This window comes from Castor canadensis, chromosome 10, assembly GCF_047511655.1.
Source record: "Castor canadensis chromosome 10, mCasCan1.hap1v2, whole genome shotgun sequence".
NCBI lineage: Eukaryota > Metazoa > Chordata > Mammalia > Rodentia > Castoridae > Castor > Castor canadensis.
This window is the reverse complement of record NC_133395.1, coordinates 103,056,698-103,199,858: the sequence shown is the minus strand read 5'-3', so window position 1 is coordinate 103,199,858 and position 143,161 is coordinate 103,056,698. Positions and strand designations below refer to the sequence as shown.

The window sequence follows — 143,161 nt, the reverse complement described above, 5'->3', positions numbered from 1 at the left end:
CAAGACCCCATCTCAACAAACAAGCCAGGCATGGTGGCATGCATCTGTGATTTCAGGAAGCGTAGGTAAGAGGATCAAAGTCTAGGCCAGCTCAGGCCAAAAGTGTGAGACCCTGAAAAAAGAACCAACACAAAAAAGGATTGCAGGTGTGGCTCAAGTGATAGAGAACCTGCCTAACATGGGTGAGGCCCTTGTTAGCTCAAAACACGGTAACACACACACACACACACACACACACACACACACACACATACACACACACGACCTCATTTTAACTGCTTTAAAGACCCCATTTCCAAACACAGGACTTCACAAATTTTTTACGGATACAATTCAGCCCATAAACCCAGCAATTCCAGTCCGCCATGCCTGGGGTTGTTAGATGTGCTCTAAAGTCAGAGAATAAAGTGAGAGCCAAGCATCTTAGAACTGGTAGAACGTGGCTGGCTTGGAGGGGGAGTCCCTTTGCTGAGCTTTGGAGACTGTTCCTTGACACTGTCACTTTCTCCCTTGCTCCCTCCAGACAGACCTGAGAGAGGAAGGGAGCACTGAGCCATCCAGATTGACATCTTAATTGCTTCCCCTCCCGGGTGCCTCACTTCCTGATAAGTCTTTTGTCACAGTGCCTGTGACTCCCCCTTCCTTTCTCCCTACCCTCAGCTCCTAAGCCAAGCTTCCCACACCCATCCCATTCTTTCCCTCCTTGACCCATCCTCATACAAGCACTGATGACTCAAAATTGCCACCTTGGTCACACCACGCCCGATAGCCTTGGCGGGCCTTCCATTCCTCCAGGACCCAAACCAAAGATATCTTAGCTGAACACTCAGGCCTGGTGTGCTCCATTCCCAGCCTTTCTGCCAGGCGCATCCCCTGTGACCCCTGTGACCCTCCATCACAGCCAGCATTCCCACCCTTTGGCTCTAATCTGGCCTGAGCTGAGCCTGTCTAAATGTGACCATGTAATCATTGCATGAAATTTATATCTGTCTCCCCAACTAATAGCTGGCTATTAGCTGGCTATGGAGACCGAAGTGTACTCCATTAACCACATGGGCTGAGAAGGGAGCTGTTTCTCCTGGCCTCCTCCAGAAAGAATGAAAAGTAGATCCCTCCCCACTCTGGTCTGCCCCTGAGAGGAGGAAGCCAGGCTTTGAGGGACAACTCACAGCCTTTTGGTGTGCTTTCTAGTGGGAAAGAGGAAAGTTAGGTGGTGGGGTGGCTGCTCCCTCTCTTTTTGGAATTACAAATTGGTGGTCCAGGAAGTATTCTATATGAATTTTAAATATTAATCACAATTTTTTAAAGTGGGAGATTTCCTATGAAAATCTAAACTTCAAGATTCTTTTTGAAAAACTCAAAAAATCTTGCAATTCTGGGCTGGTATTTTCACATGACAAAATTGACAGGATCAGAATCAGGGTGGTCACAGACTTGCCATTTCTCACAGTCCCCACCACTGCCCAGAGCTGGACATCATCTACAGCTTTTACTCATGTGTCCACCTGCCCTTGGGAGGATCTGAGCTGTCAGTCCCTGCCTGGAGTCCCACTGGGGGACTACTCACCTGAGGGTTTTGAGGGGAAGGAGATGGAAGCCAGGAGCTTAAGAATGGAGTGAGCAATGGCCGCTCTACGGGTCAGGAACCCTCTTGAGGGGCGGCTTAAGGACAGAGGTGCTTGACTGGGTCTTTTCGAGGGTTGGGTGTAGAGAGGGGCTTTCACTTTGACAATGTCAGGGAAAATCTATGGCTGAGCTGGGCCTGGGGGAAGGGGGGCTGCGCCCAGAACTGTCTAAACAGATGCCTATCTTCAGATGGAAGCAAGCAAGGAACCACATCAGGGACATGTCAGCCAAAGATTTGGCCTGCCTCCACTTCCGGCCTGACACAAGCCCTGCAGCTCTTGTCCAGCCTGGGGGTGGGGGAGAGAGGCGGGGAGGGCAGAGGTGACACGTTGCTGATCATTTTAGACCACAGGACAGACTTTCTGCAGTTGGTATAGTGCAGAATCTGAGTTCATACACATGGTGGCTCTTCCTTGACTGGAGGCAGGGTTCCCTGTGTGGCAGGACCTTTCAAAATTACTGATTTGTATGTCTCACCAGCCTTGAACAGTGGGCAGTACATAATTTTAAGGTTTGTTTTGGTTTTTTTGCAGTACTGGGGATCGAATCCAGGGCCGTGTGCACACTAGGCACACATGTAACTACTGAGCTACGTCCCCAGCCCTGCAGTTATTTTTCAAATATGGTCTCGTGTTTTTGCTGGTGCTGACCTTGATCTTCCTACTTATGCATCTCTCGTAGCTGAGATTACAGATGTGCATCAGCTTATTTGCTCAGATAGGGTCCTACTAACTTTTTGCCCAGGCTGGACTCAAACTTTGATCCTCCCTATCTCCTCTTAAAAGTAAATATCATAAGTCTCACACTCTAAGTGTGGTTTATGAATTGAATCATTACAAAAAGTATTTACTTCTCAAGGACAGAAAGCATGTTTTGTTCTTCTATATCCCTTCATGGTGTTTTGAAAAATAAACGTATGAGTCCAGAATTTCTCTCCCCACTAAAACTTAAATTTTCCACATTCTTGTAGCAAGCAGACCCAGGCAAAGCTAGCTTATGTCACCCAAGCTCAGACTGAAATGCCTGAAGGCCCACTTCAATGTTTTGCAGCAAAAGGTTTAATTGGCAAGTGTGTTTCCATTGATAGTAACCAGGTACTATGCGATCTTTCCAGAATGGAGTACAAATAAAACTCTCTGACATTACTACTATGTCCACAGCCTTAAATTTTTGAGTCCCTTTGATCCAGAAATTCCATTTCTAGGAATTTGCCCTAAGAAAATGATCGGGGACTATTCCCTAAGACAAATGTATATTGGTATTCATTGAAATATATTAATTATAACAGGAGGAAGCAAGCTAAATGTTCAACCACTGGGAAGCGAAGAAATATATTATGACACATTTAGATGACACCACCTTTGAAAAGGACAAGCTAAGCGTTCCTGAATGGAGCGAGGACACTGCTAAATCTGTGGTTACTATTTAGAAGGTCTGACTGTTGTTAAAACAGTCACTCTGTTTCCCATCCTTCCACTCTGGGTTCAGCCATGAGGTTTTCTTGGACCCCTGGGACATAAGTAAACATGGTCCAAGGAGAAGATTGAAAACATGTAAGGTTGTGGTTTGCTCCCTCGCAATTCCATAAGAAGAACACAGCCAGTGTCACCCCTGCTTTTAGAGGAGGCGGAGGGACCACATCAGCTAAGCCAACCTCACCCAGCCAATTTACAGATCCCTGAGAATAACGCTGGCAAACCCCACTGATGGGGGCCGCTCAGGCAGCGTCTTTGTGACAATAGTTGGTTAATACAGATGGTACCTCCAATACCCAAAAGCTTGTTCCCTCAATGATAAAACATCCACAAACTGTGACTTTTTTTTTTCCTTGAAGTTGTCCATTTGGCCCACCCAGGGTCAAAGGGAGAAGACATAAATCAATAGAAAGAATAGCAAGGTCGTAGTATAAGAAAAACGTGTCGGACAAGAGATATTTGATAGCTGTCTTTGGAAATTATAATCTACCTTTGAAATTCTCAACATTGTTCTTGTAAGGACAATGCATGTGTTAGCTATTTTCTTTTTTCCTTTCATTTACGTAGTTAATAATCTAATTAATTTATTTTTTGAGACAGAGTCTCACTATATAGCCCAGGTTGGCCTCAAACTCGTGGTCCTCCTGCCTCAGCCTCCCAAGTGCTGGGATTATAGGTGTGACCCACCATATCCTGCTTATTATATATTTTCATCTAATAATTTGGTTTTTTTGCAGTACTGGGGTTTGAACTCAGGGTCTTACACTTGCTAAGCAAGCACTCTAGCGCTCGGGTTACATCCCCAGCCTTTTTTAGCTTAAGTTACTTTTCATATAGAGTCTCTCATCATTGCTGGGTGCTGGCCTCGGACCTCAATCCTGCTGATCTCTGCTTCCCAAGCAGCTGGGATTACAGATGTGAGCCACCAAACCTGGCCCTCACTCAACAATCTAAGAGACTGGGGTCTCACTAGATCACCAGACTGGCCCTGACCTCATGACCTCACACGATTTTCCTGCCTCAGCCTCCCCAGTACTAGAACTACAATTTCATGGCACTGTGCCCAGCAAATATTTATTGAACATGTAATGTGGCCCAGTCAGGACTGGAGATAGAGCAATGATCACCAACTTCCATGCTTAGCCACTGGAAAGCTGCCGGCTGACATCTGTTATTAAAACCTTACTAGCAACTAACCAGATGAGCTCTTGGGCTGGAAATAATTTTCTAGTAAGTAGGCCAGCCCCAGAAGAAAAGAAGAGAACTCTGGCTACAGGAGTGGTTTTGCTCTGATTGGGTCTGTGACAATGGAGGCTTTCTTGGCACTTTCTCTGACTGTAGGACGAGGAGGCCACAGCTCTTAGAGGGCTTAGAGTCCACTTCCATTTCATTTAGCAGATCCTAAAGCTTTAATGCAAAGCAGGTGCTGGACTTGTTTTTAAAAAGAACTAAAGGAACTTAGTTCAGCTTTCTAGTATCTGGCATTAGCCTCTCTCAGGAGCCAAATAGGAAAATGCAGAATCTTGGGCCCCACCCCTGAACTACTCAATCAGAATGTTGTTGGTGGAGCAGCTCAAGGGGTAGAGCACCTGCCTAGCAAGCATGAGGCCTTGAGTTCAAATCCCAGTACCACAAAAAAGGAGATTAACCAGAATGTATACTAAGGTTTTTTTGTCATTGTCATTAATTATGGTAAAACATATGTAACATAAAATATACCACCCTAACCCTCTTAAGTGTCCCAGTCAATGACATTAGGCATGTTCACATTATTGAGCAACTATCACCACCATCTGTCTACAGAACTCTCTCTGTCTTGTAAAATGGAAACTCCATACCATGAAACCAATAGCTCCCTGTTCTGCTACCCTCCCACCCCTGGCAACTACAATTCTTTCTGTATCTATGGATCTCACTACCCAGGTGCCTCCTCTATGTGGAATCATAAAATACTTGTCCTTTCTCAACTGGGTCCCTTCACTTAAACACAATGTTCTTGAGCTGCATTGGTGGTGTAGCAGAACGTTCATTTTAACGAGGTCTTCACAATGTGTGTGTGAACGTTAACATCTGAGAACCAGCTCTGCCAGGTCACTAGGAGCTGACACAGGGGAGAAAAGCAAGCCAGAGGCCAGTTCTGATAGGGATCCGGACTCTGTTACTTCTAAGCCTCCACTTGGAGTTCATCATATTGGTTAGGTGTGACTGCAATTTGAATTTCTGAGATCAGCCACTTGGGTCCAATCTTTTTCTTTTTATTTATTTATTTGTGGTCCTGGGGACTGAACCCAGGACCTTCTGCATGCTAAGCAAGCACTGTACCGCTGAGCTACAGCCTCAGCCCTTGGGCTCCAGTCTAGTAACAAATAGATGGCTAAGCTGACGTGTGGGCATCACAGGTTTAAGGCCTACAGAAAACCACTTACCAAAGTATAATTTGTAATCACGCAATCACACTGGCCAATAGATGTCAGTGGCTCATTCGGGTTCACTTTAATTCAAAACCACATGTGTTTACATAGTGCCAGCCCCGTCCCAATTTGCCATCAATCATCAACACCATCAATACTTTCAGCCCTCATAACTATTCTAGCAGTAAGAACTATTTTTATCTTCATTTTATAGCTGGGGAAACTGAGGCACAGACAGGTTATGTAACTCTTCCAAGGTCATGGTGAATGATAGAGTGAAGGCTTGAACCCAGGAAGTAAGACTCCAGGCTTCCTCCTTCCTGGTAACTGCTTGATCCAGTTTTCTATTGAAATTGAACTTGAGGGAATTATGCTGACTGTGGGTGTGTAATAGGGAGCAGCCTACTTTTAGTAGGTGTTAGTTTATATAAAAGAAAAAAGCAGCAGAAGCTAGGTTGTAAAAGAATAAGGAGGAAGTTCTATGATTTAGTGGATTTTGTTCTCAGTAGGGCAAAAGAAAATCTGGAGTCCATGTCTGTATTAAATAGTGAGACTGGTTTCCTTCCTGCCTCCCTAGACTCACCTCTGCCTCCTTCCCCTTGGCCATCTCTGGCTTCCAAGCAAATCCCAAATCCAAGGCACTCCCAGAGATCTTTTGATGTCACTTCAAGATCTCAGATTCCACACCTGGGAAGATGAGCCACACGAGGTGATCTTGTGGAGTCCAGCAGAGAGCCTAAGGTCACAGCCAGACTGCTCCCCCTTTCAGCACCCACCCAGATCTCCTGACACAAGCCCACACCTGGCCCATCTCACTTGTCACCCCGTGTTATATACCTTTAAAGGTTTCTTTTCATCCCTCATCGTCTTCTCCTTCCTTTCTGCAAATCTCCTGAAGAGGTATAAGATTTGATCTCAGGTCTCAGGGCTTTACCTTCTTGCCTGCCTCAGGTCTCCCTATCCCTCCTCTGGCCTACTCCTAATACCCACTCCTCCACCCAGCTGACAAACACTGTCCCAAATACAGCTATAGGTGCCACTCCTTGGCCCTGTCTTTTAGCTCCATCCTTACAAAAAATGACTTCCTTCTTTGCCCTTTAAAAAACAGAAACCTCAAACATCAGGCAAGTTGCAAGTATAGAATATACAGTAAGGTTTTGTTCCTGAACCATTCGAGAGTAAGTTGCAGACTTAACTGGATGCCCTGAAAACTTTGGAATACTTTTCCTTCAAACAAGGACATCCTCTATACTCACAGCCCAGCCACTTTAAAAGCTGGGGAATTGACATTGGTGCATTACCACCAGCCCTCGGACCCCCCTCCAGCTTTGCCAGCTGCCCCTGTAACTTCATTTTTATGGCCATGGAATTTGGTGTAGAATCACACATGCCGCACCTGTTTGCCCTGGCTCTTCAGGCTCCGTCAGTCTGGAGCAACTCCTCCTTCTTTCCTTGATTTCTATGTCCTTGACACTTTTGAAGACTACAGGGCAGACTTGTAGACTGTCCCTCGAGAGTGGTGTGACTTCATGTTGCCTTGATCAGATTCAGGCAGGCAGCTCTGATTGCTGCCTCTTGCTGTGTGGGGCTCACTTGCATCCCTCGGCTGGAGTGGGGACTGCCAGGCTCCTCTTTTCCCTTTCAGAGTATTTTGGGAAACACTTGAGCTCTGTAAATATTTCCTTTCTCATCAGACCTTCATTTGATTCCTGTGTTCCTATGAGATGGATGAGTGCTGCCTTATTTTATCATTATTTTCCTGTTCTCTCTAGTGTCTCAGCCATCCTACTACAATTGACTATTTAAGGAGGTTTTATGTCTGGAGCAGTGGCTCGTGCCTGTAATCTTAACTACTTGGAAGGAAGAGATTGGGGTAAAAAGTTCACTAGACCCCCCATCTCAACCAATGGCTGGGTGTGGTGGAGCACACCTATCACTCCAGCTACATGGGAAGTATAGATAGGAGGACCATGCTCCAGGCTGGCCCAGACATAAATGCAAGATCCTATTGCCTTTAGCAAGAAGGGCTGGTGAAGTGGCTCGAGTAGTAGAGCACCTGCCTGGCTAACATAAGGCTCTGCATTCAAACCCCAGTACTGCTAAATAAATAAATGGATGAATAATACATACATTCATATATGCATAAATAAATACATAAATATTAGGTTTTTAGCTATAGAAATCTGTGTTTATCAAACCTTGTGCTGTGTTCCTGTACAAGAGATGGTTGTTGTCAGCATTTCTTACCCAGGTGCCTACTATTATAGCTTGTTTTTGAGGCAAAAGTTGTCATGACATGGAACTACTTGCTGATGGGCCGTAGTGTGGTCCACACACTCTACCTATTTCACACTAGCAACCATCACTTACCCACTGACCCCTCTGTGGTTGGTAGCAGCATGCAACATTGCAGTTCAACTTCACTGTCAAGGGTTCACAAGGCGAAATGCAAACCCTGCAAAGCTTCAGGGCTTCATGAGGTCCAGAAAAGTAACAGGCAGGACTGCTCACACCTGTAGTGAGATCAGGTAACAACTGCCCAAGAGAAAATGGGTGAATAAAATGAGACACTGTGCATAGCAAGGAATAAGAAAAGGCCTTTAAAATGTGACAAGACTCTCCAATACTTTTGTGAGGAGAAAAATGACTCTCTTTATGCATGTGAGATGTGGTAGCCTACCACTAACTCTCAGGCCTCATTCCAGGCTCATTACTGAAAAATGAAGCAGAGGACACTGTACAAAAAAAAAAAAAATTGTATATTTTGAGACAGGGTCTCTCTACATTGTCCAGGCTGACCTTGAACTTTCAATCCTCCAGTTCAGCCTCCTGAGTGGCTGGAATTACAGATGCACACTAACGAGCCTAGTGGGTACCATACAATTTCATCAGAAAGAAAGAATCTTTGTTAGAATTAGCATATAGCTGAACCCATAATCCATATTTATTAGACTGCAAAATACTGTTGAAATTTTTGTGAGTTTTTTCCCTCAGGATAAAAAAAAAGCCAATTTTTTTTTTTTTAATTTACTGTAAAGTTTCAGGTCCCTCTGGAAGTGGGTCCCCTTAAATTGGCTTTGTCTGGATGGCACCTACCTGTAAGTTACAAGCTCTCCTGGGCATATAGCCTGTACCTCAAAGCCACTGTGCCAGGAGAGTGCTCTGCCATGTTCAGTGCTCCTTGCAGGTGTTGCCCCATTTCCCAGTCCTTTGGGCACCTCCTTTTTTCTCCCCTCCCCCAAAGCTTGCTGTTCACTTTTTCTTTTTCCTCAGTACTGGGGATTGAGCCCAGGGCCTTATGCAAACTAGGCAAGTGTTCTACCACTGAGCTACACCCCAGCCTGCTGCTGTTTACTTTCTCTTCTCACTTTCCTCATTTATCAAAAAAAAGTCAAATCTCCCAGCCCACCCAGCGTCAGAGTTCTTCTTATAGTCAAATGAGTTCATGGACCATAATAGCAGTCAATAAAATGTACTGACCAGGTGCTGAGAGCTTACTGAATTATTGCAATTAACTCTTCCAAACTTGTAAAGATAGAGGCTATTATTTTCTTGCACGGTCCAAAGAAGCAAACAGGCTCCCAGAGGTGAAGTCATTTACTAAAGTGTCCTCCATCTTTGGAGGACCTAGTAGTTCAAACTCCTGAATTTTTAGTAGTGCTAAACTCCTGAATTTAAAAGCACTTTGAGTACAGAATGGTGCTGTGTGATCCAGGCATCATTTTTATTATGCTTCTCTGCGTGTTCTTTAAGCTCTCTAAGACATGGAATACTAGAACGGAAGTTTTTTTTTTTTTTTTTTTAAGATTCCTTTCGTGTATGTGCCTGATTGTTTGGACCCCAAAACACTCCACTACTGGCACCCAGTGGCACCCATAGGCATTGCTTAACCCCACTCAGACCAGTGACCCGAATCTGAATGCCTTGAAAGACCAATTTCACTGTGAACAGTCAAACAGGGGCAAGCTAGCCAAATGTGGTATTACAAGTCTATAATCCCAGCACTGGGGAGGCAGAAGCAGGGGGATCGTTAGTTTGAGAACAGCCTGGACTACATAGCAAGACCCTGACTCAAAAAATAAGAATAATGATACAAGCAGACTAACTCACCCAAAGGTGAAATACACACCCTGGCCCCATCCCTTCCTTGGCAGCCTGGCAGGCTCACCAGGTCACTCTGCCAGCACTGTCCCAGGCCCAGCTGGGTGGGACCAGGCAGGCACCTAAAAGGAAGTTTGGTTTCTGATAGATAACAAAAGAGTTAGGATATTTGTGGGGTTTGGGGCTGGGCACTAGAATTTGTTCTTGGCAAAATGCAAAACAAAGCTGTGAAATGCTCTGAAGCCACCTACCAGCTTGGTCTGTGCTCAGCAACCCAAGGACTCTCTGGACCTCCAGAGGAAACTAGGTTCCAGGGCAGGGTCCCTTGTCCACTGCTCCCCAGCCTGGTGGTGGTCCTCCCCTGCTCAGGACAGAAGGCAGCTCCTGCTGTGCTTGGCAGTTTCACTTCCCCACACCCACTGTGCCTGTCCCCAGGCAGCCCCCTGCAGAGGCCCAGCCAGCTCATTTGCCTAACAGGCATAAAGGGAGTTTGTGTGTCACCAACCAATGACATTGAGAGGGAAACTTCAACTTAAGGACGCCCCTGGAGGTGTCTGAATCTGACTAAGTGAAGAGAAACCACCGATTTCACACATCTGCAGGACACAGCTGGCATGAGGAGGGCTGAGGTAGAAGAATTACATTTGTTGCCACAAGCTGTGGGAAACTGGAAGAACACATGAGAGCCCCAGACCACGGGGCTTTTCCCGGTCTGTACTTTGAGTAGGAGGAAGAGGTCCTTGGAAGGGTCTGCTTGTCTGTAGAGGAGGAAGTTGGTGTCCCCAAAAGCATCAAGAGCAGAGCACGTGTGCCCAGAGGGTCAAACACAGAGCTTAGTGAAGCTTTCAGACTCCTTCACCCAGCTCCCTCTGAGGCCACACGCCCAAGTCCCCAGTCTGATGAAACGTTCAGATAAAAAACAGCCTTGGCACAAGCCATAGCTTCAGCAGGAAACCTTGGAGCAAGGGATCTATTTTCAGGTGGCTTGGGCTCAGTGTCAAGGACCTTCACTACCCCTTACAGTTGTTCTGGTGCCACACTGCACCACAACTGAGAAGGCAAGAGGGCTCATGTCCAATTCTGCTCACTCAACCGCGTGTCTGGGCGTGGAACTGCTTCAGCACAGAGCAGAGGGGTCAAAGGAGCGATTTGCTCCCCAAGAGGTGGGCATACCAGGCTGATGTCACCTGGAGGGTCCCATTTCCAACTCACAAGCGTCCTATATGGGTATAGCTATAGCATCCCATTTCCATCCTTCTTCTGAAGAGGAACACAATCTTCTTTTGGGAAACCAATTCCTACCCAATTTCAGTCCCAACGTTTAATGGAGTATACCCTACTCTCATCATCATTCCCAGAAGGGACCAGTGACCCCAGCTTGAGCTCAGTGTAAGGATGAACACCTGGCTTGATGAGAATTAACTGCAGAATTATTGCCGGATCAAGCCAAGCTTATCATGGAGTGCTACTCTTGGGAGAGGAAGAGGAAAAGAAGATGATAACATTGTGACCTTGGAATTGGCTGAATCTGCCTAGGTTCACCCACCCCACCCCACCCCTACTCAAGTTTCTCAGCTATCTGAACCATTCCCTTGGTCACCAAGACTAGGCTGGATTCACTCTGTCCCTTGAAACCAAGAGTTCTGACCAGTGTAGTAAGCTAGAGGGCTGTTTCATCTGCCACAAAAGCTCCTCTAGAAATGTTAAGAGATTGCCCCAAATCAGAACCAATTCTACTAATGTACCCTGCTCCAGCCCTTGTGAGAAACAGTGGGCAGTGGGGGGGACCTCCCCCCACTATGTGAAAGCTCAGCAGCACACGCCTGCAATACCCACTCTTTCTCCATCGGATTCTGCAAGATGCCAGAGTACTTCTTCCTCAAAGACCTGCTTTTCTGCCAAAGCAAAGACCTCCTTTGTAAATTCTATTTCAGCTCCTTCTGCAGAGCTGGGTAGCCCAATGAAACAGCCATGAAAAATATATGGCTTTCATTATTACAACTTGGGAAGCAGAGCTGTCTAATTGCTTTTGTCCACTGGTGGGTAAAGATTGAGACCAGATGTGTTTAAAAAAATAAAGAAAAAAGGGTGTGTTGGTCCTTGCTTTGAACAAAGCAGTCTGATTTCCCTTCTCTCTCTCTCTCTCTCTCTCTCTCAAGTTTGAAGGACAGCATGAAAATGTTATAACTGCTTATAATTTCTCATAACCTCGTTGATTTTGCTCTTCACAGATGAAACTGTGAACTTGGCCTTGAAAACTTTATTTGAGCTTTCTTTTATTCAAAGGGACAGTTGTGGAAGTTAAACTCTGAGCCACTCGCCAGACCAGTGTCTTCTCTGGCCAGCTGCCACTTTGCAGAGTGAGGGTGGCAGGGAGGAGATGACTCCTGGAGCGGCTCAGACCTCCTTCCCTCACTGCTGGCTGGGAAATAAAGTCCTCACATGTAAATCCACGGAAATGGGTCAGGTGATGATTGCCTTTAAATAGAACCGCCCAGGGCCCAGCTTCTGTGTTTCATTTTCTAGAAGAGCCCCTAAATCTGCTTCCACATTTTTTTTAGCCTCTCCAGTTATTTTTAGAACTGCTAGCCAACAGAGCCCAGCAGGACAGTGGAGCCCTGACCATGTGCTCATTTTTTCATCAGAGGTACAATTAAAGCAAAAAAAAAAAAAAAAAAAAGGAGGAGGGGAATGCAGACCCAAAGAAGAGAGAATTTAGATGCCAGGTTGGGCAGCCCTGATGTTTCTGCCCAATCTGGAGCTGCCCACCAAAAATACAGTTCATGTAAAGACCGTCTCATTCTGTTTTGTTTTGTTTTGGTGGCACTGGTGTTTGAGCTCAGGGCCTCACACTTGCTAGATAGCTCTTACTGCTTGAGCCACTCCTCCAGCCCTTTGTTGTGATGGGTTTTTTTGAGATAGGGTCTTACAAACTGTTTGCCCATGGCTAGGTTCGAACCATGATCCTCCTGATCTGTGCCTCCCGAATAGCAAGAATTACAAGCGTGAGTCACAGGTGCCTGGCAACTATCTTGTTCCTTTTGAAATTAATGTGCTTTCCTGAACGTGAGGAGCCTGCACGGTGGGTAAGGAAAAGAGAGGTCCCAGAGCATGTCTGTCCTGAGAGGAACTGTGAGTCGTGTTCTGCAGCCACACCTGAAAAATGGAAAGGGATGGAAAGACGATTCCGATTCCTCCAAGTGACAACATCTGGGGGCTCCTTCCACCTGGTCCCCAGAAGCCAGTCACTTGCTCACTTAGTGGGGCAGAGCTGCTGGCCAGATCCCCGCTCCCTGATGCCTGGCTTCCTTCCCATTCCCGGCTCTGAAGCTCTGGAGTTGCAGGTCAAAATATTTACAGGGGTCTGGAGCTCCACTTGGTCCTTTCCACCTTCTGCTAGACCCTCCCCCTTCCCCCCCACAGTTAATCCCTGACTAGGGGGAGTAAATAACATAATTAATTTCCCACATATATTTTATGTTAACAAGCCCTCTGTAACATCAGAAAAGAAACTCCAACATGGGGCCTTGGCTTTCTATTAATTCTAACGTGGTTTCTGAAGAGGTAACTGAGGTATCACATGAGTGAGAGCAGCCTCTGCAGAGTGACAATTGTGGGGAAGGCTGTGTACTTACTTTGGTGCCTCCTGAGAACCTAGGTGACCTTGGGCAAGTGATCTTGCTTCTATAAACTCCAAGTTCCTGCAGAACATTGGTGATTCACACCTATAAATCCAGCTATTTAGGATGCAGAGATCAGGTGGATTGCAGTTCAAAACCAGCCAGGGCAAATAGTTCCCGAGGCCTGATCTCAAAACCCTTCACCAAAAAAAGCTGGTGGAGTGGCTTAAGGTCTCTGAGTTCAAGCCCTAGTACTGAAAAAAAAAAAAAAAATTCCTCTTCCATGGCTTGGCAGTGTGCTAAGAACTCAAGGACAAAGTAAAAGTGGCAGCACGCAATGGCTCATATCGATAATCCCAGCCACTTAAGAGGCAAATACAGGAAGATCGTGGTTCAAGGCCAGCCTGGCAAAAAGTTAGTGAGACCTTATCTCAAAGAACATGCTAGCCATGGTGGTACATAACAGCTATATGGAAAGAGGAGGTAGGAGGATGGAGGTCTGAGGCTGACCTGAGCAAAAGTGCAAAACAGTATCTAAAAAAATAAACCAAAGCACGAGGAGCTGAAGGCATGGTTCGAGTTATAGAGCACTTGCCTAGCAAGTGCAAAGCCCTGAGTTCAAGTTCAAACTCCAATACTTTTTTAAAAAAAGTGAATGTGGTGCTGGCAAATGGGAGCATTGCTGGGACACTTTAAAGCCTCCTTATAATGTGCCCAGGACTCTTGCTGAGTCCCTCCCAGGAGTGGGACAGCCTTGTAAGGAGTTTAGCACTTCAGAAAATGGAGTGTGGGCTTGGATCCAATGTCTGCTCACATGTCCATTCTCTCAGGGAGACTGCCACTCCTCCCGCCCTACTACAAGGCCTCCAGGAGCAGACCTAAGGGGACCTGTCTCCAACCAAGGGGCTCCACTGGCCCCCCACCTTCCCAGACCCCAAGAGATGGGAGCAGAAAGAACATGTGACTGACACCCAGTCCATCCCAGCAACCTGGGGACAGCTGTAACAGTGGGGTCAAAGCTGAGGGTCAGAAGAGAAGATGTTGGGAGAAGTTGGGGAGGGAGGAGGCAGCAAGGACAGCTAGAGGAGGAAGAATGGAGCAGACCATACCTGACACTCTGGGCAGCAGAATGGAGGTTCTCCATCCCTCGGGAAGTAGGCTGAGTTATGGCCCCTAAAAGACATGTGCACAACTCTTTTTTTTTTTGTGGGCAGGGTTTGAACTCAGGCCTTCATGCTTGCAAAGCAGGCACTCTAGCACTTGAGCCACACCTCCAGTCCATTTTGCTCTGGTTATTTTGGAGATGGGGGTCTCAAAAACTATTTGCCTGGGCCGATCTCAAATGGTGACCCTCCCAATCTCAGCCTCCCAAGTAGTTAGGATTTACAGGCATGAGCACAGGCACCTGGCCATTTGCACATCTTAACCTGTGGAACCTGGGAGTGTGACCTGATTTGGAAAAAAGGGATTTTCCAGATATAATTCAGCTAAGGCTCTTGAGCTTCAAATCACCTTGAAATGAGATGGCCAGGATGGGCCCCAAGTCCAATCATGAGTGTCCAGGTGACAGATAGGAAACAAGAAGACTAGAGAGATGCAGGGAAGGAGGCACATGATGGAGTGACACTGCCACCAAGTCGAGGAACACCTGGAGCCACCAGAAGCTGGAAGAAAACATTTCTGTTGTATTAAGCCACAATACAATTCGTGTCGATTTGTAACAGCAGCCATGATATCCTTTCTGAGCAAAATGACTATGACAGCCCAAGTTCCTTTTTGAGGAATTACGCCTCCTCTACACAGGGTGCTGCAAACCAACACCTTCTTAGTTTTCATCTCTGATTTGTTTTTTCTACAGCAGCAGCTATAATAAAATCAGAACAGAAATTGCTACCATTAACGGAGCACATATTATGTACCAGGAAATTTAACATTTTAGACATTTTCCCCTTAAATCCTCACAATGCTCTAATGTTCTTCCCATTTTCTACAACCAAAACTGAGGTTTAGAGAGTGACATGATCAGGGCTGGAAGCTCCATTAAGTCCTCCACCCAGAAGAACTTGGATGTCTCTGCCTCTACATCCCAGTGGCATGGACACAGAAGGGGAGGAAAGGTTGAAGGGTGCCAAGTGAGAAGGGAACATGGGCGTGTATGTGACAGGCCCAGGCTGCCAGGCTTCAGCGGGTGGCAAGAAGATGGTTGGCAGTCCAGGTTAGCTGCCACTTGCTGGCTGAGGGCTCTGGGCCCCTGCTTTCCCTCTCTGGGCCTCAGGACCCCCTTCCAAGCTGCAGCAGACCCCAGCACTCCTTGTCCGGTGTCAGGGTGGTCGTGGTGCACGTGGTGCTTGGCAGAGAGCAAGAACTCAGCAAACCTTTTCTGAAATGGGAAAGGCCAAGCCGGCCAGGAGCCTGGCAGCAACCTCCAGAGACGGTGGGATATTCAGAGTTCCCCAAGTTGTCATCCAGTCATGGAAAGAGGGGTTCGTGGTTCCCCAGGAGGCTGATTTCTCATTTGTCTTCAAAACTCTTGTAGGGTTTGTTGTTGTTGTTATTATTTGGTTGGTTTTGATTTTGTTTTTTGTGGTGCTAGGAATGGAACCCAGGGCCTTGTGCATGCTAGGCAAGCACTCCACCACTTGAACCACACCCTATTTTTCAGGAAGGATCTCACAGGTCTTACCCTAGTTTTGACTCAGACCTTGATTCTCTTACATAAGCTTCCTGTATAGCTGGAATTACAGCAGTGAACCATCATGCTTGGCTTATTTGTTAAGATAGGGGTCTCTAACTCTTTTCCCCCTTGGGCTGGCCTCTAACCGACATCCTCCCAGTCTCCCTCCCAAGTAGCTCTCACAAGCTATCTGGGGCACCCCAGTGACTAAAGGAGGAACCACACTTGAGTACCAAGGGTAACTCACAAAGGCTTTTAGAATCCTCCATGTCTGTCCATGCCTTATGACTTTTACAGAGCTGTCATATCAGTGCCTCTTTGAGCCATCAAAAACGCTATGTGAGCTGGAGGCATGGCTCAAGTGTCAGAGTGCCTGCCAAGCAAGTGTGAGAGCCTCTGAGTTCAAGCTCCACTATGGCCAAAAATAAAAAAGTAATAACGTCTTTTAGCCAGGCACTGGTGGCTCGCAACTGTGATCCTGGCTACCTGAGAGCCCGAGATAAGAAGGATGGAAGTTGAGGCCAGACAGACAGATAGTTCAAAAGACCCTCATCTCCAAAATAACCACAGCAAAATGGACTGAAGGCATGGCCCAAGAGGTAGAATGTCTGCTTTGCAAGTGTAAAACCCTGAGTTTCAAACCCCAGTCCCACAAAAAAAAAGAAAAAAAAACTGTTTCATGGCATTGTCCTCTACTAATATTCGAGGGTCCCCACAACAGGCAGGTTTCCAGAAGGAAGCTGCAGTTTCCCATGGATTTGCACTTATAAAAACTCAGTTCCCTGTCTGTGCTCTCTCACACATGCAGTGTATGAATGGTGTACCCACAAAGCTGCTAGTGACACCCCCAAAGGAGAAGAGAAAGGCTGGGCACGCTGTTAGTGCCCTCCACCTGCCCTGGGCGTCTCTGGCCATGGATGTGCTTTGCAGACCTTTCACGCTGGCACTCTGGAATCTCCCATGGGGCTCCCCGCCTGACACCACAACCATTTCAGGTCGCACGCATGCCTGCTCTCCTGGGTGACCAGCTGTCATCACCACCTCATTTCTGTGAATTTCAGTCTCCTTTCCTTCTGCCTCCATGCACACAATACTTTTCTTTTTCCCTTTTTGCTTTGCACAAATTTCCAACTTTGAGTAGACCTGTAAGAAACTATAAATAGGAAAATGGTACAGCCACCTTGAAAAACAATTTGGCAATTTCTTTAAAAGTTAAATATCAATTTAACATATGATACAATAATTCCATTCCTAGGGATATACTCAAAAGAACTGAAAACAGGTACCCAAACAAATTTTTCTATGTGAACATTCCCAGCATCATGTATGACAGCCAAAAGGTGGAAACCACCCAAGTGACCATCCACAATGGAATAAAAAACAGGTCTCCTTGTGCAGTGGAATATTATTCAGTCATTGAAAAGGAATGGGGCATTAATGCATACTATAATGTGAGTGAATCTCAAAAACATTCTATTAAGTAAAAGAAGCCAGACACAAAAGGCCACAGATTGTATGGTTCTATTTATATGAAACACTCAGAGTAGCTAAAGCCATAGAGATAAAAGGCAGATTAGCAGTTGCTAGGGACTCGTGAGAAGAGGAAAAGGAAAGTAACTCTTTAATGGGCCTGAGAGTTTTCTCTTGGGGTGAGGAAAACAGGTTATTGATGAAAACACTGTGAACATACTAATGCTACCACACTGTATACTTTAAATGGTAATTTTATGTTATGTAAACTTAACCTCAACTTCTTAAAAGTGCAGTAATACCTGTGGGCCCTGTGTGTGTATGTGTGTGTGTGTGTGTGTGTGTGTGTGTGTGTGTGTGTGTGAGAGAGAGAGAGAGAGAGAGAGAGAGAGAGAGAGAGAGAGAGTGTGTGTTTGTGTGCAAGAGAAAGAGAAAAAGTGTGTGAGAGAGAAAGAATGCACATGGGCAAATGTATGTTTCTGAATCATTTATACTAACCAAATATCTCAATTTGTATTTTTCCTATAACAAAGACTTGTTTTCACATGACTCTGGTAAAAGGATCCAATTCAGAAATCTTGCCATGATCGCAGTGCTGTCTAAGTCGTGGCCAAGTATACAATGATGTTATTTACAGGCATTTTCAGCCACTTCAGAATCCACGACCATGCAACACTTTTAGTTGTCAGCCTCTTTGCTCTCCTGTAAGCAGGAGCAGCCCTCTGCCTTTGGACTTTCTTCATTCTTCCTTTTTGATCTTTCCTGACGCCGTTTTTTGAAGTCTGGGCCTTGTTGTCGTGTAGCCTGTCTCTCAATTTGGTCTGTCTGATGTTTCCTCATGATTAGTTGTGCATCTTAGCAGGAACGCCCCAAAAGAGACGTCGTCCTTCTCTGTGCACCACATCCCCTCACTGGTGGGGACCATTTTAATCACTTTGGACTGGGCGGTGTCTGCCCAGTTCCCACTGTAAAGCTACAGTTTTTCTCCTTGTATTTAGTAACACAGTTCATTGTTTTTAAGGTCTAACAAAACTAATTCACAAAGTCATTTTGGAGGTCCAGCTACTATTTTTATTACTCTCATTCTCTAGATGGAGAGATAGATAGATTGATAGATAAATACATAGATGGATGGATAGATTGATGATAGACGAATAGATGGACAGAGGGAGACATAGATGATTGATAGATAGATAGATAGATAGATAGACAGAAAGATAATCTTTGAGAAAGGTCCCAAAGTCCCATATTCTGGAGAAGTGATTTTGTCCATTATATTAACCACTTCTTTCATCAATTCTGCAAACTGAATGAAAAATAGAAAGCTATGTAAGAACCAAGGGTAGAATTATGATCATTTTGGCCATGAAAACCAAGCAGTTGTTAAACTGTCTTACGAACATTAGGACTAACGAGTCTGGAATATCCAGCTGGATTGGGCAAAGAGCTAAAATAATACCCATACATTAGCCTGCATTATTACAGACTTTTGTCATACAATCTGTTTCAATATTCTGTGCTTCTACCAGGCACTTGTGGCTCACACCATAATCCTAGCTACTCAGGAGACAGAGATCAGGAGGATCACAGTTCAAAGCCAGCCTGGGCAAATAGTTCAAGAGACCCTACCTCGAAAAAAAATTACAAAAAAGGACTAGTGGAATGGCTCAAGGTGAAGGCCCTGAGTTCAAACCCCAGCACTGCTTCTAAAATAATAATTGCTTTTTCTCTGAGTTTAATGTTTTTAATGGGTTGATTCTTTGAGTCGTTGGAATAAAACTCAATTTAAAAGGAATACCGAGAGAGAAGTGACGTGAGTTCTCAGGCCTCATTCATTCATTTTCCAGGTGGGATTAGTCTCAAGGTTCCTGGTGTGAACTATCAAAGTGTATGTGTGGGGGGGGGGGGACATGCTGACAAAATGTATTGCATGTGCAACTTCCAAGTATTTGTCATACTGTGCTGCTGTATTAATTTCAAGTGCTAGAAAAAATGGTCAACAATACAATATCAAATTTAAGACATAGCTCAGATATTTGAAAGGAGAGTCCCAATTATATGCTTGATGTGCAAACTGAGTTTACAATTCAAGTTCCTTGTTTTGCTGCAAAACAACTTTTTCAAATCACCTAACAAATTATAGGCTCAAATTCTCAACAGTTTTGTAGTGGCTTGGGGTAAATGCACCAGTCAGCCATAGTCTCAGCCCCTCTTTCTAGAAGAGTCCACACCACCATCACCACATACCTGACAGAAACACACGAGCAGGTGCCCAGAGGGTGGCCAGGTGGTATTTTAAGTCCTTGCTTCTCAAACTTAAAAATGCCTCTTATTTTGCTCTCAGCTGGCTTTCTCCCTTAGGTCTGGTTATATTTCTAGATCTGAGAGTTGTGATAGAGTTTTAAAAACAGTCAAGTATTTTGTGTTACTTGAGTAATACATGCTCACCATACATCTTAGTCCATTTTGTGCTACAATAACCTGAGACTGAACAATTTAATATAAGCACAAATTTCTTTACCCAGGGCTCTGAGGCTGGGAAGTTAAGACAGCAGGGCTGCACCTGGTGAAGGCCTTCTTGGTGTGTCATAACATGGCCAGAAAGTGGGAGAACAAAAGAAAAATAAAAGGGAGGGGGGCTGAACTCCCCTTTTCATAACTAACCCTCTCCTGTGATAACCATTAATCCATTCATGAGGGTAGAGCCCCCATGACCTAGTCACCTCTTCACAGCCTCACCTTTCAACACTATGACAAGGGCAATTAAATTTCAAAGTGAGTTTTGGAGGGAACATTCAAACCATAGCCCCGTAGAAGAGGTAGTCAATGGCACATGAAAAGAACAAAAAAATTACTCAGAAATTTCATCCAGGATTCATTACAAATAAATTACTTTGTGTGTGAAAGTGTTGACCCATGCTGATCACCCTTCCGTATAGTGAAATTCATATAACAAACATGCAGTATTTAAACCAAGGTTTCACTCACATCCATCTCTCCCCTGGCCAGACCTCCCAGTGGGCTCTCCAGTGAGGCCCTCTTTTGTTTGGAGGTAAGGGCAGATTTTCTATGCTTTGATTCTCAGTGTCCCACTGGAACCCTAAGGAGCACCTCCCCTGACTCAACTGCTGGGCTGGTGTAAGGGATGACAGTCCAGGCCAGGCTACTTCTTGCTGGTCTTTGACTTGCTACATCTGAAATCAGCAAGGTGATTATTGTGTCTTGTGAACAAAAAATAAGGCGCAAGGCTCTTTCTTTAGCCCAGACACAGAGTCTCCCAAGGAAACACAAGAAATGAGCCCAAAAATTCTCAGGGCAGATCTTCGAAACTGAGGGACCCAGGTAATAATGGCGAATGGTTAAGCAGGGCTGTAGTCTGTGCGTGATGCTGAGGAAAGTGCTTATGAAACCAAGGCCTTTCAGACTTCAATTTCTTTCTTCCTACAGAATAAAAACCATAACAACTTTCCCTTTTTTTTTTCTCTCCCAATACTGGACCTTGAACTCAGGGCCTACACCTTGAGCCACTCTATCAGCCCTTTTTTTGTGAAGGGTTTTTTTGAGACAGTATCTCAGAACTATTTGCCTGGGCTGGCTTCGAACCAAGATCCTCCTGATCTCTGCCTCCTGAGTAGCTAGGATTACAGGCGTGAGCCACCAGTGCCTAGCCAACTTTCACTTTTAAAATGAGCTTAGAAAGTGTTAGAGGCTGCCATTGTTCTGCCTGTTTCCCCTTACTAGTTCCCAAATGCCCTAGCCTGGCTCCCAATGGCCAACCAGAGGGCTGTCTTCAGGATGTCACCTTGCCCATAAACACGACAGGCCAGGAGTGCCTGGTGATTACCTGCCCCACAGGGGCCCTTAGCATGTGAGAGGTGTGGTGTATAAATACCCCAACTCCTTCCCCTTCAGCAGGGCTGTTGCTAAGCTGGGTGTGGCTGGAGTTTCCTGCAGGCTCCAGAAACTTCAGAGGCCTGAGGTGGTCCCCAGCTTATGGATGCACCTTCCTAGCTGGCTTCCCTCATGTCCTCCAGCCTGTCCCTTCACCTCCCACTAGCTGACCATCAGAGCCTGTCTCCTAACCTCTAGAAGGAATTGTCTCCCTGATCTGGGGACTCCTGTATAGATCCCGAATTTTGAGCCACAGATATTCAAAAGGGGGGGGGGGGAATCTGTTTTTGTTTTTGTGCAGTACTAGGGTTTGAACTCAGTCTTTTGCTTGCTAGGCAGATGCTTTACCACTTGAGCCACTCCACCAATCCTTTTTGGTTTACATTATTTTTGAGATAGGGTCTGCTTTATGACCAGGCTGGCCTGAACTTCGATCAACCTGAGTTGTGCTGAGAGGTGTGTCACTGAGATGGCAGACATGCACCACCACACCCAGCTTGTTGTTTGAGATGGGATCTCTGGAACTTTTTGCCTGGGCTGTCTTTGAACCTTGATCCTCCCAATCTCCACCTCCCAAGTAGCTGGGACTTTAGACATGAGCCAATGCACAGGAGAGCACTTTCTCGGGTGCAATTACAAATGCCCTGGTACTCAACACAAAAAATTCACCACCTGCTTCACAGCTACCCCAGCAAAGGAAACACTCCTGGTCAGGCAGTGTCACACACTTGTCAGACCACACACTGTCCTTTCATCTGTCAAACCAAGCAGACTGTCCTGGTCTTTCTTACCTCACCCCCAGTGTACACAAATGCTCAGGGTGGAGCATGGGGTGGTGTGAGGCTCCTATCTAGGCAGCTGCAGTGGCTTGGGGCAGGAGCAATGGCTGTCTTTGTTCCTAAACTGTCTTCCTATCTCCATGGCTTGGCAGAAGCCTGGGCTTTGCCCTCTGAGTGGCAGATGGGCAGAAAGTTTGGGCAGTCTGTATGCCTGGCTCAAAGCCCCGGAAGGACACACAAATGTCTTTGTGGTGGATGCCAGGACTGAACCATGTCACCGAGAGCCTTGTGATGTCCTCTGAAAAGGACGAGGCAGCTTCTCCTTCAAAGGAAACCCATGTTTCAGAACCACTAGGGAGTAAGTCTCCAGACAACATGAAATCATTATCCTTTGTCCCTCTGGGACTGAGCGTGAGGTTGCAAATTTCCAGAGGAAAGCATGTGATTCCTTACTGTAAGGAATGATTCATGGCAGAAAAGTCCACTTTGTTCTCCTAGCACTGGGGAGTAAAAATCGGCATCGTGAACCTATAAACCACAACTCCTGGTTTTGAAATGCCAGGGCAGGGATGGAGGACAGTGTTCAAAGTGTTCTGATGCTCGCTAGTTCCAATATTTTAGTGTTGCTTCATCTGGTGTCAACTTGATGTGTAAAAGTCATTTATGGGGCTTTGGAAATGCTCAGCGGTGGATGTGAGCTCAGCACGCTCAAGGTCCTGGGTTTAATCCCCAGCACCACAAAAAAAAAAAGTCACTTATTTGTTCTAATGAGGGAATGTACTGCTGTTCCTTTCTTTCTTTCTTTCTTTCTTTTTTATATGTAGCACAGGCTGGCCTCAAACTTGAGATCTCCTGCCTCAGTTTGTTTTGTGTATTATTTTATATATATATATATATATATATATATATATTTTTTTTTTTTTTTTTGGCAGAGCAGGGTATCTAACCCAGGCTTTGTGCATCCCAGGCAAGCACCTCTACCACTGAGCTACATCCCCAGCTCTTGTTCTTTTGACATAGGGTCTCTCTACATATCTCAGGCTGGCCTTGATCTCTTGATCTTTCTGCCTCTGCCTCCCAAGTGCTGAAATTACAGGCATGCATCACCACGCTCAGCATTTTGCTGTTCAGTTTTAAGTTTACTCGTTATTATTGTGGATTGTAAGAAGGGCAAGGAACTCCTTTTTATGTTAAAATCTATTTTACCCTTATCCTGAACCCGAAGGTCATCACCTGAAATCGGTTGTGGCACTATGAACCTAACAGAGACAGAAGAAGACTTCATTTATTGATTTATTTGTGTTTGCAGAAGGTCATCTGGACTTGCAGGAAAGACCTAGATCAGTATGGGCAGGAGGCCAGGATGCCACCTGGGACACAATGACACCAAGTATCTTCAGGATAACCTTTAGCTGAAGAATGCCAGGCCTTCCTGTTGCAAAGAGGCCTTCTTTCCACCTTGCTCCAGGGCCCAGCAACTAGGACCTTTTTCCTTTCCTCTCTCCCTCAAGCCTGTCCTCCCAGCTCCAGAGACTCTTCCACCCCCAAACCTGGCATCATCCTCCCAACTTTGCTCTCCTATGGTCCTTGTTGGAAGCCCACGACTCCTTCTCATAAAATGCTTCTACCATGAATTGCAGGGAGAGATGGATGACCAGAAAGAAATTCAACAAATGTGGAAAGAAGATGACCTTTTTAAAAAGTATGAGGCTGGTGGAGTGGCTCAAGTTGTAGAGTGCCTGCCTAGTAAGCATGAGGACCTGAGTTTGCACCCCAAGACTGCTAAAAAATCATGAAACTGCAGAATCCTTGTTGTGAGAATTAAGGTAGAAAAAGCAACCAACCTAAGAAAATAAAAGCAATGGGACATTCTTAGCTGAATAGTAATAGCCACTTCTTAATGTTCACATTAAGCCTCTAAACCAACGTTGTTCAATAGAAATATAATGTAGCCTACACAGTTAAGAAAAACCTTAAAAGTAAGCAGGGTGTGATGGCATGCACCTGCAGTCCCATTACTCAGGAAGCCAAGGCAAGAGGTTCATTTGAACCCATGAGTTTGAGACCAGCTTGGGCAACATAGCAAGACTTCATTTCAAAAAATAAAATTAAAGCCAGACACCAGTGGCTCATGCCTGTAATCCTAGCTACTCAGGAGGCAGGGACCAGGAGGATCTCAGTTTGAGGCCAGCCTGGGCAAATAGTTCCCTTATCCTGAACCTATGTCAAAAATATCCAACACAAATAAAGGGCTGGTGGAGTGACTCAAGTGGTAAAGTACCTGACTAGCAAGCGTGAGGCCCTGAGTTCAAACCACACATCACCAAAAAACAAAAAAAAAAAAAATTAAATTAACAACAGAAGTAAAAAGAGACGGGGAAAGTGCAACATCTCTTATTTAACCAAATATTATCATTTCAACAGGTATTGAACACAAAAAGTAACTGAGGTCACTTACAATCTTTTATTTCATATGAAGTTGGTGAAATCTCATGTGCGTTTGGCACTCGGAGCTGTCTCAGTTTGAATTAGCCACATTTCAAGTGTTCTGTTGCCACACAGGGGTGGCGGGCTGTCATAACGGATAATCTAGGTCTAATGTGTCATTTTTCATCCTCCCTGAAGGGTGGACACTATCACTATTCCCCCTTTACAAATGGGGATGCGGAGGCCAAGGGCAGTGCAGTTGATTGTCAAGCGTGATCAGTGTGGTCCACCACGAGCTACGATGTATGCCATGCACAAAGTCATGGTAAGAAGGCAGCAGCATTAACTGTCACGACCACATCAGTACACAGTGTACCCATGTTAAATGTCACACTGCTTCCATAAATGTACATGATTATGGGCTAATCACATTTTTTTCTGAAATGTTTAAGGAGATAGAAATAATGAGTAAATGAATTGATCATTATATACTTCTATACCTGATGACATTATCATGTGGGCCCCATAAATTGGTACAATTAAAATAATAATTAGCCAGGTCTGATGGCTCAGGCCTATAATTCTAGCTGCTCAGTAGGCAGAGATAGAGAGGATTGTGATTCCAGGCCAGCCTGGGGAAAAAAGTTCATGAGATTCCGTCTTAACCAATGGCTGGGTGTGATGGTGCTTGCCTGCAATCCCGCACTTGGGAAGCTAAAGCAAGAGAATCCCAAGGTCAAGGTCAGCCCAGGTTACAAAGTAAGACCATGGGTCAAAAGAACAAGAGCTGGAGGATGTAGCTCAGTGATAGAATGTCTATTATGTGTACCACACTGGGTTAGCTCCCCAGCTCTGCAAAAACAGAAGGGCTGGGATAGGACAAACTGATAGAGTGCCTGCCCCACCCACCTAAGGAAAGGAAGGAAGGAAGGAAGGAAGGAAGGAAGGAAGGAAGGGAGGGAGGGAGGGAGGAAGGGAGGGAGGGAAGAAGGGAGGGAAGAAAGGAGAGCCATTAATGAACAGTGGCTCTATTGAACAGAATCCTGTATAAACCATGACTTTGCCACTTCTTACTTCTGAGACCTCTGGCAGGTTTCTTAAAGTCTCCTAGCCTCAATTTCCTCATAACTGGAGTAAAAAAAAAATGCCTATTATTGGGGAGTGCTTGCAAGGATCAGAGGCCACTATGTGGAAGCTGATCAAGTGTGTGGCACCTAGAAGAGGCTTCATAGACACTGGCCATTGTGACAGGAAGGGTTAGGCAGAAGCTGTGTGCTCTGGCGGGGCCTGTGAGCCTGAGTGGGAACCAGCTCCACTGTCAGCACTTCCCCTGGGCCCAGCACCCTCACCACTCCCTGGGCTGCCCCAGTCTCCTCCTCCTCCCCATCAGGCCCCTGTTCCTCCCATCAGGCCTGGGACTCCTGCCGTCCTGCAGGCTGTATGGTTAGACCAGTGGCAGTCCAGTGTGTCCATGCCAGACACTGGTTAGTACCTTAAAATGGCAATGCTTACTTTGCTAACAAATGCAAGTTGGGCACACCTTCAACAGCCCAGTCTGAAAGGTGTTTTGAGGACCTATGTGGTGCCAGGCACTATACCTTGTGAACATGGAAAGAAAGGTGGTGGAATCCCACTTCCCAGGAGCCAGCAGCCTGGAGGCAGCCTTCCCACAGAGGCCCCAGGGGCAGCCCCTCTGATCCTGGGATGGTCCTGCATCAGGAACTCTTTGTGGATCCAGGAAGCTTCAGGGACCTCACTCTGGGCACTTGAGACTCCATGGTGGATCAGGAAGACTGTAATGTTGGTTAGTGTCTGGGTGGGACAGCCGTTTGGGGAATGTACCAAAAGGAATTCCCTTTCATTCCTGAAGCTGACTCACACATGTAATCCTAGCTACTCAGGAGGAAGAGACCAGGAAGATCTCAGTTTGAAGTCAGCCTGGGCAAATAGTTCGCAAGGCCCTATCTCAAAAATACCCAACACAAAACAGGACTGGCAAGAGTAGCTCAGGTGGTCGAATGCCTATCTAGAAAGTGTAAGGCCCTAATCCAAACCCCAGGACTGTCAAAAAAAAAAAACTTTACTGTGGTTAGACTTCCCCATAATTAATACTTCTAAATATTTTCTATTCTCTTTTAGGTAAAAATAGTTCATTTTAAAATTTCAACATCCTCTAGGGCTTTGAGCTCAAGATGGCTGAATAAATGTGTGTGTTTGTCTCCTTGGTTACTGAGATACACTGAGATGCCAGAAGAAACACATCACATAACCTGAGGCACTGTTGGAAGCTGGGTGAATGTCACCAAGGGGTGAGGACAGTGAGGAACTTTGAAGTGAGAGGAACAGCAATAGCTTATAAAACTGGACGTCTCAGCCCTGTACAAGAGAAGTGGTTCCCCTAAGCCAGGTGCAGGGATGCATGGCTGTAATTCCAGCTCTCAGGAGACTGAGCTAGGAGAATCACAAGTTCTAGGCCAGTCTGTGCTACATTGTGTGTTTGAGGACAGCCTGGGCTGCATAGTGAGGCTCTGCCTCACAAAAACCAGAAAGGAGAAGGAAAAGGAGAAACAAAGAAAGTGTTCCCCCTAAATGTGAAATTTCCCAGCAGAATCATGGAAAAACATGAAGAAAAGAGGCAGCAGGAGGAGGGGGAAGGAGCTACAATAGCAATAGGTAGGTAGTTGTCTAGATAATTAGTTCACTGGACAACCAGATGAGGCCCTGCTCTTCCTGGGCTGACTCTGGAACTTGCCCCTTAGGAAAAAGTGAGACAACCTGGTAATAAAAAGGAAATCCCCTCAGGAAACTCCCTGAAAGGGTATGGGGCCCACTGCTCCTTGGGAAAGGCCCCCAGGTAACCTTTGCACCTGGAGGACCAGGCAGCTCCATATCCAGGAGACGCTGGAAAGGCAAGGCCAGTTGGCTGCACATGTCATCTCCTGTCCCTCCCCGAATCACTACAGCCAGAGCTGACCTTCAGAAAGGGCACCAGCTAGCAGGACAAAGGGAGCACGGGTCCATGTCCACCATCATCCACAAATACCAACAGATAACCAAATGCAACCAGACACTTGGGGAAATTCATCTAAATTAGTACAAGAAGGCTGGGTGCTCATGCCTGTAATCATGGCTACTTAGGAGGCTGAGATGGGGAGGTTTGATGTTTGAGACTAGCCCTAGCAAATAATTCTCAAGACTGTATCTCCAAAACAACCAGAGCAAAATGAACTGGAGCTGTAACTCAAGTGGTAGAGCACCAAGCTCAAGGCCCTAAGTTTAAACCCCCAATCCTGCAAAAAAAAATTAATTAAAAGGAAAAGCAGATGAAAACCTTAAATCATGTATTGTGAGTCAGAAATAGTTAGAAAACCATGATAGATCAGAAGAAAAAATAAGTTGTATAAAGGGTTATTTTCCCTCATATACAAAGAGGGATCTATGAATCAATCAACAAACAAAAAACAAAACAGAAAACTGAGTCAAAGGTAAGAACAGGCAATTCACAGGATGACAATATAAGTGGTCTATAAACAAAACTGTTCCATTTTGTTGGTAATTAGGGAAATACAAATTAAATAAGATATTTTTGCTCATCAAATTAGAAAATATAGATAAAGCACAGTACGGGTGATGACATGGGTGGGTGGGGACTCTCCTAGGTGAACAAATTGCTCTGGGAAGGAAATTTGGCAATGCCCATGAATAGTCTCAATGTCCAACCAGGCACAGTGGCTCCCATCTGTAATCCCAGCTTGGAGGTAGAAATCGGAAGGATCACAGTTTGAGGCCAGCCCAGGCAAAGAGTTTGAGAGAACCCCATCTCAACCAACAAAAAGCTGGGCATGCTGGGGTGTGTCTGTCATCCCAGCCGCTCGGGAAGCATAAATAGGAGGGTGATGGTCCAGGCCAGCCCAGGCACAAACCAGAGACCCTATCTCAAAAATAAAGGCCAGAAGTGCTGGGGGCGTGACTCAAGTGGTAGACCGCCTGCCTAGCAAGCACAGGCCCTGAGTTCAAATCCCGGTACTGCCAAAACAAAACCAAACACTCTAAATGATAGTGGTCTCTTCTGCATTAAGTGATCTAATTGTCAGACACCTGTTTACTGTGTTGACTTCATTTTCCTGGCCTTGGGGATGGACCCCATACCCTCCTGCGTGCTGGACACACGCTCGACCACTGAGCCACATCCCCAGTCTGACATTAGTCTTTTTTTTTTGGTACTGGGGTTTGAGCTCAGGGCCTCATACTTGCTCAGCAGAGGCTGAACCATTTGAGCCACTCCGCCAGCCCCTTTTGTGTTGGGTATTTTCAAGATAGGGTCTCACGAACTGTTTGCCTTAGCTGACTTCGAACCTCCATCTTCCTGATCTCTGCCTCCTGAGTAGCCACCAGCACCTGGCACATTAGTCTTTTTAATAGCAAAAAAAGACCCAAAAGAACGAATGGAATAATCTCATACACATACAGGGCACAGACAAGGCGGTCAGTTTCTTCAGGGTGGCAGATCTGTATGTTATGACATAAGAACTCTACTCTGTATTTAGAAAAAAAAAGTCACAAATACATATATCTAGTGTGATCTTCCTTCTGTTCAACAGATGAACTAATTGCTGGCTCTGCTGCAGAGGGCCCTGGGCTGGAGCTGGGGATGTGGGATGGAGCAGAGAAGGCAGCGCCCTGGTGGGAATGCCAGACACCAGACAGATTTGGGAGCACATCAGGGGCCATCACAGACTGTGATCAACTCTGAGAGAGACTGGGGGCCTGCTCTGCTCTGGGTGGGCTGGAAGGGCTTCTCTAAAGAGAAGGTGACTCTTTGAGGGGTTGGGGTGGCACTGGGGTTTGAACTCAGGGCCTCACAGTTGCTAAGGCAGGCACTGTACCACTTGAGCCATGCCCCCAGCCCCTATTTTTCAAATAGGGTCTTGAATTTATGCCCTTGCAGGCTGGGACTGCAGTCTTCCTATTTCTGCTTCCTGCATATCGGGGATAACAGGCATGGGCCGCTGCTCCCAGTAATTGGTTGAGATGGGGCTCTTGCAAACTTTTTGCCCAGGCTGGCCTCAAACTGCAATTCCCCTGATCTCTACCTTCCAAATAACTGGGATTACAGGCGTGGGCACCTTGCCCGGCTAAGAGATGACATTTATAAGTAACACTGAAAGATGAGAGGAATCCAGCTAAGTGGGAGCTCTTCCCATGGGCAGAGGGAAAGTAAGTGCAAAGGCCAAGAGAGAAAGGCTGGGGTGTAGCTCAGTGGTAGAGCACCTGCCTAGCATGCACATGGCCCTGGGTTCCATCCTCAGCAGTGGGGGGAGGGGAGAAGGAGAAGAGGAGAGGAGACAGGGAGACAGGAAGCAGGGTGGGGGGGGGGCTGCTACAGAAGACAGGAGACAGGAGATGCTGGTCTGTGAGTGGAATGTTAAAACGGAACACAATGGCTGGTGCCACAAGTCAAAGCTGTGCACAGAAGAGTAAGCCCCAGGGATGGGGCATGGGTTACTGATAGGCTGGACCACTGAAAGCTCCCTGATGTGGTGTCAACTAACCAAGAATGAGGACTTGGATGAGAGGAGAATAAGCCAGAGCTCAATGCTGGGGACGCTGCGAGGTGGAATGCCAGGGTAGAGCCCAGACTTTCTGCAGGAATTCAGATCCTTGAGACAGGAAGGAGGTGGAATGACTCCAGGAGCTCTGAGAGCAAAGTCCCTTCCAGTCCTTACTGGCCTTTTTAAGCTCATGCAAATGGCCTGGAATGATTTGTACCACCCGAAGAACCAGGCTGCTTTGGGTGTGGAACTGCAAGTCAGAAGGGATTGATGAGGATTTTCTCTTTTGACTCACATACTTGTTTGACTTATTTTTGGGGACAATGAGAGGATGTGCATGACTTATGCTTTCTTAAGACAATAAAAATGGAGGGGGGAAGCCAACATAAATGACACCACCCCCACTGGAACTATAAACAGAGTACTTTTTTTGTGTGTGGTAATGGGGTTTGAACTCAGCCACTCACCAGCCGTTTTTTTGTGACAGGTATTTTTGAGATCAGGTCTCAGGAACTACTTTCTCAGGACTGACTTCCAACCGCTATCCTCTTGGTCTCTGCCCCTCTAGTAGCTAGGATTACAGGCATGAGTGACTGGCGCCAGCTGAACAGAGTGCTCTTCACAGATGGTAATGGGTCTCAGAATGACTCACTTTCCCAATCACAGCCACACCAGAATTGAGCAGTGCCACACCATCAGAGAGTCAGAGGGGCCCTTATACTCTGTTAGGCAGCCCAAAACATTCACAGATTTTATCTTATTCTCTTCTGTTTTAATTTTATTTTATTTCATTGGGGTTTTTTCCAGACAGGGTCTCACTATGTAAGCCCAGGTTGACCTCGAACTCATGATCTTCCTGCCTCAGCCTCCTGAGTGCTGCAATTACAGGTATTGTGCCACCACACTTGGATTATTCTCAATTTTATTTAATTAATTTATTTTTAAAATATTCTGGCGATACTGGGGGTTGAACTTGGTGCTCCTCGCTTGCTAGGCAGGTGCTCTGTCACTTGAGCCACTCCCCAGTCCCTCAAACTTATCTTGATAAAAGAACATTTTTCTGTGGTTCTGGAGTGGAACCCAGGGCCTTGTGCATGCTAGGCAAGTGTTCTACTGCCGGGCTGCATCCTCATCCCCTAAAATAAAATTTATCCTTTGAAGCTGATAATTGAAAAAGGTGAATCTGTAGGGCTGGTGGAGTGACTCAAGTGGTAGAGCACCTGCCTAGCAAGTGTGAGGCCCTGAGTTCAAACCCCAGAACAAGAAAGAAAGGAAGAGAGGGAGGGAGGGAGGGAGAAAGGAAGGAAGGAAGGAAGGAAGGAAGGAAGGAAGGAAGAGCCAGGTGCTGGTGTCTCATACCTATAATCCTAGCTGCTCAGGAGGCAGAGACAGGAGGGTCTTTGTTTGAGGCCAGCCTGGGCAAACAGTTTGCAGTAGCCTCTAGAATCCTGCTAACAGGATTCTCCCTCACAGCGAAGTCTGAGGAGCACTGATGAAGGCCTGGACTGAGGCCAGGAAAGGTTATTTCAGAGGCAGTCATCAGCATGTGCTCAGGTCATGAAATCTGCCCCTCCTTCTTAAGCATGTCACTTATCAAGTGCCATTTCTTAAATTAAATCATGGTACATGCCTGCCATCCTAGTACTCAGGTGGCTGAGGCAGGAAAATCAGGAGTTCAAGGCCAGCATGGGTCTCACATAATGAGACCCTATCTCTAAATCAATAAGTGAATAAATAAATAGTCACAAAGGAAATAGGCCAAAGTTACTGCATTGTATTTGATATCGGACATATTAATTAAAAATGTGAGCTAATCTGACACACTGTGAACCTGTTGAGTTTTACATGCAATGAAACAGATCTCTAAGTATTTTCTAAAAGGCCAGTAAAAAAAGCCATCTGTCAAATCCCGAGTGTTCCCTTCTCCAGTGCTGACCTGTAGACCCTGCACCCTGTCCTCAAGTGCAGACACGAAATCTGAAATGACAGGTGTTCCCCATCCTCATACTTAGGCTATTTTGCCCACCTTAAAATAAACCAGGCAACTCAGAGCCACAAGGCAATCGGGTCCCAATTACTATGCACCCAGTGTTTGTGCAGGGAATGAAAAAAATCATTAATGTTTTATTACACTTCACAATCTATTTGCAGCTGAGCAGCCATTCTGACTTTGGGTTTTCCTTTGAAATGAAAAGCCCTGTTATAAAAACTAATAGAGAAGGTAGTGCCTCGGAAGAACAGTAGTGATACTGTAAGGGAAATTAAGAACAACACAGAACAGGCAAAAACTTTTGGCGGTACTGGGGAACCAATATTTAAATGCATTTATGAAGTGAGCCATCTGTCAAATAAAAGTGGACGAAAGAAGAATCGTATCTGTTTATGGTGTCAGTCCATATCTCTGTCTCCCCCTAGGCAAAGTTTTTTTGCTTCATAAGCATGAAGTCCTGAGTTCAAACCCCAGTATTGCCACACACACACACACACACACACACACACACACACACACACACAAGCAAAACCTAGAGCATTCCTACAGTTATGGTTTGAATGTAAAAATGTCCACAAGGCTGGTATATTAGGGCTTGGTTGTCAGTGATGGCTCTACCTTTGCTGAATGAACTGGAAGGAGGGGACTTGGTTAGAGGAGGTGGGTGACTGGACTTCAGTGAATCTTGTCCTTGGTCCCTTCCTCTCTGACCCTCTGCTTCCTGGCAGCTTGCCTTCTGGCCGAGATGCTCTGCCTCACCATAGGCCTAGAAGCAGCAGAGCCAAGTGGTTGTGGACTGAAAGTTCAAAGTAATCCCTCCTCCCTTACGGTGTCCACTTCAGGTATTTTTCACAGCGACATAAAGCTGACTGACACACCTACTTTGAAGGAATTTGCATAGTTGAAATGCCACCTTTCATCCTGTGTCCCAAAGGTCAAAGAAAGGGGCTGCAGTTCCCAGAACAAGCAGGGCCTTTGAATTGCTGAGCCCAGGGGCTTTCTGGGTCTGCCTTAATACCCAGACCGGAGCCCTTCCCTCTGAGCACATGGGCTCTACCACGACAATACGTGAGCATAGGTTCAGGGCACTTTCAATCTTAATTCTTTTTTTTTGGGTAGGACTGGGGTTTGAACTCGGAGCTTTCCGCTTGCAAAGCAGGTGTTCTACCACTTGAGCCACACCTCCAGTCCATCTTGCTCTGGTTATTGTAGAGATGGGGGTCTCACAAACTATTTGCTCCTGATGGCCTTGAACTGTGATCCTCCCAATCTCAGCCTCTCAAGTAGCTAGCATTACAGGCGTGAGCCACTGGCACCCAGCTCCCCTCTTAATTCTTAATTTGCAGCTGAAGGAATTAAAACTAGATAGAGGGCTGGTGGAGTGGCTCAAGTGGAAGAGCATCTGCCTAGAAAGCCTGAGGCCCTGAGTTCAAACCCCAGTACTGCCAATAACAAAAAAAAAACCTAAATAGAACTTTCTGGCCTAGAGACAGCCCCAGAAAGAAGTCTGTGTGTGTACTGCTTTAAACTATCTTTAAAATGCTTATCTTGTAAATGTGAAGAGAAAAAAGAAGTCAAGATGCAAATGTATACATACAGAAGGATCCCAATTTGGTAAAAATATACGTGCAGATACACAAGTACGTATGTGTAGAAAAAATCCTGCAAGGAAATGCAACTAAATATTTCTGAGGTTGTCTCAGGATGGTGGATTAGGGGGTGAGGAAGATTCTTTATATTTTCTTTATCTCTAAATATTTGTGAAAATCTGTTTGTACTTATTTATGAAGGGAATATTTACTCAAATTTCAAAAATGTCCTATAGAGACATTTAGAAAGGAATGGTAAAATTTCAATCATCTAACACATTTTCTCTCATTGAATGCTCAGCAGCAATCTTTTTGGTTTTTGGTTTTTCCTTGAGACAGAGTTTCAATATGGAGCCCAGCTTGGCCTGGAACTCTGGTTCCTGCTGCCTCAGCCTTCTGAGTGCTGGGATTATAACTGTGTACCACTACGCCAGCAATATTGAACCCCTCTTCCTTTTGTAGATGCCTTACTGAGCAGCAGAAAGGTAAAGACAGAGTCCCAGGAACATCAGAACAAGAAGGAGGGCTCAGAGCAGCCAGGGCACTCAGAGATAAGGAGCAGCACGAGAAGGCAGACACTGAGCACCTGGGACTTGCTAAAATGCAGAGCCTGACTGGAAAGGCCAGGGTCTAGGATTCTGCATTTCTAAGGAGCTCCAAGATGTTGCCAGTCCCCTGACAACACAGAGTAGCAGATTCTGGTGTTAGGAGACACGAGTTCAAATCCTGACTCTAAGACAATGAGCTATAAGATTTTAATTCCCTTCCTTGTCTGTCTGGGTTTCCTCACCTGTAAATCAGGAGTGCTACTTTCCCCCGTGTGGGTTGTTAGATGAGAGGAGGACATCCGTGAAGCAGGCAGCACAGTTCCTGGTGCACAGGAGCACTCCAAAAACAGATGACTGCCGTTTGCACAAACCCTGTGCCAACTCCCGAGTCCCTCCATTCTCAGGCCTCATGACAGGCCAGCCTTACCGGAATCCATCAATGGCGCTCTTATTCCAGCCTCCCCAAGCACAGCCCCAACTCACCCACACAGAGATGTAAATATTGTCCAAGGGCCTCTGTTTGCAAGAAGGCCCAGGAAAATACTAGGTCTTTCTTTGCTGGGGAAATTTGTATACTTAGGAAAAAAAAAAAGGTAAGGGATCCTTGGTTGAAAGGTTCACTCGGAGCTAAGAAAAACTGATATTCTTGAACCCACCAAAACAATTTTTTGCAAAAATGTAAGGTTAAAAATTAGTGCAAAGAACCTCTCAGAAGGAGGGTGTGGTGACTAAGAGAAGGTGAGGAGAACAGGGAAGGGGAAGATGACTCCTGAGAGCCGGTGCAGTGGTGACACTTGTAATCCTAGCTACTTGGAAGACAAAGATCTGGGGGATCGTAGTTCAAGGTAAGCCTGGGCAAGAAAGTTTGCAAGACCCCATTTTAATGGGAAAAAAAGCTGCGTATGGTGGTTTGTGCCTGTCATTCCAGCAATGGTGGGAAACATAAAATAAGAGGAAAGAAGAGGATCATGGTCCAGGTCCACCCTGGGAAAGTGAGACTCTATCTCCAAAACAACCAGAGCACAAAGGGCTGGAGGCATGGCTCAAGAAACACAGCGCCTACCTATCAAGCTGGGAGCTCTTAGTTCAAAGCCCAGTAATGAAAAACAAAAAACAAGGCAGGTGTGGTGTTGCATGTCTGTAATCTCAGCTATTTGACAGATGGAGACAGGAGAATTCTGAGTTCAAGGACTGTCCTGGAAAAGGTAGCAGTAAGACCCTGTTTCAAAAACACAAAATAAAAACAAAGGACTAGATGTATAGCTCAAGTAGCAAAACACTTGCCTAGTATGGGCAAGGCCCTGGGTTCAATTCCCTAGCATGGCAAAAAAGAAAAACCAAAACAAAAAAACTCACAAGAGAGGTTACATCTGCTCTTGAATGTTCCGGCTCGCTGTGTCATCTCTCTGAGATTACCTGGTGGGGACAGAGATCTGAACAAATGTCTAGCTTGCTCTGGTAAACCCAACAAGAAGGAACGAGCAAGGTAGAGCAAGGGCAAGAAAACCCACCTGAGTTTTGTCCTCCCATTTGCAGTGCCTTGCAGAACAATGGGGAGGCGCCTTCCTCCATGACTGAAATGTATCCACCTGGACAGGTGCTCTGGCCTTAGACCGCACTTTCCTCCTGACCATCTCCACTGCCATTGCAGCTTAATTACAGAATCCAACTGACAGCTGTCAGTCTAGACAGAGCTTTGATGGAAGGGTGATTACAGCTGAGGCGGAGACGAGGAAGCACTTGATTCCAGAGGCTTCCAGAACTTCCCTCAAGGTGGTCTTGGCTGTGGCCTTTCCTGCTCCCTGGACAGCAGCCTGGCTTCATGGAGGTCCTTCTCCAGCTGGAATCTGTTTTGTTCCAGTGAGGGGCAGCCGTACTCCTGAATTCTGTCCCCATCTCCAGCAAAGCCCGTAGGTCCCCTCCCCTCAGCTACATGCACCAAGGCCACAAATAGCAGGGTGCAGAATCAGAAACGGTCCAGTTTCTAGAGCAAGTCCTCATGGGACCTGATTTGATCCTCAGGACAGCATAGGAGGTATGTCTTCCTATGAGAAGAGAAAGATCAGAGAGACCAGTGGTTAGACCCAAGCACATGGTAAATGAAGCCATGGATGGTATTAAGGAAACCACACATGAAAGTGAGGGAAAGCCGGGCACAGTGGCTCACACCTGTAATCCTAGCTACTCAGGAGATGGATACCAGAAGGATCAAAGTTCAAGGCCAGCAAGGGCAAATAGTTCACAAGATTCCCATCTCCAAAATTACCAGAGCAAAATGGACTGGAGGTGTGGTTAAAGTGGTAGACCCCCTGCTTCGTAAGTGCAAAGCCCTGAGTTCAAATCCCAGTCCCACCAAAAAAAACAAAAAGTGAAGGAAATAGTATGACATCAAGTGCATAATAAATGTCCCCCAACTTAACCTGAAGTTTGCTGAATTTATATTCTGGTCCAGCTGAGGCTATTTCAGGTAAACAGCTTACTATTTTTAAGCACTGCTGTGTACTTTCCATCTGTGGCTGGTTTGACAGCTGCTTCTGCATGCACTCGTTCATTCATTTATTCATTCAACAAATATCTATAGATTGGCTGCTGAGTGGAATGGGGGGTGTGGGGGGATGGGAAAAGACACACTGTCGTCTGCCAGTGTCTTCATGAACCTCCACAGGCTGCTCAGGATGGCAGGAAGAGAGAAACCCCTGGAGCTGCTAGAATTCTCTGCTAATTTAGGAAATATGAGTCTGACACCCAGCCTGCCAAGGTGCATTTTCAAAGCTGGTCCCTGTACTGTGGTAGGTTCTGCACAAGGACTTCTATCCAGTGTTGAATTTGCACAAGCTTCTGATTTGAAATTGTACTCATCATTAAGTGTCACCCATGAGTAGGTCAGACTGTCTGAGTTTGAATTTTTCGTTCTTCCACCAAACAGCTATGAAACTCTGCTCAACTGATTGACCTGTCTAAGCCTCGAGTTTCCCATCTGTGAATTGGGGGTGATAAGTGTAGCTACTTAAAGAACTGATGTAAAGATTAAGGGAAATAATGTAGATTAAAGTATCTAGCATATAATAAGCAATCTATATGTATCTGCACCCCCCCCAATTTTTTTTAAGATCTTTCGAGTAGAAATAGGCTATATGAAATTTTTTTATTTTGAGATAGGGTCTTGCTTTTGGCCAGGCTGGTCTCAAACCCTGATCCTCCTGATCTTTGCCTCTTGAGTAACTAGGATTACAGGTGTGAACCACCAGCGCCTGGCTATGTGAAATTTTTATGCAACCATTTATTTTTCTTTTTATAACCACTAAAGCATGCTAAAAGATAGTTACAACTTTTAAGATCTTGCGATATCATTGCTTACCTTTCCATAGCTTGCCGATATTTTGGGTTCTTTTTCCTTTTCCTCCAATGGGTTGACATATTTTCAAAACTATTTCAAAGCTCTTATTGATCTCCATATAAAGTTATAATAAATATTTCCAAGGCTAGGACTATTGCCAAATTAACATTATATATTTCTGATATTTGAAACAGAATGGAAAAGCAGGGGAAACCACCATTCTTTTTTTCTTTTTTTTTTTGGCAGTACTGTGGTTTGAACTCACAGCCTCCCACTTGTTAGGCAGGTACTCTACCTTGGGCTACATCTCAAGCCCTTTTATCAGATAGGGTGTCAAGCTTTTCACACTGGGCCAAACTTGGACTGCCATCCCACTACCTATGCCTCCTTCATAGCTGGGATTACAGGCGTGACCCGGCTGCAAGGGTTTTGAGGAGTGTCATCAGTATATAATATGATATATACTGTATAAAATGTGATAGCTCGGATGAGGACTGTGGGGCTCAGATGCTGTTTGCCAAGTGCGATTTCACACCTTGGAGAGGACAGATACTTAAGAGGCTTCTTCGTTATCACAGATGCCTCAGCCACAGCCTTCGAAAAGAAATCACAGGACACCATGTTTGGGTGCAATTGACCAACTAATGTTCTTGATTTGAAAGCCAGAGGGGGATTAAAAAAAAAGAGGCATTTTAAAAACAGAAAATAGTAGAACAGATCCTTCCAGGAACCACATGGTCTGTTAATATCGTTTTCGGACCAAGTAAAGCTACTTGGAAATCAATATTTAAGTGTTTTTATGAAGCAAGCCATATGTCAAATAAAACAGGGCAAAAGAAGAATTATGAAGAAGAAAATGCAGAGTATCTGTTTATAGTGTCAGTTCATATGTCTATTTCCCTCTAGGCAAAGTTTTGTTTTATTTTGGTTTTTTTTTCATTGTCGATGTGATTTGTTTTATTTTGGTTGTCAGGAACACGAGAGTAGGAACTTAATGCATTATTCTAATTGTTATTTTATATTCATATTCTATGTCGCACCCTGGAAGTACCTATTTATTTTATGGTTATTAAAGTAATAGAATAATGCCAATGAAAGTCAGAAAAATAGAGGAAAGAATAAACAAAACCAGTCCTCTCAATTGCCTAACACAACAGCTGGTATTTCTGTGTCCTGCTTGGTGTCTGTGTGACACAGTGACTTCTTACATAGGCCCTGCAGCCAGACTGGCTGGTGTTACCTCCACCTTCCCCTCTTACCAGCTGTTTGACCTTGGCCAAATTACTTAACCTCTCTGTGCTCCAGTTCCTCACTTGTACAACGGAGAAGATACAGTCATGCCCATCTTTCTTGGGCACTGTGGGAGTAAATGAATTGTGACTGGAAAGCCCTTGCTAGGGCCAGGCAAAGCAATTGCACAGGAAGTGATAGTTATTGTGATGGTGTCATTGGTGATGATGTCATTACTCTTTTCTCCTGCAGTCCTTAGGACCCTGTGCAGTGAGAGAACTGGGATTTCTTTTGTCTCAAAAGAAAACTGCTGCTAGGAGAGGTTAAGTGATATTCACAGTTCTGGCTTCAGGTCCAGAGGAGGTTTTGAAGACAAATGTGAAATGGTAGCTATTTCTGCTTCTCAGAGATGGCTTTGCAGGGAGAGCAGTCATTACTCCTGATGCAGTACAAGGGAGAGACATCCTGTCACCCACGGCTCAACTGTCTTGCCAAAAAGGTGGGCCTGCGATTGAATCACAACTTTCTGTGAAATCTCAGGTTTATAGGACATAGAACGGACAGATGGGTCACTTTAAACAATACAGTGAAGCAAATCCAGAATGTGGGACATTTTGCAGTACAAACCAGCCACATCTTTTCAACAAGTCAATGCCACAATTAAAAGGGGAGAGGGCAGCACAGGAGAAGTGGAACAGTTGGGAGATTTTCCTAGATTAAAAGAGACATAACAAACAAAAGCAATGTGCTGGTCTTTAGTAGAATACTGAAGTGAGCCTAAAAGAAAATTAGGGGATTGAATATGGATAGAATATATGGAAAATACTAGAGAATTATTGTCAGTTTTATCAAATGTGTTAACAGTATATTTTTTTTTTGAAGAATCACTTTAAAGAATTTAAAGGTAAATTGCTTTTGAAGTCTGTAATTTACTTTCAAATTATTTAGCAAAAAATAAAATAAAGCAATACAACAAAATGCCATCAACTCTTTTCTTTTTTTTTTTTTTTCTTTTTTTTTTTTTGTAGTCCTGGGCTTTGAACTCGGCCTTATGCTTGTGAGACAGGCACTCTACCTCTTGAGCCACTCCACCAGCCCTGTTTTTTGTGATGCTGTCCTGATTTTTTGAGATGGAGTCTTGCCAACTATTTGCCCAGCCTGGCCTCGAACCCCAATCATACTGATTTCTGCTTCATAAGTAGTTAGGATTTTAGGAGTAAGCCACCGGTGCCTGGCCTTGAATGGAAGTTGTAGGGTGGATATGTGGGGATCCTTGTACCAGTCTTTCTAATTCTTTAATGAATGCTTATAGATTTTCATAATGAAAACTAAACAAACAAACAAAGCACCTTGTTAGCCAGGGTAGTGAATGATGGTCATCCCAGCACATTCTGAAAGCTGAGGCAGAATTGTGAGTTCAAGGCCAGACTGGGATACATCTGACACCCTGTCTCACAAAAACAAACACAACTTCTTCAGAATGCAAAGCTGTGCACCAAACTTTGGGAGGCATGGCCTAACACAACATCGAGTCCAAATGTCTGTTCAGTAACAGGGACACAGCACAGCTCTGCCTTATGCTTCTCACACAATTGAGAGTTTAGTGTATTTCTCATGAGGAGAGGACACAAAAATCGTATATTTAAACAAAACCACCTTATATCCCTGGGAAAACCTCCTTAGTTATTTTTATGAAGGGCAACCTTAAGATACCTCGTTTGAGAACTGTGCACATCCATGTGTAACAAGTGGTAGCATGCCATCAGTAATAATAGGTGTTGTTTAAAAATCACAATATGACATGATCATAAAAGGGGGAACACCGGGAGGGAGACAGAGCAAGGACAATGTGGTGTGGGTGTACACGTTAGACATACACTATACATATGCGTGAGAATAGCATAATGAAACCCGCTAGAAACTACTAAAATGGGGGAGGAGGAGGAGAAGGGAGGTTAAGGAAGTAACAGAGGGGGTGAATTTGATCAAAGTACATTACATGCATGAAACAAAATATCACAGTGAACCCCCTCTGCACCCTTATACGCTGTTGATGGGAATGCAAATTAGGTACAACCACTGTGGAAAACAGTATGGAAGCTCCTCAAAAAACTAAACATAGATCTGTCATACAATCCAGCAATTCCACTCCTCGGCATATACCTGAAAGAATGTGAGTCAGGTTACAACAAAGGCACCCGCACACCCATGTTTACTGCAGCTCTATTTACAATAGCCAAGCTATGGAAACTGCCAAGATGCCCCAGTACCAATGAATGGGTTAAGAAAACGTGGTATTTATACACAGTGGAATTTTATTCAGCCAAGAATGAAATTTTGTCATTCACAGGTAAACGGATTGAACTGGAGAACATCATCTTAAGTGAAGTTAGCCAGGTTCAGAAGGCCAAAGGCTGCATGTTTTCTCTCATATGTGCCATATAGACCTAATCCAAATACAGTAATATTGTCAAAAACAAGTTATATGAATGGGAAGTCACATATGAGAGAGGGGAGATAAAAGAAGGAAGTTAAGAAGGTGAATATGGCTGATGCATTTTCTATACGAGAATGAATGTAGAATTTTTAAACCTGCTGAAATAACCATGAGAAGGTGACTAAGGTAGAAAAGAGAAAAATAGAGGGGATCATATAATTAGTTAGGATATAATACATATATACATGGAAATGTCACAATGAAACTCCCTGGACTGCTATCTTAAACAAATAAAGATATCTTTTTTCAAAAATGGAGAACAAGAAGGTAAAACAGGTCCTGTCTGGGCTTGGTACCAATGGGAGAAGGGAGGATATAAGGAAAGAGTGAAGGAGGGTGAATGTGTTAGAAATGTTATGTATTCATGTATGAAAATGGAAAATGAGACCTGTTGAAACTATTACAGGAATGGGGGGGGATAAAGGAGAATGATGGAGGTGTGAATTTAACTAAGATATATCATAAGCACTTTGTAAATGTCACAATGTACCCCCCAGTGTAACAATAATAAGATAATAAAAAAAAAGAAAAATGAATAAATAAATAAGAGGGCAGTTGATGATTTGGGTGAAAGTTGATCTACTGGCAGGGACAGAGCTGAGGAAAATCTACAGAATTTGAATCCCCAACTCTGGCATCTACTCTAAGTCCTCATTTGCGAGTGAGAGTGTTTGAGGAGAGTCAGTGTATTCACCTCCAAGTTCATAAAAATCTTTATTTTTACTTTCAAGCCAAGTTCAAGGAAAATCACAAGCTTCCATTTCATTCTCTAGCAGTTTCCAAAAAAAACCCATCTTAAATATATACCTTAGACCAACCCATCACCCTAAGGATTTATTTTAAGCTAAGATACAAGTGGAGCTAAGTAAACTCTCAGCATTGGAACGTAAACCTCAGTGTAGAAAAGACCCTTCTCATCGTCTGCCCGTAGCAGCCAAGGACACAACAGTGCCAAGGTATGACCCAGAGTTGCAGGAAACTGGCTCTTTCACTATTTGACAGCTTCTGAGTATAAATCTTTCCTTCTTCTAATTATAAGAAAAACTCTGTTTTCAAGGAAGAGTTATGGCTCTCAGCCCCTCAATATAGTAAAAATTTAAAACCCTAAGAAGACACATATTCCCCCAAATGACCCAGTTCTAACGCTCATAGGTGAGACATAAGAACTTGAACAGCTAATAGATGTTGTGAGAAACGGCCTTCCTAACAAAAAGCGCCGATTATGAATCCAATATGCAAATCTTATGGGGCGTGTTAAACAGCTGAGTGTTTCCCACACTTGCCCAAGAGTAATTGACAAACTTCCCAGAGAAGTTCCTTGTGTCTTAAGTTCCTTTGAAAATCCCAACTTGCCCATCGCCAATTTTCTTTCAGATTTCTTGACTTAACAATGTTCTTTTTTTTTCAGTACTGGGGATTGAACCCAGGGCAAAGTGCTTTACCACTTGAGTTATACCCCCAGCCTTTTACTTAACACTTCTAAGTGGCTGGACTACCTTTCCATCTCAAAAGAAACAGAATTAATTCCGGGTAATAGACCCAAATCCTCTGTGAAGATACTTTACGGAACAGTTTTCCTAACAGCTTAAGCAGAAGAGGCACATTCGTGGGCCACTGTGAATCACTGGTGTAGAGAGCAGCATTTCTGGGCAAAACCCATGTTTTCTGACTTACCTGTCTATTCACGTTCTTTCACAAGCTGTAGTCCTGTAACAGTCAATCAACAAGTGGTTACTCAGCTCCTGGCGTGAGCTTGGCACTAGTTGAACTGGAATAGGGTGGGGGTTCCCCTCCCCCGGGGGTTCCCCTCCCCCATTTTTCTTACAATTTCTCAACTGACAGGAAACAACACAAAATAGTACATGAGTGAGGTTTGGCTGCATGTGTTCTAATTTATTAACTCTGCAACAGCCAAAGAAAGTTCAAGGTCACTGAACTGAGCCTTGAAAAAACCTGAGGCTGGGGTACATGTTAGACCACTGACGATAGCTGCTATTTATTGCCAGACGTGCCCTAAGGGTTTCACAGATATTTCTCACTTAACCTTCAGAAAGTCTTGTGAAGGGAGTTCTATCCTTCTGATAAAGCTTCAGCAGGTTGTAATCTGTCCTGAGGACAAACAGCCAGGAGGAGGTGATGTAGTCCTGAACGTGCTTTTCCCCAGGATGGGTGAGGGGAGAAGAGAACACTGTGGGGACCCCGACAGTGAGTGTGTAATGTCAGTCACAAAGCCAAAACCCAGAATGATTACACCCAGTGTTTTTTCTGGGCTTTTTGCTTTGCTTTTTTTTTTTTGGCTATGGAAGGGCTTGAACTCAGGGCTTCAGCACTTGCTAGGCAGGTACTCTACAATTTGAGCCGTGCCTCCAGCCTTTTGTTTTGATCTGGTTAATTTGGAAATAGGATCTCACTTTTTGCCTAGGCCCAGCCTGGACTGTGATCCTCCAGCCTCCTATTTTAAGCTTCTCTTCGTCATTAGGATGACTGGTGCACACTACCACATCCAGCTTTTTACCAAGATGGGGTCTTGTGAACATTTTTTGCCTGGGCTGGCCTGGAACTTGATACTTCCAATCTCAACTCCCTTGAGGTTGCAGGGATGACAGGTACAGGCCATCACACCCAGCTATTTGTTGAGATAGGGGTGTCTCTCAAAATCTGGGCCCTGGCTGGCCTTGTACTACAGTCTTCCAAATCACAGCCCCCCGAATAGTTGGGATTGCCAGCATAAACCAGCAGCACGCAGCTTCATTTTCTTGTTTTGATAGTACTCCACCAACATCTAGAAAGACTTCTAAAGATGGAGTAAAGTTAGGGTTGAGAAGGGGATCTAGGAATCTGTTCTGTCCTCTTAGCTGCTTCAAGCAAATAGCTGTCTCTGCTATTCAGCTTTAGGACAGCATACAATTCAGGGAGTGTAATTCATAAAGAGGTGTATATGTATCACGGGGAGGCTGTGTGTGTGAGAGAGAGACAGAGTATGGAATCTGTGCTCAGCAATGGTCGCAGTGCTGTGGGGGTATCATGGCCTAGGAGATAGTCCAGCTCCCCAGGTGGCTAGAACCAGGGCATGCTTGCCTGCCTGGAGGTTGCCTCTGGATTCTGCTGTCCCTGGATGCTGCTCCATGCTTGGGGTGTGGAGGTATAGAGATGTGGTTCCACAAGTCCCTGTGGTCCACTTTGATACCCATAGGGAAAAGTCCTGATTGCCCTTGGAGCTGGGGGCTGACCTCAGAAATCTCGGAATTCTTTTCTCCTTGCACTTCTCCTGGTCTGTTAATAGAATGGGGAACTCTGGATGATGTCTGGGGGTCTTCCAATTTGGAATTCCCTAACTCTTATGTCAAGGCTGGGATTCCTTTCCATGCCAGGGGTCAGTTAGCCTCACCATGGGGTCACCCATGCCCCCCGAGAGGCCAAGAATACGTTCTCCTCACATTATGTCAACGACTTGATGATTTACCAGTTTCTGTGTGAATATGGAAATCAGAGATGGGGAAAGAATCCTACTGAAGACATCTCTCCCTGTGTACCCAGGATGGCCTCCAACTCTTAATCCTCATGTCTTAGCCTCCTGAGCACTGGAATTACACACGAGCACTACCTTGCCCAACTTTCATTAACTTTTTATTATATGCCTAAAAGTGTGTACTTCAGATAAAGCTGGAGGATTAGGGATTAAGAGCTGCCTCCCTAAACCCAGACTTCCTCACTGGCTTCCTCCCTGGTTTCTTTGATTCCTTTCTGGCTTTTTTTTTTTTTTTTTTTTTTTATCAAACTAGTCTTCTTAAACTACCCATAGGCTAACATGCCCATGGTATCTTTTTCTGCTAACTTCCATCCTATAATGGAAACCAGGCTTTTGAGTTCACCACTGAGCCCCTCTGAGCTCTCAGTAGCTCTTATCCTTCTTTGTACTCATTCTCTCACTTTTCTGAGTCCATCAACCAAATCTGCCAATTCATGGTCCCCCAATCACTTTCTGTGCTTTTCTGTTTCCATTTGTGCTTTTAAGATTTAGTGTGTGGGCATTAAAAGAGTACTTTATTTTAAGAAGTAAATCAAACCAGGAATCAGTGGCTCATACCCGTAATCTTAGCTCCTCAGGAAGCAGTGATCTGGAGGATCATGGTTCGAAGCCAGTCCCAGGCAAAAAGTTACAATAATTTTACAGAGAACATATCCCTATACCTAGACTTGACAACTTGTAACCTGGGTGCAGTCTTTTTTTGGGTTGTATTGGGGTTTGAACTCAGGGCCTCACAACTTGCTAGGCTGGTGCTCTTAGCACTTGAGCCACTTTGCCACCCCTCTTCTATTTTGGAAATTTTCAAAATAGGGCCTCACAAACTATTTGCCTGATTTGGGTGCATTTGGGTCTCTCTTTCTGTCTACACACACACTGTTATTTATTTTCTTAACTATTTGAAATACTTTGCTGACATCATACCCCTCTGCCCTTTAATATTTCAGTGTATATCTCCTTTAAAACTATGCTCAGGATGGTTGTCTACTTCAGGAATTAAACATTGGTACAGTCGTTTAGCTCATCTAACTTCCATAAATTATTCCAAATTATTTTCTCGATTGACCTGGTTGCATTCTACAGTGTTTTCTCCCATACAGTACAGGATCAGGCCCTGGACCACCTATTACAGTTAGTTCTTGTGCTCCTTTGCTTTCCTTCCTTCATTCTAGAATCTTCATTTTTGTTTGTCATTGATGCCAGTGACATTTTTGAAAGATAAAGTCCAGCTCCTTTCCATTTTTTTGAGGTTTTTTGGTGGCACTGGGGTTTGAACTCAAGCCCTCATGCTTGCTGGGCAGGCCTTTTTACCACTTGAGCCACTCCACCAGCCCTTTTTTTGTGATGGATTTTTTGAGATAAGGTCTTGAGAACTATTTGCCCAGGATGGCTTTGAACCACGATCCTCCTGATCTCTGCCTCCCATGTACCTAGGATAACAGTTGTAAGCCAGTGGCACCTGACTTCCATTTGTTTTTAATAAAATATATTGTATAATTTACATATATGTACATATATGCATATGTATTTTAGCTTTTTTTTTTTAAGAGACAGGGTCTCACTATTGTTGCCTAGGCTGGCCCTGAACTGGGCTCAAGCAATCGTCCTGTCTCAGCCTTCTGAGCACCACTCTTGTTGGCTGTAATTTTGTATTACACCTGTAATCCTAGCTACGTGGGAGGTGGAGATTGGGAGGATCATGGTTCAAGGCCAACCTGGGCAAAAAATTAGCAAAATTCCCATCTCAAAAAGTTAGCAAAACTCCCATCTCAATAAACAAGCTGAGCATGGAGGTACCCTGCTGTGATCCCAGCTACTCTAGATGTAAGGTAGGAGGATCTTTGTCCTAGGACAGCCCAGGGCAAAAGCAGGAGACTCTGTCCAAAAATAACTAAAGCATAAAAGGGGTGAGGATGTGACTCACTGGCTAAGCAAGTATGAGGCCTTGAGTTCAAGAATCATGACCACCAAAAAGAAAAAAAAAAAACAACTATTTTTTTTTTTTGCTTCTCTCGAATATCTTCCACATTTTTTTCCATGTCATTTCAATGTTGGGACTGCCTCTCCACTTCCCAAGTCCTGCTTGCCTTTCTAGGCTTGGGGTTTGTTTTGTTTTGTTTTTGCAGTATTAAGGATTAAACTCAGGGCCTCCTGTGTCCTATCTATTTTTGGTTTTAGTTTGTTTTTCAGGTAGGTCTTGAGCTAACTTTGCCCAAGACAACCACAAACTGCAATCTTCCTACTTCTGCCTCCCAGGTAGTTGGGACCACAGGAGTGGGCCACCATGTTTAGGCTCAGTTCAAATCCTTCTCCTTGGCCTGGAGGCTGGATGATACCTCTTAGATATCTTTTTTTTGTGGTGGTACTTGGGTTTGAACTCAGGACTTCATGCTTGTAAAGCAGGTGCTCTATCGCTTGAACTACACCTCTAGTCCAATTTGCTCTGGTTATTTGGAGATGGGGTCTTGCAAACTATTTGCACAAACTGGTCTCAAATGGTGATCCTCTAGATCTCAGTCTCCCAAGTAGCTAGGATTACAGGCGTGAGCTACCAGAGCCAGGCTTTCTTAGATATCTTTACATCTGCCAGGGCATCTTACATTGTGCTTAGCCCACATGGGCTAATTAATAAGTATTTGTTGATTAATTGATGTGACGCTCAGACATAAGTACTGTCTGTAGCAAAAGACAGAACTTGTCACATCAGCTTAGGATGTGAAGGTTGGAATCTCTGCTGTCCATTGCTTTTGGGGTTTGCAATTACTGGGGTAAATTTTGAAATCAAAACTGGATTCCTGACTACACCTTTGCACAGCATAGAACTGTAAGAAAGTTGATAACATTTTAAAAGTTTCACAATAGATAACAAAGAGTGTGAAATGAAAGGAATTCTCCCCTTCTATTTAATTTCCTCCCAATTTTAGTTATCTGAAAAAATCTTTTATTTAGGAAATGGTGGGCTGGTGGAGTGGCTCAAGTGGTAGAGTGCCTGTCTAGCAATTGTGAGGCCTTGAGTTCAAACCCCAGTGCTACAAAAAACAAACAAACAAACAAAAAATCTATTTAGGAAATGGTTTCAAAGACTAATGAAAAATTTATAAAAAATTCTTCAGCAGCAGTGGGGTTTGAACTCAGGGCCTCATGCTTGCTCAGGAGGCACTCTACCACTTGAGCTACTTCACCATCCCTCTCTTGTGGTGGGTTTTTTTGGAGATAGGGTCTCTAGAACTACTTGCCTAGCTTGGAACCATGGTCTTCCTGATCTCTGCCTCCTGAGTCACCGGTGTGCAGTTCAATATATTCTGATCTAGTCTGTCCTCATGTGATCAAGGTATAGAAGGCTGAAGAAGGCTAATTGTTTAGAAAATAGTTCCCACAGAGGAGATGGTAAATTATAAACTAAGAAGAGAGCCCTCATACTAAGACCTACCCATTTGCAGCCATCAGATAAAGTCTTTGGCCCTTGCCTGAGAGAGCACTAGACACTTGGCAAGCAAGCCTTGATAAATTTTGAAAAATCACATGATTGTTCCATGCCTACATGTGGTAGAAAAAATAACTTAGCTCTGTCCTAGCTTCCCGCCAGAGCAATATTCAGGACTAGTAGGGTCTGATGAGGGATGAGGTGTTGAGTCTCTCGATGGAACAAAGCGTTTGTTTTTTTTTTTAAAGGCGTATTGAAAGGTAACTAGAATTGAAGATAGGCTTTGTGAAATGGACTCTTTTTTGTGTGAACCTTCCTCATCTTTCTGTACAAGGAATGTCTTTTTTCTTAAAAAAAAAAAAAAGAAGAAAGAAAAGAAAAAGCTAAAAGAGCATTATAAAGTAAAACAAGTGGACTGAAATCTACAGTGAATTCATCTTTTCCAGAAAGGCTCTGAAGAAATTCTTTTAAAATTACAAACACCAGCCTGGTGCCAGTGGCTCACTCCTATAATCCTAGCTACTCAGAAGGTAGAGATGAGGAGGATAGCAGTTCGAAGCCAGCCTGGGCAAATAGTTTGTAAGACTTAACGCAAAAACCCCAACACAAAAAACAGGGCTGGCAGAGTGGTTCCAAGAAAAAAAAAAAAATCGAACACCAGATATTTTTGTTTGTTTAACAGAAAAAGGAAATCCTTTCTATTTAGTCATAGGTAGATTTTTTAAAAATCATATTAATAAGTGTCTATTTGTTAGACAATTCTTTGGGCATGAAATTGCCTCTTTACGAACTGCTGGAATTCCAGTATAAACAATAAGCCAAAAACAGGTTTGTTCAGAAACTAGATTGGGTTTTTTTTTTTTTTCTGGCAGCACAAGAGTTTGAACTCAGGGCCTCATGCTTGCTATGCAGGTGCTCTTACTGCTTGAGCCACTCCACCAACCCTTTCCTGTGATAGGTATTTTCAAGATAGGGTCTCGAAATCTATTTGCTTGGGCTGGCTTGGAACTGTGATCCTCCTGATCTCTGCCTCCTGAGTAGCTAGGATTACAGTTGTGAGTCACCAGTGCCTAACCTGGGTCTCTTTCTTTAGAGTCAACTGCTTCATTTCACATCCTGGGGATCAACTAGCACCTTGATCATCAAGTGTTTCTGCTTAAAAGTACTTGATCCTCTAAGGACAATGACTAGAAGGGAAGTGGCAGGGCATTCTGAGATGCAGGCACAGGGCTGGTAAGAAGGGAGCCTCTCTCTCAGCCCACAGAACTGTCACAGTGCTGTACCCCTGGGTGTGCACTTTCTAAACACTCCACCAAAGCCCTCAATGTGTTTGTGTGCATTGCTTGCAAATGCTAGACTGCAACAGAAAACTGCTTCCTCAGGAAAATTGGGAGTGGGAAAAGAGCAAAAGGCTATTTTCTTTAGGAAAAAGAAAAATAGCATTAAGATGTATTACCTAGGGCTGGTAGAATGGCTCCAGCAGTAAGAGAACCTGCCTAGCAAGCATGAGGCCCTCAGTTCAAACCCCAGTGCCACCAAAAAATTACCTATTTAAAATATATCTATACATGTGAAATAAATAAGGATTTATTTATTTCCAGTAAGGATTATTCTCAGAATGGGAGTTGGGAATTTCAGTGGAGGTCGTTAGTTTAAGCAGGTTAATGTTACAAATTGAATGATTCCCTTAACTTGCTCCTGGTCTTCCCGTTTTCTTGTTAACAACTGAGTTGTTAATGCATTCTTGGAAATATCAGTTCTGTTATATTTAATATATTTTCTCCAATGTCATAGAGGCTGTTCTCCTGTCCCAATATCGCCTGCATTAACAAGATTATCTGAAGAAGGCAAAGGTCGTAATTGCTATTGTGCTACCAATTTACCGCATGACCTTGAACAAGATATACTGGCTTCCTTTGTCTAAATTTCTTCATAGGTAACATGAGTGTGAGTTCACACTCAAAAAGACTTCTTAGGCCCCTTTGAGTAGTAAAATACTGATTCCTTGACTCCACCTTCCTCTAAGAAGGTTCTTATGCATCAATGCATCAACGTGTCTTCAATTTTTTTTTTTTTTGGCAGCTGGGGTTTGAACTCAGTGCCTCATGCTTGTTAGGCAGGCACTCTACCACTTGAGCCACTCTATCAGCCCAACATGTCCTCACTTCTAAGGGGGTAAAGACCTATGTCCTAACAAAATGCCGAGAAGTAGGACCAGGCTGGAATTATTTATAACTTACTTTGCATAATGGTTAGTAGCCAGACACTTGATTCTACCAGTCAGTACAGTACAGTATAGGTAGTCTTGCCCTTGTGGTTCAGGAAACTGAATCTCATGGAGGTCAGTTTAGCTCCTCAAGCCTTTGTAGTCAGCAAATAGAAAAGCTAGAAGGTTGTAAGTGATTTTTTTTTGTAATAAGACAATTGTGTGTTTAAAATACTTGAAGTAAAGATCAGTTTTAGCTGGGCGTGGTGGTACACACTTGTAATCCCAGCCCTTGGGGGAGGCTGAGGCAGGAGGATCAAGATTAACCAGGTCAAGGCCAGGTACTGTGGTTCATGTTTGTAATTCTAGCTACTTGGAAGGCAGAGATCAGGAGGATGGAGGTTTGAGGTCAACTTTGGCAAAAAGTTAGCCAGACACTAATCACAACAAATTAGACAAGTACAATGGTCCCAGTTACGTGGGAGGCTGTAGGTAGGTGATTTGCAGTCCAGGCTGGTTGGGCAAACACACAGACACTATCTAAAAAATAACCTAAAAGAGTCTGGAGGTGTGGCTCAAGTGGTAGAAAAAAAAGGATGAAGCCTTGAGTTCAAACTCGAGTACTGCCAATGAAACAAAACAAACAAACAAAAACCCTAAAACCAAAAGGAGCTGGAGGCCTGGCTCACGTGGCAGAGTGCAAGGGCTGGAGCTGAAACCCCAGTACTGCCAAAAAGGAAAACAAAAAATTCTGAGCTACATAGTGAGACACTGTCTCCAAAGCATTGGTCTTTTGAAATGATGGATTCTTTTCTGAACATTTCAAGGTCTTTATTCCCCTTTAGCAGGTCCTTTCTAAAAGCATTCAGCACTAATTTACAGTATAGTGTATTAGAGATTAGAGGTTATAGTACACAAAAAAGGGCAAGGGGCCTTCCAGACCTGATTGGGAAAGTACTTCCCCATGAAGAAGGAACACTTAGAGGTCCCCTGGGACCAGTGCAACCCAAGCATCAACAACGAAACACAAAATATCATGTGTCATTAAGAAAAAATTATCATTATATTAGCATCCAAGTGTATAGTTTGTGCCAAACCAATACTAAAGAAAAAAAATTCACCCTTGGTTACTTCAGCAAATTGAGCCTTTTATTTTCATGTATTCAGAGGGTAGATTTTTTTTCCCCCCTGTGGTGCCAGACCAAACCCAGGTCTAGGTGAGTGCTTTACCTCTGTGCGACATCCCCAGCCAACACATATATATATATATATATATATATATATATATATATTTAATATCAAAAAGAAAAAAGAAAAGGAAATGAAAAGAGCCAGTGCCAATGGCTCATGCCTGTAATCCTAGCTACTCAGGAGGAAAAGATCAGGAGGACTGAGGTTTGAAGCCAGCTCAGGCTTCAAAAGAACCCATCCAAAAAAAAAAAAAAAGAAAAAAGGCTGGTAGAGTGACTCGAGGTAGAGGCCCTGAGTGGAGGCCCTGAGTACAAAAAAAAAAATTTAAATTTTTGTAAGAGGAGATAGCAATTCCAATCATGATCTTTTCATCGTGAAGTATTCTTCTCATACTGAGTTTATTTCATCTGTTATTGTCGACTCTAGAATTCATATTTTTCATCAGAAGTAGAAATATACAGCCTGTTTTTAAGGAGTGTTTTTTTCCAAATATTGTACACAAGGGAATGTCATCATTCCCTCCCCCCACCTTTTTCAGATTTTTATTTTTGCTTTTGAGACAGGGTCTTAATATGTAGCCAGGCTGTACTGACACTCCCTATATAGCACAGGCTGGCCTCAAACTCACAATCCTGCCTCAGTCTCCAGAGTGCTCAGATTACAGATAAGTGCCACCAGTCCTGGCAAATGTCATGATTCTTACATGCTCTACCAGGACTCCTGAAACCTAACACTGAGAAAGGTTATGCTGGGAATCTTCAAAATCAATCTGGTTTTAGGTAGAGGAGGGAGGTTCTGTCTGGAGGCAGGGGGCTGACATAATGACTTACAAGGAGTCTGCCAGTTTTTAACTCCTTGATCGTGTGACAGCTCCCGGTAGATACAGATTTCCTTGTAAGGATAGAGCAAGAAGTGTATACAATTACTTTATGAATTATCAAAGTGGGAGTGTGATGGTGAAGGGGAGAAGGGATTTAGCTGGGGTAGTGAGGGCGCCTGTTTTCCTGGTTACTGGAGTGTCATGGTCTTTATTATGTCTTGTATTGTCCTGGGGTAGCTGAAGCCATTGTAGCCATGGAAATGATGGCAATTGAAATGAGATAATTTAAAGTGGACTGGGGTCTCTTTGATATACAATGTGCAACACGATTGTATTTGATGGGCACACATTTCTTCACTTTCCGTCAAATGAAATGATAAAAAAGAAAATAAGTCATCATTTGATGGCTCAATATTTTTTAAAACTCAATTTTGGTACAATGCTAAATAATTCAGTAGCATTTCTGTGTGATTATTATTCTAAAATTACTATTTGAATAACATTTACATTGCGGCAAAAAAAGCACAGCGGCTCCTACAACTTTCCATCAATTTCTACAAATCAAACTTTCTATCCAATGTGAGCTAATACCCCCAAATTCAAAATCCCGTGTAAATCACTCCCAGTGATTTGTTTCAAAATTTGCAAGCCCCGTGGCACATGGGTTTTACCTGTCACATCACTTTCTATGAAAAGCGATTGAAGAATCCTACACTGTAAGGACTGCACGTGCCTCGCGCCCTCCACAGAGAACTCTAGCCTGAGCTTTTCTCAGAGGCATGACCTCTGCTCCTAGCAGGTAAATTGCCAGCGGGAGAAGCAAGTGTCAGCCCAAAGGAAACCCGGTTATGGGATTTCCTTTTTCTTTTTCCTCTTTAACCCATCACTTTTAGGAGGAGTTCTCCAGTCCAAAGTCCTTGCCACGGATCACCATCTTTTTCACCTATCTGTCCCCCCACCCCCCCTTGCTGGAAGAACTTGCTTGCCGTGACCTCCATCTCCCACCGGCTTCCCCTAAACCCGGGTCCCCGAGGCATTCCAGGGGACCTTCCCAGCCCTAGCCCCTTCCAGGGCGTCGCACGAGGCGCGGGGCGCGGGGCGGGGGGGACACGGGGCGCTCCAGGTGCCGCGGGGGGAGGGGCGCGGTGGGTGGGACCGGCGGGGGAGGGGCGCGGCGGCGGAGGAGGAGGAGGAGTGCAGTGCGAGCGAGCTAGAGAGCGAGGAGCGTGTGTGGCTGGGGGAAGCCATTGCCTGTTTAATAGTTGCTGTTGCTGCACTTCCGCTTCTCTCCCAGCGAGAGAGAGAGAGAGAGAGAGAGAGAGAGAGAGAGAGAGATAGGAGAGAGAGGGGGGAGAGAGAGAGAGAGAGAGGAGAGAGAGGAGAGAGAGGAGAGAGAGAGAGAGAGAGAGAGAGAGAGAGAGAGAGAGAGAGAGAGAGAGAAAGAGAGAGAGAGAGACACGAGTGGCCAGGCCCAGCCGCAGCCGCAGCAGCAGCCGCCGCGGCGGCACGGACGAGCCAGACACAAAGAGAGGTACGGGGATCCCCCCGCTGCCCGCCGCCCCCCGGCCGCCCGCCCGCGGGGCCTTGGGGACGCCCTGCCCGCGCCGCTGGGCCGCGGGGCCGGGGACACCGGCGAGGGGCTGCGGAGCCCGGGGACCGCCGGGGGAGGGGGGATGGGCAGGGTCCCCGGGCCGCGTGGGGTGCGGGGCCGCCCGCGTCAGGGCGGGGGGGGGGGCGGGGGCACCGCGGCTCGAACTGTCAGCGCCCCGGGGAGCCCCCCGCTGGCCGCCTGCGGCGGGGCGGGGGAGGGGAGCAGGGGAGCCCCGTTTTCCCCCGGGGCGGGCGCATTGTTGTTCCTCGCTGTCCAGGCCGAACCTCCTTCGCCCCCCCCGCACCCCCTCCGCCACCACTCACACACCGTACCCCAGCCCAAAGCGGGGACCCCGAGGGGCGGCGCTGGGACCGAGGCCCCCGCCACCTCTCCCCGCCCCCACCAGGCACAGCTCCTCGCCGCCGGCCCCCCCGCCCGTTTCGGCTTCCTCTCTCACTCCTGCTCCCCCGTCCTCCCCAAACTCCGCTCGTAGTGTCTCCCGGGCCACTGGCCTCGCGACCCCCCGAAAGCGACCCAAACAACCCGCGCCCCCTCCCCGTCCCTGCGCCCTGTCCTCCGCGGCTTCCCCGGGACCTTGGGGGCGAGGGAGGGCAGGGCCGTCCCCCACTTGAGGACAGAAATAAACAAGCCGCGTCCCCATTGCAGAAAGCAGCCTGTGACCGCGGGCCCGGGGACTTTGGAAGCGTGCAGGGCGGTGGGCACCCTCCTGACAGCGCCCGAGTTCCTTATTTATTTACGCCGCCTGCATGGTCTGTGTCTCTGTTTTGTTTCCTCCCCCCCTCCCCCCTCCCCCCTGCAGGGGCCGTTTGCGGGGTGGGGTGGGGGGTTCGCTATGTCGGATGACGATTCGAGGGCCAGCACCAGCTCCTCCTCATCTTCGTCCTCCAACCAGCAAACCGAGAAGGAAACCAACACCCCCAAGAAGAAGGAGAGTAAAGTCAGCATGAGCAAAAACTCCAAGCTGCTCTCCACCAGCGCCAAGAGGTACCCACTCCTCCCCAGCTGCCTCCCCTCCAGTCAGAGCTGAGCCAGCCTGCTGGTTTATCTGTCCCCCAAAATGAAGAGGGGGGTTCTGGGAATCTTAGCTATGTTGTCTTTTGTTTTTGCTTTAATCATTGTCAACTGGCAGCACTTGTGACTTGCCTGGTCCCCGTCCTGAAGTTGTAAGAATCTTTCGTACTTTTATTAGTGACCCCCAAATCTGACTTCAGATTACTTGTCCTAGCAATCACGAATGATCAAGTGGGATGATCCTTCCATGGGCTGTCATCCTACCTTATAATCACAAATGCTTTCCCAGACAGCTCTATCAAAATGAGTTCTAGGACCATCTTACTTCCTTGTCACCTGTTGCAGGGATTTTTTTTTTTTTTTTGAATTGCGTTTTCTCCACAAATTGCATAAGGAGTCAGTAACTCACATTAGTGGGAAAAATTTTGTAGGTGACGTTTTCTGCTGGAATTGAAAGAGCTTTTGATTTGCAGTCGAGGCAAATGAATGAATCAGTAAATGACTGTAAAATGGCTAGTCCAGAGATGGGGGGTGGAGGTTGTTCAGTATAAGAACTTCCATTTTTTAGGGAGACTTTTTTTTTTTAATCTGTGCTGTTTGCTCTCATGTAAAAATGTGTCACTTTTTTTTTTCCAGTTGAATTCAAGCAGTGGCTTTTTCTTTATTCTTTTCCTCTTCTCTGGAGGTAGCTACTTTTGGTGGTGGTGGGGGTGATACTGGGGTTTGAACCCAGGGCCCCATGCTTGAGCCACTCTTGCCAGCCCAAAGGTACCTACTTTTTACCTCCATCATTCTTCAGTAACATCATCTGATATCTGTGACCGTTAAAATAGATAGCAAATTCCTGAGAACCTTTTCATAAATCCCTCTGTACTTAGATAGTTGTTAAACTTTAATGGCAAGCTAGGAAGGTGGTAAGGAAACCAAATGGTGGGTTACACAGGGGTCTGTTCTAAAAGAATTTAAAATCAAATGGAAAATGAAGCTTAGGTCTCTGCTGAGGAGTGAGTCTGAAACTCGGACTCTGAGAGTTTGGCCCATCGAAGACCAAACTTTAAATACTTGGAATTTGAAAACTTAGTAAGCTGTTTTGGTGTCCTGGTGTCAGTGACTTAGCTTATTTTAAACAGTGTGGAGGTCTTAAGTGTCACGATGCCTTTGCAAGATTGCTCTCATTTTCAGAGGGTTGTTGGATTTTATCTCAGTTTCTCAGGAGTTCTGACCCTCCCTCTTTGATTGGCCCTCCTGAGTTCTGAACTTGGCATCTCTGCCCTCCCCACTCTGGGTGAACCCTTCCTTAACAATCTCACCTCCCCCAGAACTCTGAGTGCCCACTCTCACTCAGCTTTTGGCCTGACTTGCCCCCATGAAGGCTCTTTGCTTTCATTACTGTTTTCACATTTAGCAAAATGGGTATCTTTGGTGTGCATGAATATATTTGAAGGTAAAGGTACAGGTGTTGAGTAAAATGTAGTTTGCTTTTGTCAGTAAATTAGGAAGAGTGAGATTTTCCCCCCCCAGGCTCAGTTTGTCCATTTATGCTAAGGAAGTTAAAACTTAACTTGGAAATGACTGGGAAAGAGATGGTAGGTATAGAAAATGAAAGCTACAAATAGTAATTTATCTATAAGTGAACATAGGTTTGTTTTTCTTTCTTTCTTTCTTTTTTTTTTTTTTTTTGGTGCAATGATTTTAGATCCCTAGATGTCTTCCTGAAGGAGTAGCTATTTGTGTTAAAGCAGAATTAAAGTTAATATCAAAAGGCAAAAAGTGAAGGACAGGAAAGGGTGAAAGGGGGGAAAAGGATGTCAGTGGGACCCCATAGAGGGTGCTGTGTGAAGTAAGTTGTTACCCATAGAATTGGAAGAGAGATGTGTACCAGTAGAGAAAATGAAGCCTGCCTTAGGAGGCTTAGAACCTGGGTAGAGGAAAGGCCCGGATGTGACATACCTATGAGTTTCTCTTGCACATCTTGGGCCAGTACTCTGGAAATGTTGCAAATGGATGAAGTGGATACAGCTGTGTGGTATTACACTTTTTAGGTATTTTTGAGCTCAAGGGGAGGAAAATTTTGCCTGTGTACATAGGTCTTAAAATATAGTCAGTTGGAAAACATGCAAGATTCTTTACAAATCAGGAAGCTAGTGTTCCAAACTTTTTGAGACTCAACATCTTACAATGAGTGAAACAACAGGGAGGTCAATGTGTCACGACTGAAATGCGAATTGGTAAGTAGATCTTAGCAGGACACTGATAAATGGATGTCAATAGAGACTGTGGACAAGCCCCATTCTAAAGTTGACCCGATTTGTAGTTGACAGGAAATGTCCTTCAATAGGAAAGTTTAAAGAACTTCCCCAGTCATTATCCTTATTTCTTTTTACTTTTAAACCTGGAAGAAACAATGCCTTCTAAAACCTCATTGCATGTAGCTGGCCTCTTCCTAACCCGCAGAAAACCTTGGGAAAGAGAAAAACACCCATTGTCATTCAGATTGCTGAGTGCAAGAGTGTGTGTGTGTGTGTGTTGGCGCTCAGTGATGTCTTGAGTTGTCACCGCCCCCGGGGTTTGTAGGGCAGGCAACGTGGAGCGGTGGGAGAAGCTACGGGCCCCGAAGTTGGTCATGACTGGTGGTCAGAGCGCCTAGGTGGGCGGGAGACAAAGGCCGGGGTGTGAACGGCCGGGTCGGTCGTCCGGGCGGGGTGGGGGCGGGGCGGGCCGCGGCTGGGGTCGGCGGTGGAGGGGGTGGGGGGGGGCAGTGGGAAGTTTGGGCCACGACCCGAGCCGGCCGTGGGCGGGCACCTGCGGCGTCCCCGCCCCTCCCTCCCCGCGGCTGGAGCGCGCGGCGGCCGCGCGGGTCGGTGGCCCGAGGGCCTCGCGGCGAGCGGCCATGTTGGCCTCGGCGGTGAGACTGGCGCGGGGGAAGCGGAGAGATGGGGGGCGACCTTCCTCGTGGTGACTCTGGTGGTTCTGGTGGCCGGCCTGGGCAGAGGCGGTTCACGAGGAGCCCCCCCTCCCTCACCGTACCGAGCAACTTGGAAGTGACCTCCAAGTGCGGGGCCCGAGCGCCACCCAGCACCGCCTGGCTGGCTGGGAGCCTTCGCACCTGCGTGTGTCCTGTCCTCCCTGTGCCCCGTCTCCGCCCACGCGTCCGTCCCTCTCCCCCCTTGTCTCCCATGTGTACCCTGTCCCCGAGTGTGACCTGCGCCCTAATGAACACCCTCTGTCTGCAGGATTCAGAAGGAGCTGGCGGACATCACTCTGGACCCTCCACCCAACTGCAGGTGAGCTGTCCCCTCTGCAGTCCCCACCTGTCCCGGGACTCCCTGCGGTGCGGGAGACCTTCCCTCCCTGTGCGGTTCCCTGGTTTTGATGGGCTAAGCTGAAATTTATCAGCCCGAGTGGTAATGTCTTGATGAACCTTTGACAAGCGCACTGGAGAAAAGATTTGTTTGGAGTGTGCACTGTGCTGTTCGTGAAGGAAACTCGGAGTAAATCTGTAGCAAGCACCCCCGCCTCCTGGCTCTGATGCGTTATTTAAGGGTGAGTGGCAGAACCATTTAGGTACACGTTGGTGTAGAGAACTGTTTGCTGTAGCCATCTCTTAGCCAAGCCCTGCTAAGCTAATGGAACAGAGAATTAAACACTGGATCAGCAAACTTACTACACTGATTGTAATTTTGTGTTGGACTTTTGGCAGAGCAATTCCGGAAATAATTTGTGGCTTTGATAAAAGGATTTTGTTTTAAATTATAGATTTAAACTCTCACAAAGTGGTGTTTTTCCTTGATATTGCTTCATTCAGACTGTAAATATATGTGTGTGTGTTTCAGTTTCAAAACAACTTGAAACCACCTTTGAAAAGGTTTGTTGGTCACTCTTAGACTAGCATTTTGCTACTGTTGAGGCAGGGTGGAAAGAGTTGGTGACATTAATCCATCAGCAGTGATTCATGAGCAGGGACTCTCATTGTTCACTTCTATAACCTCCATAGCTTCAAAGTGGAATGTAGGGTTTAACTTCTGAGGATCACCACTGGAATTGCCTGTGAGCTTTCTTCAGTGTTCTGAACTTGTAGGTGAGGGTAGAAGTTACAAGAACTATTCAGTGGCCATACGTAGAATTTAAGACAAATATGTGAAAGTGTTCAGGTTGGAAGCTATATGGACTATTTTGCTTATTAATACTAAACTTTCTACGCTGTGATTAGCGGATTGAACATGAGCTTTTGTATTGATATTTTGACTACATGTGTTCTTAATGCTGATCAGGTGTGCGATGCTCTTTGGTGGAATTTTGTCCTGTTTTGTGAGGAGAGTCTTTTTGAGTTCAGAATGCTCTTAAGTTGAGTTTATGATGGAACCACTTAATCATTCTTGAAGAGTTCCCTCATGGCTTATAAAGATCTTTTCAGATGGTTGAGAAAGTGGGGGAGTATCAGCAATTGATGGACTTTGCTTTCAGTCCCTTGCTGTTGGTGGAATCTGTAGACATTCCCGGGTGGAGCTGTGCCTCTCCTCTGTGTGTCTCCTGTGGTTCAGCAGCTCTCGCTGGTCAAATTATAAGGCATAGCTTCAAATTAGTCATTTATTAAAACATACAATGAGTGCTATCACATTTAAAATTGTAAACAGTTAAAGATTTTCATTTTTAAAAATAGAGTAAGTACCCTTGAGTTCCACAGCATTTTAGCTGAGTTCATAGCTGAGACATTTGTGATTCTGAGGCATGTAGAACGTTTGTATCTTTGGAAGACCCACCTTATCACCCCTTTTAGGTAAACCTTTAAGCATTACCTGTGGTCACAGGGAAACCCTAATTTGAATGGCTATTGGGTGATGAGGAGACAAACCTTATCACACTCAAAACATTTTGAGAAAAATGTATGATTTCAAAGAAAATACCAGGCATTTTTATTTTTGGAAGAGAATGTATATTACGTTGTTTTTTTTTACAAATGTAACTGCTTTATGTTCTGGAGACATCTTCCAGTGGGACCTTTTAAGTAATGTGAATTAAAATTTCTACATTTGGTTGCCTTGCTAGGATGGTTATCCTAATGTCCTAATATTCAGCTCTCTTATGACTTTGGTTTTATGTTTTGTGCTGGTATGCTTATAGAAGTTTAATAATTTAATATTTTCATGTATTTTATTGTTGGAGATGGAAATGGGTAATTTAGCTTGGGAATATTTTTTGAAGTTAGCTTCAAATTAAAATGTGTGAATTAAGTGATCTGTTAGATGTGTGCATTTTTAAAAACAATCTTTCTAAAGTTACCCTCAGCATGCGTGAGCACTCAGTAGTTTGGTTCCTATCGGATTGTAATTTCATCAACTACAAATTATATCTGGAATGAGCTAAATAATTATTTTTTAGGTAACGTACCTTAGATGTGTTTTTACTCTTCAGTCATTGAACACTGACTCCTCTTTTTCAGAAATAGTCAATGTTCAATGTGTAGTTTTAAATGTAAACACATTCTTTCCCTAAAACACAGCATAGGGCATGTAGTAACAGCAAACAGTTGATTGTCTCAGATCAATAGGAGACTTGCTCCCCTTGCAGGGTGGTATACTGCTTGTGTTCACTAAAGTTAGTAACTGACGAAGAGAGTTGGATTTGAGGTTATTGTTGGAGTAGGAGTTTGAACTCAGAGCTTCGAGCTTGGGTTCTACCCCTTAGGCCAGGCCTCCAGCCCTTTTGCTCTGGTCAGTTTTGGACATAAGGCCTTGGCTTGTTGCCCATGCTAGCCTGAACCAAGATCCTCCTGTTTATGCTTCATACCTGGGATGACAGGCTTGTGCCACCACACTCAACATTTTTTTGTTGAGATGGGGTCTCTCACAAACTTTTTTGAGGAGTGGTCTGGGCCCACAATCCATACCATCTCAACCTACTGCATAACTTGTAAGGACAGGCATGCACTACTGCGCCCCGCTATTAGTTGAGATGGGGTCTCACAAACTATTTACTGGGACTGGTCTCCAACCAGATCCTTCCAGTGTCAGCCTCCCAAGTAGGTAGGATTAGAGGAGTGAACCACAGGACCAGGCTTGGTAGGTGCTGTTTTGGTTTTGGGTTTTTTTTTTTTACGGTACTGGGGTTTGGACTCAGGGCCTACACTTTGAGCCACTCCGCCAGCCCTTCTTTGTGAAGGAATTTTTTCAACATAGGGTCTTGGAAACTATTTGCCTGGGCTGGCTTTGAACTGGTATCCTGATCTCCACCTCCTGAGTAGCTAGGATTACAGGCATGAGCCACTGGCACCAGGCTGGTAGGGGCTGTTTTAAGATAAAATGTCTTTGAGAAGTCATTAAGCATTTCAAGCATGGAGACAGAATAATAAAAATGTTTCCTTTTACATAATTTCATTAACATTTGACCAATATTTTTCTGTTTCTTGAATTGTGTAAACTTGTCAGTGCTTCTCCTCAAAACTGTGTTACATAACCAGATACAGTTGATTTTAAAGTTGTACAGATAAATCCTGTTTTTTAAAAAGATGATTTAAAGGCCATAGAGAAGAGCATTTGAAAAAAAAAATTACTGCATTTGTTTAAAAGGTTAAATTTCTTGGCCTCTGTTTCCTTATCTACTGAAAGGGCCTAATACCTAACTCACCTACCTTACAGTGTTCCAAGATTCAGTTCAGATTTAAAGAACCTAGTGATATTATAGACTTGCCTATTTAGTCTTTTTGATACTGCTTGTATTTTAAATACATTTTAAGCCATTACACAATAGTATAAGAATGCAGAGGTGTGTGGAGTAGAAAGCCAGATCTGTTATGTTCTGCTCCCTTGCTCAAGTTTTGAGTGCATCCTTCTGGACAGTTTCTTTGAAAACCTGTAATTGGCAGTAATGATAGTGAGATGGCAGTTTAGAAGTCCCAGTTGCTGACCTTGGTTTAGAATGGAGACAGAGGACCTGTCCACATTCAGCATTTTTTATATGGCTGCTTGGATATAAGAAATCAGCCTTTAAGAAAGTCCCGTGTACTGAAAAACATTTTAATTTCTTTCATGTATTTGATGCTACTAAACGTGTTAAGGACAGAAATGTGACTTGAAATCTGAGTGATGGTTAGTTTCATAATTTTCAGTTAGGATGTCACTATGGCAGTTTGTGTACCTTTAGGTGTGTAAAGGTGACGTTGAAAACTAGTGAGAGGCAGGAGAGTGGAATGCTTTGTTTTGGTGGGACTGGGGTTTGAACTCAGGGCTCTGTGCTTTGCAAAGCAAGTGCTCTGCACTTGAGCCACACCTCTCAGAGTGGAATGTTAGTACAAACAAAATAGTTCTCAGAGGAGGGTCAAGCTCCTGAAAATGTGATCATCACCTGGCGCCCAAGTAGTTGGAAGGAAGGAAACCCATCCAAAAGTGAGTTGCTTTCCAAGTGGCTGTTGTGTTTACCAGGACTGTCACTGGACTGAGACCACACTGCTGCTGTTCTCAGAAAGTGCAGCAGGGTCATCTGTGACCCAGCCATTCTGCTCCTAGGTAAAGGCCCCAAAATAGTTGGAAGCAGACTCAGCTCCTGTGTCAGTGTTCACAGCACACAGCGTTGTACCTAATGGCCAGAAAGTGGAAACAGTCTGGGTGTGTGATGTATACCCAGTGGGGTTGTCAGCCATGGGAAGAAGTATAACTCTGGTAAGGCGAGGCAAGGCGAGGCTAGAGGACTCCAGGGACCGGGGGCGGGAGAAGGGAGATGGCTTTTCCTCTAGATAGAGTCATGCTGTGTAGCCCACGCTGGCTGTGAGCCTTGTGCCTCAGCCTCCCAGCTGCTGGGTTACTTATGGTGCACCGCCATGCTCATGGCCAGCTGGGGAGCCACTTGTGGTGTGTGGTTTCTGTATCAAGCTGTGGAAAGTTTGGAAATAGATGGTGGAGAGACTTGCACAGAATTGTGAATGTAATGTTGCTGCATTGTACACTTGGTTATAGTGCCAGAGTTTTATATACATATACATGTTTATATGAAGCCGCAAAAATATAGCACTGTTAAAGCATTATCAGTAGTGGTACTGGGGTTTGAACTCAGGGCTTCACACATGCTGGGCAGGTGCTCTACCACTTGAGCCACTTCACCAGTTAAGAAAAATGCTTATAGCTTAAAAGGCAGCACTCAGAGGTTTTAGGGATTCTTTTAAAGGATGCTGATAGTAAATCAATGTCACAGACCTTGAGTTCCTGTTCTCATAGAAAGCCATTGCGTTCAGGAGCTTCATATAGTGAGAGTGTCAAACATACACAGATTTTGAATAGTATTTGGAAATGCAAATGTTTTCTGAAAAGTAATAAATGCAAATAATGAAATGTTAGAAAGGTTCACAGGAATAGAGATTACTTTGACCTGGATATGAAGAGTCATCTCAGGAGGCTTCTGGGAGGAGGTGAGAAGCAGGGTGGAGAAAAGTAAAGGTTAGCCTTCGTGGAGAGACAGCATCAGCAGACACAGCAGCTGCATTAGAGAGAATACTCCACTAGATGGTAATAAAGAATAGACAACAGCAGTGTCAGGCTGAGGCTTTGAATTTCATCTTACAGAAACTGGAGGATCTCCTCAACTCTTGAGCAGAGCTGAAATTCATTTAAGGCTGAACACCAGATGAGGGAAACAAAGTAAGGGCTGAGCAGAGCCCAGTTTGCTGGACTGTGGCAGTGGCGCAGGCAGTGCTCTGCACAGTGCGGAGGAGAGGGAAGGGGAAGGTGAAGAACTTGGTTACTGACTTAGACTTGGAGACCTTCAAAAGGAATCAGAGGTTCCTTTGGTTTGGGGGAAGATGTGACTTCCTTCACAGAAGTAGATGTATCAGGCCGGGGAACCAACTGGCTTGGGGAGGCCGAGATCTCTCCACCAGGTTAAAATGGTTTAGTTATTTGCTTTGTTGATCACACACAGTGCTCAGCATGCTGCTGCCACTTAGTAGGCTCTCAGTAAATATTTGCAATTTGATTATATATTTGAGTTGATTATTAATCAGCCACTGAACTCTCAGATCTGCCTACTTTTAGATAAGATTAGGCAAATTAAGTAGACTATAAAATTCCCCGAAAAGCAAGGAAAATGATTTGTCTTTGATTCTGACCCTGTATGTTTTCACAACTTCTTTTTTTTTGCTGATACTGGGGTTTGAACTTCAGGCCTCACATGCTTGTTAGGCAGGCACTCTACCTCTTGAGTCACTCCACCAGCCCTTTTTTTTTGTGATGGTTTTTTTCAAGATAGAGAACTGTTTCCCCTGCTGGCTTTGAACTGTAATCCTGCAGATCTCTGCCTCCTGAGTAGCTAGGATTACAGGCATGAGCAACCCTCTCCTAACTGTTTTACTTGGAAAAATTTCAGTGCTACAGAAAAATTTGAAAGAGTAGCACAGTGAGCACCCACTGTTCACCTTGATTCGTCAACTGTTAAAAGTTCTCATGCTTGTACACCTATTTAAAATAGGGGAGCCATGCAAGTACGCTACAGCTGGCACAATACTTCCAGGTGTTTAGGTTCACAGGCCTTGAATCAGAGCGGGGCTGACAGTGGGCCTGAGCCTGGAGCTGGCTTTGGAAGTCCTTGTTAGCTTCGAAAGCTTTGATGTCAAGTGCACAAGATTGCCAAAGAGGGTTACGAATTGTGTTCTGAAAGCTCTGCATGGTGGCACACACTGTAATCCCAGCTCTTGGGAGGCTAAGGCCAGGTACCAGTGGCTCACTTCTGTAATCCTAGCTACCCAGGAGGGCAGAGATCAGGAGGATCATGTTTCATAGCTAGCCCAGGCAAATAGTTTGAGAAACCCTATTTCAAGAAAACCCTTCACAAAAAGGGTTGGTAGGGAGTGGCTCAAGGTGAAGACCCTGAGTTCAAGCTCCATCACTGGGAAAAAAAACAAAAAGGCTTTGAGGCCAGCCTGGACTACATAGGAAGACTGTCTCAAAAAATTAAAAAAAACGAAAAAGAATTGTATTCTGAGGATGTCTACAAATAAAGGATGTGTAAAGGAAGGGGACTGCAAAAAGCAGCAGCAAAGAAGGAGTTGGAAAACAGGGAAGGCCAAGGAAATTTTTCTTAGGGCTGAGAGGAAAAGGAAACAGGAAAAGAATGAAAATGCAAGAGAGGGAGATGCAGTGTTTTTAAACACAATTATACAGAAGGTGGTAGAATATGGAACTGAGGCTAAAAAGGGAGTAGGGTTGTGTTAGAAAAGCCAGGAGTCTGAAGTTTGGTGGAGTGACAGTTTTCAAGAGGAGTAGTAGGCTTTTTTGGGGGGTGCGGATATTCACTATCCTCTTGATAAAATAATGGAAAGAACTGGGGAAGTTGCTGTCAATTCTTACAGCTGTCCATTGCTGGAAGTCTTTCTGAGTTGGCACCCAAGCACTTTTGGCAGTTTGGACCTCCTGGAATCACACAAGTTGGACCTGAGATGCAAAAGATACTATCTATGCTGCATAGACTGAGATGCTGTCATAAAGAAATTATTGTACCTCTGGTTCACATGTTTTCACTTTGTAAAGTTCTTATGTGCCAGCAAGTAAGCACGGGTCTAGGGGTGCTAAAGGAATTGGGTTTCCAGAGATGGTCCCCCAGATCCTAAAGCATCATAGATAGTTGCTTATGTTAGAGATGCTGGCACTCGCTTGAGACATCTGACACATTCCCTGTCACCAGTGAACTAAAGCAGGGTTTCATAATAAGCTCATTCTTAGTCAGCCTCTTGTGCAGCTGTGCTGTAAAGTTGAGCAAAGCACCTAGTAACCAGTGTCATGATGTTTCATCCACCAGGAAACCTGCTCTGTAGGCTGAGAGCTCATCAAAGCCCCAGCCTGAGAACTGGAATCCAGGAGCCGCCTACACTAATGGCTCTTTTTTTTGAAACATATGCAAGTGATTACGGGTTGCCTTTTAGAGTTCAGGCCACACCACACAGATGCTAAACCTTTGGGAGGCCAAGGTGAAAGTCCTGCTATGAAGAATAAAGTTGTTACTAGGTTTTGCTACCTGGGGCAGCAGACTGTTCACTAATAATTTTAACAGAGTTGTTAAAAACTGAATTTTGTCTGCTTGTCAAAGAATATGCTGACCTGAATGTAACAGATAGAGTGAAATGCAGGCCGGAGTAAAGGAACTGGTTTGATCCTGCTCTTCCGTAGCATTCAGTAGATAGACTTGCCCCAGGTGTCATATCCGATTTCTCCAGATCGGCTGACCTACATCAGTATTAAATTTTAAATAGTAATAATCGATGGAGAGGTGTCAGGAGGGTGTCTGTTAGCATGGAAGTGACGATCAGTGTAAGTGCTCTCAGGACCTTGGGCGTGTGTGTCTGTTTTAGTTAGATGAAAATTGATGTGGGATGGATCCCTAGTAAGGTCTACAGAAAAAGACATCGAAGCACATTTTTCAAATAGCAAGAGTGGCATGGGATGATCTTACCTGGAGAACAGTTTTACATGTGCTACAAGCTTAAAGTCAGGATTGTGGTCAGGAAGCAGTTTGTGCGGAGTGACAGCAGCATGTGTCAATCAGATCTAGTCACTTAAAGTAGTAGTGTGTGCTGTGTGCTAGGCTCCTGCAGAGGACTAACACAAGGCTAGCTTCTCGATTATGAAACTTAAATTTTAGTAGGCAACACAAGCAGCAAATAAAAGGGTTAGTGTAAGTTGAGGTGGCTAGTAGAGAAGATGGGGTGATAGAGAATAAATAATAAGAGAGTACATGGGGTTGCCTAGAGAAGCCCTGGAGAATAAAAAGGGAAATGAGGGAACAGCTTTGTGGAAAGTCCTAGAAGAACATCCCAGCCAGAGGGAAACATAAACACAGAGGCAGGGAGCAGGTGATGCAGGTCATGGAACCCATGGTAAAATTGGGCTTTCACTCTGTAGGAACAGCTGTAGGAAGCCATTCAATGTTCTGTTTCACAGTGAGGTAAAAGGCTTTTCCCGTGCTCCCTGCTGTATGGACAGTAGCTAAGAGGAAGGCACTCCTGGGGGAAGGAAATGGCTCTGTTGAATGTTAACTGGTGGTGGCAGTGGGCATGGGGTCAGAACACCTGGACTTGTTGATGGATGGCTTATGGGAGTTATAGGAAGGAGTGAGAATGACCACGGGCTAGATGACTGTGATGGTTTACTGATGGGGGGAATCCTTGAATAGAGCCAGGTTGTGTGTGTGCTAGGAGAATGGGTTAGAAATGACTCCCGTTTAGACATGTTGGGTTTGAAGTCAATTGCAATGAGGTATGCAAATGAAGGTGTTGAGGACTGGGGATTCAGCTCATTCGTGGAGTGCTTGCCTAACATGCATAAGGCTCATTGTTCCATTCCCAGCACTGACAAACAAAACAGAACAAAAACTGGAGGCTGGGCATGGTGGCTCACGCCTGTAATCTGACTCGGGAGGCAGAGATGGGGAGGATCTTGGTTTGAGGCTAGGCCAGGGGAAAAATTAGTGAGACACCCCCCCCATCTCAACAAACAAGCTAAGTGCGGTGATTCTTACCTATGGTTCCAGCTATGCAGTACATAGGTGGATTGCAGTCTGAGGTCAGCCCTGGACAGAAACACAAGACCGTACCTGAAAATAATAACTAAGAAGCCATAAAGGACTGACTGGAGACCTGACTGAACTAGTGGAGCACCTGCCTTAGCAAGCATAAGACCCTGAGTTCAAACTCTAGTTTGAAAAAAAAGCAAACTAGAAACAAATGAAATGAAGGTGGTGGTATGGGTATCGGACCTCAGGACTGTTCTGAGCTTGAGATGCTTACGTATTTGGGAGCCTCAGCATAGAAGGGTTGTTCGTCATTCAGTTTCTTTCATCCTGTAAGATTGGCTGTTAGGCTGTGCACCCTTTAAAACACATTGTAAGGGTCATTTCTCTAATCATCTGCTGGTCATGTTGTATTAATTTGTTTAGATTATGCTCAGTACTCTTGGCCTTGCTGAATTTGAGCATTGAAGGTAAGATTTACAATTTTTCAGGATTAGGAGGCATTCTAAATTCAGAAGTAATTAGTTTAGGTCACAGAAGCACTAGCCACTGCCAGAGGAAAGCCAGTGATAACGTGTGGAACCACAAGTGTTTTGGCCACGTAGGAATTTTGCTACACAAACAGTTTAAATTTCTTCTACAGCCACTCACATCCTTTCCTCATCTGTGGGAAGTAATTTACTAGAATCAGCATTTTAAAAGTTTATTTCTTAGCAGAATTTACTGGCACACACTTACCCTAAATAAAAGATGATGGTTGAGTTGGTGTACATAAAAGACCCTAAAGAAGACCTCTTGTTTTATGACAAGCACCCAGAAGATTTCAAATAAACATAAGCGATAGCTTTTCTCTAACCTAAGTAAATATTTCAAAATAAATGTATGGTGGTAAGTGATCACATACTGTGTGCAGAGGCTGCCGATGAGGTCACTGTCTCTAGTAGGCTGTCCTGCTTTGGCCTTGGTCCTTTTTCTCAATAGTCCTCTCAAGTGAGAGTCCTCTGTTGCAGTGACGCTGGTAGAAGATACCTCTTTGCAGCGTTGTATCCTGAGGTGTTCTCACATCCCAAGTAAACATTGTCAAGTGGCAGGGACCAGTCCTAAACTAGATCACATGTAGAGGACGGGTCTTAGAACTGAAATTTGAAGCTGGTTTCCATTCTGTCCCTTTGTACTACTGGATTCTATGTTCCAGATCCAGGGAATTTTGCTGCATTTTACTGTTATGTATTTACATTTATGTAGATTGGGAGGAAATTCTATATTGTAGTGCCTGCAAACTAAAATGCAGGATTATGGAAAAAAAGATGTTTGGAGCCCAGATTTTGTAGCCAGGAAGGACTATAGGTTCCCTTTTTTGTCTCTTGCCCTACTTACTGTGTGCTGCATATTGGTAGTGAGTTTGTAATGAAAGGCATTTTTAAAGTGGTGACTTAGCACAGAGAAAAGTGGCAGTAATTTTATCCATCCTGTCTCCAGGTGACCGGTACTGTTTTATTTTCTAAAGATGTGAACTTCCAGCCTGATAGTAAGCCCTCCAGGAGCCTCTTTGCATTCTGAAGCCGCTCTGATACCCTCAAGCCCTAAGGAGTGCTAGGTTTAAGGATGAGCGCATTTATTCACTGTTGTTTGACCGGAAGGTGCACAGAAGAGAAGTGCTGTACTATTGGTGGTTTAAGTCCTGTCTCAGTGTATTTAATAACACTGCTGCAGGCTTCATTTGTATTTTTTCTTTCTGGTTGAAATCTTTGTCAGTTCTGGCTTTCTCTCAGCCTGATGTGCTCCCTTGACTGCCTGCTATTAAGAAAAAACTGGCTAGCCAGTTGGATTTTCTCAGAAATTTCTTAGGGTCATGCTCATTTGAGCCAGAACATAGTTTGTGTTTCTAGGAGTAAATAAAATTTTGTGTACCCAGACTGTATATATGAATTTTTTTTTTTGAGACAGTCTCACTGTGTAGCCCAGGTATCCTTGAATTCATGATCCTTGTGCCTCATCTTCCCGAGTGCTGGCATTACAGGTGTGCACCACCACGCCCCGCCTGTATGAATTCTTAAGGACCTAAACTTTGAAGGTATTATTCCTTCCCCAACAAGTGTATATTAAGTGCAGTAGGATTAGTATTTTCTTCCTTGAATGAGTTTTAAAAATGCATAACAATACCAAATGCACATTGTTCGCCTCATAAGAACTGTCAGTACTCACATCAGACATTTGTTCTAGTTAAGTCTTATTACTAGTTTTGCAAGTGTATTGAGGCCTGGTTTGGTTATCAGTGACTCAGCTAGGGTGGGAAGGGCAGTCTGCTACCTGCCCCACCTGTGTTTCTCTGCCTGTTTCACTGTGACTGAGGCTGAGCAGTGCAAATCATTGACAGCACTGACACTACTTTCATCCATGCTGCACTGGTTCTCTCTTATCATGTGGCCTTCGATTTAAGATAAAGCTGTAAGCTGTGGCTCTTCATCATCCTGTCATTCATTCTAACAGGTATTAGGCATTTACTGACATGCCAGGTGTACTAAAGGTACAGTAGTGAAAAAGGTAGCACCCTGCTCTCATGGAGTGTCATTCATATGGAGGGAGGACAATAAAAGAAACAAGTATGCAAAGTGATTTCAGATAGCAGCATTGAGAGATTAAACTGGAGTACTGGCACAGCACGTGACTGAGCAGGGTGGGGCATTGGTGGCGCCATGTGGGGAAGGTGGCCCTGGGTGATGGTATGGACCCAACCATGCGAAAGGTCATTTCAGACTGAATGACAGCAACCAGAAAGGTGCTGAGTGAGTAAGGTCAGTGTGGCTGGACATTCATTATATGTGAGGATAAGGTAGGCTGGGTCAGATTTTATTCTTTGTGTCAGTAGGAAGTCCTGGGAAAGCTTTAAACAGGAATACTGTCCTCCATGGTGGCCTGTAATTGAAGAATACCTGATAGGAAATTTCTAATTTGGAAATGCTCTTTGTCAATACTTTTTTGCATTTCTAACAGATTTACTGACTTTTTTTCACATAGCAGTTGTTATAACCTATGTCAGTATCCAGTATATCTAGATGCTTTGCAAAAATTGAAGACATGCTACCAAAAACGTGAATGTCAGCCTGCGAAGGGAAGCACGTAGTGTTCGTGTGGCCTAACATAGCGGCTGGATGAGTGCATAACAGCCTCGTAGTGCATGTGTGGTGTTCAAGGCCAACAGAACCAGTCTCCCGGTTGTTTGTAGCCTGCACGCTGCGTTCCTGGCTGTCCACCTGAACTGAAGGCAGGAAGGAAGCATCAGGAGTGTGGCCTTCTGCCTCTCCAGAGCAGACTCAGCAAATGTGACAGTGGGTGGGGAACAAGAGTTGGGCAGCGGGGGAAGCGGCCGGGAGGCAGCTTGCCCAGTGGCCACTTGTTACCTGTGCATCTGAAGGATGTCTGGACAGTGTGCAGTGGCAAGCCTCAGGTCTGTGACAAGTCTATAGAGATGCTTTTGTCGGGGAATACTTTTCCATAGTTTTGCTTATGGTAATTGGAATACTGATTTAAAAGGGAGGTCTAAACACAAGTGAGAAGGCTAAGAAACAGATTGGAGTAGTGGTGTGATCATTCTTAGGTATGTACTTAAAACTTCTAGAACTAAATCTTTTTAAAAAATTTTTTTTTCTGGAACAGGGTTTTGAAGGGTCTTGCTGTGTAGCCCAGGCTGGCCTTGAACTCTGATCCTCCTACCTCAGTTTCCTAGATGCTAGGATTAGAGGCTACCCTGCCCAGGTTTTTTTACTTTTTGTTTTTGAAAAACTTTTGTGCTATGTTATATATGCTATAGAAAGTGACTCACAACATGAAATGTAATTCCAGTATATCTTAATAAACTGTTGCTTGGAGGTTTGGGGGTTGCCCATCATTTCTTACAGAAGGGTCATTTTTCTTACTGACAGACTAGTTTCTTAGGATTTTTTTTCCATCTGAGCTAACAAACAGCTAAGAAAAGGACCCTTAGGAAATTTTTTTTTCACTTATCCATTATAGAAAGTTTGTATATATGTCATTCAAAATTCTTAGCAGGACAAAATTTCAGTGCAGACATTATGTGTTTACTCAAAGGAAAACAGCACCAATACTTTAAAATTACAAAGAATGTCATATTTGACTTTGAAATGAATTTTGGTAATAATATGCTTCTGTGTACAAAATAAGGAGCAATAGGAAGCCTGATTTATGATACTCTGGACAACTCTTTAGACTTACCATATACATTTTAGTTTAGCTTTTTTTTGCTTCATGTTCTGTCTGTGGAGATTTTACAAATGGAATAGAACTTAAATAATGCTAGCAAGTAGCCTATTGAAGCATGTCAGTAGGATTGTTACTGCCATTTTACAGAAGGGACACTTATGTGGTCACTTGCCACGGTCTCTCACTCCTCGTGAAGCTGCTATTTGCCCTTAGCCTTCCAAGCCTATACCTGACCGTTGTGCTCTGTTGCTTCTTGTGTTGGTTCTATACATTGTAGACCTCACTTTGAGTTAATGCCTGGTACATTTTACTCATATGCAAAACTATTTAAATTTTAACAGCACTGCTTATTTTACAGTTTAGCCCTGATAGTTTTTCATCAGCGTGGCCACCTACCTCTGTGTGTTATCCTGTGTAGGTTTAAGTATCATGTTCTTTTACTTAAAAACCTAAGTCTCCAGCTATTTTTAGAATTAAGGACCCAGAATTCCTTATATGGTAACATACGTCCTCTACAACCGGATCCCCAGTCTTGTTATTCCTCTCCCCTATGATTTATGTATTTAACATGCCCCTAGGATGTTCCCTCTCCCAGCTTCTACACTGTCCTTCAGAGCTCAGGTATAATGACCCACAGCAGGGACTGAGGGTGTAGCAGGCCATGGGTTCAATCCCCAGCACCAAAAAACCTGACTTCACGCAGCCCATTTGTGTTCCGTGCATGTTATATAAACATACCTTTACAGCAGGTGTCACACACAGTTATGGCCCTGTGTCTGTCATTCCAGCACACTTTAACTTCTTGAAATTGGATTTTACTTCTTGTACCTAATGCCAGAAGATTCCTGAAATGTAATGATCACTCAAACAAATTAGTGTTTGATTAGTAACAGTTACATAAATTTTTCCAGTTCATTTATTTGATATTAACGGCAGTCACAGAAATATTCAAGTTGAAATAATGAAATCATGAATATAGTTTTAATCTTAAATGTTTAAAAAATCAATTTTAACTCTAATATAAATGTAATATTCATAGTTAACCTTTAAAATATATCTTTTATTTTATTTTTAAATTTTTATTTTATTACTTTGAGACAGGGTCTTGCTATGTGGCCCAGGCTGCCTCAAAGTCATAATCTTTCTGCCTCCACCTCCTGAGTGCTGGGATTACAGGCATGTACAAATTACAGGTTTATTTGTTTATTTTTGGCAGTACTTGGGTTTGAACTCAGAGCTTTGTGCTTTCCCAGGTAGTTGCTCTAGCACTTGAGCCTGTCTTCAGCCTGTGGTTTCATTTTTAAATTTTATTTGTAAATTAGCATACATTAATAATACAACAGAATTTTATTGTGATAATTCAAACAGATACAGTGTACTTTGAAATTCACCCCTCCATTATATTTCCATCCCTAGCCCTCTTTTTCAAACTGTGCTTGGTGGGTTTCATTATGCTGTCTTCATATAGATAATGTACTCCTTTCTCTTCCCTCCCACTGATCCCTCTACCATAGGCTTAATTTTTAAGGAAATATATAGTATATTCAATTGTATCCTGGGTGTAGATCAGTTTTTCATATGCGAGAAAATAGATCATTTGGCAATGCTGGCTGAAGCAGACGCTGGTGAAGGCGTTGTACTTGATGCATTATAGATAGATGCGAGTTGATTTTGCCAAAAAACAGTAACAGCCACCATCAGACAGAAAGACTTGAACATTTTTATTTGACTCAGATTATGAGCTGAGTATTTATGAATGTCTGTGTGTAGACGGGGATAGAAAAGTGTGATAGATGCTGTCAGCATCCGATGAACATAAGTAGCTAGTGAGTAAGGCTTATTAGTGTCCTCAGGTGTAAATTCAGTATTTTGATCATAATTCCCTTCATCTAAACCTTAGGTCCTGCGTTTGCAGTCCTTGCACACGTCTCACCCTCTAGAATATCCGGTCTTGTTCCTGTCCAAGCACACCTGAGGAAGAGAAAGGTGCCTCAGTAACTTGCAGGGGCTCACCTTCAGTGATGGGGTTAGGCGAAGTGGGAGGAAGGGAGGGGAACACAAGCATGTCCAGATGCCGACACTAACACCAGCACATAAGGTTTACAGGATTGGGGAGCAGGAGGGAAAGGTGGACAACTTTGAAAGATCCCAACTGGACTAATGAGAGAGCATGGTGGGAAGGACCGAGAAAGGAAAGGGGTGTAGAAGAGGAGTAAAAATGGGGTCTTACATGCTTTTGTCCAAATTGGAGACATCTGTTGGTCTGTTTTGGAGTTGAACATACGGAAATTATTTTCCCCTTCGGGGGAAGAGTAGAGACCTGTAAGGGAAAAGTATTCAAGTTAGTTTTAACTATACAACATCACTTTCCTTTGTCTCTTTTTGCTGTTTATGTCACTTCTCTAAGTGTCTGTGTTTGTCTCTCAGCACTTCCTTCTGTTCTCCATAACTCCTTAACTTTCTTAGCAAAGGGTAAAATGGAGATTTTTAATTTTATATTTTGTAAATAAAAGTTTTGTGTTGCTTGTTCTTACCTTTAAAAATGAGTGGTATATACTATGTGCCTTCTTTAAAGTGAGCTGCTGATAATTTATATAAAAAATGAGAATTTAATGGACTCTCCCTCTGGGGAAGCATTTGTTTCAAAGGTACCTTTGGAAGCAGCTACATTAATGAATTTAATTGGTTTATTATTTTATCAAAATAACAAGGTCTCACTTTGTTGCCCAGGCTGACATTAAACTTGGTATGTAGTTCAGAGTAGCACAGAACTCTCCATCCTCCTGCCTCCGCCTCCCAAGTGGTGGGATTATAGGTGTACTTCACCACGCCCAACTTAGGTCTGTCATTCAGTAAATTGTTTTCCTCCATTTTAGACTATTAGTACAGCCAGTTTGGAAGATACACATAAGCATTGATTCTGAAAGCCATCCTGCAGTAGTAAAGAATACATTTCAGACAGTTGAAGAGAGAAGGATGTTGGAAAGCAGTGGCAATGTCAGCAAAGCAAGGAGAAGGATAATTTCCTGCATTTTACAGCAAATTTTGTTGTCCATCCCTATGATTACTTTTCTGTTAAGAGAATGTTTGGAACAAAGACTGTTTAGTATATAAATGGAATTCATTGAAAAACAAGAAATTGAAGCTCTTTTAAGAGACTTGTGAGTAAATGTTTAAATCTAAGGGTTTTTTTTTAACTAAATAGGAATATGTAAAATGAATATCCAGTTTGCAAAATTAGCCATTCATGAAACTAAGTGTCACATAAAAATGATTTTCTCACTTCACAGGTTTCATATTGAGCGTATTCAGTCCTTACGTGAGTTGCCTTCCACATAGCACGTGCTGGTGCTGGGGTGCATAAAAATGAGAGGTACTAGACCCAGGCTGTGTTGTGGGGTGCTTGGTCTACAGACGCAGTAGATATCACATAAAAAGTGACATTTCTCAGTGTTCCTCTAAAAAGCACAAGATGCTTCAAGGAGGCGCCTCTTTTGTCCTTTCTCTAAAAGAATGAGACTGGCTTTTCTTGGAAATGTTAGAGCTGAACTAGAACTTAGATCTAGTTCAATTCCTTACTTTAAAAACGACAGCACTCAGATCTAGGGAAGTGACGTGACTTTACTGAAATGGCACACTTAGGACTGGTATGGTTGGGATAGAACACAAGTCTTGATTCTGAACTGTGTGCCCTCTCTCCCTGTCCCCAGGGACATGTGAAAGTAAGGGACGTATGACAAACAGGATCGTGCCCAGAATCTGCTCATTCTGTAGTTTCATTGATCTTCTGCTCTTGGTGTTAGATGGTGAGATTACTCAAAGTGAAGAAGATGAAGGTCTTACTGTTGTCTAGTTCGCATGAGCACAGATTGACAGGTGATTGGGGAATCTGGAGAAGAGTTACTTGTTTAGCATATTGGTTAAACGGCAGGTTCCAGGATAGACTTCTTTTAATTTTTTTCTTTTATTGTTTTTACATTTACTCACAAGTTGTATACATTGTTTGGGTCACCCCCTCCCACACGCTCCCCCTGCTTCCGGGCAGATCCTAGACTTCTTAATTAAAATCCTAGTTCCCCATCTAATAGCTAATGTAATTTTGGGAATAAAATAAACCTTGGTTTTCTGATTTGTAAAATAGGAATAATAATTCTATCTAGGGTTTTCAAGATTTGAAAATGTATATAAAGCTCTCACAACAGTGCCTGGCTTATAGTGAACCCTCAGTACGTACAGGTATCATGACTATGAAACATTCTGCAAAGCTAGTTACACCATTCCCTTTCCTATAGTTGACTTGCCTGGGATCATACCTAGTAGGTTTAGGAACCAGAATTTAAAACAGGGAGTCCAGTCCAGTGTTCCCTTTGGATTTACAGGCTGAGCCAGAGTGTTCCAAACCTACCACCAGTACTGAAAAAGGACTCAAAATTCTAAGCATGCCAGAATTTAGAAAAAGATAGTAATGTGTTAACTTGGAACTATTCAGCGATAGTTGCTTTCTTCTGAGGGACTGAATTTTGGGAATGTTGCCTGCTTTTTTTTTGTCCAAGTTGCTGTGTATTTCTCAACTTGAAATTCAAAGGATTTGTGATATTATGTGGTACGTTAAAAATTACTAGCTTCTTGAAGCATTGGACACAGTGGTTCCTGGGTTGGTTCAGATTTTGGCTTTTTTTTTTTTAAACTAGAGGGGTAGCTTACATCTGATTTGAGTAAGAATGGTTTGTTGGAAAAGTAGTGTTTTTACCACTCTCAGTCTTTTAAGGAACTTTTGACATATGGAGAATTAATATGTAGTATAAACTTTCAGTAGGAGGCTGTCTGGGGTAACAAGGAAAATTAAGAATTAGAAATCTTTATTGTGCTGTTGAAAATTTTCTTACCTTTCCACCTATCCGTTGATTCGTGTTGCTTGCTTCAGTATTTTCAGTTCCTACAAAGCAGCTGTTCAGACTAAGTAGTAAGCACGTAATAAATGATAGGTGGGACATGACTTTTGAAATATTTAATACAGGTTTCTACTAAACAGCATGTAAATGGATCTTGCTTTTCCCTACTCTGCCAGTCTGTGTGTGCATGCATGCTTTGTGTGTGTGTGTATGTGTGTGTGTTTTGAGACGGGGAGGGGGGTCTTACTTTGTAGCCTAGGTTGGCCTTGAACTCACTTTGTAGCTCCAGCTAGTCTCAGACTCATGATATTCCTGCCTCTACCTCCCATGTGCTGGGATTGCAGGTGTATGCCACCATGCCTGGCAGTCTTCGATTTTAAATTAAGTATTTAGGTCATTTACATATAATGTTATTCTTGAGAAGGTCAAGTTTAAATTTGCTTTCTTTGTGTATATCCCATCTGTTCATTGTTCTTGGTTTCTTTTTTCCATATTTTCTTTTGGGTTGAAAATTTTGTTTTGTTTTTGTGATTCTGTATTATATCCTTTGCTGGATTACTAGTTCTGCCTTTTTGTGTTTAGTGGTTGCTTTAGAGTTTACAGTGATATTATATCCCATAATTATGTATAATATTCTCTGTATTTCCATTGCATTACTCTCCCAACCTCAGTGCTGTTGTTGCCATAGTTAAAACTCTGTATGTTAGAGCCCTACAACACATTTCTAACTAATTATCTTTTAAAGGGATTTAAGAACTAAGAAATTTTATATTTTCCCACAAATTTATTTCCATTTCTGATCTTTTTTCCTTTGTGTACTTCCAGATCCCAGTTACTTTCTGCCTGAGAGACTTCCTTAAACATTCCTTGTAATTAGATGTGTTCTTGATGAATGCTTTCGATTTGTGTAGGTCTGAAGAAGTCTATTCATTTGTGCTTCAGGATGTTCTTGCTGGTACAGAATCCTAGGCTGGCTGTCTTCTTAGAGGTGCTGCGTGGCTCGCATTGTTTCTGGTGAGAGCTGCCTCATGTTTTCTGTTGTCGTTATTGTTTGCTGCTGGAGATAAAACCTGGGGCCCAGCATCCTCATGTTTTTCTTTACTGTGTGCTTTTCCTTCTCACTGCTTTTTAAAGATTCACTTTTTGTCACTGGTTGTACATAGTTTATGATGTGCCTCATTTTCTTCATGTTTCTTTTGCCTGGCGTTTGTTTAGCTTCTTCAATACATGGACTTAAGTGTCATCTGATTTGGAAAGTTTGGGGCTATTAATTTCTTCAAATATTTTTCCTGCCCCGTCTGCTTTCTTATTTATTTACTCATTCATTTTTATGCAGGGTCCTGCTGTGTAGACCAGGCAGACCTGGAACTCATGATCCTCCCACCTCACCCCCCTGAGTGCTCAGATTGGAGACGTACCACACCCAACTCACATATTTTTTGAGATGGAATCTCACCAATTTGCCCAGTGGGTCTCCAGGCTTAGTCTTCCGAGCGACCTACCCCCATTATGGATTGGGCTGTTTGAGGTTGTCCCACAGCTCAGTGGTGCTCTGCTCATTTTTTAAGTCTCTCTTTTGTTGCATTTTGAATAATTTCTCTCTGCTTCCAAGTTTACTATTACTAGTATTTTATATTGCCTATTGTTGTTAGTACCATTTAGTGTGTATTATTCATCTCAGATGCTGTATTTTTTTATATCTAGACGTGACTTGCGCCTTTTCCTGCAGTACTGAGGACTGAACCCAGGGCCTCATTCATGCTAGGCAAATGTTCTCCCACTGAGAGAGACAGGGTCTAGCTATGTTTACCACACTGACCTCAAACTTGAGATCTTCCTGCCTCAGGCTCCCGACTAGCTGGGATTGTAGGTATGGATGACCATGCTAGGCTTATTTAGACTTTTTTATAATTTCCATGACTACTTAACATGCTCAGTTTTTCTACCTTTTAAATTTATGGATACAGTTTTAACAACTGTGTTGTAAACAGCCGTAGTTGTTCGTGGATCTGTTTCTATTGGTTGGTTTTCCTCATGTTTTCAAGTTCCTTTCCATTGCAGGTAATTTTTTTGTTGGATGACAGACATTGTGGATTTTATTTTTTTTGAGTGCTGGCATTTTAATATTCTTCAAAATATTCTTGCACTTTGTTCAGTTAATTTGGAATTAGTGTTGGGAACAGTCAGATCTGTTTGGAGCCCGCCTTTAAGCCTTGTTGAAGAGTGACCAGGACAGGTGTTAAGGCTGACCTCTTCCTCATGTCCCCGTGAGTTATGAGGCTCTCGCTGTGATTAGTAGGAACACATACTATTCTTGGTCCAGCTCTGTGGATTGTCTCCTGTCCTTCTGGAGTTGGGTATTGTCCTCGTACATGTGTGTCAGTCCAGTACTCAGCTGGAACTGTCTTTGCAGTTAGTTGTCTCTCTTCTGGTACTCATGAACCTTGGCCACTTGAGTTTTCCCTACCTGCAGTAGAGGCCACTGCAGTTCTCACTCTGTGCTTCCTCTTAGGGATCCCTGCCCCAGCATCAAGAAACCATTCATTCTTAACTTTTTACAGTTTTTTCATGGTTTAAGATGATAAGATTAGCGTGGTTCTGTTTATCAATCTTCGATAGCAGTTGAAGTGACTTCGCAGCCCATGGGTTTTTTTGGGTTTTTTTGTTTTTTTGATAAATAAAAATTAGTCATCAGAAACATTACTTCCATGTTATTCCAGCTTTTGTAATTGATGGTGGTAATATTTACTTTCAGAAATGTGGGTGAACTGCTTGAAAAGACAGAACAGATACAGTGATTGGATTCTTTCCATTAATGAGTGAGAAGAAATAATAGGCTCATACCAAATGGCTTGTGCTTCACACTTTATCTTCCGTAAATGACTGAGTTAGATTTTTATTTAAAATTCATCTTGGCATTTGGAGACTGGTACCCTTTCTGGCCATATCAGTCACACTTTTCAATTATAATTTTTAAAATAAGCTGATGTTTTTTCCCCTATTCTTACTCACTTAGAATTAGGTCCACCTGAGTCCATAGTTATTTCTAATACAAGCACAGATCAGTCACATCACTAGAATATTTGTGTTGATTAGAGGAGGATTGTCAGTGGCTACATTGTTAGAGATTAGAATTCTGCTTTCCATAAATTTTGTTGGCTTTTAATGTTTTAGGTCTAACAGGGAGAAAATATAAACTCATCATTTATGCTTTTTCATTTTTCAGTGACAGTGACAGTTTTGAGATTCTAGAGCCACATTTTAGCCACCACTAAGAATCAGAAAAAACACCACAGAACTACAGTGTTGTACTGTACTGTTTACACACAGAACTTTGTGATTCTCTGGATTGGTGACCAAAAAAGCCATGAAGCTGAGCTGACAAGTTTGCATTGGACTTGCCTAATCCTTTCAGTTTGTGGAGTAGAGGGTTTGGCATCCCATTAGGAGAGAGGTGAAGACATCGTGGATGGGTGGCGAGGGGTTCACTGCTGTTGAAGGGCAAAATGGAAACCTTGCAGGGTAGCAGTGACTCCAAACCTGTAATCCTAGCTACTCAGGAAACAGAGATCAGCAGGATCATAGTTCAAAGCCAACCTTTGAACTATGTCGAGATCCTATCTTCAAAATACTCAACTCAAAAAAGGTCTGGGCAAGTGACTCAAGTAGTATAGAGTGCCTGCCTAGCAAGCTGAGGCCCTGAGTTTAAACCACAGTCTGTCATGTGTTCTCCACCTCCCCACACCCTCCCACCCCTCCAAAAGAGAAAAGGAAGGTCTCTGAAATCCTTAGGGGAACGAGTTTGTACTTTGATTTTTCTGTTGATCGATACAGCAGAAAACACACTTGCCTTAAAACATTTATTGTAACTAAATAAAAGTAAACATAACTTTTGGTTTAATTGTAATGGGTAGTTAAGTCTCAGATTTAACAAATTCTATGTTAGGATCAGTAAGAAGGTAGATTTGAACTGTTTCTTGGCCTATTGAGTGGGTCTGAACTCAGGGCCTACACCTTGAACCACTCCACCAGCCCTTTTTTGTGGTATTTTTTTTTGAGATAGGGTCTCATGAACTGTTTGCCTGGGGCTCCTGAGTAAGTAGGATTACAGGCGTGAGCGGGCTTGTTTGTTTCAAAGAATCTGTCTCTTCACTTTATTATCTTAATTTGCTTTAAATTTCATTAAACTGTCCAAAGTGGGGTACTGATAATGTGAGGCAAGTTGTTGAAAGGCTTCCTTTCATTATGTAAACTAAATTCAGAGTGTGAGGAAGGAAGTCTGAATCTTTTTTTACATACATTTCTCTGTTGAAACTTCACTTTTTTTTACCCCCTCCTGCAGTGCTGGGGCTTGAATTCGGGGCTTTCACCTTGAGCCACTCCACGAGCCCTATTTTTGTGAAGGGTTTTTCAAGATAGGGTCTCTTGAGCTATTTCCCCGGGCTGGCTTCGTTCGAACCATGATCCTCCTGATCTCTGCCTCCTGAGTAGCTAGGATCACAGGTGTGAACCACCAGCGCCTGGCTGAAACTTCACATTTTTATGACATGAACGCTTACTACAAGTTACAAGTGTATTTTTTAATTATTTAATTTCAATTTTGATCTCTGAATTCATACATAAGCGTTTATATCTTTTGAAGGCATGAAGATTTCTCATTGTAGGCGCTTAATGAAATAAATTTTAGGAGGAGATACTCAAAAGCATAAATTTCCATATGTCTTGTCTATAACCTGTGAGGAGGACAGTGGCTTGTTTTATTTGCATGAAGAATCCTATAGTAATATAATCATGGAAGTTATGGTATAACTATACTGTAAAGTAGCCCATATAATATATCTTGGTATAGTCCATATGTTACATTTAAATATCAAAATATATACTGTAGCATATCATATTTTTTGGTATAAAGCTGTTGTCTTTTTTGGTGGTTCTGGTGTTTGAACTCAGGGTCTCACATTTGCTAGGCAGGTACTCTACTGCTTGCGCCACTCACTCCACCAGCCCTAAAGCTGTTTTCTGATAGGTGCATAAATCAGGACAACTTTTTTCAGGTTTTCCAGATTAAAATTAGGTTTCTTTAGGAAACTGTCCGGCCAGACTTGGTTTTGTTGAGGGTGAAAAGTGGGCAGAGGGAAGGCTGTTAAGTTACCAGGACTGTTAACTCCTGACATACTGCCTAGCAATAAGTGTAAAATACTTACTTACTAATTCACATTCTGAACTTCATGCAACCGTTGTGAGTCAGGACCATTGTGTTACACAGCCCTGTGGCCTGCCATTCACACAATAGCAATATAGATTTTCTCAGTTCCAGCTTTGCTGCATAGATTTGTCTTCAACCCTTGGTGCCTCCTGCTATCAGACTAGAATATATTGGCACCTGAATGCAAAGTTATGTATTTTCTGTTGCACAATCAACTTTGAACAGATGGAGCTATAGTAATTCACCCACTCTGCGCTCGCCTTCCACATGTCTTCCTCTTCAACCTCCTGTTGACTTATCTTGTTTTACTCCAGCACCTTCCCAGCAACCCAGGGGCATCCCACGCCATTGACTCTGCAAGGATCTTCTATGACACAGTCAGCCTTAATAATTTTGTGGCAAGTAGTACTGCAAATTTCACCTCCAGCCATTCTGTCTCTGGAGTCAATATTTTCAATCAAACATCACAACTTAAAAACAAACCATGTCTAGCTGGGCACTAGTGGCTCATACCTGTAATCCTAGCTATTCAGGAGGTAGAGGTCAGGAGGATCATGGTTCGAAGTCCACCTGGGCAGATAATTCACAGATCCTATCTTGAACAAACCCTTCACAAAAAAGGACTGGTGGAGTGGCTCAAGGTGTAGCCCCTGAGTTCAAGTCCCAGTACTGCAAAAAAAAAAAAGTCAGGTTACCCAAGTTATAGATATTGCTATCTTTATTCTGCATTACAGTTGTACCAATTCAGGCTGTCTTCTTGATACTTCACCATTTGTAATTTTTGATACTGTTAGGGCTCCATTATATGTAAAGTTGAGTTTGTAGAGCTGCTTGTAGCGGGAAAGGAAGTGGTCTACCCATGGTACAGGCTGTAGCCAGCTAGCCTGGTCTTTGTCAGTCCTCACTGTCTCTCCAGTGGATTGCTTTTTCTCTATCATCCTACTCATTTTCCTTATTCTGTATTACCCTTATTATCCTCATTTTTCACTTTTTTTTTTTTTTTTTTTTGACAGTACTGGGGATTGAACTCAGGGCTTCATGCTTGCTAGGTAGCCACACCTGCCACGCTTTTTTGGAGATAGGGTCTTGAATTTTTTTGCCCATGCTGGCCTGGACCTTGATCCTCCTGCTTTAAGCTTCCCACTATAGTTAGGATGACAGGTGTGCAACGCCACACTCAGCTTTTTTCTGTCGAGATGGGCTTAAAAACTTTTTTGCCTGGGCTGGCTTGGAAACATGATCCTCCTGATCTCAGCCTCTCAAGTAGGTGGGATTACTGGCATGAGGCACTGTGCCTGGTTCCAATTTTTCACTTCAGTTAATCCCTGAAAACACCCTTCCCAATGCATTTCAACATACTGTTTGTGTTCTGACAAAATGTATTTTTTCCCTTCTTTTTTTGGTGGTATTGGGGTTTGAACTCAGGGCCTCACACTTGCTAGGCAGGTGCTCTACCACTTGAGCCACTTCACCAGCCCTTTTTTACTTTTTATAATGGTATTATCTCATTCTGTTCCTACATTTCATGAACAGTGTTTAAATATCTCTCCCTGATGCTATGAAAACGTCTGCTTTTTTGCTTTCACTGTAGTACTACTCAGGTAACTTCCAGCTGTGCATGACTCCTAGCAGGGAACATTCTAGCACCTGCCTTTTGTGGGACCTCAGAGAATCCAGCTGACTTGCGGGGCATCACAGGATTTTTTAAACTCAATTTGAGTGTGGCAGTGAGCTCTCTAGAACGTCTGTCCTCACTCCATGCACCAGCTCTGGGCAGGAGAATTCCTATCCTTGGTGTCTTCTGATTTTCTAACTTTTGCCAATCTTATCCTAAACTTATTCATGAAGAATACATCCAAAAATAGCTAGGCCAGTCTTAGAAAAAGAATAAGGTGGTGGTAATGGAGTGTTCTTACAGATATGAAGATGTGCCCCAATCTTAACCACACGGTTTCTATTACTCTGGCCTTTGGCCAGATAAACAGACCAGTGAAGCTGACTTGGACTGCTCAGATAGTCACAAGTATACATAGGGTTTTAATATGTGCTTTTGGTGACACAAGAGAAACAGAGGGAAAGGTTGGGATTATGTAATAGATGGTATAGGGAAAACTGACTCACCATGCAGACACAAATAAAACTGGGTCTTCACCTAACACCATAGACGAAGGTGTACTGGGTAGATTATGGGCTGACTTATAAAAAGTAAAACTGTAAAATTAAAAAAGAAAATGTGACTCACAGGCTACGACGACTCCTAACTCTGTCTTCAATGGTACTAACTTTAAGGTAAACTAAAAGAATTTTGTCACAGGAAATAAAGATTTTCCTGCTCACTGGAGGAAACAGGAGGATCCTTATTTCCTTAGGATCTGAATGTATGCTAGTGAGCATTGCATATTCTAGGAGAGGGAGGAAGCCTCTGCTTCTGCGTCATTCCCATTCTACTCAGCTGTGACATTAGAAGCCTATGTGACATTTCCCCCATTCTGAGCATCTGTAGAGGAACAAGAGTCTAGATCCATGTTCTGAATAGACTGTCCATATCAGAATCACTTGGGGTTCTGTTGTTCACTTCTTTCTTTAATACATGGGATGGGAAGGAAAAATCCTTTAGAGTAAGAGCTGGCAAACTTAATAAATGTCCAAATAGTAAATATTTTTGGCTTTGCAGGGCAGTGATTGCTGTTAACTTTAATCAACTCTACTGATGGTACAAAAGCAGTCTTATGTAATACATAAATGGAAGAACTGGTGGTTTCCAACAAAACTTTATTTTGTGAACACGGATATTTCACTTTTGTAATTCAGTATAACATTCATACGATTTTTATGTGTCACAAAAGATTTTTTCCTTTCAATCATTTAAAGGTTATAGGAAGCACTTACAGCTAGCAGAACCACCAGAAGGAGGTAGTAGAATCATCTTATGTAAGTGGGCTTGTCACCTCCTGCTCCAGAAAGATCCTTAGGCAACTGCACTTTGAAGACCAGCAGTTCTTTATCTTCTCAAAATAAGTAACTGCTACAGCAAATGGTTGTGGGAAATCTAGTTCCTATGTTTATGGAAGTGTGCATATCACTTGCACAGTTTTTATTTTGGAAGTAATGAATGCACAGCACAGACAGTCCAAACAGTAGAAAACTACATATGGAAAAAGTAAAATTTCCAGATCCAAACGCATCCATTGCTTTTGCCAATTTGCTGTGCATCCTGTTTGAATTTATTTATGTATATAGCTCTGAGAATACATCCTACACACCCAAGACCATGGATGCCAGGGTATGTGTACACCTCCATTTTTAATTTTTGAAATTTGTAAACTCAGGGCCTTGTACATGCTAGGCAAGTGTTCTCCCACTGAGCTATACTCCTAGCCCCACCTCCATTTTTTAATAAACACAAATAGTAATTTATTTATTTATCGCTGTGCTAGAGTTTGAGCTCAGGGCCTTGTGCTTACTAGGCAGGCATGCTACCACTTGAGCTATGCCCTCCGGCTTTTGTGCGTTAGTTATTTTGAGGATAGTGTCTTTGTGTTTTTGCCTGGGTCGGCCTGGACTATGAGCCTCTCTCACTTACGCTTACTGAGTAGCTGGGATAACAAGATATGTGCTACCAAGCCCAGCTATTTGTTGGTTGAGATGGGGGTCTTACTAACTTTGTGCCTGGGCTGGCCTTGAACTGCGATATTCCTGGACTTTGCCTCCCAAGTAGCTGGGATTACAGGTAATATATATTAAATATTTTGCTAAACAGGCACATAACGAATATCAATTTCCATTGTGTTCTCTTGTCTAGTATGTCCTTATCCTTAAGGAGCTTGGAGGAGGATAATCACTATCTCAAAAAAAAAATGGTAAGGCAGTGTAGTCAAGTGTATTAATAATGTGATTCAGTTCATAACTGCCTCAGACATGGGAGAAGTTGGGGTGGTTGGGTGTAGCCCTGGAAAACTACAGAGAAATAAGTATGCAGAGTGATTGAGAAGAACTTAAAACACAATGCCAAGAGGGAGCATGTCTAAGAAGGGAAGAGGGAGTAGCATCAGCGTGACGGGTCCAGCAGGAGCCAGAGCACAAGGTCACATAAGGTAAGGGGCGTAATTGCGTAGTGTAGTGCCACGAGTGTGCATGTGTACTTTAGTGACTGGCTTCTCTCACTTAGCACAGTGTTCTCAGGGTTCATTGACGTCATGCCGTATGTTGGTACTTAATTCCTGTTTATAGCTGAATAATATTCCATCAGAGGGATTTACCAGCTTTTGTTTATCCCTTCATCATTTGATGAGCATTTGAATTTTTTGCACTTTTGGCAATTATGAATAATGTTGCTATGAAAATTCATGTCCAAGTTTTTGTGCAGACATGTTTTATTTCTCTTGGGCATACACTTCAGAGTGGAATTGTTGGGTCAAATGGTAATGGCTAACATTTGGAGGAATTGCAAAACATTTCGAAAGTTACTGTACATAATTTTATATTCCAGTGTAGCCATCATTTGTTGTTTTTTATTGTAGTCAACACAGTGGGTATGAAGTGTTGTCTCATTGAGGATTCAACTCTCATTTTCTTTTTCTTTTTTTTTTTTTTTTTTTGTGGAACTGGGGTTTGAGCCACAGCTCTAGTCCATTTTGCTCTGGTTATTTTGGAGAACTATGGTCCTCCTGATCGCAGCCTCCCAATCAGCTAGGATTATAGGCCTGCTCTGCCAGCACTGACTTAGTTCTCGTTTTTTAGTGGGTAGTGTTTGTTGGGCTTCTTTTCATGTGTTTATTGACCATTCATATTTGCTGGTGGGGAAATATCTGTTTAGGTCTTTTGTTGACTTTTAAAAGTTCTTTATATTCTAGACAAAAGTTCCTCATCAAATACATGATTTGCAAATACTTTTTCTCCATTTTGTGGGGTTTTTTTTTTCCTTGATATTGTCTGCAGTACAAAAGTCTTGTTTTGGTAACGTCCAATTTATCTATTTTTTCTTGTGTTGCATGTGTTTTGGAGCTGTATCTAAGAAACTACTGTCTAACGCAAAGTCACAAAGGTTTATTCCTCTGATTTCTTCAGCGCTTTGTCATTTTCTGCCCATACCTTTAGGCCAGTGATCCAGTGTGAGTTAGTTAGTGTGTGTGTGGTGTGAGGAAGGTATCTAAATTCACTGGTGGCATGTGGCTATCTCCCTGCCCATGTCCCTCTGCTATCTGCCGTATTTGGCACTGTTTCACCGTTTAGTGGCTTTGGCACTCTTAACAAAGCCAACTGACCACAAGTGGTAAAGGTTTATTTCTGGGCTCCCAGTTCTGTCTTACTGATGATACATCTGCCCATATACCAGTACCACACTGTCGTAATTTCTGTAACTTTGCAGTCACTTTTGAGATTGAAAACTGTGTCTTCCAACTTTATTCTTTTTCAAGATCGCTTTGGCTGTCTTCTTGGTCACATGCATTTTCATACAAATTTTAGAATCCACTTGTCAATTTCTATTTGTTTTTTGAAATTCTAGCTGGGTTCTTATAGGGATTGTATTGAAACTAGTCCGGTTTACGAAATAGTTCTATTTCAACAATGTTAAATTTCTCATTCATGAGCATGAGATGTCTTTGCACTTGTCTAGGTCATCTGTAATTTCTTCAGTGGTGTTTTGTAGATTCCAGAGCACATATTTACACTTCTTTTGTTAAATTTATTCATATGTATTTTATTTTTTTTTGATGTCATTGTAAGTGGAATTCTTAAAAATTGTATTTTCTGATTATTAGTAGTACAGAGTAGATTTTGAATCCTGCAGCCTTGCTTAGTTCATTTATTAGCTCTAATAGTTTCTTCATGCATTCCTTAGGATTTTTCTCTGTGTCACCTGCAAATACGGCTTTACTTTTCCAGTCTTCTTTCTTTTTTTGCTTCTTTTCTTTCTTTTCTTGCCTAATTGCCCTGGCTTGAGCTTCCAGTATACACACTACTGAATAAAAAATAGTAAGTGGACGTGTTTGTTTTGTTCCTGATCTTAGAAGGAAAGCACTCCGTCTTTCACCAATTATTGTGTTGGCATTGGGTTTTTCAGTATTGTATGTGTAGATACACACACACACACACACAGAGACATACGCAAATGTAGTACTGGGATTTGAACTCAGGGCTTGATGCTTGCTAGGCAGGTGCTATACCAGTTAAGCAGCACCTCCAGGCTGGCCTGGACAGTGATCATGCTATTTAAGTTCCCACTGTTGCTGGAATGGTAGGCATTTGGCACCATGCCCAGTGTATTACCACTGGGATGGGGTCTTGTAAGCTCTTTTTTGCTCAGACCGGCCTGGAATGAAGATCCTCCTGATCTCAGCCTCCCACTGCATTTAGCTATTGGTTGAAATGAAGTCTCCATAACTGTTACAGGCACCCAGTCCAACAGTGTGTTTTTTAAGAGCCAAGATTTTTAATTTTGGAGAAGCCAGTTTATCAACATTCTAAAAATATAGTTCATGCTTTCTGAAACCTTAAGAAAGCTTTGCCTATCCAAGGATTACAAAGATTGTTCTCCTATTTTTCTTACAGAAGTTTTATAGTTTCAGCCTTTGAAGTTAAGGGAATTGTTCATTTCTGTTCACAATTCAGTTTTGAGGTTTAAATGCCTGTAGAGAGTTGGTTGAGAGAGGAGGCATGTGTTGCTATGCTGTTTCTTTGGTAGTGAGGGTACTGGTGAAGATAACTGCTTGTAAGCCTGAAGTCTTGTTTTGTGCAGTTTTTGATGGGCATCTCCCTGTGACTGCCTGTGATGCTCATATGTTATTGGTCTACCTAACATTCTTTTGGCACCAACCCTCCTTATTTTACAACGATTTTTTCCACTCCTCGTGGGTCAAATGTGCCTTCTTCTGTACCCCACTCCCACCCCAGCCCTGGCTCCCCAGAGCCCTTCATCTCTCTCCTCGCAGTGCATGGGTTCAGAGCAAGGTATTTGGCGCCATCTGAGCTGACTAGAGCCATGGCACAAGTATTCAGAAGGTCTGTTTTGAAGGCTCTCCCTTTTCCCGAGGCACCTGTTGGTTGGATTTGAGTCCAAGCCGTGCTGTGTGGAGAGCCTGTTTCAAAGTGAACTCAACCCCAAGTTGAGACTTGGTGAGGATCCTTCCTTGGGATCCTGAAACCTCCCGTGATCTTTCAGTTATGTGGGCCAACCAATTCTTTGGGTGTTAAGTATCTGTTCTTGTAACTGAGAAAGTCCTACTAATAAGCTAGTAATCTTTTCAAAAGGTCTGGTATAGGACTTCAGATATAATTAATAGGCGAGCAGTAATAAAAGAACAGTAGTATTTGTGCGATGGGAAGAGACCGTCCCCTTTGGCTTTCACACAAGCTAGGAAAGTCTGTTAAAAACCTGCGGTCATGGTACTCCTTTTATGGAAAACTAAGTTCAAGTTCTCAGTTCAGGAAAAGTTAGCTGAATTAAATGTCTGCCTTTAATGAATATGTAGATTAATTATTGAACTGAACAACTTCTTGATAGTATTTGATGTGAGAATGAAATGACTGTATAGAGGGTCCACTTTCATGAAGGCAGATAGTTTCTGACAAGTCAGAATTTCCAACTGTAATTGTTAGTACTTTAGTGTTATAATTATTTTATGAAACTGTATCCTTGAAATTAAATAAGGAATATGTTTCAACTTAAAAGTTTCACAGCATTTATTTCAGGTGTGTAACAGAGAGAGAGCAAGTGTCGTGTGTGGTGGTGACATTAAAATGAGCTTAAACAATCTTTGGGCATCTTGAGCATGTCTCTGCCTTTCTTATTTGGTTGGCTAAGGACAACCTTCTACATCTAATAAGCACTCCCACCACTCTTACTAGTTTATATTTAAATTTTATTAAATTGATACTTCTTAGTTGAGATAATGTAAGTTATTTTTGTGTTGTTGGATTTCATTATCATACTTTAATGATACGGAATTGCACTGTATTAATTTTGACTTTGAAGTTGAAAAGATTAACTGTTGGTTATTAGAAGACAAAAATGTAGCCTTAGATTTTTGTAACAGCTGTTAACGGATACTCAGTTAAGCAGTCATTATTTCTCCCATCCAAGTACTAACCAGGCCCGACCCTGCTTAGCTTCCAGATGGCCATAGATGAACAACCATTATTTCTGTGGAAGACTTAACAGTTGTTACTTTAAAAGTAATTATGTGAAGCAGGGCATGGTGGTACATACCTGTAATCCCAGCTGAGGCAGAAGGGTCATGAGTTCCAGGCCAGCCTGGGATACATGGTGAGAACCTGTCTGAAAAACCAAAAAAAAAAAATTGTGTGCATAAACAGTGCTTTGGGGTTCAAAGGCACTTTGTATCATACAGTTCTGGAGGTTCAGCTCAGTGAGGTGGTTTGTGGGATACATCAACACGTTTTCTTTTCCAGGTGGGGAAACAGCAGGCTGAATTAGAATTTGTACCCTGTTCTGGTTGTCAAGTTCCCTGTGTGGTTAGTTATTCCCTTAAGTACACTTTTAAAGCTTCAAAAAGCAGTGCAGCCCTTTCTTAAAGTATTTAAGACTTAAAGCTTGTGGTTTGAAAGCCGTTCATTACATTACAGTAAGGCATTCTTTTCCTAATGTGTTGCTGGGGGCCAGGCTGAAATAGAAGAGCTCCTACATAGCATGAGCAAGGCACTGAGTTCAAACCCCAGTACCACCAATAACTAACTAATTGAATAAATAAGTAAATGATTTCCTACTAAATTTGTATCAGATTCTGACTTGGCCCTCTCCCTTTCTTCTCCCATTAATGCCTAGTAAAGTCACTCAAGCCATCATAGACCCAAACTCTTCCCTGAAATACTTCTCTTTATACCATACAATGAGAGTTCCCATTGGGTTTGCTCGTGACGAATAAGCAGGGAAGGAAGGGCTTTAGAAAGGTGAGAGAGGGGGAGGGAGGTCAGAGGTAAAGGGAGAACCTGAACGTTAGTGTCATGTGTTAAGACTTTCTAAAAGGCAGGCCCTTGAACAAAAGGTTGAGAGGAAAATGGGAAATGCCATTTAGTTTTGAGGCTGAGAGGTTCACGATAGTGTGTTGAGGTGAAGTAAAATTGCATCACATGTGGATGGGTTTGTGCATAGGGAGAAGCAGCACAAAGTTGACATTACACGGGGCAGAAGAAAGCTAGCCCAGGAGCCTGATGGGGGGAGGAGGTAATATTCAGGAGTGTGTTTTTGGCTTTTCACCCCTGCATGGGAAAGTTGGTCTTTTTTGTAACCAAGTGTTAGATCCATTGATAAAGTGAGAAGATGAATTTGGTAAGGACCACTTGTGTGCTGAGAGGAGCACATATACTTATGAGATGAAAGGGGAAAAGAAGAGAAGAGATGGAGATCGTGCTGTGTGGAGAGAGAATTAAAATTTGAGGGAAGTGAGAAGTCCTTGTGTTTACCACACTCAGTTTACCACACTCAGTGCTTCAAGGGGCTATTCCAAAACCTGCACCTTGGGGTTGCCTATGACACTGGAGATGTGTTGTACTTGCTAAGTCAAGTTACACTGAGTGTATTTCGGAAATAGTCTGCCACCCAGAAGTTTCATGTCGCCTACTACATGTGAGACTTGTCTCATGGCATGGTGCCATCCTTGGAAGGGAGACAGGACTTGCTGATGGCTTGGAAGCTCTCTGTGGGCAGCTCTAAGAACTGTGGGCTTTTTGAACTTTTAATGCAGATGAAAACTGTGCCCAGTGTGCCCTTCTCTTAGGAATTAGTCTGAGTGATAGAGGGCCACTCTTATCTGTGGGCTCGGCAGTGGCCTTACCCTGGCTCTAGACACTGAAGTTGAGAGGTTCTGAGCTACTTAAGTTACAGGCTTGGTACCTCACGAGTTCCTTCCTCCACGGCGGACGCCACTCAGAGCTGCAGAGGTGTTACCTGCAGTAAAGCCTGCACTTCAGCATGTAGTGAGCTGATGTAGGACTCCCAGTTTCATTTTGTCTTGAGGACATTGCTTACTATCCTCAGCATTTTATAAATGGGAAGGGAGTTTTTCATTATAAAATAAGAACTTGATATCAAAACAAAAGAAAAACTTATTTTTATATTGTTGCATCAATTAAATATGAACAATGTAATGCTTTCATCCTTTTCTCTTTATTCTTGCCACTCATTTGTAAGAACCACTGACCACAGCACTGGGAACCTTGTTCACTTTCCAAGGAGCTTTTCTCCTGGAGCTGCTTGCATGAGGGTGTGTGTATTTAGGTGCCCGTAATAAATGTTCACATCAGGCTCGTTTGTAAACTTCTGTTCTTTGAGCTCACCCCACTCTACCTTCTTCCATCTGTCCTCTGACACTTTACCTTGTATTTTGATCATATGTTGTCAGAGCCCCTCTTAGCTGCTAGTTTTATGAGAGTTGGCACTAGCTTTTATCATTTTGCGTATCTTGTTAGAAGTGAAACTGATCCTAGTCTCCTGTTACTCCTGCCTACCTCACCAAACAGTCCTGGTGGGTCAACCTGTGCCGGCTCCAGCTCAGCCTTGCCTTTGCCGGAGGTAGAGCCTTCCTCTCTGCCCTGGGAAGCCTGGTTGGAGGAGAGGAAATGATGGCTAACTCTCCTTGGTCTCTTTTCATTTTTTCCCAGATATAATGTGCCTACAGCTGTCCTTTCTCTCTCTCCCTCTCCGTTTTTTTTTTTTTTGGAGTACTGGGGTTTGAACTTAGGGCCTCATGCTTGCTAGGCAGGTACTCTACCACTTGAGCCACTCAGCTAGCCATTTTTATGTTGGATCGTTTTTCGATAGTCTCAGGAACTATTCCTGGGCTGGCCTCGGTGATCCTCCTGATCTCTGGCACCCATCCCTTTTCACTCTCTTACTACATTCTTGCTTAATTTCCCCTCTTCTCACGTGAGCACCTGTCTGTCTCTCCAGATTACCAGCCCCCATCCTCCCGACCTTAATACCACAAAGCCAAACTACCTGTGATCACCAGCTTCCTCACCCAGGAACACTAGCTAAGTGATGCTTCACCCACCTGAGCAGCAGTAGTCCGTTTTGCAGATAATGGGCTTTGGAAAGATGCAGAAGGTCAGGTCCAGCCTTTGCCAGTTAGTAACTGAATGACCTTAGGCTTTGCATGTCAGTTTCTTAAAGTCAGAATGGGGACACTTACTCTCTCCAAAACGGTACTTTAAGGAACCCACTGTGGCTTCACTTTATCCAGTGTGCTGAGTGGGAAGTTTTCTTCGTGGTTTTTGAAGGCCCTTAATGATTTGGCCTTAGTCTGCCCACCCAGCAGGCAGAGATACGGTACAGAGAGTAAAGTCTGAGTAGGTATTTTCATTGGCTTGTTGTAGTTCATACCTCCCTGTGCAAAGCCTAGTCTGTGCAACTGGAAGAGCACTGAGTTTGTCTTCCTTTCCTGCCTTGCCAGGAGGCTGTGCAGATCCAGGTCCTGTAAGCAGGTGGTTTGCATGCTGCAGATGACCTGGGGAGGGGGTCAGAAGTAAAGGTGGCTCTGCAGAAGAGTCTTTCCCCTCCAGCGCAGGTTTCCCTTCCTTGGCCAGCCTGCACGCACAGCTGTCTGCTCCTGGCTGGCTGAAGATGAACGAACGGTCTGTCCCCTGATCGGGTTTCTGCGGGCATGGGCCCCCTGTTGGCAGCTGCTGTGCCTCCAAGTGCTGCTGACTGCCGCTCACTAACTGTGGGATTTGGCCAAACAAATCTGATTTTATCATTTTAAGCAATGCCTTAGCTGGGATGCCTTCTTGTGTCTCTGTGTGGTACTCATTGCCTGTGTAAGTACCCATTAACAAACATGAAAATGGCCAAATATTGACAGTGCCTTTACACAATTCTGGGAGTGTTACAATCAGTGTGTCTGATACACGCTGCATTTTAGCAGCTAGCCTGTGGATTTATGTTGGTTTTCCTCTTACTTCATGTCAATGTGGTTTGTAAGTTTTTACACTTGTCGGCCCTGATTCTTTAAAGAACACCCCAATCAAGTTACTAATAGCATTCCTTTTCCTTAAATGTGTTTCCTTCAAATATACTTACCCTTTATTTGTGATAAGCTATAAATCCATGTTTTAGACAGAACTGGGGTTTGAGCTAGGACTTGCCAGGCAGGTGCTCTGCCACTTGAGCCATGCCTTTCACTCCCTTTTTTCATTATTATTGTTTTTACATTTATTCATATATGCATACATTGTTTGGGCCACCTCCCCCTTGTGTCGTCGTCCCCCCATCCCCCAGCTTCTAAGCAGAACCTGTTCCGCCCTCTTGTTCTCCAATTTTGTCGAAGAGAAAACGTAAGGGACAAGAAGAAAGACATAGCATTTTTGCTAGTTTGAGATCCTCTCACCCTTTTTTGGCTTTAGTTATTTTTCAGCTAGGGTCTTACGCTTTTTGCCCAGGCCTGCCTCAGACCACCATTCTCCTATCTACAGCTAGGATTATAGCACACCTGGCTTACTGGTTGAGATGGAGGTCTTAATAAAAGAATGTTAAAACTGACTTTTTAGTCTCTGGAAGTAAAATCTGGTAATACCTAATATGGCATTTACAGTATATTTTGAAACTATTGCATATAATAGCAAATAAATAAGCATATATATGTTTATATATATATATATATGAAAGCCTTAAATAGACAAGGTTATATACATGAAGTCACTTTTTATTAGCAAATAAAGTTCTTCGCTCACTGCCCCCTCAGACAGAGCCTCATTATATGCTCAGGCTGGCCTCAAACTCAACCATCTTCCTGCTTTAGTGTCCTGTGTGCTGGGATTACAGGGCATGCATCACCACACCCAGCTACAAATGATCTCTTTTTTTGGTTTGGTTTAGTTTGGTTTTTTTTGAGACAGGATCTTGCTGTGTAACCCAGGCTGGCCATTCAAATAATGTCTTAACTAAGTCCTTCTAGTGCTTAGAAGGACACGTGGTTAACAGTGCTGCTGGGAGTCCCAGCAGGACAGTTTGGGTTCCTTTCTGCTCTTTGTGGATTGAGTGTAGACATCTCATTTGTATGTGTGTTAATATGTGCACAGTGTCTGTGGTTTACTGCTAAACTCTTTAGGATGGTTACCACAAAGTATTTATAATTCCCCAGAGACACTTGCTCTGACTGCCGCTGCTAGTCCAGATTGTGGGTCTTCCCGCACCCCTAATTAATTAGGCTCTTATTTGTTCATTGAAGGTTGAATGTAGCGATTCACTTCTGAATACGTCGATGTTTTCCATGTTTGGTATTTTTCATTTCTTCAGATACTGTTTTTTGCCACTTTAGTCCTGTAATATAAAAACTTAAAACCTAAATTGTTTTGTAGGCATTTAAGTTCTCTATAATTGGTTTTCATTTAGTCTTTGCAGTTCCATCTTCAGTACAGGAGACACACATCTCTTCACCAAAGTTCTCCATTTTAGTTACCCCTCTTCCTCAAAGATACCTATTCTGCTTTTTTAAGCATAGCTTAGAAGCCCTTATACTGTGAAACCTTCCCAGTTGTCCTCAGAATAAATTTCTCTATCCTGTGTGTTCCTTTTTGTTTTGTTTTTCCTCCATAGTAGTGGGGAATTGAATCCAGGGTCTAGCCCTCTACCCTTGAACCATGCCCCTAGCCGACGCCCCCCCCCCTTTTTTTTTTCCGGTGATAGGGACTCCCTAACTTTGCCTGGGCTGGCCTAATATTTTTGATACTCTTGCTTCTGTTTTGTGAGTAGCTAGGATTACAGCTGTCGTGCCTGGCTGTTAGCTTTTTAATATTAGTTTGCATTGCTGTATGTGTAGTGCTGTGTGCATTGAACTCTAGGTAGTGAATCTAATACTAAACTGATATTTTATGCTTGACTTCTGGGAACCAAGTGGATGATCATTTGAAAAATAGCTAAAATGTATTCTACTGTGTATCATAGAGGAACCTGAACTGGCAAAAAGAGCTATATCTCTCAAGTGGTTGTAGTTTGTAAGATATCAGCCTTGTTTTTCCTTTCCTTTCCATTTGTCTTTTAGGTGTTATTTTTATTAGCGTTGTACGCTAACATAAAGACAGGAGTTTCTGTAGGACTTGTTATTGTAACAAAAAATAGCTGTTCAATAGCCTTCCTTATATTTTGCTCTCCAGTGGCAACTACTTGCACTTCTGAGCTGGTTATTTTGCATTTCCTCTGCTTTTAGGGACTGTACCCACACCACTTGATGTTTCGGTTTTTTTCCAGTAACTCTTGACTCATGGCAGTGGATGATGAAGTCATTTACTTCTCATTCATCTACTTCATCCATTCTCTTTTATTGAGATCAGTATTCACTGTTTATATTATGTGTCCATTATTCACACGTAGCACACTGTGATTATGTCTCCTTCTCTGCATAATTTTTTTTCCCCTCTGGAGTTGATAGTTCTCTTTTACCTCTTCCTTTTTCCTTTCTGCCTCTTTCATTCCCCACCCCACATTTTTCTATATACTCATCTCTAATTCAGCCCCAAATTCAAAAGGATTGGGTTTTAATACAGAGAACTTTCTCCTGGAGCTTTCTGACCTCTTCTGGTTTGAATGGGACGGGCTGCCTCTTAAGTTTCTGTATATAGTATCATGCTGGCCTCTCTGGTCACTGCCTTTCTTAGGCATTCTTTTTACTAATCTCCATGGAATTTCCTTTTTTTTTTCCCCCCCTGTTTATGGTCTTCTTTTATAGAGTACCTCCTCCACTAATTTCCTGAAAAAGGATTCTTGGGGGATAATTTTTTTTTGGTGGGTCTGGGGTTTGAACTCAGAGCTTTGCTCTTGCAAAGCAGGAGCACCTCCATTCTGGGAGATAAAATTTTAAATACCATACTTGTCTGAAAAGATTTCTGTTCTCCCATCAGAGTTGGAGTTTGTGTTGGAAATCCTTTTGAGAACATTCCTCCATAGCCCACTCTTGCCTGCTGCTGGTGCTGAAATCCAAAGCTAGCTGGTTCTGGGTTCCTTGCATATTCTGTCTCATTCTCGTATCCCTGGAAACTTGGTGTGCCTTGTGTTGGTGCATTTTCCTCCAGCTCCTGTGCCCTTTCAATCTAGAAAGTTTTCTTGAGTTAGTTTTTGACCTCTGTGCCTGTTTACTATTTCTGGATCAGTCTTACTATTCAAATTGTGGACATTCTGATGGTTTCTTAACTTTTGTATCTTTTTCTTTCCTATTTTCTACCTGTCCTTTACTTTTTTTTTTTTTTTTTTTTAGGAGATTTCAAGTTTTCAAATCTTTTGTTTTCATTTTCTAATTTCCAAAAGCAAAGCTGCTTTTTCTGCTCAGAATCTTATTTAGGCCTTATTCTTCTTTCATCATTTCAGCATTTCTGTCTCTCTGGATATTAATGATAAATTTATTTTGAACCTTTCTCTGTAATTCCTGTTTTCTGGTTTGTTTTTCATGTTAGAAAGGAGCTGCATTTCTGGGTTATCTTTTACTTAATCAGGAGACTTTAATGTCAGTACTTTATGCTCTTTTCTCTAGGCTGTTCACAGTCCCCCAGAGACTGCCTGGAGAGTGGAGTCCCATTGTCCAGCTTGTGTAGGTTCATGTTTAGCACAGCACCTCTGCCCTCATCCATATTGATGACCCCTGGCATGGAGACCTTCTGTTTAACCCTCTCCAGAAAGTAAAGCTCAGTCTAGCAGGATGTCTATTGCTGCTTAACAACTTAGTGCAGTGCAGATTTAGCAGTTTAGGATCTCGCAGTTCAGGAGCACCAGGAGGCCCCAGGCACAATTTAGCTGAGTAGTCCCTCTGCTCAGGGTCTCCCAGGCTGTGGTGAAGATGAAGCTGGCCTGTGTCCTCATTGGAAGCCCTTCCAAGCCTAAACTGTTGTTGGCTGAATTCAGTTCCTTGCAGCTGTAGGACTGCTCCTCTCAGCCTCTGTGGTTCTAGCCTGCCTCTCCATAGGCAGCTTGTCATAGCAGCATGCTTCTGCAAAGCTTGCTGGAGACTCTCTTTAAAGTCAGTAAAGACTGAGTCATATACATAAAATTAAACAATCTGGTCTGGGGAATGTCATCCTACCAACTTTGCCATGTTCTATTGGTTAGAAGCAGTCACAGCTTCTGCCCACACTCAAGGAGAAATCAGGCAGCCTACTTAGAATTCTGCCTGTCACAGAGGCTCCTGGAATTAGACTGCCCTTACACACACTTAGCCAGTCCTTACCGGTGAATCAAACCTTTTCCTGCTGCACACCCAACTTCCACAGGGAATGCCCAATTCCAGAGTTCTTGGTGGTTACATGAAATACAGGGGCTCAGTCTTGGCTTTCTTCCTAGCCAGCTTAAGATCTGCTTTTCTTGAACAAACTCTTTATCACTTGTCTGTTTGCCTTCTGCCTTCTAAGCAGTGTTGCTGTTGTTTCCTTATCTATTCTCCTAATCTTTAGAGGTTTATTCCTTTCTTTAAAAATCTCCTTACTGGGCAGGGGCGGTGGGGGGGGTGGGAAGGAGATGGCTGAATATGGGCTGAAGTGCGTCCTCTGCGTCTTCCCTCGGAGTGTCCTGGGCTGTGTAATAAATCCTCTTACTTGGTGGATTTTGGAAAATGAGTAAAAGTTTATGCATGTATTTAGTCTTCCATTTTTGTGTATGTGTTCTGAAAGATCTTTATTTTTCCTCTGGTCCAATAATTAAGTTAGGGTTCCCTCTTCTCTCCCTCTCTTCCCTCCCTCCCACAGAGTTTCTCCTTTTTTCCCAGACTGGTTTTGAAGTCAAGGTCCTCCTGCCTCAGAGTCCTAAGTATTGGGATTACGGCAGGTGTCACTATACTGGTATTCTTTCCTTTTAAGAAGGAAAGAATTAAAAGGTTAAAGTCTTCCTACTTATTTCATGTTTTAAATTCTACTCGTTAACCTTATGTTTTCCAGTCATGCAGTCAGGCCTGGACATCACAGAACCTGGACCATTGGATGATCATGTGCCACCATAGCAGGGGTTGACCTACATTTCACCTTAGGTCATTCCAGTGACCGCCAGACTTTTCCAGTACCATGCAGTAGATTGGACCATGTCTGGGACCAACCTAGTTCTGTGCCTGCCTTTTAGTTTTAGGAAAAAAAGACAAAATTGTGCTTATCTCTTGCTCTCTTTGCAGTTTAGGGCCTAACATTTGGACTGTGCAGTTGAACTGATGCTTGTTTCCCACACAGCCACCTTTGGCTTTTGTTAAGGTAGGGATTCTCAATATTTGTAGTTGTCTCATTATTGAAATCTCTCCTTTACACTGAGTACTCTGTGTGGCATGTGTTTATTTTCAACTAATTTTCTGCAAACAAAGTGAGTTGATTTTCTGCGTGAGAAGTTTCAAAGCTGGCATGGTGATGCCACCTGCATTCTCAGAACTTGAGAGGCTGAGGCAGGGAGATGGAGCATGTAAGGCCAGCCTGGGCAACACAGTGAGGCCTCATCTCAAAAAACAACACAAAAAATACAAAAACACTAGAGGTATAGCTCAGTGGGAGAATGCTTTTCTGGCTTACACAAGGCCCTGCTGGGTTTAATTCCTAGAACCAAAAAGAAAAAAATAACATCCTACAGCACATCATGTCTTGTTTAATACTAAATATGAAAGAGAAGTAAAATAAGGTAGGAAAGGCAGACCTGTAAATGTGATTAAACGACCTTTGTGATGAGCCCAAAGATGGACAGCTTTATTATAAACTTCATGTAGTGGAAAGAATGTCACTGCAGGTTAAAAATCTTCACCAGCGCTGACTCCCAAGCCTTATGACATCACACAAACACATCACTTAACTTCCTGAATCTGTTTCCCTTTTTAAAAATGGGTTTAATGTTACCGTTCCTGATACATTGGATTTGGGTAAAGATCAAAAGAAGTCAGTGTTTATGAAAAAACTTTGAGAATTATATATGTTTCTGCAAATGTTAGGACATTTTTCTGCCTTTGTTTTTTTTTGCTGGTTCTTGGAATATTTTAAGCATACAAATAGTGGATTTGAACAAACATATCTAATAAATTATGGAGAACTGAATTCATACTTAATTTTGCTTGTATTTGGATTGTTTTCAGCTTCATTTATGTAAAATTGTTTTGATTTTTGTTTTGTTCTTTTGGTGGCACTGGGGTTTGAACTCCATGCTTGCTAGGCAGGTACTCTTACTGCTTGAACCACCCCACCAGCTTGTGTTATTATTTAGGTGAATTGAATAGCTGCTGACTGTTTGGCTAACATTTGGTATTTCTGCATTTGGAATGGAAGGAAGAGCACCCTGTTTTGGTAGAAGGTTCTCCCTCTTGGGCTCTCAGGTCCTCTGCCTACTTTTGAAAGTGACTTGCATCCTGCCTTTGGGGTGAACTTGATCCCTGTGGTTGATACTGCAGGGCTTGCAGTCTCTGCTGAGAGCAGTCTAAGAAAGGAACCAGCCCTGAAGAGAAGAGGGAAAGGCTGGTGAGATAGCAATCCCTTTGTTCTGGCATTTCCAAGTTCTTGATTAAATGTCAGTAGAAGCTGCTATCATAGATCCCAAATCTGTCCTTCCCTATGACCACAGAGTTGCAGGAATCATTGATAGTTTTCAAAGGGATTTAGCTGGGGTTGGGAGCAGTTATAAACACACCCTGTGATGACTGTCATACATTTTCACCTGATGTGGTTCAAGTTGAGTATCCCTGACCTAAAAATCCAAAATTGTATGAGTACAGAAATGACACCTTAAATAGAAATTCCACACCTTACCTCATGTGAAATTGCAGACAAAATGTAGGTGCAGTATGAATATCATGCCAATGTGTAGAAGGTGTACATGAAATCTAAGTGAATTTCATGCTATGCTTGGGTCCATCCACAAGTTGTCTCATATATATGCAAACATTCCCAAATGCCCCAAAATATCTGCAGCCCAAAACACTTCTGGTCCCAAGCGTTTTAGAATAGGAGATACTTAAAACTATCAGTGGGTCACTTCTGGAAAAGGATAACTGGGGCCCTAAGAATCAAAAATGAATGTGTCAAGAGGTCTCTCCTCAGATCCTAAGCTATTCTGTTAAAACCCCACTCCAGTAGAACAAGGAGTGAATGGCTGGACTGTGAATATTGGTAGCCCAGACGGAGTAACCCCCTTATTCTCCCAAGCCCCTTAAATACTGGCCCCACCTTACAGTTACTTTTGTTCTCTCTTCTGCTTTATGGTCCACTTAGGAAGCACATTAGCTCCCATCTCTTCCACCTTTGTTTTGTTCTTGAGTGTGGAGGAAATATTTATTAGAGAATCAATGCATGGTGATTATAAGATCTCAGTAATTCTCACGTGTTTAAAGAGAGAAATCTCCCACATCTTACCCTCAAGGTATGACCACTGTTAAGAGTTTGGTTATATTCTGTTTCTTATAACAATGACCTTGTTTGTATACTGCCATGGTACCTGTTTTTTTCCGTTAGTGCATTGTGGCTCTCCTCCCTTACTCAGTATGTATACTGCATCTCATTTCAGAGTGGCACAGTGCACCATCATGTGCTCACACTGCAGCTTATGTAGCCTATCTCCTGTGAGTAGTTGAGCTCATCTCAGGTCTTTCATCATAGATCAGGTCCTCAGAAGTGTCTTTTACTGTAGCCATTGCACATGTCCAGTCACTTCCTAGGAGAAACTCTGAGAGACAGACTTTCTATAGCAGAGTCTACTAGAAATTTTTGCCCTTCTGATAGGTAAAAGGTCACAATGTTTAATTTGCCTTCCTTTGAATCTAAATAAGGGGCAAAGGTGTGGCTTAAGTGGTAGAGTGCATGCCTAGCAAGGGCAAGGCCCTGAGTTCAAGCCTTGTTACTGCCAAAAAAAAAAAAAAAAGTGGAGTGACAGCTTGCTTATTAGCCATGTGGCTTTCCACTTTTGAGAGATGCTTTTTTGCTTTATCTACTGTTACTATTTGTTTTATAGTTAAGATACTTAACTCCAAATATCTGCAAAATATCTCTACCACTTTTTTATAATGCTTTTGTGAGGTACCAGGGCCCTGTGCTTGCTAGACAGATGTTCTGCCACTTGAACTAGGCCTCCAGCTCTTTTGCTTTAGTTATTTTTCAGATAGGGTCTCATATTTTCTGTCCAGAGTTGGCCTTGGACCATGATTCTCTTGTCTATGCCTCCCATGTATCAGGGATCACAGGCATGTACCATCATGCCCTGCTTGTTAGTTGAAATGGAGTATTGCTAACTTTTTACCCAAGCTGGTCTTGAACTGCCATGTTCCCCATCTCCACCAAGTAACTGGGATTATGTGTGTGTGAGCTACTAGCCCTGCCCTTTCAGCATCATTTGTGTGTGTGTGTGTGTGTGTGTGTGTGTGTGTGTGTATGTGTGTGTGTGTGTGTGTTTTAACATAAGTGGTGTGTCAATTTTGGTTCCCCTAGGAGATTCTTGATGAGGCTTCCAGTGCAAGGAATAAAAGTAGAGCCAGCAAGTTAGGGAAGAAAAGTCAGTAAAGGGTGCCTGCATGGAAATTCAAGGAAGCTGGCTAATACACTTGCTTCAGAAGACAAATAGCTGAGGGCTGGCGCACCTAGGCCTCTAGGTAACCTCTAGGGTAATTCCTTACACAGTTTCTGCACTCTGTAAGACTCAGGACAGCTATGCCTCTTCGATGGTGGTTGGACTTTCCAAGGCACATAAAGAGAGACAGTGGCCTGTGAGCCAGAGGAAACTATCTCCTTCTGAAAAAGCACCAGCTTGGGATGTCACACTACATGGCTTTAGATGTGAATTCACGCAGCCTGTTATGCAGAGGGAGGTGAATCTAAAGACTGCATTCAGACTTCCTTGGGCGGGGGAGAGTGACTTCACTTGTACTTTCGCTTGTTGGCCTGGTGGGGCAGCAGTGTTAGGTGGATGAGGGTGTCACCCTCTCCCTCTGCCATGGGTTGTCAGGAATGGCTTCCCTCACCCTCTAAACTACAAAACTGTCCACTTAGGTTTTCTTCTAGTTCCTATTTAAAGTTTTTAGAGTTTTTGTTGTTTTCTAATGTCTAGTGAGAATAAGAGTCAGACGGTTTTGTTTTCGTTTTGTAGTGCTGGGGATCAAATCCAGGGCCTTGCACATGCTAGGCAAGCCTTGAGATTGGGGGGGGGGGGCGGGTCTTGCTTTGTAGCTTAGGCTGTCCTTGAACTCCTGCTTCAGCCTCCTGGATGCTGGGATTACAGTTGTGTGCCAGTTATTTTAATCAGTTACTTAAATGGCTAGCTAGTTGTACTGACACTTAAAATGATCTAAAATCAGTGGCTCTCAGACTTTTGAGTTCAAAATCCCATACAGAACTAGGTGTGGTGGTCATGCCTATAATCCCCAGCACTCGAGAGGAGGAATCAGAAGGATCACCAGTTCCCAACCAGGGTGAGCTATTTCAAAAACAATAGATGATCCTGTTGCACTCTTAAAATTTATGGAAACCCAGGAGATTTTGATTATGTGGTTATTACAGATTTTTACTGCATTCAAAATTAAACAAGTATTAAAGTATCTATAATTTAAAAATAATAAAAACATTAATACAAATAGCATATTAAAATGAAAATTGCCATTTTCCAAAAATAATAAACTTAGGAGAAAAGTACTGCTTTACATATTTGTAAGTTGCTCTGATGCCTGACTTTAATAGAAGACAGCTGGGCTTTCATATCTGCATTCAGTTTGTTCTCTATCACATCTGGTGTAGCTTCAGCAAACCTTGCAGTACATTGTGAGAGAGCCAAAGTAAAAATGGTAAATAATACTCTAGATTTATGAAAATAGTTTTGACCTGTGGGCTCGCTGAAAGTGCCTCAGGAGCCTGGCCTTGCCCCGATGATGTGAACACCAGCTCTAGCTGACACGTATCCTCTGAATAAATCCACAGGAGTTTCACACTGAGGGGTTACATGCAGAGACTGGATGTAGGCGGCCCTGGAAGGATGGTGCAGGTTGAGGATAAAGCAGCAGCAAGTTCCAGTGTCATCTGGCAGCACAGAGAAGTGTTCTGAGATGCTCTCAAAATAGGGCAACCATGCAGCGTCCAAATTAGAACCCCTGTGAGAGCAAGAGCAATAAGAAACCTAAGACTGTTGTTACTAAATAAACGCTTTACCAAACAATAAAATAATCATAGATTCACACCACATAGTAAGTAACCAGAGTCACTCCGCAAGATGGTGGTGTAATTATTTCACCTAATTTGAAACTGCTGTCATGCCAGGCCCTGTAGACAGAGCCTTAAAATGTGATGTAAGCGAGGGTGTCCCCAAATGACTATCACATTCTGTGGAACTATCCCAGACAAATTTGTTTTCCTTTTGGTTTGGAGTAGATATCAAAAGTGAGCTGCACAGCTTCCACGAGCCACAAGTCAGCATTGTGCTTTATAAATAGTCGCATTAGATTCCATGTGGCACAACATTTGCCTAGCATATGTGAGGCCCTGGATTATATCCTTAGCATCACAAGAAGTAAGAAATCCTTGGGGTTTGTCTCCTTCCTCCTGGGGGAAGACCGAGGGCAGCATTTCCTCCATGCTGGTGTAATGGGACTTTGGGGCTTTGTGGGAAGGCCACTCAGTGGGTCACATTGGTTCAGACCCTAAGCGTCCCAATGAGTCTTCTTCCCAGTCTTTAGGAAGATGTTCCCTGTGTGGGTCCCCTCTGTGCCAGTGTAGCTGCCCAGGCACACTGGGTACTACCAATGTAGTTGGCATGGCTACCAACTTTTCTAGGGAATCCTTGGCAATTAGTCTATAAGTTCTGTCCAAAGGACAGTGACCTGCTTGGTGCCTCCCTAGCAGCACTAGTGCTGTAACTAAGTTACTCTAACTTAGTTACTAGGACCATGGCAGTAGTGGCCCTGGTTTTGTGGAGCAATTAAACTAGGTCACGAGCCTCTTAAGTCTCTTTAGTGAGAGACGTTCTCATTTTTCAAGCTCCTTTTGTCACTCACTCGTAGGTTACTATGGCTACTGTTTATGAAGGGCTATAGAAGAAGTTCTATTTTGTTTTTTATAAAAGTCCTCTGAATGTGTTAAGTGAGTAGATCTCAAGGAGAGGGCAGCTTTTACCCCTTAATAGATTTGGAGATCATTGTTGGGGTAGAGGATTTACTCTGGTAGTTTTTCGTAGTCTGAATTTCTTAGCAAAAGAAAAGTTAGATTTTGGAGTGGTATTTGTCATAGGGAATACAGATTTGACTCTTGCTGTCTTAACAGAACTACCAATCATTATGGTGGCTAATGGCTCTTACTGCAAAGAATCATACATGGGACGAGAAGGGCTAGATAAAGTGCAAGTGGTACTTTAGAGCTAGAAATTTAATAAGTAGAATGGTATTCATTGCCATTTCCCGTCCCTTATAATAAGCTACTTTTGAACTTGAATGTATAGGAATCATTTGGGATCTTGTTATTGCAAATTGGCTGGGTCTAGGGTGGAGTCTGGTGTTGGCATCTCTAACTGACTACCAAAAGATGCTGGTGTTGCTTATCCACTGACCACGTTAAGCAGGTCTATAGGTCTATACATCCAGGTTGCATGTTAATCTAACTTTAATAGTAATAACCATATCTTGATTTTTTTACTGTGTCAGGCATAGAAGAGTAAAATAAAGCAATGAGTGTTAGAATTGGCAACTGAGATTCAAAGAGAAGCTCTTTCCTTTAGCTTAACCTTTAGCACATTTTCCCTAGGGCATGGTTTCTCTACCTTGGCACTATTGCCTTTGAGGCGGAAAGGATTCTTTCTTGCAGCACTGTCAGGTGCCCAGCAGGATGCTTAGCAAGCAGTACATCCAACCCCTACCTACTAGGTGCCAGTACCACCCCAACTCCGCACTGTGACAATCCAGACATGACACAGACAATGCCACATGTTTCAGGTTACCCACTGCTCTAAGGCTACTGTTGAAATATGGGAACTTGGAGGTTTTGTGATACGATGTGCTTCATATAAGGGCTGTTTGCTTTACTCCTGAGCCTCTATATAGAGAGGAAGTAGACATGGAGTAGCCAGCCAAGCCAGCCATTATTGCTACATCTTGCTTTCTAGGGATGCCAGTTCTTTCTTTTTATGAAATACTCACCAGGTAGGTAGGTAGATGTGAGCTTACAATTAAGTTGGTACTGAGATTCTGCCCTTTTTTGAAATATGTGGGCACACTCAGGTACCTTGGCCCTTCCTTCCTCTTACCTCCTGCCGCTGCCCACATCTGTTTCCAAGAAGTAGGTTTCATCTTCTTTCCAGACTCCCAGCCCCTCACTTTTGTCTAGCTATGAGAGCAGATAACTAAGTCTTTAGAACTATTAACTGAAATAACATGTCAGGGGTTTGTAAGCAAAAGTCTCCTCCTAATGAAAAAAATCTTAAAATTGATTTGATAGAAATACAGTTTTTAAAATGTGATTCTAATGTCCACTGTTTAGATGTTCTTTAAAGAAATCAGTAAGACCATTGGAAGCTGAAATGTAACTTGGGTTTCTGACTTTTGAGATGAAAGAACAGTAGAGTGGTCCAAGTGAAAATGGAAGAGAGCTCACAAAAATAAGATTTTAAAACAAAACTTTGTGGAAATTTTTAAGACAGTCCAAAGGAGCACATCAAATTCCATCTAATGCAGTTTTATTAGTTTCATTAATTTTAGGGGATTGTACCTTAAGTGACTTGTATTCTTTCATACTGTTTGAATTCTGTTTTAAACTGTGTTAAGCAAAAGTTACTACCAGTTGATAGCTTTTAGAACCATATAATCACCAAGACAGTCTTAATGAGGTACAAGATTGTGCAGTCCTGGCCAGTGGTAATTGGAGAGAAAACACATCATCTCTGGGGTTGTGAGAAAAGCTGTCAGAGGTTAGAGTCCCTGTTGAGTTTGCTCAGTGGGGTGTTGCCTGACAGTTAACAGATTTTCCTATTGTGGCTCATGACGGTACCTGTTCTAGTGTTTGTGTACCTGTGTGAGGTCAGAGCCATTGCAGTAATAAGAAAGTGATGTGCTAGTAAGAGAAAAGACTATCATTTTTCTTGGAATGTGTGCCTGCCATAGTAGTATTTGTTTTGAATAGAAGCAAAAACAACTAAGTTATCTTTCTTTGCCTTATATTAAGAGTTTTATGTATTATACTGCTTTTTTGAAAAGTGAGTCACAGACAAACCTTAAATCTCTAAGAAAATCTGAAAGCTGGGTGCAGTGGTACACACTTATGATCCCAGCACTTAGGAGGCTGAGACAAGAGGATTTCAAGTTCCATGTCAGCCAGGGCAAATAGTGAGGCCCTGTCTGGGGAAAAATGAAAGGCCTAGCCGTGCTGTCTTTGTCTACTCAGTCATAGCTTCTTCACAGGATGAGTCTAATCAGAGTTAAATTTCAGCATCTTCACACATGGATAAGAGGTTTAAAAAGGGGTGGGGGTGGGCACAGCCTTATACTAATCTTGTACTAATTTCTTTAATCCAGTGATAGTTGGCTATTTAAAAAAAAATAAATCCAGCCAGATGCTGGTGGCTTACTCCTGTAATCCTAGGTACTCAGGAGGCAGAGATCAAGAGGATCGTTTGAGGCCAGTCTGGGCAAATAGTTGGCAAGACCCTATCTCAAAAATACCCAACACAAAAAACAGTTGGTGGCATGGATCAAGTGGTAGAGTGCCTGTCTAGCAAGTGTGAGGCCCTGAGTTCAAGCCCCAGAACCACCAAAAAAAAAAAAAATCATGTATAGGGCTGGAGTTGTGGTTCAAGTGGTAGAGTACCTGCGTAGGAAGCCCAAATCCCTGAGTGTAAACCCTAGTACTGCCAAAAAGAAAGATTCTGTATTGCAGTATTTGAGAGAACCTAGTTTAGAATGTCTCAATCAAAGTTAGCACTCAGGGCAAAGGGAGGCTTCAGGCAAACTTGTAATCTGTATTTTTTTGTTGTCATTCTTATCTGTCCTTAATACCTTAATTCCAATTCCCTGTTTCCCAATTCAGGACCTTATACCCTGATTCATACGGATTATTTAACTAAATTACATGCTTTTCTAAAGTATACTTCTTTTAACCACTGTTTGAAATTGAGGTTGTGTTTCTTATGGTGGAATAAAAGTATCTTCCTGATAAAGCAAGGTAACAGAGTCCAGGTGTGGAGGCTAAGGCAGGGGGACAGAAAGTTTAAGGGCAGCCTGAATTACCCAGTGAGACCCTGTCTCAAAAAAAACCCAAAAATAAAACAAAGTGAGGGGACAGAAGGCTGTTAAAGGGTGTGCCTGGCTGACCTGAGTCATTTTAGATGAAATTTGGGGGCGGGGGGGTAACGCCTGAACAGACCCTTTCCTTCAGCAACTGCAGGTTGACTCTCCTGACACTGGTCACCTGAGAGCCAGTAGCTTTTGCCCTCTGCCCTGTAGGTTTTCCTGCCTATTTTCTAGACCAGTAGACCTGAACTTTCCCAGTGAGAACTTTTTTAAAAGGCAAAACATTTGCAGCCATGACAAGAAGCTCCATAAATTCATCCAGTAGCAACAAATGTCTGAAGTTTTTTAAATTCAGGTACCAGGGTTCAATTAATGTTTGAAGTATCATAGAGAAGACAAGGCCAGAATATATATTGAAATAAAAACTGAATAACTTGACATTAGGTGCTTGTCGTTCCCCTCCTTTTCCCGCCCAGTACTGCTTATAACGTAAAAACATAGAATGTATTAGATCAAGATAAGTTATGGAGATAAAGAGCAAGGGAGAAGAAGAGCCAGTCTATGGATTGGAAATTGAAACTTCTGGTGCTTAAAATGATGACAAGAAGTGACACAGCACTGGGAAAAAAACCAAAAACTGTCATTAGTCACTAACTTGGTTTCTGTGTGCTAAGATTACTTTCATTTTTAAATAATTATTTACGTTATGTATCAAGGGAACAGTTGAGAGTGAGAAAAGTTTCTTGATTAGTTGCAGCTAGATAGGCTTAGAATAGTTTGACATTCTTTAATCATCTTATATATTTGATTGATGGCTAGTGGGTTTTTTTGCACTTCTACATCAATTCTGCATGAAAGATACTTTGTGAGGAGAATCCACACATTACACAAAAAAAGGGAAGAGAAGTGATCTCCACTCAGTTTTGAGACAGTGTAAAAACTGGACTAGTGGGAGGGTGAATGAAGGAGATTAAGGTGAGGGAATATGGTTGATGGACTTCATATACCTATATGAAATAGAACAAAGAAACCTCTTGCAATTGCTTTAAGTGGGGCAGAGAGGGTTGAGGGGAAGAGAGGACAGGGATGATCTAACCCATGTACAATATAAGCCTAATTAGAATTATCACTATGAATCCCCCCGTGTAACAAATATATTCTAATAAAAAATTTTATTAAAAAAAAAAACTGCCCTAGTGCCACTTTAACTTATGTGTGTCTGTGCTACTTCACAGTGCCGGTCCCAAAGGCGATAACATATATGAATGGAGGTCAACGATTTTAGGGCCTCCAGGATCTGTGTATGAAGGCGGTGTGTTCTTCCTCGATATCACTTTCACACCAGAGTATCCCTTCAAGCCTCCAAAGGTAAGAAATCCCCGATTTGTGCTCAACTTTACTAATTCCTATGAGAAAGATCTATGAAAAAGTTTTTAAATTATATGTTTAATCACAAAAGCTAGTCTTCTGTTATATCTTAATGAATCTGAGTATATTTAAGTGTACCAAAACATTTATTTGGGTTGACTTTGCCTCATTTGTCAGAAACCAGTGCTTAAAGTTGGGGTATTTATAAGTAACATTGTTAGCAGCCGAGAATTAATTTTCCACCTTCTAGAAAAAAAAGTTTCTGGTACTTGCTTCAGCAGTACATATACTAAAACAGGAAGGATACAAAAGAGATTAGCATGACCCCTGCACAAGGATGACATACAAATTCATGAAGTGTTCCATTTTTTTTTTTTAAGTTTCTGAACAGTTAAAAATTGTTTAAAATACCCATGTACTGAAACAGCTAGAGAACTGATGCTTTAGATTGTGTTTCTTGTCACTTTTGATCTTACTCAAATCCTTACCTCTAGGCCTCGGTCCTCTCAATAGGAGAGGTAGCAACTGCCCAAAAATCCCATCTCTGTAACACCCGGCAGTCTGTGGGTTCTTATCCTCACTAGCTGGAGGAGGAGGGCCTCTTCTTGAGGGTCAGGTAGACTGCTTAGGTGTGCCTGTAACTGTAACTCCAGTTACAGTTACAAGAAGTAATTGAAAAAGTCTTTTTTTACTTTAGTTTGTATTTTACAAATAAAAGTGAGGAAGCCAAACAAATCATGCATGTTGATATGTCAATTTCTGGATCCTCAAACTTGGGCAACTCCCATTTGAGTACATTCTGTTGTTTCAGTAGACAGAATGTCTGGATCTGATGTATGGGTCGGAACAAAAATATATCTTCTGTATTTGTTCAGTTTCATGGGTATAAAGTCACTATTTACTATTTTTTAATGATTCTGTATTTGATTCTGAAGCTGCTTTGAAACAGTGCATTACTACCACCTAACACAAGAGGTCAGCAAACAATTACTGGAACTTAGAAATGTTAACATTAAAATTGCTAAGATGAATTAAGGAAATAATTGAGCTTTCTTTGCTTTTGTCAGTGGACATTGCTGTGGGATGAAATTGACAATCCCTGAGATGGTGTCTATGAACACATTCTAATGTCAGACTTACTAGTTTTAACCTGTCTTGTCAGCTTTAAACTATTACTTTATTTACCTTTTAAAAGCTTAAGTATCTAGGAGCTTGTTTTCAATTAGCATCACTCAGTTGAAAAGTAAGTAAAAATTTTGCTGTTTGAATACCCTCTGATACTACCTTATTTTTTAGGTTACATTTCGGACAAGAATCTATCATTGTAATATTAACAGTCAAGGAGTTATTTGCTTGGATATATTGAAAGATAACTGGAGTCCAGCACTAACCATTTCTAAAGTCCTTCTTTCTATCTGCTCACTTCTTACAGACTGTAATCCTGGTAAGGGTAATAATTATTTACCTTGTTTTAAATTCCTCATCTGCAAAAATACTTGTTTCCACGTAAACTAAGATGCTCTAATGACAGATTTTTGTGAGAACTTTTAAAGGAAGCTTACCAAGAAGTTCAGTTGTCCAGTTGGGAATGCAGCAACTTTACCACTAGCTGCCATTGGTCAGCATTTAGTGATTGCTGAGTTCTGATTGTTGGGACTCTTAAAATAAATGTAAATGACTTCACATAGAAATTTAACTATTAGAGATTCTATTTTCAGAGGAAACTGGAGGTACAGGTTTTGACATGCCAACTAGGCTTTTTCTAGCTGGCCAGTATAGACTTAAGCAGTGTTACACTTAACAGTGTTCACAGTGCTATGACTACTGTCACTGAGCTAAAGGGCAGATGAACCCAGCTGGATGTTTACAGTGGTCTGCAGCCTTGAACGTTCCAGACTCTACTGAACATAGCCTAACACACAAAGAGCAAAGAAACACCAATTGGGTGTCATTTTGGGGAGAGAAATGGAATAAGGGAATAAAACCAGATTATTGTAGTAAGAATCTCACCATCCCCTTTGTAAAGTTTAGAAGGAAAAAACACCAAGAATAGTAGTGTTGTTTAATCATACACTTCATGGTACATTTCTACCAACTTCTTTAATTTGCTGTGGTTTAAAGTGTTCTTTTCCTTTCTCCAAAGTAATCTACATTTTTTTCTTCCAGCCGACCCTTTGGTGGGAAGTATTGCTACTCAGTATATGACCAACAGAGCAGAGCATGACAGAATGGCCAGACAGTGGACCAAGAGATACGCTACATAAACTGGGTTTTAACAGTTCTTACGTTATTTGTCTGTCACAGAAGAGAGCTGCTTATGATTTTGAAGGGATGGGGGAGGGTGGGAGTTGGTAAAGAGTAGGGTATTTCTATAACAGATATTATTCAGTCTTATTTCCTAAGATTTTGTTGTAACTTAAGGTATCTTGCTACAGTAGACAAAATTGGAATAACAACTTTTAAAACTCATTAGTTCTGCAGTATTAGCTGATATGTAGTACAGAAAAGAAAGTACACTTAGACATTTGGTTTCAAGTGCTTGTACTCTATAATTTTAAAACAGCTTTTGTACAGGTACACAGCCATTTATGTAAAGGCCTTCATTTTCCCTTCTTGGAAGGGAACGTTGATATTTAATAGTTTTAGATACTGTCATCTCATATATAAAATGGACACGTGGCTGTAAGACAACATGTAGAAAATGAGTAGTTAATGTATTTTATTTTATATGCAAATCTACTTTAAATGTTTGCATCAGGACTTGTGGAAACCTGTAGTGAAATACCTTAAGCTGTTAACTGTAAGGCGTGGAGTAGGAGTCGCTCAGTGGATTGGTTATATGTTGTAGACTTCTTACGTCTGCATTTGTTACTGTGCTAATAAACAATATTAAAAACAGCAACCTGAGCCTGCTCTGTCCATTTATTTTCTCTTCCTTTTGGTTACAGTTCACAGATTCATTGCTTCTGAAGCAATTTACTGCATAGTCAATGAATAGGTTTTGTTTACTGGTTCTTTAGTTTATAAAACAGATTTGGCCATGCCTTAGAAAAGATTACATACTCTAAGCCATCTAGGTATCATAGACAAACTACACTGCATCTTTTTAAGAGCGTGCTGTGGCAGCAAGCGCGTAAGATGGCTTCAATCACGGGTAAACTGGTAGAGCCACCTGAGAGCCATTCTCACAAGCCAGCAGTTCCAGCGGCACACATGCTCAGGACAGCGTTTTAAGAGCATGCTACCTGTGTGTGTTAACGGAGATCTGACGCTAGGGCCGCGAGCCGGGGGATGGGGGGGGTGGGGGGGGGAACCCAGTGGCATCTGCCCGCTCCTGTTCCAGGAGCCGACGCGCCAGCTGGGCCGAATAGCCGATGGGGTAGCGAAGGGTCGAGATGGGAGCGCGAAGCTCTACCTAGTGTTGGGCAGCACGGACTCGGGGCACCCAGGGGACGGGTGCATTGTCTTCCGGAACTCGGCAGGAGACTGGTGCGAGGTGAGGCGGAGGAGGTGGGCAGACGGCTGGGAGCTCTGGAGGAAGCAGAAAGCGGGGGCGTGCAGCGTACCCTGTGGGGTTCCTTAGTATGGAACCGTGGAGGGGAGAGAAAGACTGCCCAAGGACACCAGGAGTCCAGACCGGGGGTGCGGCTTCTAGGGACAGAGGGAGAGGAAGGGAGGGAGGGATGGTACTTGCACCTGCCCCCCTACAGCAGCCCATCCCCCGCGGCGCCGCTCCAGCCCTCCCACACTCATTCCCCGAGACCATCCAGGCTGCACCTGGAGGAGCAGAGGTTCCCCACCCCGGGCCGGGAAACCCATGCCCGCCCGGTTACACAAGGTCGCCGCGAAGCCGCCGCCGGCCACCACGGCTGGGCGGATGATGACGCGGAGCCCTCGGTCCCACTCCCCTCTTCAGCCCGCACCCCGGCCCACCCACCTGTCTCCGAGACCCATGGGGTGGGAGTCCCGGGTCCTCCGCTCGCCCTTTGTCCGCTGGCCCCACTCACTTCTCCCTGCGGTTCCGGGAACTTGTCCAAGTTCGGCCCGGAACTTGTGCCCGGTTGGCTCCCTCGTCCCGCCCGCGGCCGCCGCCTCTGCTGTCACCGAGCCCCGCGCCTGGCATCCTGGCTCCTGCTGTCACTCTGCACCCACTTCCCGCCGCACCAGGCAGATGGCAGCACGCGCCCAACCTCCACCCCGCCCCCGCCGGCCTGCCGCAGAGCCCGCTGGGATTCGTAGTCCTAGCTGCAGCCCGCTAAGCAGGCCGGAATTCTCAATTCCTTTCTACTGGCCAAGCTCCAAGAACTTAGAACTTTTGTTCCATTATTTCCCTTTTCAAGTTTTCTTTCGCCTTTCAATTAATGATGTCCTGGACCACTACGTTACATCTTGTGGTCTGTCGGATTACCAAGAAGGGGCCTATAGCAGGCTGCTTTTCCAGAAATCTAGGAAAGATGTAGGGTCCCAGCTGATGTGCTATTGCGATAGAGACCCCTCCAGCAAACCGGTTTCTTCCCCATGATTTGGAGTGGGATGCAGGACCTGGTTCTTGTCCTTTTACCCTTGCCCCTGAGGTTAAGAGGCAAGATTGAGGTCAGCCTGGTGAAATAAGAGCCTGTTAGCCCACCCGCACCCCTTATGGTTCTCCATTTACATCCCCTCCTCAGCCAGAGCTTACTAATAAACTCACCCACCCCACCCAACACACCTACACCCACACTATATTGGTGATCAGTGTCACCTTCCTTTGGTGGAAGTTAAGGGTACTAAACCATCATTTTTTGCTTTCCCTCCTTGTACTCTTCCTCTTCCTTCCTTTGCTTCTCATCTTCCATCTCTTCCTCCTTCTTTTTTCTTCTCCTCCTCCCCACACCATATTACCAGGTTTTCCTAGGAAGCTTCTAAGGAGGAGAGGAACAGAACTCTTTCTGAGCTGGTTACAGCAAGTGGGTTTGATTTTCATGTAACTCAAACAGCTATTCCTCTTATACAGTTGAAGGCCAGCCCCCCCTTCAAGTACAAGTCCTGGGACATAGGAGTTTGGGTAAAATCACAATCAGCCTAACTCTGCTCTGCCTTCTGAAGCTCTCCTGGAAATAGTTTACAGCGGCATGGTTCTCCCTTAAGGATCCATGACTGCTAAAGTGCATATAGGCATCTAGCATCCTTCAGAAACTTCTAGCCAAAATCAATTAACAGATGAGGAAATGGACACCTAGCTTTGGGATGTGCTTCAGCCCCCCCACCCCCAAGTCACAGTGATAGTAGACATACAAAACTATCTTCCTGTTCAACACAGAAAGGTCCTCAGGTCAGTGGGGTAGTTGGGAGGGGGGGGTTAGTTTGTGAAATAGGTTAGCAGAGTATTTTCCATTGTTAAGAGTAGGACCCATTACAAAGAAATCCCCCAGTGCTATTATCACCCTCTTACCTCTCCAGAGGGATGGACTCTGACTCTGATTACTATAAGGACTAGTTCCAAGCCTGACCTCAGGCCTTATTTCTCTTAGAATCTCAGTGACCCACAAAGTCCGTCAGAAAGAGACCTGCCAGGACTCTCACCCTCCACATTTCCAGGCAAAGGAATACCTTATAGGTCACAGCTGCCCCTCTGGTTCAACCCTCCCCCCAAGAAATAAAATAAACAACAACAGTCTGACTAAACATGGAGAACTATTTATTATTAGAGAAAGTCCAGGGTCCAAAAAAGGAAGGCTAGATCCAGAGAAGAGGCACAGATAGAACCCCTCACGTGCTGAGGGGTCAAGAGGAAGAAGGGACCCAAGTGTCCAGGCAGCAGTTCTAGACGGCAGTGGCAAAGCCAACCCTGTTGTTGCCCACGTCAAAGATGGCATAGTAGGACCTGAGGAAAACATCTCCAAGGATCCAAGTGGGCTGATCATTTAAGCTGATGTCAATGGACTCGATTCCAACCATGCAGTAGCCATCATCCTGCTCAACACAGAAAGGAAGCACTTATTCTGTTGCTTATACATTAGTTGGACACTGCTCAGTCCTGAGCTCTGGATCAGGGACATAGGTTTGGATATGTGCGAGTCAAGGACTGTGCTTAGAGCTTGTAGGCCAGCTGGTCCACCAAGCAGGGGCTAGTGAGAGGGATTTCCCAAATAGGTGAATTCAGGCTACAATGGCCCCCAGCAGGTCAGCTCTGCACAGGCCTCCTCCTGCTCCTGACGTGCTGCAGGTTAGTCTGGTCCAACTTAGATTCAAACCTTAGCGTATTCCTGATTAGCTGTGTAGCCTTCGGTCAATTTCTCAACCTCTCCAAATTTTCACTTGTAAAACAGAAATGAGCTTTGCCCACACCAAATGCTGTGATAATGCAGTGGGATGGCCACGCGGGGTGCTTTGCACAGTGGTAGCCCAGTGTCTTTCTCTACTAATGGGTGGCACTCTTCTGAGAGGGGAAAATAAAGGGGTGCTGCCATTAGTTGGAGAATGGCACAGAAAAGGAAGCTGAACATTTCTGACTCTGCATTCCTTCCTCCCTCCCACCCATATCCTGGTGGCTCTGCCCACGGAGAGCAGGACTTACACTAATGATGTAGGCAGAGGGCTCCAGAGGGAACTGCACACCATTGATGATGAAGTTGAGTGTGGGCAGGCTGTCGATGCTGTCACAGCTCACAAAATACTGCAGCGAGGAACAGGGCCCAGGTTGCCTCATCTCCCACCTGACACATCCCCCTAAGTCTGCCACCTTGGCATCCCAGGCCCCAGCCCAAGCCCCCAGACTGGAGGACACAGCTCAAGAGAAACCTATGTACATGACACCAGCATTTCACATGTGGACCAATATAGATGGGTGGGATTTGGGGAGGCCTGAGGATCTTCTCCACCATGAAACGTTCCTCTTGCCTCAGTTTCCCTGAGACCTTGGATCACTGCACTTTCTCTGCAAGAGTCATTTTAAAATACATAGATCCATAGAAAAAGCACCCATTGGTCCTCCAAAGTTAACAGGAATGGGCTCAGGATAGAAGGGAGCAGGGGAGCATTGCTCTATGTGGATTAAATGATTGTCCCTTTGTCACTCACTCTCTTAGACCAGTTATTTTGGTCTAGTTCCAGTTATTTTGCTCTAACCCCAAAGCCCAAGAAGAATTTAATCCATTTCCCTGAACCATTGCTTTCAGAGGAAATTCCTGCCTAATAGCACCTTCTGTGTCCTCATCTTACCCAGAGACTCAGGCATCCCAAGTCCCTCTACCACCAATGCCTTGGGCAGCTGGAAGCATGGAGACCAATATTTCAGCTATTCTCCAGTTCCCAGGAGAATCCACAAGTGCCTTTGGGCCAGTGTCCCCCTGGGGCAGGGAGACTCCTCCACCACACCACACCTACCTCTCCCAACAGGTTCCCCTCGGCCCCTATGGCCTGCATAAGGGTACTCAGGTAACTCTCGGGCACGGTGAGCAGAGAGGTGCCTGTGTCCACAATGCCTTGGCAGCCCTCGGAACACACGCCAGAGGCCTGGTCACTAACAAGGAACCTGAATGGTGAGAAGATGACAACCTCAGCCCCCACCAATTCCAGGCACCAGAGCAGGTTTCCCACCACTGAGGAGTGATAGCCACAGCTCAGAGCCCAATGTGCACTGAGGGAGGAAAGGACCCTGCAGAGCTCAGTACAGTGAGTCTCTTAGACTATTTCAGATTCAAGCCAAGGCCACCAAAGTGGCCCTGAGATCTACTTCAAAAATGTTTCAAGGAAGGTTCAAGAAACACTGAAAGCCAAGACCACCGATCAGTTGAAAGAACTTGGGAATATAGCTCAGTTTCTCATCCATGTGTCCATGGTGTTAGAAACAGGGAATCTAATGTTGGAATTCCAAGTCTAAGCTGAGCTGGCTTTGAGGCTCCTGCAGAGGTCACCTGTGGTGGTCCTCTGTGCCCACCCATGCCTCCATAGCCTCCAGGTACGTGAGACAGAGGCTGCAGTGAAGCCCACTCCAAGAACAGCCAAACCCCAGGCCCCCACCACAAACTCACTCCTCAATTTCAATCTGCCAGTAAAGTTTCTGGGTGACAGAGGCCCAGTGGATGTCCCCTTTGTACAGGCTGTTGTCCACACCCCCGAAGATGATTTCTCCCCCATCCTCAGAGCCTTCGTTGCTGCAAGAGACAAAGGGAAGAGTAAGTCAGGGAGACGCTGCAGAAAAGGACATCTGTGCCAAGTAGTCACCTTCAGAGGGAAACAGAGCTCCTTCCGGGCTTCAGATCAGGGTTCCCTGATGACAGGCTGTATTCCACTCAGAATGGGGTTACCTGAAGCTAGGCTAAATCTCCCTCAGACTGGGGCTCCCTGACACAGGGCTATGCATCCCTCATACTGAGGCTCCCTGCCTGGGCCTCCCAGTGCCTCAGGCTCCCAGTGATGCTGCCAGCAGAGCCCTGCCTCCAGGGAAGCTGCTAGTTGGTGGGCCTCCACCCCACCTAATGCTGTGTTCTCCTCTGCCTTTCACTTCCTGCCACTAATGGAATCTGTCACCGGGAATCCCATCCATGCCCAACTTGTTACTTTTCTGCTGGAATTGGAGAGCGGTAGGGCTCTGGTGGAGGGTAGGGAAAGACCTCCCATGTCCGTTCCAGAAGCTTCCCTGTAGGTAGGACTGGGTGGAACTCCTTCGGGTTTCATATAGAGTGAGTGTAAGCAGAAGCAGAAAGGAAGTCAGCAACATTTGGAGCAGAGGGACAGTGCTTAAGCTGCAGGGAGGAGATGTGAGCTCTCTAGAAGGTGGCCAGCTTAAGAGGAAGGAAGAAAGGCAAGGCCCATGGCACAGATGACAGAATGACTGCGGTGCCTGCTTATGTTTGTTGGAAGGATTACAACTGCTGAGGAGTCAACTGTGAGCCTAGACCAGAAGACTCCAGGACCGGCTGGAACAAGAGATCAAAGGAGATGAAGCAATAGATTACAATACAAAAGAGGTACACAGTAGAAAACATTGGTCAGAGCTGTGAGCTCACTGGGACCTGACACCGGAGGCCGCCCCAAGAAGCCTGAGAATCAGGGCCGCAACACTCAAGTTTAGCTGGAAGTGGAGACTCTGTCCTGGCCAAGCAATGCAAAGAAAAGTGGGCTGGGTAGACAGAGACTGTGGTTGGGGAAGGATTCAGAAGCCCAGGAGAGAAGGGGTGCCTGGGTTATGTGCCTGGGCCACCAACCCCCAAAGCGTTCCAGGCTCAGTTGTCCAGGGCAGCGCTGGGCCTGAGCTAGGAGCTGGGAATCCTTAGGGTGAGATAGATGCTCACCTGCCAAGGTAGACACTGAAGAGAGGACTGGAGAGAGCACCCTCATTCAGCATGCCCTGCAAGGCGGTAGTGGCGCCCCCAACGGACAGGCTGGGATAGGCCAGGCCCATGATGCCATCGAACTTTGCAATGAGAAAAGTAAGACCTGGCTCTTTCTCACTTAGGCCAAACTCCTGGTTGGGGACCTTGATGTTCTGGACCTGGAGGGGGATGCACAATGGAGGGGAGGTGACAAGTCTGACCATACCCATTGCCCCCAGTCTCTCCCCCAAGAGAGCCCCTCTAGGCTCATTCTTCAACCTTGCTCACCTCTACTCCTCCCCTTTTTGACAGGTCTTGCAAGGCCACCTTCTCTTCCAAGTAGCCTTCCCTGACTACAGCAGCACTCCACCCCGCCCTGACTCCCTCTCCTCTGAATTCCCCAGGCTTAAGCTCCTGAAGGAAAAGGACCATGTTCAACTGACTCATCATGGTGTCCCCAATGCCCAGCACAGGATGGCCCTCAGTGAGTATCAAAGCCATGATTACACAGGCCCTGTTGTGCTGAATTCCTTTCCTGCAGAGCCCAGAGTTTCTATTGTGTTGCAGGGGCTCACAAGCTCACATCCCTCATTCTGGGGAGGGAGCTGCACTTACAGTCAGAGTGTCATAGCCAAAAAAGCCAGTGAGGCTACCGGTGCCATACTGCAGAGAGAAGGTCTTCTTATCGGTGTGGTAGGTGGAGGACTTGCTGGGGTTGTAGCGGGGATGTAAGTCTGCAGAGAGAGGCAGGATATGAACTCAGGCTGATGATTAGAAGGCTGCCTGGCTCTCAGGAGCTCTCTGGAACTTCCTACCTCAGCCTATTGCTCACACTGTGCTCACAGCCTGGGGCATCAGCCACCCAAGCTAGGGTCTTCAAGACAGCTCTGGCTCTCGGCACTGTAGCTTTGACCCCATAGCTCCCTCTGACTTACAGATGACTGGGCTGCTCCAGGACAATGGCCTCCCTGGAGACAGGCTGACCTAGACACCCCCTCAGTCATAGGCCCCAGTGGAGTGCTGGCACACTGACTGCTGAGTGACTACTCAGTCAAAGAAGGAGTGAATGGGCCTCAAGGCATCGCTCATCCCCATTTTCCACCCCATCAAGACGCTGGTCACACCAGGATCCTGAGATACCATGGGGGAGGTCAAGGAGGAACCCTTTGAACCAGAGCTGTCAGAGCCTAAACCCCAAGGCTTTGGCAGGGAGCAGAGCAATCTTAAGAAAGTGAACATTGTCAAAACCATGCAGGGCAGTGACCACATCAGTACTGCTCTGTCGTATCCCATGGAGACACCCAGTGAGAACTTGCAAGTAGAGTAAAGTGGAATAGAATGTTGTAGAATTGTGTGGGATGGAATGGAGTAGAAATATTCACCAGGAAAGGAATGGCATGGCCCAGAGGGTACAAAATGAGGTAGGATGGAATAAAATAGGGTGGGGGTAGGTTGAGCTACAATTGGTCAGTAGGGAAGGCAAAGAAGCCACCCGGTTCTGGGCTGGGCCACCCTCTTCCCTCAGATTTGGGGACACTGTGAGACCACACAGGTCCTTAGTCCTCTGTAGGAACGAGCTACTGCCAGCATCCCCAGGGAGTGCCTGTGCCCTGCTGTGCCCACTGCTCCTCCCTGCCCAATCCGGCACTCACAGCAGGCTAGGCTCTTGCAGTAGATTGAGGGCACCCACAGGTTGGAGGAGCCAGTGTCGAAAAGGACCAGGAAGTTCTGGGGTGGAGTCCCGATGCTGATCTCACCAAAGTAAGTAGCCTGGGGGCAGAGGAAAGGGGGGGCGAGGACAGGGCAGGCTGTTAGCTCACAAGGGAGCCAGGAGCCCACAGGCAGAGAAGTGAAGGGCGCAGCCCCTGTCCTCCAGCCCGCACCACAAACAGGAGCCCAAGCCTTCCATCCACACCTGCCCTGAACCCACAGCCCCTCAGTCTGGGGATGCCAGGACAGCCACAAAAAGCGCTGGTGGACTCTGCTAGTCCCCAGATCATCAGGGGCCCTTCCCACACTTTGCCCAAGCACTTGCCACAGGCGAGGAGGCCCCGATGGCAGGACTGGGAGAAAGGCACCAGCCTCAGAGTAAGACACCACAGAGCCCTACGCTTGGGAGCAGGACAGGGACACCCCAGGAGGGTCAGGACTCACATCCATGTAAGCCACTGGCTCGTGCAGCACACTGAAGTCACCAAAGTTGTTGGCACGGTACTTCTGAGCAGGGTCATACTTGTGGGTCTTCAGGAACTCCTCTAGCAAACCGTTTTCCTTCAGGGTCTGACGGATAGACTTGACTTTCCTCAGGGGGATTCTACAGAAGACTGTGCATCAGAGCAGGGCCCTGCCTCCTTCCCCTTGCTCTTCCTAGTCTCCCAGTCCTCTCTCTCTCTCACTCTGTCTCTCTCTCTGCCTCTCTCTTTCTCTGTCTCTTCCCGCCCTACTCTGTCCCTGACATGCCTACTGTTTGTGTCTCTCTTTTTCTGTCTCACCCAGTCTCTGTCTCAGTCTTTTTCAACCTGTGCCTCTCTCCTTCTTCTTCTTTCTCTTCCTCTTTCTCAGTGTGTGTTCCAAGATTCAGAAAACTACAATCTTCCATCTTCTCCTACACCTTCCCTCACCCTATCTTGAGGCCCTCCTACTGCTCTGGTCTTCCACTTTCAAATATCTCAGAAATTCCTTCTCAGGACATGGAGAGGAACTTTTGGTACTACCTTTCTTCAGGATAAGTGCAATTTTAGAGAAGGCAAAGGTCTTCCCAATTGTGACCCTCTGGCACTGGCCGATGTGGCACAGCATGGAGTAGAGGGAACAGTGGCAGTTCTGCCTCTATTGCTAACTCTGTGGCCTGGGGGACCAATGCTATACTTCTCAGGACACCAGGTCCACAGGGAAGGCAGCCAGGGAGCTCTGGAACTTATGAATCATGGTTTCTGCCCATGTCACCATGAACATAGTCACCCTTTGGCTATCTTCCTCCCAGACCTGCTGACTGCAATTGCCCAGGAGTCTGTGTGGGTCCTCCTGGGACTAGTTCCCAGATCCAGAATTCCTGATCCTTCACTTCTTTCCCCATCTTAATCCCCATTCCTTCTGATCCTGCGTTCTCCAGAAATTCTCTGCTAAGCCCTCCACATGAGTTGTGAAAACTGATAGTTGCTTCATGCCAACCACCTCTCCAACATTTGAGGGCCAGGTTCCAGTGGCTCTCACTTACAATCCCCCATGGGCAGAGATCAGGGGGATTATAGTCCAAGGCCAAGCCTGGCAAAAATCAAGACCCTATGTCAAAAATACCAACACATACACACACACACACACACACACAAAGAAGGACTGGTGTAGTGACTCAAGTAGTAGAGCGCCTGTCTAGGAAACATGAGGCCCTGAGTTCAAACTCCAGTTCCATGAGAAAAAAAAAAGTTTCTAAGAGTAGCCAGCTCCTCACCAAATCTGTGATGGTCAAATTCCCAGCTAGGCATAGGTGTTGTATGTAACATATACCTCTTCCCACACACTTCATCTTGAGATTACTTGTGACACCTAAAACAATCCCAGTGCTAAAGCACAGTGCTAAATAATTGTTGTACTGTACTGTTGAGGGAATAATGACAAGAACAAAGTTTGTACATCACTTTTTCCTGAATGCTTTCAGTCCATGTTTGATTGAATGCATGCACACAGAATGGGAGGTATGAAAGGCTGACATTAATCTATAGGTATAACAGCAAGGCAGTGTGGCAGGCTGGGTCCCTCCTGACGTCCTGTAAGCCTTGCCATGTGTGCCTCTTTGACTTGACTCCTAACCTCAGAGGGGAATGATTTACATATACTGCTATTTCTGATGACATGATTTTGGCACCCCATAAATTTGGGATCTTTAGGAAATTTTTAGGAAGGAGTATCTTATTACTTATCCAGACAGGATTATTCCTTTCTGTAGGAAGAAGCCATACCTGTCATTCAAGGGCTGCTTGGGCAGTAGCTACCCCTACTCTCTCTGTCTCAGGTCCACCTTTTTCTGAGATGGGGAAGGGACTATGCCTTTCCCATTGACTAGAAGTGTCCAGAAGGCAAGGCTGTCTCCTCCTGCCTGATTCCTCCATGACACCAACAAAGACAGCTTTCCCTTCTCCTAGCAGAAATCCCTGTGCAGAGCTAGGCAGCCGCTGGCCCAGCTCCCTCTTCCTTGCAGAGCTCCAGCTCCTGCCTAAGGCTCCCTGCACCACTAACCAGGCCCCCAGCTCACCTGGATATTGCTGCCTCCAAGAGTGGGAGGCAGAGCAAGGCCACCACTATCCACTTCATGATGCTGAGTCCCAGCTGCTCAAAGAGGAAAAGCTACTTCGAGTTTGGCTGGTGCAGTGGAGTGAAAACCTAAGTTCTCCTTCTCCCTTTATATTGCCAGGATCTGTCCCAGCCCCTGACTCGCTGCCCTGGGTAAGCATGACCCCAAACTAGGGTGTCCCTTGGGAGCCATGTACCCATTGTTTCCGTGTGTTTTTCCCTCTGGAGCATGGCCACAAAGACTTTACATCTTATTGACTTTTTAAATCAATCAGTAGAGACCAGGAGGTACTGGTGATAAGAGAGAACAAAGTTGCTGTAAGATGGAGTGGCAAAGATTACTCTCATCCAGGAAACAAGAGGCATGATGTAGGTATTTTGAGGTGAAAGCCAGAAAAAGATAGAGCCAAAGTGAGGGGAGTGGGATCTATAGGAAGAATTTCTCGACTTTGGTGTTAATGACATTTGGGGACAAGTATTTCTTTGTTGTGGGCACTGTTCTGGGCACCACACAATGTTTAGCAGCATCCATGACCCTAACCACCAGATGCCAGGAGCAGTCCCCAGTTGTGACAACCAAAAATGTCTCCAGACATTGGGCATTTCCCCAAGGAGGGACAAAATCCTTGAGAACCCATGGTCTATAGGAGATGCACTTGGACATCCAACTAAGTCCAGCATCCCTGAGCTCTTGGAGATGGAGTCTGAGTATCTGGGGATTAGGGCCAGTAACTACCGTGGTCATTATGAGCATGCTGGTGGTGGGCACTGAAGGCAGCAACGATGGTGGTATGAGCAGTGCTGACTCTGGGTCATGGACGGGATGCCAGCAGCTGAAGTCAGTGTTAACTGGGGTGACACAAAGGCTTTCACAAGGTTAAAAAATGGGACATTTGTCCTAATTTATTGCATGCCCAGGATGCACAGAGCAAGCCATGCAGCTCTGGCTGTACCTCTCACCTGAGCCAGAACAGAGGTCTGGAACAAGGCATGAGAAGAGGGACCAGACCTGTCCCTTGCTGCCCTTCTTCTTTCTCTCTCTTTTACCACATTGTGACTCTACCTGTCTTTAGTTCTAAAATGTCTCTGCTCCCTGATTGTCCTCTTCTAAATCCTTGTCTGCTCTTTTCCTGGGCCCAAGTCTCACTTATCCTATTCCTCTATCCCTCACCTGCAGTCTCTCCCCTCCCTGACATCCCCTATCTCCCATCTCCACTCACCTCCCAGCTACAAGCTTCCTATGGCCTCAAGTAACCTGGAACTGGGCCGCCAACCTGGCCCAGGGAAACTCTCTGTCTGGGGATAAGTGGAAAAAGTCTCCCATGAGCACCCTCTGCCACCCCGTACCCCACACTCAAGACTCCAGTTAGATTTATCAGACCCTTGGGACATAGGCAGGAGGCCAGGACCAGACCTGCCAACCACTGATATCATCCTGCCAGGGAGTGATTTTCCACTCTGGCCACCACTGCCCACCGTCCAGCTGGTGCTTTGGAGCCTCCCCAGGCCCTATGATGAGGGAGGGAAGGAAGGGCGAAGTCTACCCAAGCCTGGACAGACGGGGTGGCCCCTGCCTGATTGTGTCTTAAGGCAACTCAACTCCCCTTGCAGTCCCCAGGGACACATTGAAGTCTGGGGTAAAATGAGAGGTAGGGAGTGGGGGAGCCCAGATTTAGAAGAGCAGGAAACAAGAAAGCTATTAAAATTGGAATCTTGTCAAGTTCATGGAATACTCTAAATCTTGTGCGGTCCACTGGACTCCCCAGCAGGGGCCTCCAGGGACCTTTCCTTACCTGGTAGGACCCGAGGATTCTGACAACTGTCAGACTAGCCTTCCCCATGTCCAAGTGACACCCCACTTCTTTGAGCATTCCTGGCTTACTGTAGCAGGCCCGGGCATCCCTGCTCAGCTGCCGGGCCTTTGGGGCTCTGCAACCCCTGACTGCCCAACCTGACCTTTGACAGCTCACTTAGTCTCCTCAGGGTGTCCAGGCTTCCCAAGCCTTCTCTTACTCTTGGATGATCCCATCTTCATCTACCCCATATCTAAAAAGCCCACTTTTCTACATGACAGGGATCCGTAGAAGTCTTCCAGGGCTACCTCCTACTGAGTACAGTTCATGGAAGCCTGTCCTACTCGCTCCCACCAAGTTCATCTTCTCCTAAACCTAGATGGTGCTGTTCCATGGTGTTGGCTAGGATAGGTCTCCAGTTGTTTCCTGGAAGTGCATTTTTCCTCTCCATAGACTACAAACTCTCAGAAGGTAGAGGCTGAGGCTGCCATCAGTGCCTGGGCCAAGCTCTGGAAATTGAGACTAGACGATGGAGTCCACAAGATTATTCTCGATGGGGCTTAGTGATATCTCCCACACCCCAGTAAGTACTGAGATTTCCACCTCAAAGGGGTCTCCTGGGAGACCACCAGGAGGAGAGCTCAGACCTATGGTGTCTCCCAGGAAGGAGGAATTTTCTCCTCACTCTCTAATCCCACCTCCTCTTACATCTCCTGACTCAAAATATTGCTTATTGGTGGGGCGTGGTGGCTTATTCCTGAAACCCCAGCTACTCAGGAGGCAGACATCAAGAATATCAAGGTTCAAGACCAGCCTTGGCAAAACGTTAGCAAGATCCCCATTTCAATCAAAAATCTTGGCGTGGTGGTGCACGTCTGTCACCCCAGCAACACAGATGGTGCAACTAGCCTGGGCAAAACCTCGAGTCTCTACCTGAAAAATAACTAAAAGAACAAGGGCTGGGGGGTGGTGTGCTCGAGTAGTAGACCATGTGAGGATTTGAGTCCAAACCCCAGACCCCCCTACCAAAAAAAGTCCAAACCTGTTACTCTGGTCCCAACCTATGTTTCTAAGCTCACTTTCTGCTACTAAGCTAGGCATACTCCTTGCTTCCTCCAAGGAGGCCTGCTATTTTCCCTCCTCCATGGCTTTGTCCTTATGGTACCCTCCATCTGAAAGAGCCTTTCCAGTACAAAGGCCAGTGTCTTCCCTTCTGTGCCTGCCTACTCTGAAGCCACCCTCTACTGTGGAGTACGTTGATTTTCTCTCTCTTATGGTGCTTACTGCATATCATCTCATATCCTGGTGAGTCGCCCCGAATGCTACAACTTGGAACTCAAAGAAGAGGTGTCTTCCTGCACATTTAAGGTCTCCAGAATCACTGTGGGAGCCATCAGTGTCTCTAGAATAGAGTGACAACTACCTAGCAAGCTTACTGTTGCTGCTTATCCTTCACCCGTGGCAGACATCGTTAAATCAATCATGCTACTCGTTCACACAGTGCACAGATAGAATCCTTCTGTTAGTGTACCCTGCAGCCTTTCTCACTGTATCATGAAATAACAATTCCCAAGTCTTTTTTTTTTTTTTTTTTTTTTGGTGGTGGTACTGGAATTTGAATTCAGGAATCCACACTTGCTAGGCACGTGCTGTACCATTAGAGCCACTCCACCAGCCCTTTTTTGTTTTGGGTATTTTCAAGATAAGGTCTTGCAACCTATCTGAGTTGGCTTTGAACCTCAATCCTCCTGATTTCTGCCTCCTGAGTAGTTAGGATTACAAGTGTCAGTCACTGGCACCTGGCTCCCAAATCTTTTCATCAAGGGTATTCAAAAAGAATTCTGGGTACTAAATTTCATTTAAAATTCTGTATTGCATCACCAGGCACTGGTGGCTCATGAGACTCCATCTCGAAAAGCCTGTCACAAAAATAGGGCTGGTGGAGTGGCTCAAGGTGAAGGCCTTGAGTTCAAGCCCCAGTACCTCAAAAAACAAAATCTGTACCACTTTTTATAAAAATCAAGATGTGGCTGGGGTCTACTGCCCAATGGTAGAGTGTTTCCTTAACGTGTGAGATCCTGGGTTTGATCCCTAGTGCCACAAGTTTAATAAGAACTTGAAGCCACAACTGTTTACCCTTTCTAAATTATCTTCTAGCCCCTATTGTACACACTTAGATTTTAAGCATAACTGTAATCAGTGTGTAAATGCAACTTCTGTTCTTCTCTTATCACATAGGCACAATGCGTATGGCACATGTGAATGCATTTAGATAGGCCACCTGCGTATCACTTGGTTATGTGGCGCTCTATCATCTCGGCAGCTAAGATTACTTGGCCCTATTCATTGGGGTGCTTTCCAGTTTCCCTCAGCTATCCATAGCACTCAGCCTTACTAACTAAATTTCATCCCAGGGGCAGAGGAGTGAGCTGCCCACGACCAGAGGCATCTGAGTCAAGACCAAAGGGGCACTTTTGAGGAGCACGGGTAGAGGTGGCTCTTACTGTGAGTGTGAGATTGGGACAAAGAGCCGAGTTTCCCCTGAGCGTTCTAACCCCTGAGCTTGTCACATCAGTGCTGGGACAAGGACTCCATAATCCTTCTTGTCGGCAACTGCCTGCATGAATTTTCAGTAGTTTCAACTATTCTCTTGGATTTTAACTTTTTTCCTTAAATATGGTGTGTTTCATACTTACATCATTACCTGCACCAAACCCACTGCAGACATATTGGGCCTGAGATTTGTTTTCTGTTTTGTTTTTTTCAAGTCCAAGGGTTTGGGAGTGGGGTTTGAACTGAGAGCTTCGCACTTGCAAAGCAGGTGCTCTAACTCTGAGCCACACCTCCAGTACATTTTGATCTGTATATTTTGATCAGTTTATTTTGGAGATGGGGATCTCAAGAACTATTTGTTCAGGCTGGCCTAAAGCCACTATCCTCCTGATTTCAGCCTTCCAAGTAGCTAGGATTACAGGCGTGCATCACTGCCATCGGCAGGTTTATGCTTTTTTATTTTCACATAATTCTAGTCTTGCAGAAAACTTGCAAACACAGTATAGAACTCTCACACAGCTTTCATCCAGCATCCCCTGACATTGTCATCTCACATAATAGCCACACTACCATGATCAAGCCCAGGAAATTAACCCAGCTATTACACTATTAAGTAACCTTCAGTCTTTATGTAAATTTCACCAGGAGTCCCACCACTACTCTTTTCCTGGTCCACTGTACAATCTAGATTCCCACATTGCATTTACTTTTCATTTCAATCTCCTCTGGTCTCTGACAATTCCTCAGTTTGTCTTTGTCTATTATGACTTTGCAGATTTTCCCTTTTTTTGAGGCAGGGTCTCCACACTAGCCTGGAACTGGCTGTATAGCCCAGGCTGGCCTCAAACCCAAGATCCTCCTGCCTCAGGCTCCCAAGTGCTTGGATTACAGCTGTGCACCAAAACATCCTGTTGGACTTAAGGTTTTAAAATAGGCTCTTACTCTCCAGCCAAAAATCGCTTCATGAAGGGTGTGCCAGACAGGTGCTTCGTATCTGTTTAATCATGCAGCCCTCACAACAATCCACAGATAAGTCACCTTATCCCCTTCTCCAGAGGAGTGCATTTTATTCGCCTATACCACAGACATCTGGAGACAAATCTTTATAAATCAAAGGATAATCCCCTCTGGTGGTCTCTTGATTAATGTACCCTTGCTCAAAGACTATTGCTTGCTAGTCTAGTTTTGGTGGAAAAGGAAACTCCCTAGGTGGATGGAGGGGCATGATACAGATCAGGCCTGCTGTAGGAAGGGGAGGGAGAGGGTGGAGCCTCTGGATTAAGTAGAGTCTGGGATGAACACTGCTAGAACCCTTTCTTTCTCAGTCCTGTTTTGCCACTCCCCACCCCTTTAGCTAGTTGTTGTAGTTCTTCCCTTCCTCCTCCTCCTCCTCTTCTCCTTTCTCCTCCTCCATCTTTTGAGATAGTGTCTCTCCGTGTAGCCCACACTGCCTTCAAACTTTCCATCCTTCTGCCTCAGCCTCCAGAGTACTGGGATTATAGGCTTGCACCACTGAGCCTGGCTAAAGCTGGCTTTCTCTGTGTAATTGACCAACAGCTGAGCTGCATATTTCCAGGGAAAGAGTGGGACCAAAATTCCTAGGAAAGTTCTCTGCTTGGCCCATGTTAGGTTAGACACCCACTCCTGGGCCCATCAACTGTGACCAGAGGAAGGATCTTGTCAAGATATTTGGAAGAGTGTGGACAACAGCCTGGTGCCAGTGGCTCACGCCTGTAATCCTAGTTACTCAGGAGGCAGAGATCAGGAGGATTGCAGTTCAAAGCCAGCCCAGGCAAATAGTTTGCAACACTCTGTCTCGAAAAACACTTCACAAAAAGGGCTGGTGGAGTGGCTCAAGGTGGAGGTCCTGAGTTCAAGCCCCAGTACTGCCAAAAAAAAGAATTTACAGTTCATGTTTTACCATGTTCTTTGCTTATTCCATCTAGTTGTTTGACTCTTAAGTTAAATAGTTAACTCATTCACAGTTAAAACCACCTAGTAGCTTACTTCCTACTGTTTGGTTCTGGTTTTTTGACAGCATCTCCTGTTTCAGGCCAACCTCGAACTCCCCATCCTTCTGCCTCATCTTCCTAGGTGGTGGGATTACAAAAGTACACCACCATCCCTGCCTTCTTGGTCTTAAATTAGTTATAATGCTCTCAACTCGCTAAATATAATTAGCCTCATCGTTCAGATCTTGTCAAAATCTTCAGGAAACTAGTACCAATCTAGATAGCTAACTTCAAGACCACTGGTAGCCCAGGAGTTTTAAGATACATTTTACTATGCATGGTTAGGTACTAGAAAACCACTCCAGGGCTGGTAGACTGGCTCAAGCAATAATGGCGCCTGCTTTGCAAGCATGAGGGCCTGAGTTCAAACCCAGTACTGAAAAAAAAAAGAAAGAAAGAAAGAAAGAGAGAAAAGAAACCACTCCAGAAGACCTAGTACTCCTTCTGGAAAAATGGAAGTTTTATTATCCTTCAGGGCTTAGCCATTTCAAAAAGAAGGAAGAGGCTCTGTGATTTTATTTGTCAACAGGAGCAGACCAAAGAGGCAAACTTGGCGTCTGGTAAGCCTACCTCTACTCGCTGCTGAGTGTTCTACTCAGCACCACAAGGTAAGAATTGAGCTTATGCAGTGTCTAAGTTGTGCATTGATATTGCTCCAATTTGGGTACACAAAAAATAGATTATAACTCTAGACATTATATGATTAATGAATGCTTTAAAAAGTTACATTTTGCTAAGACGTTTGCAAAAGGTATACACAGAAAGAATGATAACTCTCAAACAGGGTGGGGCATGACATGTGGGTGTTTGCCATGCAAACTTTATTTTGCTGTTCTGCAAGTGCAGCATAAATAACAAAGGTGATTTCAGGAACAAGCTTAGAACAACGAGAATATATTTCATATCAGGCAATAACAATAGGTTTAGCAAAATAATTTAATAACCTAAAGTGCCTTAAACTACTTCCTTAGGGTTCTCTAGGGAACAAAAGTAAATGCAAAGGGCAGGCCCATCTTAAGTATTGATCTTACAGCACGTCAACACTCTTCAGTAAGCAATTGTGGGATTCTGATGGTTAGTTTTCAGAGCTAGAGTTCCCTTTATTTTTCCTCCCAGGCAAAGGGAAGCTGGATTTGCTCTGGGGCTGGGATAGTTTACTAGCTAATAAAGTGAAAGGTTCGATCAGAGTTTTCCGGTCTGTGACAGTCACCTCCCACAGTCTCACTTTCTCGCTTTTCGCCCATTGCTGTGCCACTTCAGCATCCACTTGTCTCTGCTCGGAAAGGTCGATTTTGTTTCCTAATACAACAATTGCCACCTGCAAGAAAGTGGATTAAAGTTGACACTGGAACTCTGCCATCATCAGTTTCCAGGCAAAAATGGGTACATAAGGAAATCCATTCCATATACAAGCTACTTCACTGAAGTGATCCTCAGTGTGACAGCAGTATTTGTCACCTCACTCATCTCCCTGATTGCATTTGTGTTGGAAATACAGATGCACTATGGATTGCTGTCTGCAAAAAAAAAATGTTTTACATTAACAACACAAGTTCCTCAGCTCAAGTATGAATGGAAAACAGACTTGGAAACTGTATCTAGGAGGATGGTGTAAGATGATGGTTTCAGTGTGTCTGCATTTCATTTTGGCTACACTTGTTATTGGGGAGGTTTGCAATACAGTGATTCACTTCATTCCCAATCCCTGAAAAGTGCTTGCTAATGTGGTGTTAAAATGGGCCAATGTGAGTCCTTCACACCAAATACAAGTCAGTCATCGTAAATGTGCATTTTACCATTCACCACTCAATACCTGAGGTGACCAGAACACAGCAGTTACCACAGTGTTGAAGCCCAGGGGAAAGGAGAGGATGGTGCCCAGGCTTGTCCAAGAAGGCACTTCTGAGCCATGGTGGAGTTCTCTAGGAAGGCCATGCCTTCCTGGCAGGGTAAAGGTGCAGGACCAGGGCTCTGGGTGCTCCTCCACTGTACAGTAGGACCCATGTCCCCTACTGCCCTCCTCTCGTTCATCACCTTGATTTTCAGCTTCATGTTATCCTCCGGTGTGACTGCTGCTTCCATCTCCTGCCTGATGGCATAAACTCTTTTTGCCCTCTAGAATTTGGCAACCATCCCTCTGGCTTTAAATGGTCCCTTCATCTTCTTGCCAGACTGAAACCTGACTAGCCTACAGTCTAGCTTTCTCTACCATGCCTCTCCTACCACAACCACTGGGCCCTGAGAAGGGCTAGGGTGGATAAGTGTGTCTTTGTCCCTCAAATGCTGCTCTAAGTGTGTCCTTAAAGACCCCTGAAGAAGATGGTGGCACTAGTTTAAAGTATCTACTGATTCCACACACCTCTTCCCCCACACACTTAACACTGCTCATGAAAGACCTGCCTTATGGCACTACCGTGGTCATAGTTCCTAATGATTTCACTAACTAGGTGCTTCCAGTAACCTGGCCTCTCAGTTTTCCCAATGATACGACCTTCTCCTAACTTCACCATTCACTCCACAGGCGAATCCTACGCCCTGACATCGTAACTGCTCCCCTCTGCAGTAATTCCTGGCAATCCCGCTCTGGCCCACCTCTCCCATCACACCTGACACCCTAAGTTTAACAATTCTGTACACTACAAGGACATACAATCTACTGTGCTACTCCCTTTATCACTGCCCTCTACCTCACTCAAGTCCCCAGTTCCTGCTCATCCGGCCCAGGCTCTTGTCATTTACCCTTAGCCCTGGTTATCCCATCAGTTTCACCAGACACAACCTCCCTGTTAAGTTTAACTGTTACCCAGACTCTGTCCTATGCCACTTAGTTCATGTGGCTGGAGAAAAATATACAACCCTGCTGGCCGCTCCAATTCATAACCACCAACCTCAAGCTGGTGTTCTCCAGCAAACATGCCACATTTCACATCTACCCTAACTGGAGAGAACAGTCCTTGACCCTCTTCTCCAAGCTTCAACATCTCTTCTTCCTTCCCTACCTTCCTTTCAGCTGATGACTCTGCTGTTTCATAGTAAGAAAAGAAGCAATGGAAGACAACTTCTCATGTTTCCACCATACAGAACAACCTGCCATCTTCCCAGCCCATCCAACTGATTCTGGAACACATCCATCTTCTTTCACCTGGAAAAGGATGTCACTCCAGCAGTTACTCCTCCTCATCACCTGTTCTCCCCTCTGTATTAGTCATCCTGTTACCATACAACACGGTGTTACCTCTCATGTAAACACACCCTCTCTTTACACCTCATCCTTCTCCAGCTCCATCTCTTCTCCTTATAGCAAAACTGTTTCACAGCGCTGACTTTCTTCTGTGTTCCAATTCTCTCCTGTGCACTCCGCTCAGACTTCATCTCACAATTTCACTAAAACCGTTTTGTCTAGAACCATCTATTAAAGACTAACCAATTCTCAATCATTAGCCTTTCTGTCCTAACTGCAGAACTTGGCACAGTTTGATCACTCCTGGCTTTAAAAGCTTAGGTCTCCTCCTGGGAACTGGCCACCTGCTTCTCACCTGTTCCTCAAATGTCTACTCCAACACAAGAGCCAAAATGATACTTTAAGTTGAGGCTGGACATGGTGGTGCTTGCCTGTAATCCAGCTACACAGGAGGTGTAGGCAGCAGGATCACAGTCCAAGGCCAGCCCAGGCCAAAGGCATGTGATCTTATCTGAAAAATAACTAAAGCAAAGAGGGTGGAGGAGTGTCTCAGGTGGTAGAGCACCTGCCTAAATAAGCTCAAAGCCCTGAGTTCAACCCCCAGCAATGCCAAAAATTAAAAGTAAAAGCAGCTGAAAGTTGTTTAACTTCATTTGTACTAATGAAACTCCATTTTCATAAAATGTACAAGTTTAACCATACACTTGTCAAGAGTAGAGAAAAAGGCATTTCAATGAATCTTATGGAAGGTAATTTGCAATGAATCTACCCTATGACTCCATAACCCCATTTATGCTGATTGATTTTGCAACTATATTGTGTGCAAAATATTAAATGTTCAAGATTACTCACTGTAACCTAATTCATAATAGCAATGACTGGAAACAACCCATGTACCTGCCAATCTGGAACTGGTTAAGTATGATACATTTATGTCCACACAGTGGACATTATTTAAAAAGAAAGGAAATGTGGGTATGGTACTGATACAGGAAGAACTACAAGGTGTGTTAGATGAAAAATACAAGGTAAAGAACAGTATGCTACCTTGGTTAAACAAAAACAAAAAAGAAAAAAAAGAGGGGTGGGGTAATTTTAAAAATCCCTGTATCCCTACTAGCTTGTATTTACATAAAGAAATTTAGAAAGGTACCTACAAACTCATAAAGGGATAAAAGTACTTTAAAAAGGCTTGCCTGAGGTACGTGAATCATGTTTCCTAGTGTGTGGCAGGATGTGTGGTGATTAACCCTAGGGATCCTGCAGAGACCAGGCATGTGCTCTAAACTCCTCTAGGTTTAGGGGTAGAAGCACACACTTGGTAAGACTTCAGATCTAGGTGTAGGATCTTGTCGGTTAAGAACTTTACAGCAGTCTTCTTTACATATCATTTTTATTTTGAGCCATGCACAAACACTACTTATTTAATTTCTTTTTCTTTTTCTTTTTTTGGCTTAGGGATTGAACTCAGGGACTTGAGCATCCTGGGTGGGTACCAGGTACGCTACCAGTTGAGCCATTCTACCAGGGCGTTTGTGTTTGTGAACTATGAGAGAGGGTCTTGCTTTATTCTGCAGGCCACCCTGGACCACCATCCTCCTGTTTGTGCTTCCCAACTTAGCTGGGTGTTGACAGGCTGTAGCCACCACAACCCAGCCATTGGTTGAGGTGGGGCTCTCACAAACTTTTTGCCCAGGCTGGCTTTGAACCACAATCCCACCAATCTCCACTTCCCAAGTAACCTTGACTATAGGCTTGAGCCACTGCACTAACCCTGCTTATTCAATGTTTTTAGATATGAAAATTAATAAATGAAACCTAAACCCAAAACCAATGGCTGTGATCTCACTACAAGTGAAAGGCAAAGTGCTGCCCTCAGGTCCTATGACTCGCTTTCCTAACCTGCTCTCTGGCCTCATCACTGCTTCCTGAATGCCGCCTCAGACCCTCGCACTAGCTATTCCCTCCACAGGGAGCGTGCTACTTCCCTGCTCACTTCCATCAAGTCTGCTGAACATCACCGCATCAGGGAAGCCTTCCCACTGTGCTCCAAGAGGACGCCAGCCCTCACTATATTCTCTCTTTACTTTTCTACAGTTTCACTCTTCGTGCGTACTTGTTTTGCGGCTCCCCTTCCTTCCCCCATAACGGAAGCTTTTATGGGAACAGGGCCTCTGTTCTTTTCTCCATTGTATTCTCTGACCCATGCCTGGCACACAGCAGTTGCTCAATAAGCAATTTTTTAAAACTGGGCTGCCTCTTAGGCCCATACCAACCATCTGAGAGACTACTATTATCCTCATTTTACAGATGAGGAAACTGAGGCAACAAAGCTGAGCAACAAAGCCAAGGTTTAAGAAGCAAGTATATCAGTGTTTGCTGAACTATTCTTTCAGCTTTTGAGGGACACGAAGGAGAATCTGGAGGAGACTCAAAAACATAATTGGGCTGGTGATAGGCTCAAGTGGTAGAGCACCTGCCTAGCAAGCATGAGGCCCTGAGTTCAAACCCCAGTACCATCATACACACAAAAAGGTCAGGCACCAATGGCTTATGCTTATAATTGCAGCTGCTTGCAGGCTGAGATTGGGAGGATTGCAGTTTGAGGCCAGCCTGGGATGGGGGAGGGCGTTTGTTCACAAGACCCCATCTCAACCAATAGCTGGGTGCAGCAGCCCACGCTTATCATCCCAACCTATGCAGGAGGCTGAAATTGGGAGGATCACGATTCCAGGTCAGCTTGGGCAAAAAACATTTGGAGAACCCTTTCAACTGAATAAAACTGAGTGTGGTGGCACAAGCCTGTCATCCCAGCTTCAGCAGGAAGCAGGTTCCAGGCTGACCCTGAGCAAAAGGACCCTGTCTCCAAAATAACCAAAGAAAAATTGCTGGAGACATACTTCAAGTGGTAGAATGCCTGTGTAGCAAACATGAAGCTCTGAATTCAAATCCCAGTACAACACACACACACACAAAAGAGTTATAGCAGGTAAGCGTGGTAGCATATGCCTGGATCCTAACACTTGGAAGGTAGGGGCGGGAGGATCATGAGTTCAAGGCCAGCCTGGCCTACCAAGTGAGACCCTGGCCGGTCTCCAGGTACACTGAGATGTAGGTGATAGGATTGGCATGGGGCCAGTCTGGGCAAAAACGCAAGACCCTCTCTGAAAAAGAACTAAAGCAACAAGGGCTGGAAATGTGGCTCAAGTGTCTGCCTAGCAAGTGTGAAGCCCTGAGTTCAATCTCTAATAACTCCAATAATAAAATTAGACAAATAAATAAACAAACCACCAACTGGACGAAGGTATGGAAAAGCTGCATGTGAGTGTACAATTTCAAAGTAAAATATTAGGATAAAAATAAATGAAATTTAAAAGTCTAGGGTAAAAAGAGCTACCTGAGCTCTTGGCCAGTGCACGAAATGGCTCCCTGAAGGATGAGTCAGCCATGGGAAGCTCTGGGTAAGGTCTAGATAACAGAGTTCCAGGCAGGGCATTTAGGGGGACAAAGTCGGCTGCAGGAGAAACAAAGTGGACCAGTGCAGTGAGAATGAGGACAAGGACAAGCCATGTAAGCCTTCACAGACCATGGTAAGGCAGATCTTATTTTTAGGTGGTAAATAGGTAGAAACTAATAATTACTTACTAGCTTGCTTTTGTCTGGTAAGGCTGGAGATAAAACAAGGAGGCTGTAAGAGGCCAGAGGACACGGTGATCCCAGACAACACAAAATGAACTATGTGGTACTCGAGATATGAAGTCATTAAAATCCAACTTGTACATAGAAAAACAAACCAGAGGCAGAAAGTCAGTGCTGGGCCTGAATGAATTCAGTTCATCCTGTCTTTCTCAGGCTAAGAAAAACATGATGGTTACAGATATTGAGAATAATAATTTAATGATTTTTAAATGTGTAAACTACCCAAAAATCCACACTATAATCTAAATAGTATTGTAATCCACACTTAGTATTTTTAACACGTGCACTTACCTCTTTTTTGTCTTTGAACTTATCTATTTCTTTCTTCAGAAGTTCTACTCTCTGGAAGGATTCAAGGTTATTCACACTGTACACAAGAACAAAGCCATCGGCGAACGAGAAGTAATGCTTCGGCAGCTCCACGCCTTCCTGCAGGCCTCGTGTGTCATACAGGTGTAACTGCTCCTTCACTCCCCGGTCTGTCTCCACGGACGCCATATACACATCTTCCATTGTTTCACTATCTTCCATGCCTGGGATTAAAAAGAAATTACTCTCTTTGGATAAGCCAATGTCAACTGTTCACTATTTTCTTGTCCTTTAGAGATTGGATTTCTTATTTTTCACATATAATAATCACATTTCTACTTTACTACTTCTCGAAAATGAAAAGCAGTTGTTCATAGTAAATTAACAAAGTGCTATTTAAAAATATTTCTTTTGGGGTTAGGAATGTAGCTAAGTGATGCAGCCCTGGGTTCTCAAAATAAAAAAGAGTTCTCCATGAACCTAAAAGTAGTACTAACATTTGGGCAATGAGCTGGCCACCAGTGGCCCACCCCTGCAATCCTAGCTACTTGGGAGGCTGAGACTGGAGACTTGCGGTTCAAGCCCAGCCCAGCCTGGGCAAATAGTTCATGAGACCCTATCTTCAAAACAAGCAGAGCAAAATGGATTGGAGGCATGACTCAGGTAGAGCCTGCTTTGCAAGCACGAAGCCCTGAGTTCAAACCCCATTCCCACCACAAAAACAAAACAAAACAAACCACTGGCAATGACATTTACCTTTACATATTTTTTTCAGGTCAAGAATCAAGGAACTTGGGTGGGGAGAAGGAAGGTGGAGGGGGATGGTGCCACAAACAATGTATACACACAAAAGTAAGTGTAAAAATGATAAAATAAAAGAAAAAATACAAACAAAATCATTAAATTCATCAAATTCATCAATTTAATAAAAAAGAATCAAGGAACTTAATTCCTAAATTGGACAGTTAAAGACTGATTTAAAAAGTAGCTTAGGGCTGGGGGGTAGGGCTCAAGGGGTAGAGCACCTGCCTAGCAAACTGGAGGCTCTGAGTTCAACTACCAATGCCACCAAAAAAAAAAAAAAAAAAAGTAGCTCCAATAATTAAGTGGCCTCTTTTCTTTTCCATCACAGCCAAGAACAGGATCTGGGAAATTTTTCTGTTTTTTGCAGAACTCCAGGGTCTCTTTAAGAGACTCAAAACTGCACGTGTCCAGGGTCAAGCAGAAAATCAGGCCTTTGATTCCCAAGTACCCACTGGGCAATCCCATGTGAAGTTTCCACAGGCACCTCAACCTACTCATACTCTCTTCCCTCCCCACACCTGTTCCTCCTCCTTGGTTTCTTCCCTGCATCACCATCTACTGGTCAGTTTTCAGAGTTCTTTTTGAGCAATGACCAAAAAAGTGTGAAAGTTACTACAAGGCAGCCAAGTCTACAATTTAAACATCTGCCTGATCACTGCCTCCTCCAGTTAACCTGCCTCTAGCTGGTTATCTTCCCCTGAACTTTGGCAGCATAGAAAATACCTGGTAAAAGCCTCTTACCCTTTGAAGATGCTGCTGAAAGGGCAATTCTGGAGACCTTCTCATAAGAACCCCCTTCCCACTCTGCTCTTATTGGTCCCTGTACAGGAAACAGCATTTTATACTTTAACCTTTTCCATTTCTGTCCCTTGCAACTGGAGTATTAACACCTCGAGAGCCCAGATTGCATTCTATCTTTGTAGTTCTGAGAACAACTGACTTCAATTAAACAGAAGGGCCTTAGTAAATGTTGCTGAAGGAATGATCTCATAACTGATGTCCCAATTTCAGTTCCCTTCTTGCCTGGGACCTTTTAAAAACTTATTTCACCACTTCGTTCCCTTCATACACGGTTTGTCCCTTCAACTACACGTAAGTGGCTTAAGTGAAAGGAACCATTTTTGTTTGTTTTGTGTCTGTTTTTTAAGACAGGGTTGTGCTATGAAACCCAGGCTGGCCTCAAAGTCTCAATCCTTCTGCCTCAGCTTCCTGAATGCTAGATTACAGGCATGCCCACATTGAAAAGAATCATTCTGTGCACACAGCAAATACTCAATAATTCTACATTGATCAAGGAATTAAGAGGAGAAAATTAACACTTTTTTCAGTACTGGGGTTTTAATTCAGGGCCTCAAGCTTGCTAGGCCCCAGGCCAACACTGTGTTTTAATCAGTAGAGCAGAAGCATATGGTATGGTCCCAGTAACCATGTTCTTATTTATATTTTGTATTTTAAGGGCTGGGGGAGTGGCTCAAGTGGTAAAGTGCTTGCCTAGCATGCACAAAGCCCTGAGTTCAATCCCCAATACGGAAAGAAAATTTTTATATTTTAAAAGAGCTACGTTCAGAGGTAAAATTATATGAATTAAAACCTATACACACACCCAAATTATATTATGTTACACTTTTTGAATATTCTGGTTATAGTTTTCCTAAACAATGTAAATACTGCAGAATGATTTATTGTAGATACCTTACATGAATTGTCCATAAGTACTAAGTAAAGCCTCTTAGGTATTAGTTTAAAATGAATAATTACATAATGATATATAGGTTGGATCATGAGAAAGCAAACATTTACTCTCATCAGCATAAATATTTACATTAAGGAATGTGTTTAGTGTTTAGGACAGAAAATGATTGATTACATGTAAGTGGCTCTGTGTCATCTTGTTATAAATTAAGCCTTTAAAAAATTAAAGGTTATTCTAGTAAGATACACACTTACTGGGCTTTGATTACAAAGAAAGTTTTCCTCTCTCCTGCTTTTTCTCCTCTTCCACCTCACTTTTGTCTACCATCTTCAGTTCAACATGACCGATAAAAGCCCTCTACCACTTTCCAGAATTTAGATACTACAGGAAAATAATCTTACCGATAGTATGATTTCCATAGAGAAGTTGCTCCAAAATTGCAGTTTTCCCCACAGATAACAGTCCACAAACCACAACCTTGCAGCCTTTTCCCATCTTCTCTCAGGATGTCACTGTGAAGAGAGTGAAAGGGCTTCCATAGAAAGTAAGGCCTCTCCTTACAAACTCCATTCCACAGCCTCCCATTTGCTCTGCTGACCATCGGTGTTATGACTTTCTTTCATACCCTCACAGAGATAATGTAGATACACTGCTGGAAGAACACACCAGTGGGTATGTACCTGTGACTATTTTGAAAAGAATATGTTTTATACAAATATATCAGTACTAATTAAGGCTACAGGAATGCAACAGAATCTTAAGATTCCATGAAAAAGACTGCCTTTTCCAGTATTTACCTGGAAAAATAAACATTTAAGTAAATATTTAAGAAGGCATGAAGACAAAACTTTTGGGGAAAGAGTGGATCTGATTTTTTTTTTTTCAAGAAGCATTAATGCTTCTATTACTGCTGTCAATCTTTTCCCAGTACAAAGATTGGATTTTGGTAGTCGCATGAGCTCTTAGTCATCTTTTGGAGGAAGACTAGATAATGTTAGAAAAATTGCCTGGGCATTTTACTCTAGAAAAAGGGAAATTCATCCCTCCTTACTTCCTGTTATACCCATGGAGGAGCAAGGTCAGGTGACATTTTCTTCAAGACATCTGTTTTCCAGAAGGCAAGGTGCCAGGAGCCAAAGTAGAAAGGAAAATGGCTCACTCCATACAACAGAATAATCTGACTTTTAGAATTCAGATTTCCTCAATGCTTTTTGCTTTCTTCCCTCACCTCCATCTTCCCCCCAACTCTCCTCTTACCTACAAATGTACATGCCGTACTTTGGCTAAAGGGGCATTACAACTTCCTGCAGTCAGAGACAACTACAACAAAAGGGATTCTGGGTAGCTTTCTGTGCTCTCAGGCTCACTGGGCCGTCAAAACTAAAAACCCAATGCAGAACACATCTTAACAGGGACTGAACGGTAGCTACCTTTGTATACATGTTTGTTGCACAGCTTATGATTTTTACCAACTGTGAAAACATGAAGCAACATCTGAACATTCCTTAAGTCTTTTCTACTTTATTCCCTCAAAGTCTATAATTTCTTGTGACCCAAACCACCCACAACTGCTCAGCTGATAAACAAAATTCAATGCTACTACCATTATTGCAGCACAGTAACACAGTGCTCATTTCTGAAGCAGTGCACTGTGTTTTGCCAGTACACAAACAAGCATCACGTCTGTGACGCAACCATCATTTCCTGGGTGGCAAATCCAGGAAATAATCTTTTTCTCTATCTTCCAAGAATATTTACCACTTGCTTCCATGAGCTCCAGTTCTCTTAGGGGGCTTTTTCTTTAGATTTTCAATAGAACTACAATAGGAAAATGCTCAGGCTTTCTTTATAAGGGTGGTGCTTTGTGAAGCATTGGTCATATATGATATGGTATCACCTATGTCTGCAGCTATGGCCTATTTCAAAGGGTTTTCTACACATACCTCTGAACTGATGATTAATTTAATGTTACCTCATTTATCATAGGATTCTGTCCTTTTCGAATACTGTGGATTTTCTAATAATTATGATACCACTGAACCTTTCCTTCAAACATTTTAATGATAATAGCTGAAACTTAAAGGAGGTTCCTAGGTATATGAAAAGACTTGAAAAGAGAAAGAAATCCTTGGGTGGGGATGTAGCTCGGTGGTAGAGTGTTTGCCTAGCATGCACAAGGCCCTGGGTTCAATACCTTGCACCATGATACACAACAAATAAGTAATCTTTTTAAAGAAATTACTTTTTTAAAAAGAAAAGCTTCTTAAAAAGCTGAAGTGCCTTAAAATGGCAGACATGTAGAATAGCTAAGAGAAGCAGGCAGCTAGCTATAATGAAAAACACCCAAGCCCTCTGTAAAAAGGAGGCAAAACTGAGTGCTAGCACTGCATCCAACTGGAAAAATGCTGAAGCCAACAGAATCTTGAGCAATGCCAAAATCAAATACTGTATTCCAAAGAATCTTTGGAAAAGGTCTTAAAATAGCTGCTCTAAAAGAGGTGTACTGCCAAGCACTGGTGGTTCATGCCTAACTTCTTGGGAGGGTGAAAACAGAAAGATCAGGATTCAAGGCCAGCCTGGGCAAGGAGTTGGCGAGACCCCATCTTAACCAATAGCTGGACACAGTGGCATGTGCAAGGCACCCCACGTTTCTATGGAAGCTGAGATCAGGAGGATTGCAGTTGCAGGCAAGTCCTGGGAAAAAAGTTCATGAGACCCCATCTCAATAGGAAAAAAAAAAAAAAGCTGGGTGTAGTGGTGCACCTCTGTCATCTTAGTGATGGAGGGAAGTTTAAAATAGGAAGTACACAGTCCAAGCCAGTGCAGACCAAAAACAAACAAACAAACAAAACACAAGACCCTATCGCCAAAATAACCAGAACAAAAAGGACTGAAGGCCTCGCTCAAACCCCAGTACCAAAAAAAAAAAAAAAAAAGTAGTATACTATTAATTGTATTTTAATTTTGCTTTCTGATTTGGGACAAGGTCTCACTATGCAGCCAAAGCTGGTCTCAAATTTGATCCTCTTGTCTCACCCTCCTTACAGATGAGCACCACCACCCTGGCTCCTGTAATTGTACTTTGATCACTCACTGATACTAGAATTAGAAGATAAATTTCTTTAAAATATGTATTACTTAGCTGGGAGTGTACTCTTAGTTACTTGGAAGGTGGAGACCAGGAGGATCGTGTTTTAAGGCCAGCACAGGCAAAAAGTTACTGAGATCCCATCATAATAAAATGTGGTTGGCATGTGATCCCAGCGACACAGGAGTAAGTAGGAGGATCACAGATCACAGTCCAAGGCTGGCCCCTGGCAGAGATGCTAGACCCCGTTTGAAAAGTAACAACAAAAAGGCAAATATACTTTCACATTTATGTGTGTATAAACAAATAAGTTGGTGATTCACTTTGCTGTTACCAGAGAAGACTTCATTAAGAGCAACTAGTAAACGTAACTGAAGAGAGGCAGCTCAAAGCACCAGCTAAGAGATGAGCAAGGCGGTGCACCAGTAGTCCCAGCTACATGGGAGAATGAGGCAGCAGGATCACTTGAACACACATGTTCACGCATTCATGCATTGGATGGGGGGCAGGACCTGGTTCTTACCTTTTTTCCCTTACCTCTGGAGATAAAGAGACGAGGTTAAGGTCAGCCTGGTGAAATATGAGCCTGTTACCCCACCCATTTACCCTCCTCAACCAGAGCTTGCTAATAACCCCTCCTACACACACATACACTATATTGCTGATCAGTGTCACCTTCCTTTGTTGGAAATTAAGGGTACTAAACCATCATTTTTTGCTTTCCCTCTTCCTCCTCTTCCTCTTCATTCCTTTGCTTCTCATCTTCCATCTCCTCCCCCTCCTTTTCTCATTCTTCTCTGCCCCAGACCATGTTACCAGGTTTCTGTGGTTTTCTAGAAAGCTTCTAAGGAGGAAAGAAATGAAGTTTAGAGTAACAGACCTCCTACTGAGCTGGTTAGAGCACGTGGGTTTGATTTTCATGTAACTCAAACAGCTATTCCTCTTATACAGTTGAAGGCCAGCCCCCCCTTCAAGTACAAGTCCTGGGACATAGGAGTTTGGGTAAAATCACAATCAGCCTAACTCTGCTCTGCCTTCTGAAGCTCTCCTGGAAATAGTTTACAGCAGCATGGTTCTCCCTTAAGGATCCATGACTGCTAAAGTGCATATAGGCATCTAGCATCC

General features: G+C 44.0%; 3 protein-coding genes and 1 non-coding gene across 5 annotated transcripts; 2 read left to right on the top strand and 2 right to left on the bottom strand.

The window, feature by feature from the left end:
• Window positions 1-53,583: 53,583 nt before the first annotated feature.
• Ube2e1 (ubiquitin conjugating enzyme E2 E1) lies at window positions 53,584-112,223 on the top strand. Its single transcript, XM_074043817.1, has 6 exons — window positions 53,584-53,915; window positions 54,796-54,980; window positions 58,241-58,291; window positions 109,189-109,321; window positions 110,618-110,765; window positions 111,488-112,223. The coding sequence occupies exons 2-6, from the start codon at window positions 54,829-54,831 to the stop codon at window positions 111,583-111,585; spliced, it is 582 nt and encodes a 193-aa protein (XP_073899918.1). The 5' UTR covers window positions 53,584-53,915; window positions 54,796-54,828; the 3' UTR covers window positions 111,586-112,223.
• LOC141413114 (U6 spliceosomal RNA) lies at window positions 109,587-109,693 on the top strand. The gene has a single exon (XR_012437938.1). It is a non-coding gene; the product is annotated as a U6 spliceosomal RNA (small nuclear RNA).
• Window positions 112,224-115,002: 2,779 nt separating the features above from the next.
• On the bottom strand, window positions 115,003-122,925 carry LOC109690302 (gastricsin-like). Its single transcript, XM_020169561.2, has 9 exons — window positions 122,867-122,925; window positions 120,772-120,931; window positions 120,270-120,387; window positions 119,233-119,351; window positions 118,597-118,796; window positions 117,334-117,456; window positions 116,687-116,834; window positions 115,878-115,976; window positions 115,003-115,273 (listed from the first exon to the last, which is right to left on the bottom strand). Exons 1-9 carry the CDS (start codon window positions 122,923-122,925, stop codon window positions 115,124-115,126), a joined length of 1,176 nt encoding a protein of 391 aa, XP_020025150.1. The 3' UTR covers window positions 115,003-115,123.
• Window positions 122,926-129,725: 6,800 nt separating this feature from the next.
• On the bottom strand, window positions 129,726-139,826 carry LOC109700938 (NF-kappa-B inhibitor-interacting Ras-like protein 1). 2 transcript variants are annotated; one of them, XM_074043818.1, is made up of 4 exons: window positions 139,350-139,826; window positions 137,997-138,075; window positions 136,434-136,675; window positions 129,726-130,580 (listed from the first exon to the last, which is right to left on the bottom strand). In XM_074043818.1, exons 1-4 carry the CDS (start codon window positions 139,365-139,367, stop codon window positions 130,338-130,340), a joined length of 582 nt encoding a protein of 193 aa, XP_073899919.1. In that variant the 5' UTR covers window positions 139,368-139,826; the 3' UTR covers window positions 129,726-130,337. The 2 variants fall into 2 exon arrangements, with proteins under 2 accessions (XP_073899919.1, XP_020041884.1); XM_020186295.2 differs by lacking the exon at window positions 137,997-138,075 and having other exon boundaries at window positions 129,730-130,580; window positions 139,350-139,778.
• Between the last annotated feature and the right edge of the window lie 3,335 nt (window positions 139,827-143,161).

Excerpts from the sequence above, each read along its gene's own strand:
- Ube2e1 (XM_074043817.1), top strand. The coding sequence starts at position 54,829 with ATGTCGGATGACGATTCGAGGGCCAGCACCAGCTCCTCCTCATCTTCG. Across the intron at positions 58,292-109,188 it reads GACCCTCCACCCAACTGCAG|TGCCGGTCCCAAAGGCGATA; the intron begins GTGAGCTGTCCC and ends GCTACTTCACAG. Across the intron at positions 109,322-110,617 it reads ATCCCTTCAAGCCTCCAAAG|GTTACATTTCGGACAAGAAT; the intron begins GTAAGAAATCCC and ends CTTATTTTTTAG.
- LOC109690302 (XM_020169561.2), bottom strand. The coding sequence starts at position 122,925 with ATGAAGTGGATAGTGGTGGCCTTGCTCTGCCTCCCACTCTTGGAGGCA. Across the intron at positions 120,932-122,866 it reads TTGGAGGCAGCAATATCCAG|AATCCCCCTGAGGAAAGTCA; the intron begins GTGAGCTGGGGG and ends AGTCTTCTGTAG. Across the intron at positions 115,274-115,877 it reads CCTCTGCCTACATCATTAGT|GATGATGGCTACTGCATGGT; the intron begins GTAAGTCCTGCT and ends TGTGTTGAGCAG.
- LOC109700938 (XM_074043818.1), bottom strand. Across the intron at positions 136,676-137,996 it reads TTCAGCAGCATCTTCAAAGG|GCATGGAAGATAGTGAAACA; the intron begins GTAAGAGGCTTT and ends TTTTAATCCCAG. Across the intron at positions 130,581-136,433 it reads AGTTCAAAGACAAAAAAGAG|GTGGCAATTGTTGTATTAGG; the intron begins GTAAGTGCACGT and ends ACTTTCTTGCAG.